General features: G+C 39.0%; 1 protein-coding gene across 1 annotated transcript; it reads left to right on the top strand.

The window, feature by feature from the left end:
- The first annotated feature begins 80,245 nt into the window (after window positions 1–80,245).
- Window positions 80,246–139,293, top strand: LOC120530958 (solute carrier family 25 member 36). Its single transcript, XM_039755811.1, has 7 exons — window positions 80,246–80,596; window positions 109,682–109,852; window positions 110,421–110,498; window positions 117,741–117,841; window positions 134,072–134,138; window positions 134,350–134,639; window positions 138,740–139,293. The coding sequence occupies exons 1-7, from the start codon at window positions 80,556–80,558 to the stop codon at window positions 138,931–138,933; spliced, it is 942 nt and encodes a 313-aa protein (XP_039611745.1). The 5' UTR covers window positions 80,246–80,555; the 3' UTR covers window positions 138,934–139,293.
- The last annotated feature ends 4,886 nt before the right edge of the window (window positions 139,294–144,179 follow it).

The following is a 144,179-nucleotide window of genomic DNA, read 5'->3' as shown; positions in this document are numbered from 1 at the left end:
CCCATCACACAACGAACCACTTGGATTGGGTCCGGAATGCAGCTTTGCAATGGGTGACACCTCAGCACCACACTGGAACAGAGTGAGGTTGTTTTTTTTTAGGTTGCTGGACTGGCAGTTGTGCCACCATCCCTAAGTGTTCCCTGAAAGTTGGAGGACTTGCTTGCAGGGTCTGGATGGACAACAAATCATAAGATACAATCAAATCAAGCCAACACTGAGAGCTAACTCAGCTACATTTAGCCAGATGAAAAAATAGTGACATATTACATAATTCTTCATAGGGTCCAATTGCGTATGTACGTTAAAGGCTGCCCCAATGGTAGCGCCACACGATCTCCAGATTTCCCTTAAAGTGACCCCTGTAAAATTGCATAGCAAATCCCTGTCTCTGGACAGCTGTCAACACAAATGAATCACTAAGTGCGAGAGAGAACACAAATTCCTGTCGTCATGACATGAGGTGCTTATGAGGCTTGTGAAGTGTAAATCCAGTGTTTTGAGTTTTTTAGTGCCCATGCCCTGACAGCCCCGCCAGGCACTTGCCCGATCTCCCATATGCTTAACCCAATTAAATTAATGTTATTTGCTTCTCAAGGCAAATTTTCTTTTCTTCTCCATGAAAATTACAGAGGTTAATCTAAAATGTTGTTTTACATAGGGTAAAACAGTAAAAAATTAAAAATGTTCAACACAGTTGTGGCATGTTTACTTTAGAATTACGTCAATGACTTCTTGGTAGGTTTTAAAAAAGATTTTAAACAAATTCCTGTCAAGAGAATTTCATTTTTTCCAATTTCAGATAAAACAGAACATCGCTTTTCCACAGGTTGATTTTCCTCATTATAGTCTTTGGTTAAAGATCTGATAACGTTAATAAAGACTATTGCACACAATCAGAAAGGGTGTGTTTAAATTGTGGACTGTAGGGGGCACTCCAGCTCCCCAAACACCCAACACAGACAGGCTCGGACACAAGTATAAAATAGACAAGAGGATTTATTGGTGTGAAAAATAGCACACAGCAAGCAACACCATGTCTTCTCTCTCTCTCTCTTTCTGTCTTTCTCTCTCCCCCTTCTCCCTGCTTCCTCCACTCCAATCCGCAAGCTTCCTCCTCCTTCCTCCCGACTGTGGCTCCTTTTAAAAGCTCCTTTTAAATAAAACCCTGGAGTACTTCTGATGTCCCAGTGGTTTGGCCCGATAGCATTCACAGGTAATGCTGAAGCTTGACAAAGAAGGGGTCCCAAGTGCCTCCAGCACCCCCTGACAGCGCCCACCGAATCCAACAGGGCTGAGTAGAAGAACCCCAATTCCTATGGTACATTGTGGGAATCTGTGTCACCACCACAACCCAGACGGGCTGCCATCTGGAAGTGCGGGGGAGATAATGTCCTGTGTATGCCATCTCCCCTGGTTCAACCTGGTTGAGGGAGTCCCTGCTGGGTAAGAATGCGGCCATCCCTCACAAAATTTTATCATAATAATTGCATCATACAATAATTGACAATATAATAACAAACAATATCATAATTCTTAATGGACCATATAATAATGGCAATAAACAATTTATTATCAAATTTAATAATCCATTCCAAGTTTGTGAGGACTGAAACTTATCTTGGCAGCAACAGGTGCAAGATAAGACCAAGCCCTGGCTGGAGCACCATTCCTTTGCATGGCACCCTCACACCAAGATCTGTTTAATATTCTCAAACATGCCTAATAAAAATCAGAGTGACGGGGTGGGCTGAAATCTGACGAACTCCACAGAGACATCGACTGGGCATAGAATTTGAACCCAGGACACTGGATCCCTCAGGCACCAGCATTAAAAACTGTGCCACCATGCATAGCCACTGTGTGCTTTTCATTAAATTTCTTCTTCAAAACTGGCCTAAATTAAATGAAAAATAGAATAAAGTCATTTGGAAAGGACTGCAGTTGTTGTACTCTGTGGAAATGACAAGTCTGCTAATCGGCCAAATGCCACGTCAGCTTTCCAAGTAGCACTGCAAAGGGACATTCTATATTTAGTTCAATGGCAAACCCCTGGTGATCTTTCACCCACTTTCAGATCAATATGCCCCTGGCAGCATAAATATTCATCTGCTTGTTTTTGTCCAGCATATGAAAACCACTTCGATGACACATTTTTGAAGCACATACTACAAGCTGGAGTATATTTTTTCTTTAGTTGTGGGTCTGTTATCCTACATAAAGATGTATTGCTTATTGTTGATATGAATTCTGCAGGAAGGAAAAGAGAGACAATTTTCTATTGTGCTAACTGCCAAACTAGTCATTTAGCTCTGCTTTAGATGAATGCAAACGCACATTTACAGCTACAGGATAAAGGTCAAGTACAAAACCAGTAATAAGAGGAAGTCAATTATTTCCAGATTACCTTGTATTAGGGTCATAAACAATTCTTGTTTTGCCTTTGAGGGGTCAAAGTGAAACCAAGTGATTACCCAGCTGTCCAAGAGTCATATTCTAAACTGACATATTAGCCTTATTCTGCACTGTATATACAAGATGCTCCTTTTATTATAAATGATCCTTCTTCTGTCAAGGATTTTTTGCATTCTCTTTCTCAGTTTGATTTTTCAGTAGAAAATTGAAAACAGTAAACCTTATGGATCTGAATTGAATTGCTGTCGGGGAGATAGCTGACAAGAGACAAGTACATCTATAAAATGTTAATAAACTGGGGCCAAGGGAGGTAAAGTTTCTGTTTCATTTTTCTTCTATGGCAGATCATAGGTTTTGTCTGAATTGGCGTAATATTAGTGTACATCAATGATTCATACACCTTCTGTACACTGCTATGTGTGCTTGTCTTCTAATTTCACATAGTTGTAATTCTGCACCAATTGTAGGGTCACAGGTAATAGAAGTCTATCCTGACAGCTTCAGACAGGAACCAATGCTGGATGGGACTCAAGGCACACAAACTCTCATGCTCATAACTTGGAATCATCATAGCTTAACTTTCACTTTTTTTGTAACAAGGACCATGGGAGAATTTGCAAACTCCACACAAAGAATGCTGTGTTAAATTTCTGTTTCTGCCATCTCCATGGAGATCTTGCCCAAAATTTAATTTAACTCTGACAAAATATCTCTGTGACTGCCAGTTTTGACCTTTAGCCCATTCTTTGACTTATGATTCTCTTGGTCATTTTCATTTCCCTTTCACTGTCTTTTGCAAGTCCATATGAGATAAGATAATCTCCCTTTGAAAGTGACAAAGTAGCACAGTGGTCAGCCCTGCTGCCTCTCAGCTCTGGGCACCTGCCTGCCAGGTCTGGCTTGGTTACTCTGTGTGTGCAGCTCGCACTTTCTCCATAAGGGTTTTCTCCTGGTGCTTCTGATTACTCTTTTATCCCAAAATCATGCAAAGTATGTTTCTAGGAAAGTTTATACTGGCACATTGTGATTTATCGTGTGTGCCATAAGATGCACTACCATCTATCAGGTTGAGTCATGGTTGTGTATAGTGTGGCTGAGATTGGCAGTAGAAACTCTTACTTTTGAAACTGAAAATAAACGTATGGGAAATGATAGGCTAGATGAATAACCTTTACTACCTGCTATACTGATATACTCAGTTCTTACTGTCTGGTCACTCTTTTGTTCTTTTAAAACATTCCTTTTGTTTTATTCCTATCTGATGTAAGGTCAATTTCAGACTTTTCCCAGTTCTAAGATGCATCTTCTTATGTGCTAACTTAGGAACATCATCAGTGATACCTCCTTGAATCATCAGTTGTTTTTGGACTTTTTGAACTGTCATGCAACCTCAATGAGATCTGCTAAGCCTCAGTCTGTGTCAGTGGCATGCTACAACCCACTGTTGTTCTCCCATCAACCAAAGCCACCTGGCTGCTATTTCTGCAGTCTACATGTTGTTCTTAATTACTTTGTAGGCCCTACATAGCTACAAACCCACTGCAAACCACCTCTTCTAGCAAGCACCTTGTCATCCCCCTCTGCTTTCAGAAACCCTTAACCAGCTACTGACCTTTTATGCCTGGACCTCCTCTTTCATCTCCTCTCAAGCAACAGTGAACTCAACAAGGATGAGCTGTTCTGAGGCCTCAGAAACGGGTATGATATCTGGTCTCAGCACAATCTGCATGAAGTGAGATGGTACTTTCAGTTGCCCTTCCAAGTTGACTGCCATCACCCAATCCCATACTGTAAGCAACAGACCAGTAGCACAATGTCTTATGGTCTGCCTTGACTTCTCTCCCTCCTTGACAGAAACAACCACCTTGCTGAATGTGTGAGCATTCCTACTCACACTAATCCCCATGCAGATTTTTTCTGCAACTGACTTGAACATTTCGTAATGCCAGAAGAGGTAACACCCTTCACTTAATGTCTTTGGGTAACAGCTTAATATGTATTCTAAAATCCCCTTACTGGGACATAAGGGATTGATTTATCCACTTTTCACCTTCCTTGCTGTTTCATGTCCACTAATCTATTACTCCTTTCTTCTTCAATGGGTGCTTATACTTCATCCAGTGTCACATCACTCCTTTACTTCCCCACAGGCACCATTGTAAAGTATTGACTTCCTGATCCCAAATCCAATTTTGTTTTAGGATACTCTCCACACAGAGTTCGTCCTAGAACTGGTCTCAGCTTGATTTACCACTTCAATTGCCTGGTGCTTCTTCCCAGTTCTCATTAAGATCTCTGCATTAACCATTTTAGGGTCACTTGACCCAATGTACTACAGGTTCCCACTTGCTTGTGAGATCATAAACTCCCCCTCCTTCACCATGCTACACAAGAGGTTTAGCTTCTTGTTGTTCTCATACAGCACAATTCTGCTCAACATGCACAGCAGTCATAACAAAATTCATAGCTGGCTTCTAACCATCTGCTCAAAATCTTCCATTATTAAAGTAGGAACCTCATAAATCAGAACTAGCCAAAGAGTCCTTGGTAGGATCTTATGCTGGTTGATCTTGAACTTATTAGAAAGCCCAGACCTATCCACTGTTCTCAGCCATCCCTTCAGTTCATTGCTAGTTGCTTTGAAGTAATCTGCCTATAGTTCTTCACCCTACAGTTGAAGACCCTCCCCTGAATTTTTCACCAGCTATTCTGTGATGGGATTTGTCCTCTTTCTACCATAAAGTGGAATCTGTTCATCAGCTTCACTTTCCTTAACAGAGTCTCAACACTTCTGTCTGATTTTTCTTATGTTTTAATTATTTTGCATTCTTCCTCATTTTTTCTTGTGCTGCTTCTAGTGTACTTTTGCTTTATTTGTAAAGTTATTTTGTAATGCTGAGCATAATAAGAGTTTAAAATAACAATGTATAATATCACTGGAACATTAAGTCAAAAAATGTTAGCCTTTCTTTCACTTGTTATACAGATAAAGTCAAACGTTTACATATACTTAGGGCAAATTCTTTAAAACTCTAGATAGATAGATAGATAGATAGATAGATAGATAGATAGATAGATAGATAGATAGATAGATAGATAGATAGATAGATAGATAGATAGATACTTTATTAATCCCAAGGGGAAATTCACATAATCCAGTAGCAGTATACTGATACAAAAAAACAATATTCAATTAAAGAGTAATAAAAATGCAAATAACTTTGAATAATGTTAGTGTTTACCCCCCGGGTGGAACTGAAGAGTCGCATAGTGTGGGGGAGGAACGATCTCCTCAGTCTGTCAGTGGAGCAGGACAGTGACAGCAGTCTGTCACTGAAGCTGCTCCTCTGCCTGGAGATGATCCTGTTCAGTGGATGCAGTGGATTCTCCATGATTGACATGAGCCTGCCCAGTGCCCATCGCTCTGCCACAGATGTCAAACTGTCCAGCTTCATTCCTACAATAGAGCCTGCCTTCCTCACAAGTTTGTCCAGGCGTGAGGCGTCGTTCTTCTTTATGCTGCCTCCCCAGCACACCACTGCGTAGAAGAGGGCACTCGCCACAACCGTCTGATAGAACATCTGCAGCATCTTATTGCAGATGTTGAAGGACGCCAGCCTTCTAAGGAAGTATAGTTGGCTCTGACCTTTCTTACACAGAGCATCAGTATTGGCAGTCCAGTCCAATTTATCATCCAACTGCACTACCAAGTATTTATGGGTCTAAACCCTATGCACACAGTCACCTCTGATGATCACGGGGTCCGGGAGGGGCCTGAGCCTCCTAAAATCCACTACCAGTTCCTTGGTCTTGCTGGTGTTCAGGTGTAAGTGGTTTGAGTTGCACCATTTAAAAAAGTCTTTGATTAGCTTTCTATACTCCTCCTCCTGCCCACTCCTGATGCAGCCCACAAAAGCAGTGTAATCAGCGAACTTTTGCATGTGGCAGGACACCGAGTTGTATTGGAAGTCTGATGTATATACTGTAGGCTGAACAGGACCGGAGAAAGTACAGTCCCCTGCGGCACTCCTGTGTTGCTGACCACAATGTCAGACCTGCAGTTCCCGAGATGCACATGCTGAGGTCTGTCTGTAAGATAGTCCACAATCCATGCCACCAGGCGTGAATCTACTCCCATGTCTGTCAGCTTGTCCCTAAGGAGCAGAGGTTGAATGGTGTTGAAGGCGCTAGAGAAATCCAAAAACATAATTCTAACAGCACCACTGCCTCTGTCCAAGTCGGAGAGGGATCGGTGTAGCATATAGATGATGGCATCCTCGGCTCCCACCTTCTCCTGGTATGCGAACTGCATAGGATCAAGGGCGTGGCGGACCTGTGGCCTCAGGTGGTGAAGCAGCAGTGGTCTACATCACATGTGACGTCAAAGCAACAGGCCGGAAGTCATTCAGCTCACTAGGACGTGATACCTTTGGGACTGGGGTGATACAAGATTTTTTCCAAAGCCTCGGGACTCTCCCCTGTTCCAGGCTCAGGTTGAAGATGTGCTGTAGAGGACTCCCTAGTTCCAGCGCACAGGCCTTCAGCAGTCGTGGCGATACTCCATCTGGACCCACTGCTTTGCTGGCATGAAGTCTCCTCAGCTCTCTGCTCACCTGCGCTGCTGTAATTGTGGGTGGGGATGTCTCTCCTATGCTGGTATCAGCTGAAGGATGGTTGGAGGATGCAGTTCTCCGAGGTGAGAGTGGGTTAGGGTGGTCAAACCTGTTAAAGAAGTTGTTCATTTGGTTTGCTCTCTCTACGTCTCTCTCGATGGTGGCACCCCGCTTCGAGCTGCAGCCAGTGATGATCTTCATCCCATCCCACACTTCCTTCATACTGTTATGCTGCAACTTCTGCTCCAGCGTTCTCCTGTACTGCTCCTTCGCCACCCTAAACTGGATTCGGAGTTCCTTCTGCACGCGCTTCAGCTCATGCTGATCACCGCCTTTAAGAGCCCTTTTCTTCTGGTTCAAAAGGCCTTTGATGTCACTTGTAATCCATGGCTTGTTGTTAGCATAGCAGCGTACTGTTCTTACTGGAACTACAATGTCCATACAGAAGTTGATGTAATCAGTTGTGCAGTCAACAGCCTCTTCAATATTCTCACTATGTGACCCCTGCAGGATATCCCAGTCAGTGGTTCAGAAGAAGTCTCTCAGAGCCTGCTCTGCCTCATGTTTTGTCCAGCGTCACTTGGTTAAAGTCTCCAGCGATTAGCACAAGTGCCTCGGGATGCTGCGTTTGTAACTTAGTAACTGCAGAATGGATGACGTCACTCGCTATCTCTGCGTTTGCTTGAGGGGGGATGTAAGCAATGACAACAATGATGTGTCCAAACTCCCTGGGCAAGTAATAGGGACGCAAACTTACGGCCAACAGTTCGATGTCACTGCAGCAAGTGGAGATTTTAACATTTACATGTCCTGAGTTGCACCACTTTGCTTTGACATAGAGAGCGACACCCCCTCCTTTCTTCTTTCCTCTGGTATTTGCGTCTCTGTCTGCTCTAACTGTGCTAAACCCGGGTAGCTCCACGTTAGCATCTGGGATGGTAGTTGTTAGCCAAGTTTCACTAAAACACAGCAAGCTGCATTCTCTGTAGGTTCTGACATTTTTCACCAGCGCGGCTAGTTCGTCGATCTTATTTGGTAGTGAGTTCACATTTCCCAGGATCACAGAAGGCACCGAAGGTTTATAGCGCCTCTTTCTCGCAAGCCGCTTGGCTTTTATCTTAGTGCTGGCTCGGCTGCCCCAATACCGTCTTCTTACCTCGTCAGGTAAATAGGGAACCATAACGGCGCGGGCATTTCTTCTCAGCATTTGAAGTTGACAACTTGAATAGGCGAGTCTCAGCGTGTAAAAATCCATGTCAAGCAGTAAAAGCACTAAAAAGTGTCCAGGGAGCAATTCCACATAAAAGAAAGTGGTAGAAGTGATCAGTGAAATAGAGAATAATAGAGAAAAAAGGTCAAAAGATAGTCATACACAGAGCTGCTGGAATGGCTGCCACTTGTGGCGGTGCCGGATATAGGAAGTGACCACTCCATTTACTAACAAACTGTAAATTTTGTTTTCACAGAGCATTTCACTTTTTATTGACTATGTCACAATTCCAGTGGGTCACAAGTTTACATACACTTTATTAATATTTGGTAGAATTGCCTTTAAATTGCTTAAATTGAACCAAATGTCTTGGGTAACCTTCCACAAGCTTCTTACAATAAGTTGCTGGAATTCTGGCCTATTTCTCCAGACAGAACTGTTGTAACTGGGACAGCTTCATAGGCCTCCTTGCTCACACACATGATTTTTCAATCAGATTGAGTTCAGGGCTTTGTGATGGCCACTCCAATACCCTGACCATGTTGTCCTTAAACCATTTTTACACAACTTTGGAAGCATACTTGGGGTCATTGTCCGTTTGGAAAACCTTTTTTTAACTTCCTTGCTGAGCTCTTGAGATGTTGCTGCAGTATCTCTTCATAATTTTCCTTCCTCATGATGCCATCTGTTTTGTGAAGTGCACCAGTCCATCCTGCAGCAAAGTACCCATACAACATGATTCTCCCACACCTGTGCTTGATGGTTGGGATGGTGTTATTCGGCTTGCAAGCCTCACACCTTTTCCTCCAAACATAACGATGGTTATTATGGTCAAACAGTTCAATCTTGGATTCATCAGACCAGAGGACATTTCTCTGGAAAGTAAGATCTTTGTCCCCATATGCCATTGTAAACTACAGTGTGGCTTTTTTATGGCGGCTCTGGAGCAGTGGATACTTCCTTGCTGAACAGCCTTTCAGGTTATATCCATATAGGACTCATTTTACTGTGGATAACAACACTTATCTATCTGTTTTAAGGTCCTTTGCTGTTTTTCTGCACTTTTTGTGCCCAAGTATGTTCTTCTCTAGGAGACGTAATGCATCTCTTTACTGAGTGGGATGACAGCTGTGTGGTCCCATGGTGTTTATACTTGCATTTGTACAGATGAATGTGGAAGCTTCAGGCATTTGGAAATTGTTCCCAAGTAAGAACCAGATTTGTGGAGGTCCACAGTTTTTTTTCCTGAGGTCTTGCCTGCTTTTTTTTTTTGATTTTCCCATTATGTCAAGAAAAGATGCAGTGAGTTTGATGGTAGGCCTTAAAATACATCCATATGTTGACTCCAGTTAGACTAACTTGCTACCTGAAGCTGATTATCTAATTGCCTAAAGGCTTGGCGTCATTTTCTGGAATTTTCTTAGCTGTTTCAAGGCACAGTTAACAAAGTGTATGTACACTTGTGATCCACTGCAATTGTAATATAGTCAATAAAAGTGAAATATTCTGTCTATGAACAGAAGGGAAAAAATTACTTTTGCCCTTAAACAAGTCAAGTCAAGTTGGGGAGCATGCACTGGTACAATGCGTTGCAGCACCTGCCACACGACGAATCAGCTTGGAATCCTGGTTGGCAACCCCCCCAGGACGACACGCGGTCCAGTCCCACCCTCCAGAAATTACCCTCTATCTGCCACAGCCAGGTGTCCAGCCACTCGGGTCCCCAACAATGAGGATCTTATGAACTGAATCACCCTCAAGGAATCACGCCTCATGGCCGTAGTGCCATAACTGCTCCCTCACAATGCAGGTAATGTGCCTCATTTGGGACTCCATGAGCAACCGCTCATTGGACACAAAGTCAAACCAACGGTACCCAAAGATTTTCCGGAGAGACACAGTACCATAGGAGTCCAGTCTTCGTCTAAGGTCACTGGATAGCGTCACTGTCTCACAACCATATAGTAAGACAGGAAGCACCAGGACTCTAAAGACTTGGACCTTTGTCCTTTTGCATAGATATTGGGAGCGCCACACACCCCTTTCCAATGACCTCATGACCCCCCATACTCTCCCAATCCGTCTACTGACTTCATAGGGAGAGTCTCTCTCTCTCTCTGCCTTTAAACGATATGCCAAATGTATAGCTTGTTAGTATAACGTCTGTGGAGGGGTTACAAAGTAAGTTTTAAAGAATTCATTCGAAGTGTATGTAAACGTCTGACTTCAACTGTAAGTATATAATGCTGTTTTACTGAAAATTGGGTTCTGAAAATTTAATTTGAGAGGTTATGAATTAACTGAACACAAGTAAGGTAATCACATTAAACTTTTCTGCTGCCTGCACTGCAGCTCTTGCTGTCAATCAAATGCTTTGTACATTCAGATCATTTCTTTATTCCATTCTGACTCGTTGCCAATACGTCTGCAGCCTCTTCCAAGATTTTCAGTGTTGCTCTTTGTTTTTTTTTTAGACTTTATTGTTCTCTCTTTTTTATAGTGTAATACTATGTCCTTTTTTCTGAATTTCTTTAAAATACTTATGATGATGCTGTCTGCCGACATTGCTTTATAAAGTAAAGAATGGTTGATTCATGCATGTGGTGGCACTTTGGTTAGTTAGTACCAAATTTTAGTATTAGTTTTTAGTATTTTTGACAGTCATATTTTGCTTGGAGGATTTGTTTGAATCTTGTTTAAGTTTTCACATTTATTTTGACTCCATTTTACTTATAATATGTGCTGTCATTTTGAGAGTTTTGCATCAAACATTACCGTAGTAACGCATCACATGATACGCCAGGGCTATGAAACGAGGACATCATCAGCGTAACTATACAAAGGTCACTTTGTGCACTTAAAGACTCATATGAGATTCGATATTTATAAAGAGATATGTGCGACTTACTTTTTTGCCTCCTGGTTTAGAACCTTTGCTTGAAAATAAGATTTGATTTTTGGTTAGCGTTTGTGAATTTAATGATCAATTTTCCTGACTCTTGGTTTGACCTAGATTTGTTTTCCGACCACATCTTTTCTTTAGGTCATTCTCATAAAATCCATATTAACTACTCCTCTGCACTTAGTACAAAATGACACAATCTCTGTTTGTCTGTCAGTTCTTCAAGCCACAGACTTGAAATCTGGCAGGCAGGTATTGCTCACTGTTCATCATATTTCTGACATCTCCTAACTACTTTCCTTAGGGCAACTTGGGGTCAGAGTTTGTGGTTGTAACCCTACAGCTACTTTGATTGTCATAATGAACTGGAATCGCTACTTGTATTTAGTCAAAACTTGACCAGTCCCACATGAAATTTACAGAAAAGTTTGAAAATAATACCTTGTCAAAAATGAAAAATTGTGGCATGAAATACTGTAGTGTGATCTCTCAACAGAAGTAGCACCAAACAGGTCGTGATAACGGAGTGATGGTTAGGACATTTGTTTGTCAGTCTAGAAATCCAGGGTTGATTCCTGACTATTACGATTAATAGCTAATAAAGCTTTTCCTTTATTCTTATTATTGTAATGGCCTGAGCCACCACAGGTGGTGAAGCCATAATGTCTCTTTTTGCAATTTGGAGGTCTTTTTATCAGAAGGAAAAGATTACAAAGGAGCTTTCCAGTTCTAATAATGATTATGTACTAAATAAAGTAAGTTTAAGGATAATAAAGTTTGGCAATATATAAATTAGAAGCACTTTTTACTTGTCCACCTTTCCACTTTCTCACCTGGGTAATAATACCAGGCCCCTGATCTAATATCTAATTAAAAGTGAGGTGACCTTTCATTAAAAGCTATGAAAAAAAATTGCTAAAGTGCTAGACATTTGGTGAAAAATGTATTAAGATATTTTTTTACAGCAATTATTTTCTAAATTACAGATTATGTTTTTCAGGATAATCCTTTTTAAAACATAAGAAAAATATTAAAACTCAATTTTTGTTAAGAGTTTTCTAAAGAACGTATTGACAATTTATAATAACTGACAATTTTTTAAACTCTTTTGTTCATTTTTGTAATAATTTCATAATGCAATAAGTATTTGTAAGTCCGGAAATTTACACTCTGTTTCAGACAGACGTCCTGTAGTAAAGAATGAGGAAGCCCACCACTCACAGACACCATGGGGGGCCTAAAATCTCATGGCATCCTTACTACATATAAATGACTCATTCATAATTTAATCTACAATGTATCTGTCCATTTCCTGAATCTATTTAATCCTATAATCCTGCATTGGATTATATTAGGATATATAATATACAGTACAGGCAGAACGATTTTCTGCCTTGTGTCCCATATGTGTATATGGAACATTCCATATTTATTTTTAAGCATTTTTATTTTCTGATTTTCATGTTCCTTGGTACCACGGTATATCTAAATTTTAAACACTGTTTTCACCAGTTTTAAATCATTTAGTTCTATAGAACAGCTGCAAAATGTACAAGAGGAAATATACATGATTTACAAAGTATGCTGTTGAAACATTGAATGAAGCAGGTATCCCTACCCTCCACTGGGCTGCAGTCCCGTCCTGTGTTTCCTACAAAATGTCTTTTTACTGCTCCCTTTGTTCCATTTAGGGTTGCAGAGCACAAGGCCGATGCATGGGGTGAGGCGACATGGCAACTGCCTCAGATGGCATTTTCATATAGCTTTTTAACATTATTAAATAACAACACAGCAAACATAACTGTGAACCTTGGGAATTTCCTTCACATGCACTACCTTTAAAAACTGTGAGAAGTGTTTTCATTTTCAAAGTTTTAAATTTCTCATAACGTAGTTTGCAACACCTCAGCATACCTCAGAGAATGTCCCGTGAATCAAAATGTTGTATTTGCATTTCAAAGCCACATGCCAGCACATGGTATTGTAATTCATTTTGCAGATTTTTACATATTACCTTTGGCATTGCCTATGGGAGTGTAATCCTGCTGGAGCGATACTAGAAAAAAGTTTTAAAAATGAGTTGAAAAACCCGTTCTGGCAGGGTCTCCCCGTACAGCCCCCTAAAGCTCCATTCAGGCTGCAGTTGAAAGTGTCTCAAATACATATCACAAGAGTTTCAAATCCAATATGATTATGTGTCTATACCTACCTGGAATCTGCAAAATTAATTCTACAGGCAGCTGTAAACTGAAAATTGAAATGTAAGCGTTTGAGGCCTGACTGTTATATTTTTTGGATCGTATTTCATTCTGGTGACTATCTTGTGTGCTTTTTGGAGAGCTACAGCTTTACTTCCATTGCCTGTCATTAGGGGGTGTGTCGCCCAAGGTCATGCCCCCCAGGTAATTGTAGCAATGGGTTTTCACACTGTGTTTTCACCTTGCTCACATTTATTTAAAAAACCTACCTGAAAAATTCTTTGCTTTTGTATTTATCTTTTCAGTTTCTGACTTTTACTTCATTCTTCTGACCCTGAATTTGTCCTACGTTTTGGCTACATTTTAGTTTTTGTTGATATCTCAGTTTCAACCTTTATCTGTTTTGCTTCTTCCAGGTTTGTTCTTTAAATCTTTTGTTGATCCACTGTCATTATAGTGACATTACAGAAAACATACTGCAATTGGGCTGTATTGGCAGGCTGTTGTGGTAAGATATTTTGTATATGAGCTGATAAATATTTTGTATGTCTTTATTTGTAACTTAGACAAGCCAATGTAATATTAGTATTATATCATTGATAAGAACGGCAATGGTTCGATCCCCCCCACTTTAGGACTGAGTCTTTGTAATTTTATGACAGGTTTGGGGGGAAAGTGCCTAACACCAGTCTGGCAAGTGATTCTCTGTAGGACTCTCTCAATCAACCCTCACAGGAAAGCCAAATTACCTAACTGGCAAGTATCAGCTTCAGAAATGGTATTGGGGACAGGTGTGAAACCATTGTGTCACACCAGAATTCTATTGGTCTAAACTTGTCTGTTTTCATTTTAAATCAGAAGCCATTAAGTTCCACAATTCCCTATTGGCTGTAGGGTTTGGACAGAGAATCTATAAATTTGCTTGCTTTACCCCTCCTTATCTCTTACATCATCACCACGAAGAAGCATCTCTCTCTCACATCATTGCCATGAGGAGCACAGCTTGGCCTGTTCTGAAGAAAGCTGACCAAAACAGATGCCTTAACTGGAGACATTTTAAGTAACAAACAAGTCTGTGTGCCACCTGAAACTGCATATCAGCATTTATCAGGTTGTATAGTTGACAATATTCACTTGCTTATCAATATTATTTATGTATATTATCAATAATACATTATTTAAAGTGTAGCTTAACTCCTGCTTGTCATTTGCTACATCTAATTGCCTGAGGTTATAAATGTAGAAGGAACAGTGGGGAGAAGTTATATGTTACAATACCTTATAAACAGGAGTAAGTCTAAGGGATTTGAGGCTACACAATAAAGAATACAAAGGGGGACAGTAGAGTAACATAGAACTCCATCTAGAAAAAAACACAGGCTTTCTGGTTTGTTTGTTTTTTCCAATTTCATATTTCTGTAAAAAAAAAAAAACTGAATCCATGTCGGATACCTAAAAAGGGTTATAATTTACTGGTAACAGAAACAAAAGTTGTAATAAATAGCTCCTTTTTCACCTATTAGCCTGCCAGGTAGTTTACAGTGATGGTGACAGCATCATGATAATTTTGCTTTCCCACTCTATAAACTTGTAACTATCCATCCATTGTCTAACCCGCTGAATCCAAATAAGGTCACGGGGGTCTGCTGGAGCCAATCCCAGCCAACACAGGGCACAAGGCAGGAACCAATCCTGGGCAGGGTGCCAACCCACCGCAGGACACACACAAACACATTCACACACCAAGGCCAATTTAGAATCGCCAATCCACCTAACCTGCATGTCTTTGGGCTGTGGGAGGAAACCGGAGCGCCCGGAGGAAACCCACACAGACACGGGGAGAACATGCAAACTCCACACAGGGAGGACCGGAAGTGAACCGGGTCTCCTAACTCTTGAGCAGCAGCGCTACCACTGCACCACCGTGCCGCCCTAACGTGTAACTACCATATTAATTATATTTACGCCCTTGAACTAAACTGACAAGCCTAATACAATCACAAAATACAATGACATTGAGGTATAAAGATTATCTTTAAATATTTACCCAAGATTCCTATTTACCATATCTTTGCTCATGTATGCAAACAATACAATGTCATCATCCAATCGATGGGAGGCATGTGTTTTTCCCAGTATGAGCAACCATTTAGTGTGCCAGGAGGAGAAGTGAATGTGAACTGTGTAATTATCAAGTCATTGATAGTGGCAAACAACAGAGGACGGGATTTTCAGAGTTCTAATGCAAGTATTAATATAAGCCCATTGAGAGATGCTTATTTGAATTAAATCAATCTTTAGCAATGCATTCAAGTTCTGTTGTAGTTGATGGTTTAATTTTACAGGCCACATCTGTGTCTCCTATGTTATGCCAGTTTGAGGATTATTATTATTATTATTAATATTGTTGTTGTGAAAAAATGGTGGGTTATATGAACGGCCATCACGATCTCGACTTTGTCTGTAACAACTGACCACGGATCCCCAGAGGTTTGTTTTCTCCAGAAATGCGGCTGACTGGAGTTCATCTTTTCCTCTCTGTTGATCTCAACTGTCCATATCTGAGTTATAATATTATTTGACCTATATATCCATGATTTTATGTTAACACAATTGAAAACTGCTCTGTTTTACTAGTTAGTTACTAGTTCATCACAGGACACATTTACACACTTACATGCCAGGCACATTTCAGGTGGCCATTATAGCCTAATTGCATGTGTATAGAATGTGGAAGAAAACTCAAAATACCTGTTTTATCTTGGTAGAGTAATATATATTGCTCTACTTTCCCCTATTGTATTATTAATATGTAGCCTTAGAATGCCTAATCTCACAGACTTACCACTGTTTATAAGGTATTATTGTATATAACTTATCCCCACCTTCCCTTCTATATCTATAACCTCAGGCAATTAAATGTAGTAAAAAGACAAGCAGGAGTTAAGTTTTTTTTTTTTTCTTGCTTTTCATTATTTATTATATTTTTATTAATTTTATTGCAATCCATACAAATCAATCAAGTGTTTACAAAAAGAAAAATTGTGTTAAGGACAAATCGATCCACACCCCTGAGAGAGAGAGCAAGGCAAACAGTGTGAAATTTAAGACCTATAAACATACCTAAATTAATAAATTATCTGTGCTTTTTGAGCTTATTTTAAAATATTACTGATTAGATCCTGCCATGTTTTGAAAAAAGTCTGTACGGATCCTCTAACTGAGTATTTGATTTTTTCCAATTTCAAATAATATAACACATCGGTTTCCCACTGACTTAAAAGAGGAGAGTTTGGGTTCTTCCAGTTTATCAGAATAAGTCTGCGTGCCAAGAGTGTAGTGAATGCAATCACAATTTGTTTGTCTTTCTCCACTTTAAGCCCATCTGGAAGAACACCAAACACAGCTGTTAATGGGTTAGGAGGGATTGTGAGTCCAAGGCTGTCTGAAAGGTAATTAAAAATTTTGGTCCAGAATAATGTTAATTTGGTGCAGGTCCAGAACATGTGACCCAGTGAGGATGGGACTTGGTTGCAACGTTCGCAGGTTGGATCATACCCTGGAAACATTTTGGAGAGTTTTAGTCGACACAGATGTGCTCGATATATAATTTTGAGTTGTATAATTGTATGCTTTGCACATATGGAGCTCGAATGGATTCTCTGCATTGCTACTTTCCACTCCTTTTCTGATATATTAATTGAGAGATCTTTTTCCCAGTGTCCTCTTGGATCTTTGAAAGGGAGGGATTGTAAAATGATTTTATATATTGTAGAGATGGTGTCTAAGTCCTTGAGATTGCAATATTTTTTCCAGCATGGATGAGGGTGCAAGATGAGGAAAATAGGAAAGATTCTGTTTAACAAACTTCCTGATTTGAAGATAGTGAAAAAATGTGTAGCTGGAATGTTAAATTTGGAATGTAATTGTTCATAGGATGCAAAGACGTTGTCTATATAAAGATCTCTAAGCAAGTTAATTCCAATTTTTTTCCAGATATTAAAAACTGCGTATGTTTGCGAAGGTTGAAAGAGGTTGTTCTCTTGCAGAGGTGCCACAGATAGAAGCTTCTCCATCTTAAAATGCTTTCTACATTGGTTCCATATTCTAAGTGAGTGAAGCACAATTGGGTTATTAGTATATTGCCGATAACGTGTGTTTATTGGAGCACAGAGCAGGGAATACAAAGAAGTACTACAGGATTTTACTTCTATTGCAGACCAAGCCTGTATATGTTCAACTATTTGTGTCCAGGTTCTTATCGCCTGTATATTTGCTGGCCAGTAATAAAACTGTAAGTCAGGTAGAGCCATGCCGCCTTCTGCCTTTTGTCTTTGTAGGGTCGCTTTTTGGATGCTTGGATGTTTTGAATTCCAAATAAATGAGGTTATTGTTGAATCTAGCTCCACTTCAGACGTCCATCTCTCGCATCGGACGAGACCAAAAAACTGGATTTATTAGGGGCCGGCACTTATCTTCAACACCTGTTTAATGTAATATACTCACCAACTAAATCAAACACCCCAGAAATATTATTATCATTGGATGCAGAAAAAGCATTCGACATGATTGAATGGAAATACCTTTTTACTATTTTGGAGAAGTTTGGGTTTGGCCCAAACATTTGTGCATGGATTAAATTACTGTATACTAACCCAGAAGCTTCAGTTTGCATCAATAACATTTGCTCAGACTACTTTAAACTAGAACGTGGCACAAGACAAGGATGCCCTTTGTCACCACTGCTGTTTGCAATTGCCATTGAACCACTGGCAATACATTGTCGAAATACTGATCAGATAAAGGGGATTAGCAGAGAAGGACTGGAACAGAAAATCTCATTATATGCAGATGACATGGTACTGTATATATCGGACCCAGAAAATTCTGTGCCTGCAGTCTTAGCAGCACTCACAGAATTTCAAAAGCTCTCTGGTCTCAGAATTAATCTGAATAAAAGTGTACTCTTTCCGGTGAATTCGCAAGCATATAATATTAGATTAGACACCCTTCCTTTTATCATTGCAGAACAGTTTAAATACCTCGGGGTAAACATCACAAGTAAACATAAAGCTCTTTATCAACAAAATTTCGTCGTCTGCATGGAAAAAATTAAACAAGACTTGCATAGATGGTCAACCCTTCATCTCACACTAGCTGGAAGAATTAACACTGTTAAGATGAATATTCTTCCTAAGCTCCTTTTTTTATTTCAAAACATACCAATATACATTAATAAATCATTCTTTAAGCAATTAGATTCAACAATAACCTCATTTATTTGGAATTCTAAACATCCACGCATCAAAAGAGCCCTACAAAGACAAAAGGCAGAAGGCGGCATGGCTCTACCTAACTTCCAGTTTTATTACGTGGCGGCAAATATACAGTCGATAAGAACCTGGACACAAATAGAAGAACATACACAGGCATGGACCGCAATAGAAGTAAAATCCTGCAGTACTTCTTTGTATTCCTTGCTTTGTGCTCCAATAAACACACGTTATCGGCAATACAAATCAATCTGGAACCAATGTAGAAAGCATTTTAAGACGGAGAAGCTTCTTTCTGTGGCACCCCTGCAAAAGAACCACCTCTTTCAACCCTCACAAACATATGCAGTTTTAATATCTGGAAAAATTTGGAATTAACTTGCTTAGAGATCTTTATATAGACAACGTCTTTGCATCCTATGAACAATTACATTCCAAATTTAACATTCCAGCTACAAATTTCTTTCACTATCTTCAAATCAGGAACTTTGTTAAACAGAACCTTCCAGATTTTCCTCATCTTGCACCCTCATCCACGCTGGAAAATTATTGCTCAATTTCAAGGAGTTAGACTCCATCTCTACAATATATAAAATCCTTTTACAATCCCTTCCTTTCAAAGATCCAAGAGGACACTGGGAAAATGATCTCTCAATTAATATATCAGAAAAGGAGTGGAAAGTAGCAATGCAGAGAATTCACTCGAGCTCCATATGCAAAGCATACAATTATACAACTCAAAATTATATATCAAGCACATCTGTCTCGACTAAAACTCTCCAAAATGTTTCCAGGGCATGATCCAACCTGCGAGCGTTGCAACCAAGCCCCAGCCTCACTAGGTCACATGTTCTGGGCCTGCTCCAAATTAACATTATTCTGGACAAAAATTTTTAATTACCTCTCAGACAGTCTTGGACTCACAATCCCTCCTAACCCATTAACAGCTGTGTTTGGGGTTCTTCCAGAGGGGCTTAAAGTGGAGAAGGACAAACAAATTATGATTGCATTTACTACACTGTTGGCACGCAGACTTATTCTGATAAACTGGAAGAACCCAAACTCTCCTCTTTTAAGTCAGTGGGAAACTGATGTGTTATATTATTTAAAATTGGAAAAAATCAAATACTCAGTTAGAGGATCTGTGCAGACTTTTTTCAAAACATGGCAGGATCTAATCAGTAATATTTTGAAATGATTTTATAAAGCACAGAGAATTTGTTGATTTAGGTATTTTTAAAAGCCTTAAATTTTACACGTTTGGCTTGCTCTCTCTCAAGGGTGGGGATCGATCTGTTCTTAGCATAATTCTTTTTTTTTTGTAAAAACTTGATTGCTATGTATTGATTGTAATAAAATTAATAAATAATAAAAATAAATAAATAAATAAATAAATCCAGTTTGATCTTGTGATATTACCGAGGGGAGCACTTTCTCCATCCTTTTAGCTATTTTAGAGAGTATTTTAACGTCATTATTCAGAAGTGAAATTGGTCTGTATGATGCACATTGTAATAAGTCCTAATTTTGTTTTGGTGATAAGTGCTAGGCGAAAAGTTTGAGGAAGAGTTTGGTTATCTCTGGCTTCTGTAAATGTTGCTAATTGGAGGAGAGCTAGCTGAGCGGAGAATTTCTTGTAAAATTCTGCAGGGTAGCCATCAGGGCCTGCTGCTTTCCCGCCTTGGAGTGACTTTAAAGCATCTAGTAATTCTGATAATGCCAAAGGTTTATCTATCTCCATTCGCGTTGGTGATTACTGGGATTGCGTTGCGCACTTCTTGCTTGTGAATTTGTTGAGCTAAAAGCTTATTAGCTTTCTCTCCATGTTCATAGTAATGATGTCTGGATTCATAAATTAGTTGTTCAGTTTCTTTAGTTATCAGGATGTTTAGCAGGAGTTAAGTTAAACATAAAATAATGTATTACTGATAATATTCATAAATAATAACAAAATGCAAAGTACATTTGAATATTGGCAACCAATACAACCTGATTAAATGGCGATGTGTAGCTCAGGTTGCACACAGACTTGTAGTTACTTAAAATGTCTCTAGTTAAGACATCATTGGTGCTCAGCTTTTAACCACATGTCTGTTCAATATGGCTGAGGATGTGTTGTGCTCTTCATTGTGTTGTCTCCTTCATCACAGGTTAGCAAGAGATGCTTCTTTCAGATGTTAGTAAGAGAGAGTGAGATAAAGCAAGCAAATTTATGGGTTTTCTGTCCAACCCCTACAGCCAATAGGACATCATGGTACTTAAAGGCCTCTGAGACAAGCCAATTCCAAACAGCCATACCTCAGACCAATGGGGGAAATAGAACATCTTAACACCTGCCCCCAGACCATATGTTAAACATCCTGGCTTCCTTACGGGGGGTTGAAAGACTTTAGCAGAGAAACACTTGCCAAACTGGTTTAAGACACATCTCCCAAATCCTGTCGTAAAATTACAAAGAGGGCAAACACGAATGCCTCTCACCAAAGTAACACTAAATTACATTGCTTTGCCTAAATTATAAATAAACACATACAAAACATTTATCAAGTTATATGCAAAATCTTATATCACAACAATACCCAAACTTGCAAACTAAATAAAGTAGACATTCAGATTCGATCTTGTCTCCTGGAGCCATGCCTGGTCCTGGTCATAAATGACTATCATCTTTCACTTATCCTTTTTTCATGTTAGTATCTAAAAGTTAATTAATTTTTTTTAATATTTAATTCTAGGTGCTGGTGACATCATCAGGACTGCCTGGAGAGTCATTGCCGCCACTAGGATTTGAACATACTGTATTTGTGATAAATGTGTATGTTTAACTTACCAGAACCATCTCATTTAAGCATGAGCCTCATTTAAATTTATCACATGAACTTTGGTTTTCAATAGAAGGGTTGATAAGCTAAAAATGTATCTCGACTAGAATCATCCAGTGACTTTGAAAATGATTTGACCTTCACAGTTTTCAGATTTCTCAGGTCTGGACTTTTTTCCCCCTGTTATTTTGCTACAATAAGATTTCCCAGAATGACAGATATCTGCTAACACCCATTTATTTTCTCATTTGCTTAATTCAGGTCAGGGGTACAGTAGAAGAAAACATTTGGGCAGAAGGAAGAAACTATCCCTTGCAGGGCACACTCTTCACATAAACACCCAGGCAGGGCCAATCATGGAGTCGCCAGTTAAGCTAACATACACATCTTTAGAATGCTAAAGGAAAGCCAAGGTACAGGAAGAATGTGAAAATGCTACACAGAAAGTGATTGGACTGGCATTTGAACAAAGGACTTTACAGCTCTGAGGCAGCAGAGACAACCAGCATGCCACCAATTCTTCTAACATACTTCTGATACGTAAGCAGTAGTTCAGACACCTCCGTGGTACTTGGACTCTGATCAGGTAACCACTTCTATTTGCTAAAAAGGTGTAATGATGATAGGCACATGAACACTCAGCAACTTATACCATAAGCAGGTGTGAACAAACTGTCACAACTCTTTTATCTCTAACAGATGAGAGCACTTATTATATACTTAATGGGCTTTATTTTATTTTACTAGTCTTTATTCCTCTTATCATTTACTTTTCCAATGCTTTTTGAGCTGTCCTATACAATGTGACAGACGGCCTGCCAGCCAGGCAATCAATCAATCAACAATCAATCAACATTTATTTATATAGCACATATTCATACAAAAAAATGTAGCTCAAAGTGCTTTACAAAATGAATAGAAAAATAGAAGACACAATAAAAAATAAACATAAGTCAACATTAATTAACATAGAATAAGTAAGGTCCGATGGCCAGGGTGGACAGAAAAAACAAAAAAAAAACTCCAAAAGGGCCCTCCGACATCTGTCACAACATATACATTACAATATTATTGTTGCTTTAAGTTGACAAACTAAGTGAACTTATTAAATATTTAAAAAGCTTTAGTAACCCAGCGCAGAACTGATTTTAGCAGTTGATTTTTGTTTGTTTTAGTTATTCACACAAAATACCATACTTAGGCCACTAAGCCCTTTGTCCATGAGCTTTACTACTCATATTGACACGTAATAGGTATGAGTTTTTATCATTGAAAAGGTCTTGCTGTGTCTTATCTCTAGTTTTAGCCTTGCCTATGATATATTGACATTTAAATGCCTTGTGGCTTTGTGTAAACCTTATTATGTACTTTAAATATCTTGTGATTGAGTTTAATGTGAAAGTTTCTATATAAAATAAAGATTCTATTCAATTAATATATTTTTTTTTCTTAGATAATACAGTCTGCGGTGGGCTGGCACCCTGCCCGGGGTTTGTTTCCTGCCTTGCGCCCTGTGTTGGCTGGGATTGGCTCCAGCAGACCCCCATGACCCTGTAGTTAGGATATAGTGGGTTGGCTAATGGATGGATGGATGGATTATACAGTGGGCATTATGGGCCACCTTTTAGGGAGAGCCACTGCTGTTTATTGGATGTGCACATCCTCCTACCAGTATTCTATGTCTTTTTCTAGAAACACTGGGTGCAAGGCAGATGCCAACTCTGCAGTGTCAGTTTAGCACAGTCACTAACAGTTTAGAGCTTCCAGTCAACTTTCACATCTTTGGAATAAAGGAAGAAAACTGGAGTGCCTGGAGGACATCCCTGACAGGCACAGAGAGAAGATGCAGGTGCACACAGAGGGATGCTGGGCTGGGACTCAAACCCAGTGTCCTGCAGCTGTGAAGCCACAACACTAACCACTGCACCACCATGCTGCCCTATGTTAGAAGTCTATAGAAATATTTCTTTCTTCACAACTGATCGCACAATCTCAGATGCCTTTTAAAACTTAATAATGTATTACAAACAACACATCTCAAAATAAAGATTCTATTACTTTATAAATAAGCAAAGAAATGCAGCTAATTCTATTTTGATGGCTCACCACAATCAGGAATCATATGTGGCTACAGTATTTACTTATAAATGATAACTGATATTTGTGTAGTACACTTTATAAGCTAATGTTTGATTGTAATTGTAAGTTGCACTGCCCCCACTCAGACTGGTGTGCAAGTTTTTTGTAATAATAATTATTATTACTATTATTTATTATTATTGCTCATATTGTAATTGAGCTTGGCTGGTGTAACTTACTAGAAGTCACATTAAAAGCATTTTTTACAGATATTGCTCAGTTAGGGTCATACAGAGTCACAGTTGGTAAATGAACAGGTAATGCGTTAAACATTATACTGGGGTGTATAAGTCTGCTTTGAAAAAGAAATGTGGTTATTGATTTGGATACTTTTTCTAAATTCCTTGCTTATTAGACAGTTTAGTAGTTTGTGACTTTTAAACCAAAACAGTTTAGTTATGTATAATCAAATCCAAATACAGTGCCTTTCATAACGTTTGGGATAGACACTTTTTCTTTGATTTACCCCTCCAATCCACAGTTTATAATTACAAATCAAATCATTCTGACATGATTAAAGTGCACATTGCTGACTTTAATGTAAGAGTATTTGCATACATTTCAGTCACGTCATGTAGAAATTACATCACTTTTTATACATTTCAGGGCACCATAATGTTTGAGACAATTTGAATCGTGGTGTGACTACTCGGGTGTGTTTCACTGCTTCATTAGTGCAGGCATAAGATACCTCAACTTGCGTCTAGCATTTGGAGTCTGTAGTCGCTATTTTTCAACATGAGCTCAAGAGCTGTGCCAACAAATGTCAAAGACGCCAGTATGAGGCTGATAAACAAGAATAAAACCATATGAGACATTTGTAAAACCTTAGGATTTCCTAAATCATCCATCCATCCATCCATCCATCCTCTTCCGCTTATCCGAGGTCGGGTCGCGGGGGCAGCAGCTTAAGCAGAGGCCCAGACTTCCCTCTCCCGGCCACTTCTTCCAGCTCTTCGGGAGAATCCCAAAGGCGTTCCCAGGCCAGCCGGAGACATAGTCCCTCCAGCGTGTCCTGGGTCTTCCCCGGGGCCTCCTCTCGGTTGGGCGTGCCCGGAACACCTCACCAGGGAGGCGTCCAGGAGGCATCCTGATCAGATGCCCGAGCCACCTCATCTGACTCCTCTCGATGCGGAGGAGCAGCGGTTCTACTCTGAGCCCCTCCCGGATGACTGAGCTTCTCACCCTATCTTTAAGGGAAAGCCCAGACACCCTGCGGAGGAAACTCATTTCAGCCGCTTGTATTCGCGATCTCGTTCTTTCGGTCACTACCCATAGCTCATGACCATAGGTGAGGGTAGGAGCGTAGATCGACTGGTAAATTGAGAGCTTTGCCTTACGGCTCAGCTCCTTTTTCACCACGACAGACCGATGCAGAGCCCGCATCACTGCGGACGCCGCACCGATCCGCCTGTCGATCTCACGCTCCATTCTTCCCTCACTCGTGAACAAGACCCCGAGATACCTGAACTCCTCCACTTGGGGCAGGATCTCTCCCCAACCCTGAGAGGGCACTCCACCCTTTTCCGGCTGAGGACCATGCTCTCGGATTTGGAGGTGCTGATTCTCATCCCAGCCGCTTCACACTCAGCTGCGAACCGATCCAGAGAGCTGAAGATCACGGCCTGATGAAGCAAACAGGACAACATCATCTGCAAAAGCAGTGACCCAATCCTGAGTCCACCAAACCGGACCCCTTCAACACCCTGGCTGCGCCTAGAAATTCTGTCCATAAAGTTATGAACAGAATGGTGACAAAGGGCAGCCCTGGCGAGTCCAACTCTCACTGGAAGCGGGCTCGACTTACTGCGGCAATGCGGACCAAGCTCTGACACGGTTGTACAGAGACCGAACAGCTCTTATCAGGGGGTCCGGTACCCCATACTCCCGGAGCACCCCCCACAGGATTTCCCGAGGGACACGGTCGAATGCCTTTTCCAAGTCCACAAAACACATGTAGACCGGTCGGGCAAACTCCCATGCACCCTCAGGACTCTGCTAAGGGTGAAGAGCTGGTCCACTGTTCAGCGACCAGGGCTAAAACCACACTGTTCCTCCTGAATCCGAGGTTCACTATCCGGCGGACCCTCCTCTCCAGAACCCCGAATAGACTTTTCCAGGGAGGCTGAGGAGTGTGATCCCTCTATAGTTGGAACACACCCTCCGGTCCCCTTTTAAAGAGGGGACCACCACCCGGTCTGCCAATCCAGAGGCACTGTCCCGATGTCCATGCGATGTTGCAGAGGCGTGTCAACCAAGACAGTCCTACAACATCCAGAGCCTTAAGGAACTCCGGGCGATCTCATCCACCCCGGGCCCTGCCACCAAGGAGTTTTTGACCACCTCGGTGACTTCAGTCCCAGAGATGGGAGAGCCCACCTCAGAGTCCCCAGGCTCTGCTTCCTCGTGGAAGGCATGTTAGTGGGATTGAGGAGGTCTTGAAGTACTCCTCCCACCGACCCATAGCGTCCGAGTGAGGTCAGCAGCGCACCATCCCCACCATATACGGTGTTGACACTGCACTGCTTCCCCTCCTGAGGCGCGGACGGTGGACCAGAATCTCCTCGAAGCCGTCCGAAGTGGTTCTCCATGGCCTCTCAAACTCCTCCCATGCCCGAGTTTTGCCTCAGCAACAACGAAGCAGCGTTCGCTTGGCCTGCGGTACCTATCAGCTGCCTCCAGAGACCCACAGGACAAAAAGTCCTATAGGACTCCTTCTTCAGCTTGACGGCATCCCTCACGCGGTGTCCACCAGCGGGTTGGGGTTTGCCGCCACGACAGGCACCGACCACCTTGCGGCCACAGCTCCGGTCAGCCGCCTCAACCATAGAGGCACGGAACATGGCCCATTCGGACTCAATGTCCCCACCTCCCTCGGGGCGTGGTTGAAGTTCTGCGGAGGTGGGAGTTGAAGCTACTTCTGACAGGGGACTCTGCCAGCCGTTCCCAGCAGACCCTCACAACACGTTTGGGCCTACCAGGTCTGACCGGCATCTTCCCCACCATGAAGCCAACTCACCACCAGGTGGTGATCAGTTGACAGCTCCGCCCCTCTCTTCACCCGAGTGTCCAAGACATATGGCGCAAGTCCGGCGACCGACCACAAAGTCGATCATCGACCTGAGGCCTAGGGTGTCCTGGTGCCAAGTGCACATATGAACACCCTTATGCTTGAACATGGTGTTCGTTATGGACAATCCATGGCGAGCACAGAAGTCAATAACAAAACACCGCTCGGGTTCAGATCGGGGCCATTCCTCCCAATCACGCCCTTCCAGGTCTCACTGTCATTGCCCACGTGAGCATTGAAGTCTCCCAGCAAAGCGAGGGAATCCCAGAAGGTATGCCCTCTAGCAACCCCTCAGAGACTCCAAAAGGGTGGATACTCCAAACTGCTGTTGCGCATACGCACAAACAACAGTCAGGACCCTTCCCCACCCGGCGGAGGGAGGCCACCCTCTCGTCCACGGGGTAAACCCCAATGCACAGGCTCCAGTGGGGGCAATAAGTATGCCCACACCTGCTCGGCGCCTCACACCGGGGGCAACTCCAGAGTGGTAGAGAGTCCAGCCCCTCTCAAGAAGATTGGTTCCAGAGTCCAAGCTGTGCGTCGAGGTGAGTCCGACTATATCTAGCCGGAACCTCTCGACCTCGCGCACTAGCTCAGGCTCCTTCCCTTCAGAGGTGACATTCCACGTCCCAAGAGCCAGTTTCTGTAGCCGAGGATCAGACCGCCAAGGTCCCGCCTTCGGCCACCACCCAACTCACACTGCACCCAACCTCCTTGGCCCCTCCCATAGGTGGTGAGCCCATGGGGAGGAGGACCCACGTTACCTCTTCGGGCTGTGCCCGGCCGAGCCCCATGAGTGCAGGCCCGGCCACCAGGCGCTCGCCATCGAGCCCCACCTCCAGGCCTGGCTCCAGAGGGGGGCCCCGGTGACCCGCGTCCGGGCAAGGGAAACGTTGTCCAAAGTTTTTGCTCTTCATTGGAGGTTTGTTGAACCGCTCTTTGTCTCATCCCTCACCTAGGACCAGTTTGCCTTGGGTGGCCCTACCAGGGGCATAAAGCCCCGGACAACATAGCTCCTAGGATCATTGGGACACGCAAACCCCTCCACCACGATAAGGTGACGGTTCAAGGAGGAGTTTCCTAAATCAACTATATGAAATATCATTAAGAAGAGAGAATGCTCAGATATCACATAGGGACTGGTAGGTCAAGGAAGATGCAAGATGCAAACCACTTGTCAGCCACAAAAACAGGATGGTCAGATTACAGTTTACATAAAAAGTACTTAAAAGAGCTGCAGATTTGTGAGAATAGGTCTTGTGGACAGAGAAGATAAAGATGAACCTGAATTAGAGTGATGGCAAGAGTAGAGTGTGGAGATGAAGAGGAACTGCTCAAGATTTGAAGCAGCCCATCTCATCTGTTAAACATGAATGTGCGGGTGTTATGGCTTGGGCATGTATGGCTGCCATAGGTAAACTTACCTTCTTTGATGATGTAACTGCTGATTGCAAGTGCTCAATGAATTCTCAGGTGTATAGAAACTTCTGATCTTCTCAAGTTTTAGTAAATGCCACCCAACTCTTTCGATGGTGCTTTATTGTACAACAATATAATGATCCAGGACATACTGCTAATGCAGCACAGGAGTTTTTCAAAGCTAAAAAATGGAAAATTCTTGAATGGCCAAGCCAGTCACCTGATTTAAATCCAATTAAGAATATCTTCCATATTCTGAAGAGAAAACTTAAAAGAACAAGCCCTTCTTACAATCAGGAGCTGAAGATGGCTACATTAGAGGCTTGGCTGAAGATCCTTGACTCTTCGTGATGTCTATGATTGGCAGACTTCAAACAGTCATTGCATGCAAGGGATATGCGACAAATGACTAAATTTGACTACTTTTATAAACCCAAACATTATGGTGCCCTGAAATGGAGGGGACCGTGTCTAAAAGTGGTGTGCCAAAAATGTAGGCAATGACCCTTAAAGTCTGCAATGTGCACTTGATAATCAAGTCTGAATTGTATGATTTGTAATTTTAAACTCTGGATCGGAGAGGTAAATAAAGGAAAAATTTGTCTTTGTCCCATATATTATGGAAGGCCCTGTACAAGTGGTATTGACATTTCTTTCTTTTGATCCTGAAGATAAAAACCTTCTTTTGTTTTTTAAACTTAGATTTTCAATGTCAATGAACCTGCGTGTGGACAATTTCAAAAGCCAGCCCGGAAAGAAAATATTAGATACAGTATCTTGTTATCATAGCATAACTCTTACTTAATAAGAAACAGCTCATTTACATTTACCATTTTTAAGTGCTTGTTTCAAGCATCTCTTTGAATTCACATAATGTCAACTATTTTTGTCAAGCATTTCATTAAATTATTGTAGAATATGAGGGACATGATGTGAGTAAGCACATGCAGTTCATTTATTTATTATTTAAGTTATAATTCTCTTTTGCAGGACAGCAATGCAGCTTTGGAGACACCACTTTCTGCCTCTTGGTTGACCTCACTGGTGAGAAGTAAACTTTTACTCCTTTCATTTCAGTCAAATGTACGCAATACACAGATAATATTTTCACCTGGCAACTTGTAGGTCTAGTCTTGTTGCCACCATCAATGAGATGTATTCAGTTCTTAATTTTATCTTTCCTTCTTTATCAAATGTTGTTCTTGGCTAATCCCATACACATGACTCTTTACAAGCTAAGAAAGTATACTCTCTAAACTTACACAAGTTAAAAAGGCAGATAACAACAAAATGGAATACAAGATAAATGAGAGAGAAAGAAAAGACTCCTGATAGAATCTTCAAATACTGTGGCATCCAATGAGTCCATAAAACAACAAAACAAGTCTAGAAAGTAGCGTTTACTGCAAGTGAGCTCTATTTGATCACTGCTACAGTTTTTTTCTTTTATCTTTCTACATAGTTAACCTCTGGAGTTGCACTGTAGTTGCACATCCATTTTGCTACATTTTTTGGCCTAAACTGGCTGGCTATTCATCTTAAAAAATAATTCAGAGCAACAGTTCCGAAACATGGCCTTCATTTTTATTTTATTCATATCCAAGCAGGAGAGACTGCAGATAATTCCGATACATCAAAGGATAACAAAAATCAAGTAGTTTGAAACAAGCAAAACTAGAATTTGAGAAGGGTTGGTCTTCCTGTTGGGAATCCATGCTTAATTATATACATTTATATATATATATAAGTTACTCATGAAAAAATAAAAAATGGAAGGGGAATCCTTGGTAGTTTTTAGATACAATGCTGAAGATACAGTTGTGCTTCTTAGGCCCCTTATTGGCAGTGTCTTATGGTCCAAGCACCAAAAGAGGTGGGATCAGGGTGGAGCAGCCGTGATGTCAGTGGTCATTGGGCAGGATTTCTTCATGACTGGAAACAGAAATGTTAAGTTGTTGCAGTGCATCCATCTTCCTCACTGATGACCTCTTAAATCAGTCACTTACCATCTTTGTGTGTCTCTGAGAGTAGAAGGAAAGAGAAAGGAGTCTTTCCTAAAGCATCTCCTAACTTTACATTTATTTATTTGGCTGACACCTTTATATCCAAAGTGACTTACGACATTTGAGATACAAGTGGTTACCTTTCTTTTGCTTTTTTTCCAGTTGGAGAAAATGTGGATGAAGTGACTTGCTCAGGGTCACAGAGTGTCAGTTGTAGGATTTGAACACATAACCTCATAGCTGAAAGACTAAAGCCTTAACCGCTGCGTCACACTGCCTGCCTTACACTGCACAGAAGCTTTTAATTGGTCAGGATTTCCTGAATGCTAACAATGTGAATCTAGTAGTGCTAACCGATGACCATCTGTTTGTCCCAAAACATTGTTTGGAATCCAGATTAACTATAAATTTAAATAAAATTCTAAATATTTCTTTTATTATTCAGTTATTAAATTGTAGCACTGAATAGCTAGCATGGTGGTGCAGTGGTTTATGTCATGAGTTCAAATCACAAATCATGTGGTTCAGTGTTTACATGTTCTTCCTGTTCCTACATGGCTTTTTTAATGTGTTTAGGTTTGGATCTTTAAGAATGGACTTGTTTAAATGTGTCCCGTACTAAAACCCATCCCCTTTATTCATCCATTAACAAGGCAAGAGAATACACAAATGAAATGAGACAAAAGGTTATTGAACTTTATAAACTGGGCAATGACTATAAACATTGCCACTTCATGCCTGAAAAAATATCATTTCCATCATAAGATACAAGAGCAATAATTACAAAGTTTCAAACAACTGGGGCCTCATGCATAATGGCGTGCGTAAAATTCACACTATAACATGGCCTGCGGAGAAAAGTGGAAATGTGCTTATGCACAAAAAAATCCAGATGCATAAATCTGTACGAATGCCAACTTCCATGTTCTTTTCGGTCAGCGTGAAAAGTAATGCACATGCACACGCCTGCTGCCAACTCCTCCCAGAATTACGCCTCTTTGAATATACAAATCAATATAAATAGCCCTTAAACTCATCCTTCTGTGAAAAGGCAATGGCAAAAGCACGAGGGAAAATAGAAGAATCTCAGCGAATGCCAAGTGGGAGCAAGGAAAAACGTACTATTTGTTGGTTTAAACAGTGGTATAAACAACAAAAGGAAGTTGATCGAGTGACATAGCATGTCAGAGAAACTCGAAAGCTCAAGTTCACAAAGTCGCACAGTGCCCTAAATAAAAAAGAAGTTGTCAGATATCAAAGTCGCCGTGTAAAGGCGAGTCGTAGCCCAGCGTCTGTGTGTCATATGAAAGCTTATTAGGGTACAGACAAAAAAAAGGCACACAGTTGGGGGGGTAGCACGAAATGTCAACTTTAATCTCGAAATTTCCACTTTAATCACGTAGTATATTTTGTCATTAAAGCAGAACATCATAAACTTCATCTTAAAACCGTGTAATTTACTAGTATTTTCAAATTCCATCGTAACTAAACTAGTACTAAAGTAGTGCTTTGTTTTGTATTTGATCTTCTATGTGCTCTATGTATGTGAATCACTCCGTGCTTCCGGACTTTCTCTTCCTCCAACAGGACACAGAATCCATTACATTCGTGATATTACAGCTCTCTGAATAATTAAAATACTGAGATGTATACGTGATATCATTTTCATGATGATAGGAGTTAAAGCATGTTATTAAAAATGGGAACACGGTGGCGCAGTGATTGTTCATGCCTCACGCAAAATGCTTGCTGCGCTGTGCGCGACCTTCGTTGAAGTACTTTATTATAGCAGTACTGTCTCTTTCAAACATGCTAACCCCCAATTCCTGTCCTTACTTTTCTTTCTCCAAATACCCAATCGCCACACAATCAGCTCTGTAATAGACGTTAAGCCATCTGTAAGCTTAGAACTTTTAAGGAACATTGAAATATTGTGTAGTACATGTTTAATTATTCTATCCATCTCTCCTTCCAGTGTTGCGTCAGTCCCAGCAAGAATACAGAGCAAGGCAGGAACAATCCATGAACGGAGTGCCAGCGCCTCGCTAGCGCTGCGGCACCATGTCCTCAAATGTTTAAGTTTAAGGCTCTGAAGCGTTTGCCGTGTGAGAGCAGTTCAATAGACAGCATGGCTGAGGCAGCGTGTGCTTGATGATGTATACCGATAATTCTCTTTCCAGTCAGCTGCTGAGCTATGATTCCCCACTCAGATACAGTGATATAAATACTCCGAGTGGTACAGTAAGAGTAGTATGGAAAAGATGATCCGCTGTGGCAACCCCTAACAGGAGCAGCTGAAAGGAGAAGAAGAAGGTGCAGTGAGAGTAACAACGCTAAAGCAGCTATTGTATTTAGAATAGTTTGACCATTCTGTGGACCATTATATTGTTATAAGTTAATTACAATCAAATGCATTAAACTAATAAAAAATATGAAGTGTGGAACTTGGCCCAGATACAGACAGGCGAACACGTTGCAATCACCCAACACACGTTTATTGTACATTATTTACAGATAATAAAGTGCACCACAACCCCAAAGTCCAGGCCTCACAGTCCAATGCCTTCCTTTCCTTCAGGCTGTCTCCTTGTCTCCTTCAAGACCTTGTCTTCTTCCACCCAACTCTAGCCCTCGAATGGAGGGAGGCGGCCCCTTTTATGCTTTCCCGGATGTGCTCCAGGTGTGTCCCGGCAATCTTCCACCGACACGCCCCAGTGTGGCGGAAGTGCCGGCTGCATCCCCGGAAGCAGTCCGGGTGTCCCTGCTCCTCTTCCCCAGCACTTCCGGTTGTGACGGAAGTGCTGAGGTCCAGGGCTCCAAAGGCATAGGGGTGCCCCCTGGCGGCTACCACGGGCCCCTACATGGTTGAGCTTCAAAGCTCTGTACCCGTGGCCCCCAAAGGTACCAGGGCAGTTGCCCCCACATGGTCTGGGGAAGCTGCAAGCCCTCCTCCGGTCCTCCTGGGCGTCCCAGCCGGGTCGTCACCCCAGCCATCTCCGACAGCGGTTAATTTCAGTGTATTTATAAAGCCGCGTCAGGACAATGTGGATCTAAAAAAGCAAGGGTAACCACACAGGAACAGTAGCACTGCTTTGACGCTGAGTGCCGCCAGTCTGCAAAACCGAGCGCAGAACTTGAATACACCAGGGTATGAGCTACCGTGGAAATGCGCATGGCTTTACGCCAAGTTTAGGTTTTATACATCACAATTTGAATGTGGAAACATTCTTACGTAACATTTTTGTGTGTACACACCATTTATACATGAGACCCCTGGAGTGGAGATTACCCTTTCAGGCAGAAGAAGCAAGTCTGTTTATCTCCATGCACAGTGAGGAGTTTAGTGTGAAAGGTAAAACTTTACAGAGTTTCCAAACCTACTATAAAATCAGACTGCACTTCCAGGCTAATCTGAAAGATCTGCCAGAAGAAGGCCTTCGCTGACATCAAGCCCAGAATGTAAGCACCCGGTATTTGTTAAACACTACTGCTGTTTTAATTTGAACTGTTTTCTATCGTCAGATGAAAGAAAAATAACACTAGAGGTGAGTTTGGTGTAAAATAACTCAAAGGTTACATAGAAAAAAATCTAATCCCCAATTTTAAAGAATGAGGGTGGATTTGTGAAGTTGTGGAGCTCTTATTTTACTGAAGGCTCTGGGAATCTTTTCAGAAAACATGGCATCTTGGACTCCATTAAAATATCATGAATTTAGAAATGACTAGGTCATGGTTGGAGCTTCCAGTAAAACAACAACCCAAAGCACACCTAAAACCTTCACACAGGTTTTTTGTTGAGGCTGTCCCAATCCCATGACATAAACTTTATTGACAGGTTATGGGGTGACTTGAAGATGAGAGCCTGCAAGCAAGTACCAAGGACTCTGGAGGAACTGGAGATATTGTAGATAGAGGAATGGCCTCAGATCTACTACTTTCTCCAGCAATATAACAAAATAATCAGTGACAAAGGGGGTGCTTGTAACTGTGACATTGTATTTTCAGAAAAATGTTGATTTTTTTGTGGGGATTTGTTTCTTCTTTAAATAATTTTACTTCAGTGAAATGTTAGGTTTCTCTCATAATTTGAGTATAAGGTCAAGCTTATGGGCAATATAGACATATTTTCATAACTTATATCTGTGGGTGCCAGTAGTGTTGGAGGGCACTCTATGGATAAGGCAGATTATATAATACTAACTGTAGTGCTGTGATTCGGACAGTAGTAGCATTCTCCTCGGCACCCCTGTCAGATTTTATCTAAATCTGCAATCCTACTATGCACCTTAACCAAATAAAATTACTATGCCTATCAGCAAAGTGCACCAAGGTCACCTGAAAGGGCCCTTTCCAGGGCCGGTGCTGACTATCATCTCTGCCAGTGTTGTGGGACTCACAGGAACCAAACAAGATATCCTGGTGAAAATCTGTGCAGACCACAACTGTCATGTAATTCCACTGAAAGTATTGTGTTGTCACCTCTTGTGTGAAATAAAGCGTAGACAAGTCAAGTTTTGGTCCTTTTTCAATTATAATGGCTATTCCTATCATTCCTATGAGCTCTGGCCCATGAAGTTCATCATTATGCAACAATTACAGACTTGCAGTAGAGACTTAGCTGACACAAATGTTGGACTCGAGGTACACTGATGTACCTTTCCCAGTGACCCAGTAAGCCAAATCCAGAATTTTGGATCTGTTGTGATCTAGATGTTATAGATAATGGACAGAAATAAATAGGAGTGTAACCTATGGATATGACAAAACTGAGCAAGATCTTGATATGATAGCCAAAACTGACACATAACCAATAAATGGACAAGAATTGATGTTGAAGAAAAGGCCAGAAATTAGTCAAATTCAAGTGTAAGCATCTTTCATTAATTTTTGAACTCAGTTATAAGGGTCATCTACCAACAGGATAACACATATTGGCATCAAAAAACAATTTTAAGACCAACCATTTTGAAATGAAAAGGTATACAGTAGGTGTGAATATGGAAGCTGCAGGACTCAATGTCATCTGTGTGTGTGTATCACATTTTCCATCATTCTGAAGGGTATGTTGAGTGAATAAGAGGTATTTCAGGAAAGCTCTGTGAAGTGAAATTTTTTAAAAAATTCAGTTTAAGAAAGCTTTTGTCTGCTGAGTGGAAAAAGAAATAATCAGAATGCATAGCAAACTGAGAGTCCAGGCAGAGATAGTCAGGTTTAAAGCACAGACATGACCTTAAGAACCGGTCATGAACTCCTCAGCCCTAAAAAGACTACTGCTTCCTTAGGTCTTCTCACAGTTTGTTTTAGGCTTGTAGATTCTATACTGTGTGAACGCCTCCCGGGCACAGACAGGCGGACATGTTGTTGTCAAACCACCACACGTTTATTTACAATATTTACAGTTCAATGTCACAAAGACTTCAGTTATAGTCACTCAGACCTCAGTCACGTGCACAAAACAAACCCCAAACAGTCCTGGCCACAATGCCTTGTCTTCGGGCCGCCTCCACTCTCCTCCTGAGCTTCGTCCTGCTTCCACCCGACTCCAGCCTCGAATGAAGGGAGACGGCCCCTTTTATACAGGACCCGGATGAGCCCCAGGTGTTCCCGGCATTCCTCCTCTAGCCACGCCCCAGCGTGGCGGAAGTGCCGGCTGTTCTCCCGGCAGCTCTCTGGGTATCCTCCAAAGTCTTCCCCCCAGCACTTCCTGGTGTGGCGGGAGTGCTGGGGAAACAAGTCCCCAAGGCATTGGGGCTCCCTGGCGGTGACCACGGGCCCCTACAGGGAAGGGCTTCCATGCCCTTGACCCGTGGCCCCCAAAGCAACCCGGAAGGCAAACCCCACGTGGTCCAGGCAGGGCTCTGACCCTCTTCCGTCCCTCCTGGCGCCCCGCCGGGTCATGGCCCCTGGCATCCCTGACAGTGCCCCACAGCCAGCGAAGACCACTCGTGGGTAAGAGCGACCCGTCCCGCGAGGGCAGCAGAGCCCAAACGGGTCCCACTCGAGGATAGCCGGGGTCCGGCCCCGCACTCCTAGCAGGGACAGGGGCGGAGACACAATCTGAGCACCAACCCATGGTGCATCCCTGTGCCTCGCACAGGTTGTGCTCCCCCCTTTTACCGGCACCCCGGGGCCTCCTCGATCGGCACCCCCTCCGAGACCTCCACGCCCCTTTGTTCCGAGCCACTCGGTCCCCCGTAGGCTCCTCCAGCTGTGAGCGCACCTGCGCACCAGCAGAGATCATTCCGCAGACGGCCCGACATCAGAGGGCTGTTCCACCACGAAGAGGTTCCTTCAGCTCGCCCGGGTCCGCCCCTACAAAGAGAATACAGGGCAGAACCGCTGCCAAAGCACCCAGCTCGTGCCATGCACGGGCAGCGTTCCCCTCAAACACCCCGCACTTGCCTGATCGGCGTCCTCTCCGCGCCTCCATGTCCCTCTCGATGATGGAGCCGCCGGCACCGCCTCGCTCTCTCTCCGCCGGCCTCAGGGATTCCCTCTGCTCCTCAGAGGGCGCCAGCCGTCGCGTGCACCCAGCAACGCTGCCTCACCATATTGGAGGAAGCGCACCCAGCCGCTTAATCCTCCCTTCACTTTGGACGCCTTTGACGATATGCGACTCCGTATTAACCAACACGAGCCCCTTTCCGTCTGCGCCCCAACATATCGGAGGAATCGCACCCAGCCTCTTATTCCTCCGCTCACTCTGGGACGCCATGACGGTTTGAGACTCCTTATGGAAATGAAGGCGCTCTTCCCGCCTGCGTCCCTATAGTGCGGCGCAAGACCGCAGCCACTCGGGCGGGCGCTAGGACCCGGGCACTTAGCAGCCCGTGTCCATTCAGCGTCCTCTCGACTCCCCTCGCCACAAGCATACAGCCAGGCGCCGCACTCTGTCGGAGGGCTGCTTACTCGAACTGATCGTTATCATCACAGCCTTTTCAACAGACCCTCCCATGCTGTACGGAGTCGGCTGTACTCACCGCCTCCGCCGTACCTCTCCGCTGGAGATTCCAGCGCCGCGCCCGTCCGCTGTCGATCGAACGCTTGCAGCGCCCGGCCTTCCTCTCCAGTTCCAGCACCTCAGCCCGGAGGGCACGTAGCATCTGTAATACACGCTGCTCCACGGGCTGAAGGGACGCCCAGCTCCGCCAGAGCAGCCGGCAAAGACAGGAAGTTAACCGACGCTGAGCCTACCTGTCTGTCAGCCTCCGGCGCCGCCACTTCCTGTGGGCCTTTCCTCCGCCCAATCGGGTCTCCCCTGCCCGTGATGGACATTCCTTGGTCCCGCCTCTGCAGTCATCGGCGGGCACACAAGACACACCGTCAATCGCGTGCCTGTCAGGGGAGGGACTTCTGGTCCGCGCCATCTTGGCTCCCCTTCTGCGGCGGCGACGTGCTTGCCGGCAGCCTTGTTGTTGCCGGCACCTTTTGAGCTGCAGCGCCTCCTCCTCCGCAGCCCTCGCGGCTGCGCTGTGCTGCCGGAGCCCCGCAGACCAGCATGCCTGCCACTGACGTGGATCCGGAAGTCCCTGTCTGCAATAAAGAAAACACGCCCGGCCCCATGGGCGGCTGCTAGGCAGGGAACTCACCTCCCCGGACTCGTCAAACCAAGGACACCTCCTCGGCGTGGCCTTTCTTGACGCCATGCCGTCCCAGGCGCCTCCAGCAACGGCGCGCTCGTTGGAGACCGCTGCACTCGCCCCGCACGCCGCCTGCCCGCATCAGGGAATAACGGCCTTCCTGCGGACCCCTGGCGGTCCGTGGGGTTCCTTTACCCCGCGGTGCTGTGTGCATGCAGCCCAGCGATGCGTGGTGGGGTCCCCTGCGCCGGGCGTCCACAACAAATTTGTTATATACAGGTCCCGCTTGAAACAGGCGGGGCATCCTGCCGACTACGCCAGATGTGAGCGCCCCGGGCACAGACAGGCGGACATGTTGTTGTCAAACCACCACACGTTTATTTACAATATTTACAGTTCAATGTCACAAAGACTTCAGTTATAGTCACTCAGACCTCAGTCACGTGCACAAAACAAACCCCAAACAGTCCTGGCCACAATGCCTTGTCTTCGGGCCGCCTCCACTCTCCTCCTGAGCTTCGTCCTGCTTCCACCCGACTCCAGCCTCGAATGAAGGGAGACGGCCCCTTTTATACAGGACCGGATGAGCCCCAGGTGTTCCCGGCATTCCTCCTCTAGCCACGCCAGCGTGGCGGAGTGCCGGCTGTTCTCCGGCAGCTCTCTGGGTATCCTCCAAGTCTTCCCCAGCACTTCCTGGTGTGGCGGGAGTGCTGGGAAACAAGTCCCCAAGGCATTGGGGCGCCTCCTGGCGGTGACCACGGGCCCCTACAGGGAAGGGCTTCCATGCCCTTGACCCGTGGCCCCCAAAGCAACCCGGAAGGCAAACCCCACGTGGTCCAGGCAGGGCTCTGACCCTCTTCCGGTCCCTCCTGGCGTCCCGGCCGGGTCATGGCCCCTGGCATCCCTGACAACTGTATTTCCTTCCTTTACTTCTGCAGTGAGCTAAAAAGCAAAGCTAAATGTATGTGTGTCTCAAATATATGAGCATGTTGTTGTTCTGGCTCAAAACCAAATTTTTGTACATGTTGCTACGTGGGCATAGATTCAATATCCAGGCAAAATCGCATGCTAGAATGATATATTAAGCTGATATAGAATGAGTAGCAAAGAATATTCAAATCAAAGCTTGTTAAATAAATGTGTTTTCTTTTTTAGGTGTGTTTGCATATAATGTGAGAAGCACCTACTGCAATAGCCATGTTTGTCTGCCTTTTTGAGACAGGCTGTACAAAGCTTTGAAATTTCAAAATCTCCCATTGAAAAGCATTGATGAATCTGCAAATTTGTCTGTCTTAAAACAGAGAAACTTTCTGTACATACTTTACATTTATATATATTTGCTTAGCAGATGCTTTTATCCAAAGAGACTTACAAAAGAGGTTAACATAATTGAGTAACATTAGGTTAGGGCCTGTGTGTTCAGCAAGAGTAATAGGGCGGGTAACAAACATTGATTGCCATAAGTGAAAAGATGTAATAACTCATACATTTACAATCAAAGATTACAATCACTAAAGCAATTAATCTTAAACAAATTAACCAAGCATATACGTGAAATGTCGCAGAACATAGTTTTATTTTCATTAATTTAACAGATATTCACAGAATAGATGCAGAGACTCTAGCTGATACCATAATGTCCTCTGAAGGGAACCCATGAAAGGATTAGAAAACCCAATTTCAAGTAAGAATCAATTTACTGTTTCAATTTTACCTTTACAGCAGTTACACAAACTTGTATATTTTGCATATTTCCCTCTTTTTCACCTCTGACAGCTGCTACTGACAGCAAACAGATCCCTGGTCGAAGTTAATGAAACACCAGCATGCTGCATGCACAGGTATGAATTTACCTGCTGTTATGAACTGCTTCCAGTTGCAGAGCAGTCAATCCTCTGCATCATAAAGTTTTATCTGCTTTATGGAGTCTTCCCAACTCCTACTGCACAAATGAAATAGAACCAGCACATCAGTATCTCACTCCTCTTGAAGCTTTAAGCCATAATAGGTAAGTTAAATATTCCTTCTAACCATAAATGTATAATACTGTATACAAGCAAGTTAAACAAAAGGTTATCTAGATATGAATGAAGTAACCTGTGATGCTTAAACCTTTACGGACTGAGTAAATAAACATTTACTCAATATTTACCTTCCACTAAACCGATCTGACAGCTGTATTATCTGCAGATTGTAGTAATTCACTATTTCACTGTCACTATAGTTTACCATCAGAGTGACACATTCATAAGCTATCCATAAAAATCAGTCACTGTAATTAAGTTTGCCTTTCAGTTCTGTTATTTACTAACATTTGTCGTAACTGAATAGCATGCCATGGATATAACGATGGCCAGACATGCTCAAGCAAGGGAAGAATTCATTGCAAAAGGCTTTTGATTATTTCTTTAGGTTATGCTAGTTGGCAATTTCAAATTGTCACTGTGTATTGTGACTACTCACGGTTCCAGGGTAAAATATATTTATTTTATTAGATAGCAATACCTCAGTAGGCTCAGTCCAACGCAATACACCAAAAGTGTTTTCCCGTCTTCCTTGACTCCTCCATAGTAAGCGTTATCCATCTCCTCCTGACTCTGGCTCCCTGGGTGAAGTGAGTCTCCTGCTTTTATATCAGACCCAGGAGTACTTCCAGTACTATGACAGTGCCTGTTGGAAGCACTTCTGGTTCATGCAGAAAGTATGGAGATCCTCCCCTGACAGCGCCCTCTGGCGATGCCCAAGGACCCTGACAGGGCTACACTTCTGAAATAAAACTCCCATACAGTACATCCATACAGGTGTCCAAACCAGGACCAGTTCAGAGGGACACTGCCACCTCTTATACAGAGGAAATAATTTTTCTTGATGTCCGGCCTCGCTCAGTCCATCCACTATTCTTTCACCCCAACTGGGATAAGGATCAAAAACCATCACGGCCGGGTTTTGCCTCCATCCATGCTGTACTTCTATAATGGCCTCTTGGCAGGGCAAGTCATTGCCCTCCGTTCTAGGTGGGATGCCCATCCATTCTCTATAGCACTCACAGTATGAATATAATGGATGTTTGTGTGTCTGAGGGTGTGTGTGAGTGAGAGTGGTCCCTGTGATGGACTAAAGTCCTTTCCGGGCCTGTTTTGCCCATTCTTGGTGGATAGCTTCTGGACCCTGCAATGCTGACATGAACTGAGGAGGTTCTTACACCTAGCTACTGAACTCAGTCCATGGAAGGTCACAGGGCCTGCACAGTCTTCAAAAGCATCTGAATGTTTCGCAATGTGTACATTTAATGCTTGTTTCTTATTGTAACCAGTGAGAACTGTAATTTCAACTTAGACAATTGTAAAGGTGAATGGCAGAGAATTACATTTTGGTTTTTTTTTCTTTTAAGGGCAAATCACAGGATTGTCAGGAAAGGGAGAGGTCAATATCATTCATATTATGGCCTCCTTGATGTCAGGGGTCACATGCATCTAATGCTTGCCAGACATGCAGCATAGCAACCAGACACAAAAAATGGGCATGCCCATGAAACCTGGAAATGCAAAATGGCAGCTCCAATACAAAGAAATACACAAAATGGTGGCCTCACATGCAAAAACAGTCATGCAAAATGGTGACAAAAAGACATGACCAAAATAAAGGAACAACATACAAAAATATAGAACAAAAACAGAACATTTATCTGAGCAATTCCAACTGCAACATTTACTTAAAAAAAACACACAGTATAAAGTAAATGAATAAGTACATTACAAACAAACCCTCAAAAAAGATCTGGGGCATAGCAGGAAAGTAGAACAAGGAAAAGTGTGGAGTAATGGAATGCATATTAATAACACAATATAATTAAATAGGAAAAAAAGCTGAATAACTGTCTTAAAAATTTAACTGTGATTCTCTATTCTTCATTGATCTCAAGAAGCCACTACCAGATGACATATGACATGAGCTGAAGGATCACAAATGATGGCTATATTAGTAAATGAGCTTTTTCTCACTAATATATGGTAATGTTTTGTCATGTTGCAGGAAGTTCTAGCTGGGTTAGGTTACAGAAAAAGACTATTCGATTGACAGATTGCCACTATTTCATTGAATGTCCATCTGGAAAACAATAGCAGCTTAGCCACAATGGTGCTCAAAAGAACAACTCTCTTTTGGTATGGTTAAGTAATTGGAGAAGGTGCAAAAAGCAGACTTTGAATACGGCGATACTGAAATATGAAGGGTGAGAAAACAAATTGGAAACGTTTGAAACAAACAAGAGAACTGTGGAGCTACACCAAAACATGGGCAAAAAAGTGCCAGTGGCTGTTTGGGAATAGAGCAGGGTTTGAATAATGGACCAGTCCTAATTTATGTTGTTTTACAGATGTAAAGATATAATCAATGATCAGGGTGAAACTGGGTAAACTGGTAATTACTTATCTTACAGGAGTCAGAAGCATTTTGATCTGTTGTGTTTCAGCATAGGCACATGTTGCTAAGGAAAAATTCATGCAGCTGCCCGTATCTTAGTAACTGGGAGCCCGATGACTTGTAAGGAGAGCGTTATTATTAAATAAAGGAAACCGCATGTTCCATTTTAGTTCAGTTCTCTGAATTATAACACAAGAGTGCAGCTTACATAGCCTCTATGTGAAGTTTTAGAAAAGGATCTAATTCAGTTTTATGGGAGTTTATTGCCATTTTTTCACTGAATGCCACAAAGGTTTACTCGACGTGCTAAACCATCTCTGCTGTGAGCACATACTGAAGGTTTTAATAATTTGATTTCAGATCAGAAGGTGAGAGGCTGGCATTATCAGTTTCTCAGGTATCTGAAATGAGTCTACATCCATCTGTGTCATGTACAGGGATACAGAATTTCTTAATTAAAAGGTCCACATTTTGAAAATGTTCAATAATAGCCCCACTAGTCTTTCCACAGCCTTGTATGACAAAATGGAATAGGCTTTGTGTTGTTATTAATCAAAAAACAGTAGAGAAATTTTAAATTTCATACGTCAAGTCATGCTGGCCAAGGTAATCCTACAATACCCCATACTGGCATGCAGTGCCCTTTCAGACAGTAAGCATGATTAAAAGGCAGCACTTGGCCAATTCCTGGGTGGAACTGGCATACACATTTCCTCAGGCCTATTGTTGTTATGTGCTCTGTGTTACTTTTGTCTTAATGTGCTCTCAACAATGACAGCTCCATAGTTTGCCATATTTTGCTAAAATTATTGATATTAGCCCACAGTGTTCTGTAATTTTCAAAAGGCCAGTGACAGGCCAAATGATCTATGGGCCATTGACAGATAGAATCTGTGCAGATGGGAATTTTGTTTTTCTCTACTCCATTACTGTCTGTTCTTATCTTAATACTGTATAATTATCTTCTTCTTCTGACTGCTTACGTACTACAGTTAAATACCCCAGAGGATTAATAAAGTTTATCTAATCTAAAATTATTTTATCTATTTATTAATATTTAGATATTTTAAGAGCCTAAGTGAAAATACCTGCACTTCGCAGCAGAGAAGTAGTGTGTGAAAGAAGTTATGAAAAAAAAAAGGAAACATTTTGAAAATAACATAACATGATTGTCAATGTAATTGTTTTGTCACTGTTATGAGTGTTGCTGTCATATATATATATATATATATATATATACAGTATATATATATACACACACACACACATATAAACATATATACTGCTCAAAAGAATTAAAGGAACACTTTTTAATCAGAGTATAGCATAAAGTCAATGAAACTTATGGGATATTAATCTGGTCAGTTAAGTAGCAGAAGGGGTTGTTAATCAGTTTCAGCTGCTGTGGTGTTAATAAAATTAACAACAGGTGCACTAGAGGGGCAAAAATAAGATGACCCCCAAAACAGGAATGGTTTAACAGGTGGAGGCCACTGACATTTTCCCTCCTCATCTTTTCTGACTGTTTCTTCACTAGTTTTGCATTTGGCTACAGTCAGTGTCACTACTGGTAGCATGAGGCGATACCTAGACCCTACAGAGGTTGCACAGGTAGTCCAACTTCTCCAGGATGGCACATCAATACGTGTCATTGCCAGAAGGTTTGCTGTGTCTCCTGCACAGTCTCAAGGGCATGGAGGAGATTCTAGGAGACAAGCAGTTACTCTAGGAGAGCTGGAGAGGGCCATAGAAGGTCCATAACCCATCAGCAGGACCAGTATCTGCTCCTTTGGGCAAGGAGGAACAGGATGAGCACTGCCAGAGCCCTACAAAATGACCTCCAGCAGGCCACTGGTGTGAATGTCTCTGACCAAACAATCAGAAACAGACTTCATGAGGGTTGCCTGAGGGCCCAAATGTCTACTGCGCCCTGTGCTCACTGCACAGCACCGGGGAGCTCAATTGGCATTTGCCATAGAATACCAGAATTGGCAGGTCCACCACTGGCGTCCTGTGCTTTTCACAGATGAGAGCAGGTTCACCCTGAGTATATGTGAAAGACGTGAAAGGGTCAGGAGAAGCCATGGAGAATATTATGCTGCCTGTAACATCGTTTAGCATGACTGGTTTGGTGGTGGGTCAGTGATGATCTTGGAGGCATATCCATGGAGCGACTCACAGACCTCTACAGGCTAGACAACGGCATCTTGACTGCCATTAGGTATCAGGATGAAATCCTTGGACCCATTGTCAGACCCTACGCTGGTGCAGTAGGTCCTGGTTTCCTCCTAATGCACGACAATGCCCGGCCTCATGTGGCAAGAGTATGCAGGCAGTACCTGGAGGATGAAGGAATTGAAACAATTGAATGGCCTTCACAATCCCCTGACTTAAACCCAATAGAACATCTGTGGGACATTATGTTTCGGTCCATTAGGCACTGCCAGGTTGCTCCTCAGACTGTACAACAGCTCAGGGATGCCCTCATACAGATCTGGGAGGAAATGCCACAAGACACCATCCATCGTCTCATTAGGAGCATGCCCGACGTTGTCAAGCATGCATACAAGCTCGTGGGGGCCACACAAGATACTGAAAAGCATTTTGAGTGGCAGAAATTAAGTTTTTAAAAAAAATGGACTAGCCTGCCACATCTTCATTTCACTCTGATTTTAGGGTGTCTACACAATTGAGCCCTCTGTAGGCAGAAAACTTTTATTTCCATTAAAAGACTTGGCATCCTTTTGTTCCTAAGACATTGCCCTGTCATTATTTGTATAGATATCCAACTTCATATTGAGATCTGATGTATCTAATGTGTTTCTTTAAAGTGTTCCTTTAATTTTTGTGAGCAGTGTATATACATATATATACATATCTACATATACACATATATACATATATATACATATACACATCTACATATATATACATATATATACACATATTAACATATATATACACATACATATACACACACATATACATATATACATATACACATACATACACACACACATATATATATATGTATATATACACACAGACACATATACAGTGGTGTGAAAAACTATTTGCCCCCTTCCTGATTTCTTATTCTTTTGCATGTTTGCCACACAAAATGTTTCTGATCATCAAACACATTTAACCATTAGTCAAATATAAACACAAAATGCAGTTTTTAAATGATGGTTTTTATTATTTAGGGAGAAAAAAAAATCCAAACCTACATGGCCCTGTGTGAAAAAGTAATTACCCCCTGAACCTAATAACTGGTTGGACCACCCTTAGCAGCAATAACTGCAATCAAGCATTTGCGATAACTTGCAATGAGTCTTTTACAGCGCTCTGGAGGAATTTTGGCCCACTCCTCTTTGCAGAATTGTTGTAATTCAGCTTTATTTGAGGGTTTTCTAGCATAAACCGCCTTTTTAAGGTCATGCCATAGCATCTCAATTGGATTCAGGTCAGGACTTTGACTGGGCCACTCCAAAGTCTTCATTTTGTTTTTCTTCAGCCATTCAGAGGTGGATTTGCTGGTGTGTTTTGGGTCATTGTCCTGTTGCAGCACCCAAGATCGCTTCAGCTTGAGTTGACGAACAGATGGCCGGACATTCTCCTTCAGGATTTTTTGGTAGACAGTAGAATTCATGGTTCCATCTATCACAGCAAGCCTTCCAGGTCCTGAAGCAGCAAAACCACCCCAGACCATCACACTACCACCACCATATTTTACTGTTGGTATGATGTTCTTTTTCTGAAATGCTGTGTTCCTTTTACACCAGATGTAACGGGACATTTGCCTTCCAAAAAGTTCAACTTTTGTCTCATCAGTCCACAAGGTATTTTCCCAAAACTCTTGGCAATCATTGAGATGTTTCTTAGCAAAATTGAGACGAGCCCTGATGTTCTTTATGCTTAACAGTGGTTTGCGTCTTGGAAATCTGCCATGCAGGCCTTTATTGCCCAGTCTCTTTCTTATGGTGGAGTCGTGAACACTGACCTTAATTGAGGCAAGTGAGGCCTGTAGTTCTTTAGACGTTGTCCTGGGGTCTTTTGTGACCTCTCGGATGAGTCGTCTCTGCGCTCTTGAGGTAATTTTGGTCGGCCGGCCACTCCTGGGAAGGTTCACCACTGTTCCATGTTTTTGCCATTTGTGGATAATGGCTCTCACTGTGGTTCGCTGTAGTCCCAAAACTTTAGAAATGGCTTTATAACCTTTACCAGACTGATAGATCTCAATTACTTCTGTTCTCATTTGTTCCTGAATTTCTTTGGATCTTGGCATGATGTCTAGCTTTTGAGGTGCTTTTGGTCTACTTCTCTGTGTCAGGCAGCTCCTATTTAAGTGATTTCTTGATTGAAACAGGTGTGGCAGTAATCAGGCCTGGGGGTGGCTACGGAAATTGAACTCAGGTGTGATACACCACAGTTAGGTTATTTTTAACAAGGGTGCAATTACTTTTTCACACAGGGCCATGTAGGTTTGGATTTTTTTTCTCCGTAAATAATAAAAACCATCATTTAAAAACTGCATTTTGTGTTTACTTGTGTTATATTAGACTAATGGTTAAATGTGTTTGATGATCAGAAACATTTTGTGTGACAAACATGCAAAAGAATAAGAAATCAGGAAGGGGGCAAATAGTTTTTCACACCACTGTATACATATCTACATATATATACATATCTACATATATACACATATATATACATATCTACATATATATATACACATACATACATACATACAGTACATACATATATACAGTATATACATATCTACATATATATATACTGTATATAGCAAAATCGCCGCGCTTTGCAACAACGAAGTACTGCTTTTAAATTTTTATTAAGAAGAAAAGAAAACCTTTTTAAACTGAGGGAAAATATACCAATAACTATTTGTTAAGGATCTCTTTGTATACCACGTTGTCAGTTCAGCACTCCGGTTGTAATATGACCAAGCTGTGCACTGAGATTACTTTTGAGAATGCAACGTATAGTTGTCCAGGAGAAAAGCAATCTTGCCTCAAATCAATGGCAACCTTTTGTAGGGTCTGTCCCTGAAACTTATTAATTGTGATCGCGGAGCAGAGCCTTACTATAAATTGGAGGCATTTGAATTGAAATGGGAGATCAGAGGGTATAATGGGGATGCGAGGAATACATTGAGTGTGGAGAAACTCTAGAGACAGCGTGTGTATTAACTTGTGTGTGTTTGGTGGCAGCGTGACGAAGTTGCTTCCGCAAGACCGTGTTAGCTGTGGAGCTCAGCTCGGAGCATATTCTTTTCCTACCTTGTCAATTGTGTAATGCGTTTTTTGAACAGGTTTGATTCATGGAAGTGATCACTCATACTGTGTTCAGTCAGTTCACATGAGCTGCTCTCTTGTGTGATGTTGCGATGTCCACGGCTTTATTTGATGTTAGCTAAGACTCGGCACTTAAAAGTTTCTCGCTACAGCAATTTTAACTCCGTTACAAAGTGATCCAAAGTCTCGTTTATACCTCGTGTCTTCTCATTAAACTTGTATCTCGCGAATAAAGTATTCGTCAAAGGCATGACAAACAGCAGCGGGAGCGTGTCTATAAACTTAATTTAAACTTTTTTTTTATTACGCAGTAGCTGCACTTATGAATATGCTTGTATGCGTTTTTTCTTCAGCGCTCTTTGGAGCTGTTCCTTGTTTTCTACGTACTCTGTTCACAATCAGTTGACGTGATTACGTGGGAGGCGTGATGATGCGACACGCAACTCCTCCTCCCACGGCCATTGACCTGCAGTCTATTACAGTATATGGATAAAAATAGGCTTCAGTTATGACCATTACGCCTAGAATTTCGAAATGAAACCTGCCTAACTTTTGTAAGTAAGCTGTAAGGAATGAGCCTGCCAAATTTCAGCCTTCTACCTATACGGGAAGTTGGAGAATTAGTGATGAGTGAGTGAGTGAGTGAGTGAGTGAGTGAGTGAGTGAGTGAGTGAGTGAGTGAGTGAGTGAGTGAGTCAGTCAGTGAGTGAGTGAGTCAGTCAGTGAGGGCTTTGCCTTTTATTAGTATAGATGTTATGGAGACAAGAAAAAGGGAAAAGAGGCACATTCCTGTAAAAATGTAGATTATATATATGTATATGGAAAAAAGTTTGTGGTTATTTTCTCACTGAAAAGCAGAGGAGTTTAAAGACACAATGTTTCAGCTCTATAGTCTCCATCAGGTGTACAACTGAAAAGAAAATTGCAAGTAACATATGTAGTAAAGAGATGACAGGAACAAAGACAGGGCAGATGAAAGGAGAAAAGGTGAGAGTAGATGACAAACAGCTGCCATTAGAGAAGATTAGGAGAGAGATTAAAAAGTCAGTTGGTCATTTAGAGCCATACAACTATGTGGTCCCAGGCTAAGAATTTGGAATTCCTCAGTTTTTCTTTGAAAAGTGTCTTTGAAGCCCATTGAAAGAACACAAATAGAGATTTTTAATGGCTTGCCTGTGTTCTGTAAAATTGTCTGCAAACTGTCTCACCTGTGTAGATGGCTGGAGAGTTCCTGCAAGAAATTCAATAAATTAGATTGGCTAGAGGTCCCATTGCTTAATGTTGAATTTATGAGCGGGATCATGTTTGTGTATGTATATATATATATATATATATATATATATATATATATATATATATATATATATATATATATATATATATATAAATAATAATAATAATAAAATTTTGGGAAATCTTGGGAAGGAGATGAGATGTGATCGTCAGTTTGATGTCCCGTGAGACAAGGCAGTGAGACCATAGGACAGCTGCTGCACAGGCTTTTAAATGATTAACACGCAGCGCGACAAGCAGAACATGCACCTCAGCATCAGCAGCACAATGCCAGCAGCTGATCCGGCCGCATCTCCTTAGCAAGCGTTAATCTCCCCCCCTTCACAACGCGAGTGGGAGAGACGCGAAGTGGCAGGAGCGTAATGCACCTCCTGGGGGTTGAGCGAAGCGATCAAGACTTTGACGACATGTGAGACTAGACATTACAACCTTAGGAGGCAATACCCGTGAGACAGTGACTTTTGCACGTCACACTCTACTTACAAACAATTTAAAACAAGTTCACAGACATCTAACCTAGCATTTGTTGGAATGGTTTTGACAAACACACTTCAAGTGCTCCCAGGTCTTAAAACAATGACAAGCGACAAGCAAAACACGCAGCTTGCCAGCAGCAGCAGCAGCAAGCCAGCCAATGATCCGACCACATCTCCCTTAGCGTGTGTTCGTCCCCTCCTTTACAACGTGAGCGGCAGAGACGCGAAGTGTCAAAAGGACAGCTGCTGTACAAGCTTTTAAATGATCGACGTGCAGTGTGACAAGCAGAGCACGCAGTTCACTAGCAGCAGCAGCAGCAAGACAGCAGCTGTTCCGAACACATCTCCTTAGCATGTGTTCAGCCCCCCTCTTCACAACGCGAGCAGCATTATACATCTCAAAAGAAACAGATTTTACCACGCCTGGGACCAGAAATAAAGGACAAATATTGTTTTTGCAAAAATTTTAAAGTAAAAGTGAAAATAATGCATATGTAACAATTCCCATGAAAATAACAATTTCATAAAATTGTATATCTGATAAAACAAACCCGGGTGTGGGCAAGCAAAGCAAGCAGGGGGCAGAGCCCCCTAGTGTATATATATATATTTTTATATTGTGACATGTGAGTCACTGTCTTGCACCCCAAACCTCGAGGCTGAGTCTCAGTATTTTAGCAAAACCAGGTTTATTCCATTTGAAACAGAAATACCAGGGTTATTTATTGGAGTGGGACCTACCACTCACAGCAAATGGGCATAGTCAGGGCCGGGTCAGTGTCTAAGTTATACTGTTCCCTTCATTTATATTGTCCCTTGCATTACTCATTAACGACAGGCGTTGTATAGCGTAATCTTGATCGACTCGTAGTTGTTCTTGCTGTGCTCCTTTCTTTTTTTCCTCAGCAGACCGTCTGCAGGAAATTTCTGCCTGGACTCGATGACATCACTTCAGGTTCCTGCCCAGGTGACATCATTTCCCCTGCCTGGATTTAAAACTGCCATGTTTTTTCTGTCTCACCAGTTCTGTATTGGATTACTGTCTGTTAAGACCGTTTTGAACCAACCATTGAATTTTGTCAGCCTATTTTTTCAAGTGTACAGGTGGCTGCCCCCAAACCTTTTTGCTGTGTTGGCTGATTTGTTTCACTATTTATATATATATATATATATTGATTTATAGGTCTGAATTGCAATCTACATATTTGGGTGGTCAGTTACCAGGTAACGCTTGTTGTTGGTCAGGCAGTTTGCAAACATCTGCCACGTCCTCTAACTTGCAAGAAACAGATCATATGTTATAGGGTACCTGTCAGGCTCATCAGGTGTATGCACCTTTGCTTCCCCCTGTGATCATCAAACTGTGATGTCCGAGGTTCAATCCCTTGAAGGGGAAGCAAAGGTGCATACACCTGATGATCCCCAATTTGGGCAAAACACGAGTCGTGTACTCTTTGTATTATTTGACAGGTACTCTATAACAAATATTCATGGTACAATGTTTTTGCTTTCACTATTGTGTTGTGGTTTGTTGTTGCAGTTTTTTGGGGTGTGACGGTCGGCCGGGACGTGGCCCATGCCCGGCCAGGACGCCCCTTCTGTGCATGTGCAAGGGGAGCAAGCATGGGCTGCATAGTACCTACCCTGGACCACTTTGTGGCAGCCCCCCTGGGCAACTGTGATGGATCAGATACCTGCAGGGCTCCATGGGAGATGGAGTTCTCCACAGCCCTTTTTGGGATCTGGGGTGGCTGCCAGGGGATGCTGCAGCAGGGACTCCTGAGCCCATTGTGGCAGTGTTTTCACCACACCCGGAAGTGAAGCCAGAACTCAGTAATCAAGCTCCTGGAGCACTTCCGGGTGAATAATAAAAGGGGCCAGCAGCCAACACTCCAAGAGCCAGAGTCGGGAGAAGGGAGACAAAGCTGCCATGAGGAGTGGAGGAAAGAAAGAGTGTTTGTGCTTTTGTGTTCACTTGTGTGTTTTTGGACTGTTTTGTGCCCCACAGGTGAAGAAAAATAAAAGTTTACTTGCTTTTATACGTACCTCCGGTGTCAGTCTGTGTCGGGTCGGCACCTATATAGCGCCTTTATTACAGGGGGTATTTTTGCTTTTTATTTTATCTAATTTATATATTTGTACATGTACATACCACTCCAGGCTTGTAAACAGAAGCATGCTACACAAACCTGAATTCAATTGAACTTCCTTCAAGAAATAATGCCGGATGTACCATAACTCCAGAACAGACATGATCTGGCGCCAGCCCTTAATTTTATACTACTGTCTGTTCTGAACCTATTGCTTCTGACTTTGCTGATGTTTTATAAAAGCCTTGCTATGTAGGAGACTTTGTGTTCCCCAGTCTTACCTAGCATGAAGTACTCAATTTTGTAGAGTTTCTTTTTTTAGTGTAGATCATTTTTGCCAGGCACTCCATTTAAATGTCCTTGACTTATAGGCTTCTCTTCTTTTTGACGGTGCTTGGTATGAATTATCCTATTGCTATGAATAAAAAGCCACAATGTTTCTCTCTTCATGCATTTTTAGCAATAACTGATACTTAATTAACATTTTGTAATGGATAACATTGCATCTGTTGGTTTGAAAAGAAACTGTACTTGTATTCAGTAGTTCAAGGTTGAAACTCAGAAAATTTCTGGCTATATTTAAATCCAGACTTATTTTGGTCCTACTTTTAAAGATCTCTCAGTCAGTGATCTCCTTGTCCCATTCCATGGCCCATGTCCCAAATTCAGAGAACATTTCTTTCCTCTCAGACTTGTTGCTATTAATACTTTAAAGGCGATCTTTGTAGAGTGTGTTAGTATCACAGAGCAATAAATAAAACTGCATTCAGCCCTGGGCAATGAAGCTGAAGTTATAACTGATCATAAACGTTTCCTCTGGTTCATCTCAGAGGCACTCCTCCGCCATTTCCACTGCTGTCCTTCAGTAAAGGGGTTTCAGTGGAGCTGATACAAATATATTAGGTCATTCTGAGCATTTTCAGTGCCTTTAAATAATTATAAGGACGCCACAAGTGTTTTGGTACATTTAATTTTCATAGAGTCGTTATTGTCACGTATAAAGAGCAAAGTGAAATTCTTATTTGCATGTGCTAATCAACATACAACATGCCATCCGTCTTTTAGAACATGTCTTGGTTCTTATCATCTCCTTTCATCTCATCTTCTCAACAGCTTTTCCTGGTAAGTGTCACAGTGACAGCAAGCCAAGTAAGTCAGCCCACAATTCCCTGTCCCCGGCTACAGATTTCATCTCTTCCTGGGGAATTCCCAGGCATTCCCAAGTCAGCTGAGCTGAGTGTCCTGGGTCTGCCGTAGGATCTCTTCTGAGTGCAGCATGCCAAGAGCACCTCTAGGGGGAGCCACCAGGTGGTCATCCTTATGACATGCCCAAACCACCTCAGATGACTCCTCTCAATCCAGAATATTGAGGCTCTCTGGAATCACTGAGCTTCAGAATCTATCACCGTGTGTCAGAAATCTCATTTCTGCCTTTTGTACTCATGATTGCATTCTTTTAGGCATTACCCACAAGTGAACCAAGAGTATTGTCTTTAAGACACATTTCCCACTTCACAAACACAGGCTGGTCCAACGTCCACAAAACAGCCACCACTGTTCCAATCTACTTGTCGATCTCACACTTTCCCGTTTTCCTTCACTCATGAACTGCTTCACAAAGGGCAGTTACCCTTAATTTCAGAAATCAAGTCAAACTTTTCCAAGAGAGAAAACAACCTCAGACTTAGAGGTGCTGTTCCTCATGCCACCTGCTTCACATGCGGCAGCAAATCACTCAAGTGCATGCCGAACATCACAATCAGATTAGGCAAAAATGACAACATCATCTGCATGAAGCAACAATGCCACCTCTAGCCTCCCCAAATGGACCCCCTCACATTTTTGACTGCTTCTTAAGTCCAAGAAAACCGCAAACAAATATGAATGTTGCTCTATTACTTTGTGTTGTATAAAAATCAAAATAACACACAAAAATTTATTTGACGCTTCACTAAATGATGTCTTGGAAAGTCCTTTCTTAAATTCATATTGCACAAGTGTACAGGACAGATAAGGCCATAAAACTGATCCAGCACATTGCTTGGAGGATGAGTGGAATTTCCTGTCACTTTAGGTTAAGGTTAGCGAATCTCACAGAATTAATAAAGGATAGTGGGATGGAGGGATGGGAACTATGTGAACAGGGAAGGGTTCTTCTTCTTCTTTCTGCTGCTCCTATTAGGGGTTGCCACAGCGGACCATCTTTTTCCATAGTGAACAGGGCAGTGTTATTGGAAAAAATAACCTCATCCAAAATGTGGCACACATTAATTTTGTTTTATAAATATCTTAATCTTAAAAAGTGGGACTATCCTGTGAAATATGGGCTGTCTGGTTATCTTAAACATAATCTGCAGTAAATCTTTAACTATATATGCTTATTTTAAATTATCCTGCGCCATCTTGAGCTTCTTTGAGGGAGCAGGTAACAGAGATGGTGGTACATATTTCTTTATATATTCTTCTAATGTCTATAATACATTACTTCACCTAAACTGATGGGGGTTAAGGACTGAAATTTGGCAGAAAAAGAAATTCTATAACTGAATCAATGATTGTTATATATTGCTCTTTTAATGCAAATGCTCATTGGATACTTTGCAGCTCCAATGCTTGCTGGTACATTTATTTGTTATCTGAATACATTTATTCCAAATGGGTTGTTAGGTTGCAGAGTCAATCCCAGCCTCAGCAGCAATTCACACAGTTGTATATGTCATTGGATTTTTTTCAAACACTCTCCTAATATGTGACATGTTTCCTTGATGAAAATACCATGAGATTAGTGGAAGACTGGTGCTAGCAGCTAAAATACTGTAATACTGTAAGCGTGTGGTAGAAGATTACCCACCATGTTTTGGGACAGTACACACTAAAAAATCATTCATATGAAATGCCACCTAATTGATTGATTTTTGGGTGGGAGTATATTTGCATGTACATGGTGTTCAAAAGAGATTTTTGCTGTCTATGAGTGAGTGGTTGGTGTATCTGTTTGATGGATGATATAGCCTGAGTGAGGCATGCATTAAGCCAGTATTGATTTATGGTGTCATTTCTGCCTGACATAGTAAAATATCTAATCATTCAGGTTAAAACAATTTACTTTTATAAAGCACACTCCCATTTATTAACCCAACAAAATATATGCTAATTGCAAATATAGCACAATCACAATACAACACAAAATGGTTGGGAAAAGAAACATAAAAATGCATTGTTGTGGAAAAGAGAAAAATACATGTAAAGTACATATTCTTAACATCTGGAAAACAAGCAAATGTTATCCCATTATATAAAAAGAGTAATCAGGCAAATCCAAATACCTATAGCCCAGTAAGGTGCGTCACAATTAAATTAATGGAAGGAATCATTAGGTTAGGCTTAGGGTTAGGGGACAATTGATGGCAAGAACAGGAGTTTTACTCAACAGTCAGCATGGGTTCAGATGTTTTACTAATATTCTGGAATTTTATGAGGAAGAAACAAAAGGATATGACCAGAGTGATGCATGTGATATTTTTTATCTTGACTTGCTGATGAGAGTTTGGGTATCAAAAAAAAGAAGCGGGAGTTCAGGGTGTAGTGTATAGATGGGTGTAAAATTGGCTAAAACACAGGAAAAAGAGAGTTATGGTGTGAGGAACCATATCAGAATTTGGTGATGTCAAGTGTGGTGTCCCACAGGGGTCAGTGCTAGGGTCACTGCTATTTCTTATTATTAATTGCAATGTTACTGTATACGTGTTGCAAGTGTCATTTCCAATGCCAAAAGCAAGAAATTGACCAAAGAAACAAGAAATGCAGTTTACAGCATTCATGCAGTGCACGACCAGCTGTATAAATGGAACAAACATCTAAAACATACGCAACACATTTACAGAAACATTGCAATGCTGTCAGAAGGAAGAACCCATGGTCTCTCATTTATGCCTGTACAAGTTCTACCGGACATTTAACCTGGACATGGCGCAAGAAAAATTCAAGGCTGATACTAAGAGTGCTAGAGAGCTGGCTGAATCATGGCTTTTAAATGAAAACACCATTAACAGACACTTGGATAATAACAACACTCAAATAATAAAAATGACTTTATGACCAACGCTGTCTGAATCAGGGGCATCTTAACAACATCATAGGCCCCTGGGCAAAGTAGTGCACTGGGGCCCCTGTTTTCATAGTTAAACAGAAACATACATAGGTATCAAAAACATCATGGGCCCATCATCATCTCAGACAAGATATAAACATAGATAGATAGTTTATTAATCCCCAAGGGGAAATTCACATACTCCAGCAGCAGCATACTGATTAAAACAATATTAATTAAAGAGTAATAAAAATGCAGTGCAAGTTAAAAAATGCAAGGTGGAGAGTGTGAGGCAGGTATAACAGACAATAACATTGTATAATGTTAACATTTACCCCCAAGGGTGGAATTGAAGAGTCACAAAGTGTGAGGGAGGAACGATCTCCTCAGTCTGGCAGTGGAACAGGACAGTGACAGCAATCTGTCGCTGAAGCTGCTCCTCTGTCTGGAGATGATACTGTTTAATGGATGCAGTGGATTCTCCATGATTAGCAGGAGCCTGCTCAGCACCTGTCGCTCTGCCACAGATGCCAAACTGTCCAGCTCTGTGCCTACAATAGAGCCTGCCTTCCTCACCAGTTTGTCAAGGTGTGAGGTGTCCCTCTTCTTTATGCTGCCTCCCCAGCACACCACCAGATAGAAGAGGGCGCTAGCCACAACAGTCTGGTAGAACATCTACAGCATATTATTGCAGATGTTGAAGGACACCAGCCTTCTAAGGAAGTATAGTCGGCTCTGTCCTCTCTTGCACAGAGCATTAGTATTAGCAGTCCAGTCCAATTTATCATCCAGCTGCACTCCCAGGTATTTATAGGTCTGCTCCCTCTGCACACAGTCACCTCTGATAATCATGGGGTCCGGGAGGGGCCGGGGCCTCCTAAAATCCACCACCAGCTCTTTGGTTTTGCTGGTGTTAAGTTGTAGGTTTGAGTCGCACCATTTAACAAATTTCTAGTTTAGGTTCCTATACTCCTCCTCCTGCCCACTCCTGATGCAGCCCACAATAGCAGTGTCATCTGTAAACTTTTGCATGTGGCAGGACTCCGAGTTGTATTGGATGTCCGATGTATATAGGCTGAACAGGACCAGAGAAAGCACAGTCCCCTGTGGCGCTCCTGTGCTGCTGACCATAATGTCAGACCTGCAGTTCCCGAGACGCACATACTGAGGTCTGTCTGTAAGATAGTCCACAATCCATTCCACCAGGTATGAATCTACTCCCATCTCTGTCAGCTTGTCCCTAAGGAGCAGAGGTTGGATGGTGCTGAAGGTGCTAGAGAAGTCCAGAAACATAATCCTTACAGCACCACTGCCTCTGTCCAAGTGAGAGAGGGATCGGTGTAGCATGTAGATGGTGGCATCCTTCACTCCCAACTTCTTCTGGAATGCAAACTGTATCAGAATATATATATATATAGTGTCCTGTCCTACAGAGTCAGTTTTGCTTTGATGTGATTGGTCAGTTTGGCTTGAAAGAGGATGTGTGAGTGAGTGAGATACACAAGGAGGAATAAAGATACAGAAGACACACAGAGAGTCTCCTTCAAAGGTGGAAAGTATTAACACAAACTAGTGGAGAGCAAGGCACCTCAAAAATAATGGCAAGTGTCCAAGGTTAGAGGAAGCACCAATCAAGAGAGGTTCAGACACTTGTAGATACCAAGGAAAGCTGCTGAAAGTACACGTACGGCAAGACAAATTAAATATTTTTACATTTATTACCATATATATATATATATATATATATATATATATATATATATATATATATATATATATATATATATATATATATATATGTATATATAAAGAACCAAAGTGATTGAAAAAATCAAATTGAAAAAGAAAACTGGACAAACTGGACAACCACACTGAAAATGTGAGGCTGTAAAAGATGGTGCAATTTAACTTGAAAATCTTACACCATGGCAAAAGTGAAAATTGTGGCAAGACACAAAAGTAATTATCCTCAAGTCAGGGTCTCTCCCAAATAGAAATTTAACATCAATGAAGTGTTTCTAGATGTGCTGCCCAAGCTCTGAAGAAGCACAAACAAACCAACAAGGTTGAGGACCAAGCATACAGTGGTTTGCCATGGGGCAACAAGTAAAGCATGGTGAAGGTTTCCTGTTGGTCTGAGTTAATGTTTTAATCCAAATTGATGGTCCTTTCATTGCTGAGAACTATAGGCACATTCTTATCTGTCATGCAATACTATCAGGGAGGCATCAGATTTGTCTAGGTCCATTCTGCAGGATGGTAATGACCCCAAACACAGCTAAAGTCATTAAAAAACTATCTGCAATGATAAGTTGGGACAAGGAATCCTTCAAGAGATGATAAAAGGCACCCCACAGAGCCCTGATCTCTACATCATCAAGGCCACTTGGTATGACTGAAAGAGAGAAAAGCAAGTTAAACCATCAAAATCAGCAGTGGAATTATGGTATATTCTCCAAGAAACTTGGAACAACCTGCTGGGCGAGTACCTTCAGAAACTGCATGCATGTGTATCTAACAGACTTCCTGTTGTTTTCAAGGCAAAGGGTGGTCATGCCAAATATTTATTTAATTCAGTTTAATGCACTTCCTAAGAGGTTCATTGCCATTTTTCACAAGTGCCTAAGATTTTTGATCAGTATTGTGTATGTATGTGTGTATGTAGATACATACTTTATATACTTACTACAGTAGTTGAAAGCTAAAAACAAATAATTTTAAATTCTCACATTGGTTTCAACTTTGAATGTAAATTGCTAATGCATGTTTTACAGCTTCTGAATGATACTAGTGGCCAGATGTCCTCATCTTGTGTAGGCAGTAAAGAGCAAATGTTACTTGGTGAATGACCTCTTACTAGCTGGACACATTTACGGTATCTGTATAGGATGTAAAAAAAGTTTGACTTTTCAATAGCAAATACATGCTCATCTACACTTGAGCTGGGACTGTATATACACTTTAGTATCAACTGTAATATGTATGGACTTCAGTTTATGTTATTACGCTTTCTAGTTTCTTAATACACCAGATGGTACAACTCAGTGATGACCCCAAGATCAAATGGTGTTTCACTTCTTATTTCATCAGGCACCCTTACCCGGACAACCTAGCCCCGCTGGGGAATTAGTCCCTGTCTTGTGCCCAAGTAGTGGGTTACACCATGGATCACCTCTCTTGATCCACAACCACCTTGATGCTTTTGCTGCAGCTCACATGAAAAACATCACGAAAGGTGCAACAAAAGCATCAAGGTGGTTGTGGATCAAGAGAGGTGGCCTTTCCTTCCTGTAATTCTCTAATGCCAAGGAAACTGAATGCCCAATGTACAGACTGCCGTGCAATGCATCCTACAGCCCACCTCAATGGGCTCACAACAGGCTTTCTACCTGTGCCTTCTACATTCCTCTACCAGTTTGAGATATTTGACCTTCTTCTACTCGTAGGGGCTGTCTATATGCTCCTCCCAGGGACAGTGAGTTTCATCATAATCACTTTCTTAGAACAAGCAGATGTAAAGATCAAATCCAACTTGAGTATTACTCTCGCTATCTGCTCTGGAAACTCTAACTGCTTTCCTAGGTTAGCTTTTAACTGCCTGTCAAACAGCTAGTTTGATCCATGGTGTAGTGTACTTGGGCACAAATTGGGGACTAATGTGGCAGGGTTGTCCGGTTGAGGGTGTCTGATGATCTAAGAAATGAAACACCATTTGATCCTGGGTTCTCACTGAGTTGTATCATCTGGTGTATTAAGAACTGAGGTTAGCAGCCCAGTTGAGGCCATGAGCTCCACCTGAGGTTTTTCTCCTGTCATAACAAATGCAATATACAAATGACTGTACCTCTGGTGATTTGGCTGTCAAATTTCTTAAATCTGTAGATTAACTAATAGGCCTTTTTCAAACAGTGATGAGTCCTCATACAAACATGAGGTGAAATATCTGACATTGTGGTGCAGCCATAGTAATTTGGATCTTAAAATTCAAAAAGTCAATCTGCTTGAATTCCAGTGCAGAAGGTGTCAACTACTTCCTTCAGTACCTGGTCATGGCTTCACCTATACCTCCCCTCTCCCAAGACTTTCGGGCAGCAGCTCAAGATATGTTCCAAGGACCTTCTTGCCAGACACATTGGGCATGCCAAGATATCAGCTAGACCCCAGCAGTCCAGGTCTATATTTATACTTTGATAGTAATAAAGCGTGGAACAGCCTATTGATAACTGGCAATGACTGATCCTTGTAACGTTTAGTAAAAAGTTAGAAGAGACTACAAATATCTGCGGTGGGTTGGCACCCTGCCCAGGATTGGTTCCTGCCTTGTGCCCTGTGTTGGCTGGGATTGGCTCCAGCAGACCCCCGTGACCCTGTATTCGGATTCAGCGGGTTAGAAAATGGATGGATGGAGACTACAAATATGATTCTGTTTATATAAACGTTTCTTTACCTAATTTATGATCCAGCACTTGTTTTAAATGATTTAATTATGACACTTAAAACTACATATAGAGTATTGTTTCTGAGGCCTATGAGTTTGGCCACATATCTCTACTTAAGGTTTGCTGATTCTACCTTCACTTCACAGAAGCGAATGTCTTTTCACTCTGGTGTTGTGCCTATGTGAGTGGATCTGTTGCAGAGGTACAGACTGACAAGCACTTACTTGTGTGTGGGTCTGAATAAACAGTCAAGACAGAAATGGTGTGTAAACAGAACAAGAGCAAAATGACCAATTTTTTAGTAGGCCTGGGAATCTGACACAGAGGTTGGTTTGGCTTGGCCACAGTTACCTGAAGCTGGGTTAATCATTGGCATCTTTAAAGTATGTTTGCTCCTGATACAATCACGTCCAAAATTCACTGAAGCATTCAGCTGGTGCACTTAATCAGGACCCATTCTCACAGGGCACTGCCTTAGTTTACAGCTCTGTCAGTCCTTAAACACTGCTTAATATGCAGCAGACTTGTTGATTTTTAAAGCTCTGTATTGTAGCTCAAGATTACTACAAATGGCCTGATACATGAGTAAGCTGTTAATTTATTGAAAACTTTCAGAGCTGCACACGTCTGATCCATTAACACTTAGTTCTGGTGCACTGCAGGGCTGTGTCCTTTTCCCACTACTCTTCTCACTATATACAAATTACCATACCGTTGTCGACTCATCTGTTAAACCTCTAAAATCTGCAGGTAACATCACACTACTAGGTGTCATTTCAAACAATGATGAGTCCACATATAGACAAAAGGATGGAGTTGTGGCTCTGAGGCTAAGGATCTTCGCTGGTATCCCAAAGGTTGCCGGTTCGAATCCCAAAATAGATCCTTAACCTTCAATTGCTCCAGGGGCGCTGCAACTTGGCTGGCACTGCGCTCTGACCCCAAGGGGTATGTGAAAACTAACAAATTCCTGATACAAGAAATTGCATAAGGTGAAATAAAGAACAAAAAAAAGGTGGAACATCTGTCAGCCATAATAATTTGGACCATAACATTCAAAAAGCTCAGGAGATGATTATAGATTTCAGGAAATGTTGGCATGACAGAGTCATTTAAGTTTCTCAGCATTGTGCTGTCACAAAAACCTAAGCGCGACAATAACTTCACACATATTATTAGGAAAGCCCATCAGAAAATGTTCTTTTTGTGTCAGCTGAGGATATTCAATCTCACTCAAGCAATTTTGGTCCAATTCTCCACTTCTATAACAGTCTGGCTTGGTGCTGCCTCTGTTTAGGCGAAAGCCAATCTGCAACACATCATCAAAGCCTGTAAAAGGGTCATAGGCTGTAACGCACACCCATTCATGTCCTATATGAGTCCAGGATTAGGAAGTGGGCAGCAAAGATCATTGCTGATCTGATTCACCCAGGGCATCACCTGTTCCTAAGACTTCAATCCAGCTAGCGTCTTCATGCAGTGAAAGCTTAAACAACACGTCATCTAAACTTGCCACATGCAGTTATTCTGACTAATCAGGTCTGAGCTTCTACTGAATATCTATGTATACATGCACACTAGACTGCCTGGACATTTTAATCCTATTTTATCTCTTTATTTTTTTATTGTCCTTGTATCCTGTGTCACGCACGCGCGCATGGGAGGCAGCTAAAGGGCTCGAGGGAAGGCAGTTCTGAGGCATGCCGGGATGTGGCAGAGTGCACTAACTCTCTTTCTCACTTCCCTGTAGACCAAACCCGGGAGGCTCCACCTGGCTCTCTTGACATCACTTCTGGGACCGAACCAATGGAAACAGACCTTACCAGCTCCGGCCCCCCTGATGTCACATCCGGGCCTGATCCAATGAATAATGAACACGTGCCCGATCCTTATGACCTCACTTCCTGTCTTCCCCTTTAAAAGCCTACCCTTTTTCCTTCTCCCGCAGTCTGGTTTTGGACACCATTGTATGCACTTCAGTGCTAGTTGCTTTGAAAACGACTTTTGCAGCCAGGATACCAAATTATATGGGTGGCTGCCCCAAACCTTTATCTGTCTTTGTCTCGTTTTGTGACACCTGCATAATTTTTATATTTTATCTTCTCATATTTTTCTTTTGTGTTCTGTGTTGTCCTTGTATGTTGCACCAATACTGTACTATCAAGACAAATTAGCCTCTGGCTGCCCACAACCCTGTGATTGGATTAAGTGAGTTAGGCAGTGGGTGGATGTACTGTATACTACTTAGCAAAACTCCAAAGAAATGGTTGAAAAGAGCATGAACTGCAAATGAATGGCCAGCTCCAAAAAATTAACTAAAATTGGAAATGTCCATAAAATATATGGAGCATTACCTTTTTCATTATACTTTTTAATTGCAGTCTGTGTAATGTGACATGGCTTGGGTCCCTAAATTGGATTTGAACTCTTAAAGCACTTCAAGACTTTTTGGTTTAGACGAAAGACAGGATAGATCCTCGACATGAACTCTTTCTCTGGTTTCTGACTTTTCTCCTCCTGGCTACTTTTCTTCTTTTGGCAAACATAACAGCACACATCAAACCTACCCATAAAAGCCACACAATACAGTACCTATCATAATTATTTTTTTCCTTGTTTAATTTTAACTTGTGCATATGCATGTTTATTAATAATTTTATTGCTATTTTGTTTGTTTTCTGTGACACCATTTTTATTCACTATCTTTGCTGCCATTTTTGTTTTGTTTTCTCATTGTTACGGCCATGCTGTTTACTGTTTCTGTGGTGATTTGCAGTCTTGTGATGATTCAACGTGTGGCATCATGACTTCCTACAACATATAAGATGGCAGCTCACAGCAGCTTGCATCTATGTTTTTGGGATAAAATAATATCAAATACCAAGTGAAGATATTGGTAAGATTCCTCAGTATCGCTTTGCCTTGAAACCTTTTGCTTTTGTTTTTAATACTATAACCTTGTTTTTGCAAACTTGGTAGGTTTTTTAGTCTTTTGATATCAACTGTAGATGATGTTTCTTTGGGTTAGCCTCCGAAGTTTTGCCTTTTTATTTCCTGACCCCCTTGTTCTTATTTTTAAATCATTTTGGAGTTTCCCTTGTTTCTTTTTTGGACAAGTAATGCCCATATGTTTGATGTCTCTTTCAAAATGTCAATGTATGTACAGTACCTTATAAAATTATTCAGACCCCAATTCAGATATTACCTGATTATAAATTATACTATACTAGGGGGCTTACCCCCTGCTCGCTTCACTCACCAACCTCCCTTGTCTGCGCTATGTGCCAACCACTTCATGTCTCTGCTGCTTGCATTGTGAAGAGGGGGGCTGAACGCACCCCAAGGAGATGCAGTCACTCCTCTGAAACCCCCTCTTAAATGGTGATACAATGGGAAACAAAAAGGTTTTTTTTTACCTCCTTTTTGCTCAATCAGCTGATGGCTTGCTGCTGCTGCTGCCGTGCCACGTGATCTGCATCTCGCACGGCGCTTCGAACATGTAAAAGCCTGTACAGCAGCTGTCCTACTCTTTGTCTTTTATTTCCGGCCCCAGCTGTGGTAAAATCTCTTGGCACAAAGACTCGTCTCATGGGATGTGAGTTCTTGAAATTTTTTAGTTTATAATTTAAACACGGAATAAGAATCTAAAAATCTAACAACATCACATTAAAGTTCAATAAATTCTGAAAAGAAATATACCAAACATGGTTTTAAAAGAAGCCGTTTTTAAAGCGTGACAAAAAACGTGAAATGTCACATAAAATCGTTGCACTTTTAGGCTTAGGATTTTATATATAGAGAGTAGATATCTTGTTTAAATGTATAATTAGGTGTTAGTCAATCGAAGCCTTATGCAAAATCAAAGCTCTGAGTAGCTGTATGCATGATTATTCACCCCCACAAGTTATTATTAAGTTGAGTTCCCTTTTGTCCACAGTAACAATTTTAAGTCTGTTCTAGTTGGCATCTACTGACTTTGCACGCTGCTTAGCTGTGATTTTTGTTCATTTCTGTTGCCAACTTGGGCCAAGCTCAGTCTAGGTGCCAGCTCTTGTTGTGCAACAAACACATGATGAGAATGATATTGGGACTTTAACAGAACGTTTGCTTGTTTAATCCTAAATCAGTTTAATGATGCTTTGGCCCTGTGCTTAGGGGCATTACACCATTGACAGGTGAGTTTTCTACCATTATTTGGTTTTGACATACTCAAACAAATACCCTTGTTGTACTTTTACTCATCTACTCTATCGAGTTACCTTCAACTTTAACAAATTGTTCAGTCTGTTTCTATGGGAAGCATTTTAGTGAAACTATTTTGGGCATTGTTAGGTTTTGGACACAAGTACAATTTTGAATTTGGCTAAAAAGCTCATTCTGACCATAAGACCTTTTTCCAAAGTTCAGCCTGCACACTCTTGTGTTTTCTGGCCACTAAAAGATAGATAAGTCTTATGATTGTTTTTTTTTTTTCTTATTAGAATGACTTCCATACAGGTGTGTGTTGTAGTAGATTGTTCTTCTAGAGAGATTGTCCAATGGCAGGTAGATTTGGGGTATGCTGGCAGGATGATATGAAACTGCCTCAGAATTTACCTGGAGGGTCTGAAGGACTGTTGCTGGAATAATGAAGTCAGGTCTGACTTGCTCAACCTGTTACTCCCATGACTCTCACCAAGAGAAGCAAATGGACACTGATCAAATGAAGGATTGATGAAATTTAGTAAAGGCAAAAAGCTGGATTTGAGCAGCTTGAGCTTATATAGTGCATGGGACAAAATTTCTAAAAAAGATCAATGTGCTTAATTAGGAAACTAAAAAAAAAATACATACAAATCTAATATGCCTTTTCTTAAACATAGAAATAATCTAATCTTTTATTGCATCAAAAAAAGAAATTGAAGAACCTAATATTAGAAGCTGGTAACCAAGTGGACAGTGCTGGGCTGTGAAACACTAAAAGTATATGTTATATATTATACTGTGTTTGAAATTATTATGCAAGTGACGTATCTGAAGGATCTCAGTTAAATAAATATTTGGTTTTTAGTTTTTCAATGACAGTTCTTGCTTGTTTTGTGATAGGTGAACTTAAATAATGGGAAATCTACTTAAGGAAATTGTTCAACATTATTAAGCAAGTCAGATGACAGATGTCATGCAATATGGGGAGAAAGAAAGATCTTTATGTAGATGAAAAACATGAAATAGTTTGACATCTTGCAAAAGGCATGACAACAATTGATATTTAAAGAAAACTGATCAGAGATCATTGAACTGTGAAAAGATTTGTGTGTGAGTCATAGTGTGGACAAGTTCAGTCAGATAAAGGCTTATTAATGAAATTTCTTCCACACAAATAAACAGTATTAAAAGAGCAGTTATTAAAAAGCCACTGATGAGTAAAAACACCATTTGCTTGTTGGTCACAGGTTTTCAGTAGAGTTGAGGTCAGGGGATGATGGTAAAAAGACAGGGGATGCAAAACAAGCAAGAACTTTCATTGGAAAGCTAAAAACCAAATATTTATTTAACTGAAATCCTACTGATACATCACTTGCATAATAATTTGGATCACAGCGTATTTGCTTGTTACACTGTGCCATCTACCAGTAATCACACTTTAAAAAACGGTATCTCTCGTCAGGTCCATTACTTCATTTTTGGGAGATGGTTTTAGATGGTTTTCACTAAGAAAAGTACTATTTAAAGTAACCACTGTTTGACTGACTAGCTCCTGTGATATGTCTTTCAGTCCAGATTTTACATTCCCAGGCACTTAAACTAGTTTGCTATAGTGAAAGGAACAATATAAAGCTAACCATGATTGTTTGATTACAGGGTGGCACCATGGTTAGTGCTACTACTTCACAACTCTAGAGTCCTGGGTTCAAATACCAGCCTGGGTACAATCTCTGAGGTATAGTGATATTTGTTCAACTATGCCAGTTTCTTTCCACATTCCAAAGCTGGACAGGTTAGGTTGATTAGTGATGCAAACTGGGCCTGAATGTATGAATGTGTGCCCTGAAAAAGACTGGCATCTCAGAGAGGGTTACATCCTACCTCATGCCTACTATTATGAAGATAGTTTCTGCTTCCTCATTAACCTTTTATTGAAGTTACCATTTTAGAAAAATAGATTAATGCATTATTAGTCCATTTAAGTCTCTAATACTGAGATGAGTGTATTTCCCTATACTACATTGCTGCTAAATCTTTTATAAAGTGTTTTTATAGTACTCACATAAGTTAAAAATTATTATTGACATGAAAATTGACATTGACATGAAGATATCTTTAATCATTTTGTCAACATTCACGGTGTGATATTTTGTTTTTGTAATCTCCCTTTTCTACATTGATTGAATTTAGATGTAACCATAAAAATGTCCTTGGGACATTTTAAATTCAATTCAGTTCACTTCATGTGTTCCACTTTATCTTATGTTGACTTGGAATGTTATATATTTTTACTTAGTATTATTAAGGTATCACTTACAGGGATTGGAAGCCTGTGAAATGCGTGTATGCCGGTGTTTTCTGAGTAAAATAGGCAGATATGCAGAACAAAACAGAAAACTTTTAAAATCCCACAAAACTAAAAGCAGTGTCTAAAAATTATGACAGAGAGTACCTAATTTATGTTCTTTCTTGCAGAATTTCATTCCCTGTTTAATTCTATCCAACAAAAATTACAAAAAAGGACCACTATGTGCACTAAGACAAGAAATCAAAATAAACAAAACAAGAAAGCCGTCAGGTTAAGCAATCGTAGGGCCTGCTCAGGGTGGAAGGAGTTCTGTCCTGAAGTGCCCTTTGATTAAGAATGAATACCTCCTTTTGGCACCTGCAGGCTGGTGGACCAGAAAAGGCGGAGTCAGTTGCCCTCAATGGGCTCCTTTCCTGTACTGCGAACTGAACAAAAAAAGAAAAAGTTAGCACAAACACCCCTTCTCAACATGGGTGGTCTACGTACCTCAGATGAGCCCAGAAAGTGATCCATGAATGTGCATGTGTGACAATATAAATATATAGTTGTTGCCACAGTGGATCATCTTCTTCCATATCTTTCTGTCTTCTGCATCTTGTTCTGTTACACCAACCACCTGCATGTTCTCTCCCACCACATCCATAAACCTTCTCTTAGGCCTTCCTCTTTTCCTCTTGCCTGGCAGCCCTATTGTTAACATCCTTTTCCCAATATACCCAGCATCTCTTCTCTGCACATGTCCAAACCAACGCAATCTCGCCTCTCTGACTTTGTCTCACAACTGTCCAACCTGAGCTGGCCTTCTAATGTACTCACTTCTAATCCTGTCCATCCTCGTCACACTCAGTGCAAATCTTAACATCTTTAACTCTGCCACCTCCAGCTCTGTCTCCTGCTTTCTGGTCAGTGCCACCGTCTCCAACCCATATAACATAGCTGGTCTCACTACCGTCCTGTAGACCTTCCCTTTCACTCTTACTGATACCTGTCTGTCACAAATCACTCCTGACACTCTTCTCCAGCTCTTCCACCCTGCTTACACTCTCTTTTTCACCTCTCTTCCACAATGCCCATTGCTCTGAATTGTTGATCCCAAGTATTTAAACTCATCCACCTTCACCAACTCTACTCCCTGCATCCTCACCATTCCTCTGCCCTCCCTATCATTCACACACATGTATTCTGTCTTGTTCTTACTGACTTTCATTGCTCTCCTCTATAGAGCAAACCTCCAACTAACCAGGGTCTTCTCAACATGCTCCCTACTCTCGCTACAGATCACACTGTCATCAGTAAACATCATAGTCCACGGGTACTCCTGTGTAATCTTGTCTGTCAACCTGTCCATCATCATTGCAAATAAGAAAGGGCTCAGAGCTGATCCCTGATGTAATCCCACCTCCATTTTGAATGTCACTCCTACTGCAGTCTTCTCACCACTGTCACACTTCCCTTGTACATATCCTGTACAACTCTCGAGGCACCCTGTCAAATACTTTCTCCAGATTCAAAAAGATGCAATGCAACTCCTTCTGAGCTTCTCTATACTTCTCTATCAATGCCCTCAGAGCAAACATTGCATCTGTGGTGCTCTTTCCTGCCATGAAACCATACTGCTGCTCACTAATCATCACCTCACTTCTTAACCGAGCTTCCACTACTCTTTCCCATAACTTCATGCTGTGGCTCATCAGTTTTATCACCCTGTATTTACTACAGCTCTGCACATCCCCCTTATTCTTAAAAATTTGCACCAGTACACTTCTTCCCCACTCCTCAGGCATCCTCTCACTTTCCAAGATTCCATTAAACAATCTGGTTTAAAACTCCACTGCCATCTCTCCTTAACACCTCCATGCTCCCACAGGTATATAATCTGGACCAACAGCTTTTCCATTCTTCATCCTTTTCATTGTTGTCCTTACTTGCTCCTTGCTAATCCGTTACACTTCCTGATTCAATATCCCCATCTCATCCAACCTTCTCTCTCTCTCATTCTCTTCATTCACCAGCCTCTCAGAGTATTCTTTCCATCTGCTCAACACACTCTCCTCACTTGTGAGTATGTTTCCATCTTTATCCTTTATCACCCTAACCTGCTGCACATCTTTCCCAGCTCGGTCCCTCTGTCTAGCCAATTCGTACAGGTCCTTTTCTCCCTCCTTAGTGTCCTGCCTCTCATACAACTCATCATATGCCTTTTCTTTTACCTTCACCACCTCTCTCTTGACATTGAGCCTTATCTCCTTGTACTGTTGTCTACTTTCTGCATTTCCGTGACTATTCAACTTTATGTTCTTCCACTGTCCAGATGTCATGCCAAGCATCCTTCTTGTTGTCACTCTTACTACTTCTGCTGTAGTTGCCCAGCTCTCTATATTACCTCCTCCCTAAACTCAAACTTGCAGTCTTCCTTTTTCAACTTCCACCATTTTATCCTTTGCTCTTCCCTCCCTCTCCTCTTCTTCTTCTTGATCTCCAACATCATCCTACAGACTACCATCCTATGCTGCGTAACTACACTTTCCCATGCCACCCACTTTAAAGTCTTTAATCTCCTTCAGATTGACTCTTCTGCATTGGATATAATCTACCTGTGTACATCTTCCTCCACTCTTGTACATCACCTTATGTTCCTCCCTCTTCTTAAAATACGTATTCACCACAGCCATGCCCATCCTTTTTGCAAAATCCACTATCCTCTGACCTTCTTCATTCCTCTCCTTGACACCATACCTACCCATTACCTCCTCAACTCCTCTGTTCCCTTCACCAACATGTCTGTTGAAATCCACTCCAATCATCACTTTCTGTCCCTTGGATACACTGTTCATAACTTCATCCAACTCACTCCAGAAATCTTCTTTCTCATCCATCGAACACGCAACTTGCAGTGCATATACACTAACAACAATCATCATCACAGCTTCAATTTCCAGCTTCATAATCATTACTGCCTGACACTCTTTTCACCTCCAAAACACTCTTTAGATACTCTTTCTTTAGAATAATCCCTACTCCATTTCTCCTCCCATCCACACCATGATAGAACAATTTGAATCCACCTCCGATCCACCAAGCCTTACTCGTCTTCCATTTAGTCTCTTGTACGCACAACATATCAACCTTCTTTCTCTCCATCATATCAGCTAACTCTCTTCCCTTACCAGTCATACTGCCAACATTCAAAGTTCCTACCCACAGTTCCACTCTATTTACCTTCCTCTTGCCCTTCTGCCTCCGGACATGTCTTCCCCCCTCTTCTTCTCTTTCAACAGTAACTCAATTTCCGCCAACACCCTGTTGGCTAACTGTATTGGTGGTGGCTGTTGTTAACCCGGGCCTTGATCGATCTGGTATAGAAATGTGTATCGTTGTCCACATATTGATCTGGCAAAATTTTACACCGGATGCCCTTCCTGACGTAACCCTCCCCATTTATCCATTCTTGGAACTGGCAACAAGAAACACACTGGTTTGTGCATCCCCTCTGGCTGGGTTACTTACTGTATTCACACAGTCATCAACAAAAACACTATTTTCCGTTTAGTTAAAAAGCTGAAATTTGGCTGGATGGTGCACCTAAAGCAGCAGGTATCCACTAAGAAAGGCCATTTTGATATATCAATGTTTAGGGGTGACACACACAATAGAAAAACTAAATACCCCCAAAATCTCAAAAATACTCTGACAGATTTGATTGAGATTTGGTGATGCTTTAGAAAAAGGAAAATAGCCAAAACATTTTTTTTTTGTTTGTAGATATTTATTAATTTTATGCTAACTTCCATGCACTGCACTGACAGAATTTGTTAGGCAAATGAAGCATGCACAAACTCAATTGACAGGCCACACGAATCGTACCTATAACTAATAGGAGGATGGATAACTGAAGATGGGACGTTCTTCTGGAGATTTAAAATGAGATGTGATCATGTTGTGAAATGGAAAAATGGAATGTGGAAGTTTGCCCAGGGAAGAATGAATGCTCAGTGGTTAACAAACGATGTTTTTTGTGGTTCACTACCAGCTATGATATCTTTTCTGCTCTGTCAACATCCAGGCCCTGGTCACAGAACTGAAACAGCACTGTGATTGATCACAGTTTGATCACAGTGCTGGAAACACCAGTGGTATGGCATATATCAGATCTTAAATTATGCAATACCCAAGTGTCAGCCTTAGGTAGTGGCATTTCAATTTCGAATGGGAAAGCCACATAAATTACTCTTGAAGTTACTAATCCACACTCCTCACTCTTCACATTAATACGTCAGTATAACACATAGAGCACAAGTACTTATTTTTACCCACTTCAAGCACTGTTTTGTACATTATATACTACATTTACATCTGTAGAGTTTAAAGGTAGATTACATAAAACACAAAATGAAAAACTGTACTTGAGTGAATGATGTTAACAAATGAAAACTGTAAACATTTAATAATTATAATACTATATACTCAAATTTCACCGTACTTAACTGTTTCATTTTAAATGAATACACTTTTATTGTGTTTTGTAATAACGATCAACAATAGCCAATTCACTAAGAAAAGGTAGAAAAAAACAGGTATTAATCTAATGCAAGAATGTGATACTCATGTACAATTATGTATAGAATGTTCAAAAGTAAGCAGCTCCTGTGACCTAATATTATCATTATCACTTATTATTGGACTGATGCCTTTATCAAAGGTGACTTAAACCATATGAGATACAATTCATTACATTTGTTTTTCCAATTGGAGCACAGGCAGGTGAAGAGACTTGCTCATCATCATACAAGTGTCAGTAGAAGGATCTGAACTCACAACTTCAAACTTGTCTTTGAAGTTCAAGGTTGATTGCCTTAGCCTTAGCCACTACAACACACTGCATGCTAATAATATTAACCATTTTATAAAAAAAAAAACTAGAAATATTTTATATTGTACAAAAAAGCATGTAGTTATATATGTAGTACTTCTAATATACCTGATTAACAGATGACATTATAACTGAGCCCCATTGTAACACAGTCAGTTATACACACACACACACACACAAATAAATACAGTACATCTGGAAAGTATTCACAGCGCATCACTTTTTCCACATTTTGTTATCACCAGGCCAATACCATCCCTACAGTGAAGCATGGTGGTGGCAGCATCATGCTGTGGGGATGTTTTTCAGCGGCAGGAACTGGGAGACTAGTCAGGATAAAGGGAAAGATGACTGCAGCAATGTACAGAGACATTCCTGGATGAAACCTGCACCAGAGCGCTCTTGACCTCAGACTGGGGCGACGGTTCATCTTTCAGCAGGACAATGACCCAAAGCACACAGCCAAGATATCAAAGGAGTGGCTTCAGGACAACTCTGTGAATGTCCTTGAGTGGCCCAGCCAGAGCCCAGACTTGAGTCCGATTGAACATCTCTGGAGAGATCTTAAAATGGCTGTGCACTGACGCTTCCCATCCAACCTGATGGAGCTTGAGAGGTGCTGCAAAGAGGAAACTGGCCAAGGATAGGTGTGCCAAGCTTGTGGCATCATATTCAAAAAGACTTGAGGCTGTAATTGCTGCCAAAGGTTCATTGACAAAGTATTGAGCAAAAGCTGTGAATACTTATGTACATGTGATTTCTCAGTGTTTTTATTTTAATAAATTTGCAAAAACCTCAAGTAAACTTTTTTTCACGTTGTCATTATCGGGTGTTGTGTGTAGAATTCTGAGGAAAAAAATGAATTTAATCCATTTTGGAATAAGGCTGTAACATAACAAAATGTGGAAAAAGTGATGCGCTGTGAATACTTTCCGGATGCACTGTATATACACAACTCGACACAAGGGGAAATATAGCCTTTAATAGAAGCTCAGTAAATAAATCAGTATTATAACAAACAACAACAACCCTCCTCAAATACACAGCAGAAATACTAATAGTAACTCCTGACATGACTAAATATAAAAGGGGCAGTCACAGTCAAAGTGAGGCATTATGCTGGCGTATTGTTGTTGGTATAAAGGAGCCCCAGAAGCTTTTCCTGACACATTTCTGCTGAATAATTATTTTGCTGAAAGTATTTAATGTCACTGTATCAGAGAGGATGTGCAGCTTTCTTCATATTGGCAATCAGTTTTGTGTTCATTGTCACCACTGCCCTTATGTACATACAGAATGTAGAGTGTGCATCCTATAACTGAGCCCGCCATCTTTATTAGCTTAATTTGGTGGGCCTCTTTTGAAGTGATGCTACCAACCTGGCACACCATACCAGAAAATCGTACTGGCCATCACAGAATTGTAGAAGATCTAAATGATGTCACTATTCTTGTTAAAGGAAAGCAGCACCTAAAAAAAGAGCTTGTTCTGCCCTTTCATATATAATTCATCCATGTTACAAAACCAGTACAGCCTGTCAAGTACTTGTAGCAGTGCACCACCTCCACATTCTATCCCTGAATAGTGACCAGTGGTAGAAGCAGTTTGGTGCAGAAAAAGTCAGCAACTGGTTCCTTGATTTTGTTGAAGATAAGTTGCACTCAGTTATTTTTACAGCAAGAAACAAGGTTCTCCAACAGTTCCCTATATTCCGTCTCATCCCCTTGTCAATATACTCCATAAGTGTAGAATCATCAGAACATTTCTGTAAGTGACATGACCTGGTGTTATATTTATAGTTGTGGTATATAGGCTGCAAAGAAAAGGATTATTATAAACTGCTTTCTAGACGGTAAGGTATTGAATATAGTAATGAGTGGTTTCATGTTGAAAATCCTGCATATTGTCCCATGTACAGGATACACTGAAATTTCAAGCGTAAAAAATTACCAATTTTGTATGCACTCCAATAACAAAGTGAATCTGCCACCACACATGCAAAACCGCAAAGCATTTTCAAATTATTTAATTTACACACTGCACCAAGGTGCTAACATATACCCACTAATATATTATATTAGATCTAGTGCCATCTCCAAGTACCTACTATATATGTGTTGGAATGACATTAATATTATTCCCATGTTAGCCAGCATGTGCTACTCCTATGTACCTGATTATGACACAGTAGCTGAACTGTAATACCTGATTGTAGATATGTGAAAACATGCTCTGGCTGTCACCTGTAAACCACTGTTTACAGTAAATATCGCTGTCTTTTACATTAAGTTAAAAAGTAAGCAAAACATAAAAACAGTTGTTATTAGAATCATTGCTTTGCAAGATCTTACCACAGACATACTGCAATTGTAAAAGGGAAAAAATGTTTTCTTCTGAAGTTCAAATTCAAATAATAAAAAAATAATATTATACTGTATATCACCTTTCTATTGTGAAAACCCAGGCATGCCTTAACCAACTTGTTTAATAGATCCCTAATTAGAAAGGCTCAACTGTTTTTGGTTACAACAGGAAGAAGTCAGCTCTAGTCTCATAATATGCACACATGTTATGCTCATAACTACACCGCTAAAAATATAAAGGTCATCACAGCTGCTTTTGTACCAATTCACCTTCTGTGCAGCTTCACTGAGGGCTAATGCCAAAAAAAAAATCTTTCACTGACCTACTTTCCTCAGCTACTCCACGTGGAGAGCACAGTGCAGCTAGGGTTTCAAAAAATTCAATACTCGCATGTTATGATCTGAAAGAGAACTGCAGTCAGAAATGAAAAGTTACATTTGATGCTTTGTATTTTTCTAAAGACTCTGAACTGAACATGTCTCTGATAGGCACTTAATCTAAGATTTAGCCACAAACACTATTTCTAATCACTTATTTAATAACATTTATAATCCAGCAGTTAAAGGGTTACATTTACAATGCTGAAAACACATTACTTTAACATGGCCTTTCTATAACTTCACTTTAACTTAATTTAACTTAATCCTGATACTCTATATGTTCAATTTCCTCATAATAACTATTCATGGTGGCTCTAAAATCCATACTGACCCCTACTCTCTTTTCTGTTTCTTTTTCCGGTTTCTTTGTGGCCTGCGCCACCACCACCTACTCATAGCAGCATGATGCTCCAACATTGATGGACTAAAAGCCAGAAGTCTATGTGACCATCATCATCAAGTCCTTCAATGAGAACCCTAAATACAAAGAGGTCTGTTTCATTTATTTTAGGTAGAATGCCCAGAGGGGACTGGGCGGTCTCGTGGTCTGGAATCCCTAAAGATTTTATTTTTTTTTTTTTTTAGTAATAGAAATTTGATATTTTTATGGACAAGCTATGGAATTCCACAGAGTACTAAATTTCTAATAAAGAATCAAAAATAACATCATTTTCATAATCACTTACTTTGAAATAGTTTAAAATGATACCCCACATGCTTATATTTGAAATTTCTCATTTTTAACCTTCTGGGAGTGGCTCTTAGAGGACTAGCACCACTGGGAAAAATCAAATATCAAAAATACTATCATAGTTGTAATCACCAACCACAAAACAGCATTAAACAACACACCACATGCCTATATTTGACTTCTCGTGTCCCATTAGAGCACGGATATCAAACTCCGGTCCTGGAGGGCCACACTGGCTGCTGTTTTCATTCTAACCATCTTCTTAATCAGTGGCCACTTTTTGCTGCTAATTGGCTTCTTTGGCTTTAGTATTAATTAACGTGACCCAGGCCCCTTAGTTTTTTTTCCTTAATTAGCAGCCAAACAATAATGAGAAACAAAACAAGCCACCACATGGCCAACTCATCTGTGCCCAACACAATAAATGAAAATAAAGAAAAGTGAGGGTAACAGTAAGACTGATCTCTCAGCTCACCAAAACATTTTAATGGTGTTCTTAGAAAAAACAGAAAATCAAATGTCTTTTATGGCAGAATGAGAGCAGCAACAGGCCACAGAATTAAATAACAGGCTTAATTAACAGCAAGAATTGGCTTCTCATTAAGAAACTGGTTGGAGTGAAATTGGTTGGAGTTTGAAAACCCTTTTTAGCTGGTCATCTGTTGCCTCGTTTCATGTCTCATTTCTGTTTGGCTGTCATTTAATGAAGAAAAGAATCAATTCAGAGAACTGAATCCTTAAGACAGGGCTATTAAAATGAAGGAAAAGAAGTTAATTAGCAGTGAAAACTGGTTACTGATTAGGAAAAGGGTTGGAATAAAAACCTAAAGCCACTGTGGCCCTCCAGACCTGGAGCCTCATGTATAACGCTGTGCGTAGAACTCGCACTATAACATGGCGTAAGCACAAAAGCGGGAATGTGCATATGCACAGAAAAATCCAAATGCAGGAATCTGTGCATACGCAAACTTTCATGTTCTAAGTAACTCTCGTGCACGCGCCTGCTGTCCCGCCCCAGCTCCTCCCAGAATTACGCCTCTTTGAATATGCAAATCAATATAAATCGCCCTTAAGCTCAGCCTTCTGTGAAAAGACAATGGGAAAAGCATGGGGAAAATATAAGAATTTCAGCAAATACCAAGTGGAGGCAAAGAAAAACGTACTATTTGTTGGTTTAAACAGTGGTATAAACAACAAAAGGAAGTTGATCGAGTGACAGAATGTCAGAGAAACTCGAAAGCTCAAGTTCACAAAGTCACACAGTGCCTGAAATAAAAAAGAAGTTATCACATATCAAAGTCGCCGTGCAAAGGCGAGTTGTAGCCCACCGTCTGAGTGTCATATGAAAGCTTATTAGGGTACAGAGAGAAAAAAATAGGCACACAGTGGGGAAAAAAGCACGAAATGTCAACTTTAATCTCAAAGTTTCCACTTTAATCACATACTTTATTTTGTCATTAAAGTAGAACATCATATACTTCATCTTAAAATCGTTTAATTTACTAATTTCTCAAATCCCACCCATAACTAAAGTAGCAAATTAAATGCTTTGTTTTGTATTTGATCTTCAGTATGCTCTGTGTGTGAATCACTACATGCTTCCGCGCTTTCACTTTCACCGACAGGACACAGAATTCATTACATTCATAATATTACAGCTCTCTGAATAATTAAAATACTGAGATGTATATGTGATATCTTTTTCATGATGATAGGAATGAAAGCATGTTATTAAACATGGGAACACGGTGGCAGAGTGATTGTGCGTGACCTTCGATGAAATTATTGCAGCAGTACTGTCTCTTTCAAACATACTATTCCTGTCCTTACTTTTCTTTCTCCAAATACCAAATCGCCACACAATCAGCTCTGAACTAGACTTTAAGCCATCTGTAAGCTTACAACGATGATTCTTCAAAACTTTTAAGGAACATTGAAATATCTTTGTAACACTTGTTTAATTATTCTATCCATCTATCCCCCCAGTGTTGCGCCAGCCCAGCAAGAATACAGCACGAGGTAGGATCAATCTGTGAACTAGCTAGTGCTGCTGCACCATATCCTCACATGTTTCTTTATTAACAATACAGATTATTTAAATGAAGTTAAAGTTTTATCTGTATAATATAATCAACATATTTTGCTGTATTTCATCTTAAAAATGATATCGTCATCATATGTAAATACGCGCTTTATAAAGTGGCGCAGGTTGTGCAATATTATAACCGTAGTGCAAGTTTACAGTGGGGTGATTGTACTTATAAGTACAAACAGTTCTACAAGGAGCACTTGATGGACTGATTGACTATATTTAATGTTCTTGGGATGAAACTGTTTCTGAACCGTGAGGTCCGTACAGGAAAGTCTCTGAAGTGTTTTGCCGTGGCTGAGGCAGTGTGTGCTTTATGCTATATCCTGATAATTCTCTTTCTGATCAGCTGCTGCTGTGATTCCCCACAAAGGTACAGTGATATAAATACTCCGAGTAGTGCAGTGAGAGTAATATGGAAAAAAATGATCCGCTGTGGCAAACCCAAACGTGAGCAGCTGAAAGAAGAAAAAGAAGGTGCAGTGACAGTAACAACGCTAAAGCAGTTATGGTATTTGGAATACTATGGCTATTCCCTGGACTATTATATTGTTACAGGTTAACTACAATCAGATGCATTACACTAATAAACAATATGCGGTTAGTTTCAGTATATTTATAATCAGGAATGTGGATCTAAGAAAAAAAGGGTAACCACATAGGAACAGAAGCACTGCTTTGACGCTGGGTGCCGCCAGTCTGCAAAACCGAGCGCAGAACTTGCGTACAGCAGGGTATGAGGTACCGTGGAAATGTGCATGGCTTTACGCCAAATTTAGGTTTAATACATCGCGATTTGAATGTGGAAAAGTTAATACACAACATTTCTGTGCATACGCACCGTTTATACATGAAGCCCCTGGAGTTTGACACCCCTGCATTAGGGGATGAATCCCTTGGGCAGGATGAGGTGGCATGCAAGTCTTTATGGTCATGCTGAGGACGCTTATTGCTTTACTCTTTATTATAAGGGTGTAATTTCCTGTACAAAATGCAGTATGTTGAAAATAAAATTGGCTAAACAGGAGGGTTTTTTGAGTCTAGAGGGCTAAAAATAGATGGGAACCCCAAAGAACTTAACACCTATATAAATCATACAGTGGTGCGAAAAACTATTTGCCCCCTTCCTGATTTCTTATTCTTTTGCATGTTTGTCACACAAAATGTTTCTGATCATCAAACACATTTAACCATTAGTCAAATATAACACAAGTAAACACAAAATGTAGTTTTTAAATGATGGTTTTTATTATTTAGGGAGAAAAAAAAATCCAAACCTACATGGCCCTGTGTGAAAAAGTAATTGCCCCCTGAACCCAATAACTGGTTGGGCCACCCTTAGCAGCGATAACTTGCAATGAGTCTTTTACAGCGCTCTGGATGAATTTTGGCCCGCTCCTCTTTGCAGAATTGTTGTAATTCAGCTTTATTTGAGGGTTTTCTAGCATGAACCGCCTTTTTAAGGTTATGCCATAGCATCTCAATTGGATTCAGGTCAGGACTTTGACTAGGCCACTCCAAAGTCTTCATTTTGTTTTTCTTCAGCCATTCAGAGGTGGATTTGCTGGTGTGTTTTGGGTCATTGTCCTGTTGCAGCACCCAAGATCGCTTCAGCTTGAGTTGACAAACAGATGGCGGACATTCTCCTTCAGGATTTTTGGTAGACAGTAGAATTCATGGTTCCATCTATCACAGCAAGCCTTCCAGGTCCTGAAGCAGCAAAACAACCCCAGACCATCACACTACCACCACCATATTTTACTGTTGGTATGATGTTCTTTTTCTGAAATGCTGTGTTCCTTTTACGCCAGATGTAACGGACATTTGCCTTCCAAAAGTTCAACTTTTGTCTCATCAGTCCACAAGGTATTTTCCCAAAAGTCTTGGCAATCATTGAGATGTTTCTTAGCAAAATTGAGACAAGCCCTAATGTTCTTTTTGCTTAACAGTGGTTTGCGTCTTGGAAATCTGCCATGCAAGCCGTTTTTGCCCAGTCTCTTTCTTATGGTGGAGTCGTGAACACTGACCTTAATTGAGGCAAGTGAGGCCTGCAGTTCTTTAGACGTTGTCCTGGGGTCTTTTGTGACCTCTCGGATGAGTTGTCTCTGCGCTCTTGGGGTAATTTTGGTCGGCCGGCCACTCCTGGGAAGGTTCACCACTGTTCCATGTTTTTGCCATTTGTGGATAATGGCTCTCACTGTGGTTCGCTGGAGTCCCAAAGCTTTAGAAATGGCTTTATAACCTTTACCAGACTGATAGATCTCAATTACTTCTGTTCTCATTTGTTCCTGAATTTCTTTGGATCTTGGCATGATGTCTAGCTTTTGAGGTGCCTTTGGTCTACTTCTCTGTGTCAGGCAGCTCCTATTTAAGTGATTTCTTGATTGAAACAGGTGTGGCAGTAATCAGGCCTGCGGGTGGCTACGGAAACTCAGGTGTGATACACCACAGTTAGGTTATTTTTTAACAAGGGGGCAATTACTTTTTCACACAGGGCCATGTAGGTTTGGATTTTTTTTCTCCCTAAATAATAAAAACCATCATTTAAAAATTACATTTTGTGTTTACTTGTGTTATATTTGACTAATGGTTAAATGTGTTTGATGATCAGAAACATTTTGTGTGACAAACATGCAAAAGAATAAGAAATCAGGAAGGGGGCAAATAGTTTTTCACACCACTGTATGTGGGATTTTCTCTAATTAGTGAATCAGGAGGTGCCAGACAGAGAAACTGGAAACAATTTCAAAGCGTTCATAGGTTATTCTTATGAACCCAATAAATATACAGTATAGCGTTTATTAGGTATGCATATCTGATGAAGGATATACTGCTGAAACATTGCAAATTTATCTCCTTTTTTTCAGCATGGAAATAACACACATTTTTTCCTTTCCAGATGCATGCTGATGCAGGTCTATGCTAACTTCATTAAATATATACAGGTTATTGGCAAATAAAAGGTATAGTCAAATGGGCACTAGTTGCTGAGAGTTTCCAGCACACTCCCTCCTATTAAGTCACTGTATTACCCATTTAACCTAGCAGTACTCCAGTTGTACATGTATTTCCTTAAACTTTGTGACACTGAATATATGAGTTGTGCAAGTAATAAACCATGGATTATGTTTCGTTGAATTGCCTCTTTTTTGATGCTGATCTTTTCTTCTAAATTAAACTCATATGCCGTCCAATATGCCTTGGATTAGCACATTAGATTACAAGCAATAATTTTATTAGTAAGTGGGATCCAGGAGTTCACTCACATGATAGCTATATATTGCCCGCATTCAGTCCACTATACGCCTCTATTCTTTTTTTATTTTCATGCCACCAAACACACTGCTGCTAGTTGGCCTTCTTGACCTTCTACAACACACACGGCTGCCCCCCTTCTCTACCCGTTTCGTTCAGCATGTGAAAAGAGAGTGATAGGGCGGTGTTGTTAGAATCTACATACTCTCCGCCTTTTCCACGCCTATTTTCTCTGCTTTTAACCAATCACAACGTGTATTGGACCCCATATGACTAGAGGTTTTTCGAGTAAACACGTACTGCGCATGAAATAGCCAATAGGCACTACTCCTCGGCAACCATGTGATTCAATACTAAACACATACTGACTCGGCAGCATTTGTGGCAGTCAGTGAGAGACAAACCGAAATAACGAGGGAATTTGCTTTTTTATTTCAATCGTGGTTCTGGGGAGGTGGGTAGGCAGAAGCCTCCATAAACAATTTACATTTATTTTTTTTTTTCTTCTTCAAATCGTCGCAAAGGAGACCTTCGGCCTCAGTACATTTTGAGTTACTCTACAATCTGTTTAGTCATTTAGCTCCCAAGCATCGCAACCTCTAACTTCTCAAGTCTGCAGGGGTGGATAAGAATGAGAGAGAATGAGCCAGCGCGATACTCTTGTGCATCTGTTTGCTGGAGGGTAGGTATGACATATCCGGATGTGGAGGATGAGCTGGGAAGAATACAAACATATTCCTAAATTGACTTTTTGTTACCTTATAATCTAACCGTGTCATTCAGAGATTTGCCATCTTCGTAGTTCCAGGGCCTGGATGTTCACATTTTCCATTGAATCGGCGTCCAATGAAATTTAATTTTTCTTCTTATTTAGGACTGTTGCATTGTTTTTAAGTGCTTGTAACTTGCATTTTTTAGATGCATTTCCATCCAGTTAAAGGTAGCAAAAAAAATCTCTAGATCTAGAAAAATGTGCGTGGAATGACAGGCTATAAGGTCGACTGTCGTCTCATCACGAGGTCACTCTTTAAAGAGCCCAGTTTCAGTTTTCCCTGTAAATGAAACGCGTCAATGCAACCGAGGTTTTGGATGGACATTGCTGGTTCACCCTAGATTAATGCACTCTGCAAACAGCATTTGAAAGTGTACGTTTTTGTTATTTACCTAACGTAGCCTTCCGTTTTCAGTGAGTATAATAGATGAATTTGTAGTTTCGAATTATATTATTTCGGTAACCGTTAGATATAAAACATGTTGGTTAATAGTCCGACATAGGCCTTCAGAAACCAGGATCTTTCCTGTAAACGGTGCCCGTAAACGATGCACGCTGTCTCCGCGCAAGTGTGTAAAGACGGGCGCCTGAGCTTAAAATATTTTAGCCGGATGATTTCTTTGCAGGAATGTTTACTTTGTGTTTAAGCTATGTTTTTTTTTAATCCAGACATTTTTTAACTGTCATATTGCCGTACTTCTTGTATCCAAGGATATGTGGAAATTTACAGCCACGTGAGCTAGGGTTCATTTTCTGTAGTCTCTTTAATACACCTCAGTAGTAGGAGTGAATACTTGTTGCCATCATAGTTCAGTTGTTTAGTACAAACGTTTGTTTTATACATTTTTATAAATGCTTTTATGTGCCCGTTGTTATGGGCGTGGGCCCAGACTTTCAGTATCAAATGTTCCAAATGCAGTTTGATTAAGCACTGGTCGTATACAGTATATTTGTTTGTGTGTGTGTGTGTGCGCGCGCGACACAAACTGTATATATAGTTCATAATAGTATTATTTTTTAGTTTATGTGAGTATATTGTAGCACCAAATTACACTATGTTTACTAGTCCAATTGCCGATTTTTATGTACGTGCGACCGTACAGAAATACTTGACACCACACATTTATATACACATATGCGGGAAGTCTTTCTATAGTGCCTTACAACATAATTGCAAAACACAATTAATCAGCTGACTTTGGAAAAACATCTGATTGTAGTAAATATCATGGGGAAACGGCATGGTTATGTTTACACGCTTATTTAAACAAACCCACATTATATGAAAAGAGCTGTGTGAAAGTTTGGTGAAGCTATTCCTCAGTGGTTTACTGTACTTTGCTGTTTTTCTTTTTCTCATCAGAAAACTAAGAGGAATATTTAACTTGCTGAATAATATTTCTTTTATATTGAATTTGTCTTGTCTGTTTGTTATACTAATTGAAATTAATCAACCAGACCTAAGGATATGTTTCAGTCATGTCTTAAAAGAAATTTGTGATAGGATGATTTTGCATTGGCATTTATTCTCTGCTACATTTCTACTCTGGGGCAAAAAAGGAATTTAATTGGTTGGTCTTAATAAATCAATTAGTTTTTTACACTGGTTTTGGCAACATAAGTAACTAGATGTTCAGCTTTTTCCTGGCTATTTTCTGTAGATAGTTGTGAGCAGTCAGATATATAGCTGAAGCTTGCTCTTTTATAGAAACGAAAAATAATTGATCAATACAAAAATTATACATATATCATTGCTTACACAGTGGATTCAGAAAGTATTCAGACCCCTTCAGTTCTTCACATCTTGCTTTGTTGTTGTCTAGTGCTAAAATCATTTAGACTTCTCCCTATGTCAGCTACCACCCAGTACTCTAGAATTACAAAGTAAAAAGCGGATTTTAGACAGTTTAGTTTTTATTTTTGAAAAATTTGCTAAAACATCTCGCTGATATGAGTATTTAGACCATTTGTTGTGACACTTGAAATATTGCTCTGGTGCATCCCATTCAATTGATCATTGATGAGATGTTTCTACACTTTGTTTGGAGTCCACCCTTGGTCATTTCAATTGATTGCTCATGATTAGGAAAGGCATGCACACGTCTTTATAAGTTCCCACTGTTATGTAATGTATGTCGGAGCATAAAACAACCCATGAGGTTAAACGATTCCCTGCAGAGCTGAGAGACAAGATTGTGCGAAGGCACAGATGTAAAGAGGGCTACAATAATTAATTCAGTATTAAAGATTCCCAAGAGCACAGTTACCTTCATAGTTCTTCAGTCGAAAAAGTTAGAAAAATTATGACTTACTTGAGCTGGCCAAACTGAGCAGCTGTGATAGGCGAGTCAAAGTAATAGAGGTGACCAAGAACCCAATGGTCACTCTGGCTGAGCTCAAGAGAACCTTTGTACAGAAGAAGGACAACACTCCAACAATTTAGATTTTATGACCAAGTTGCCATACAGAAGCCTCTCCTCTGTGAAAGACATACAGGCGCCCATTTGGCTTTGCAAAAAGGCCCCTTAGGGATTTTCAGACTGTGAGCTAGAAGATCTTCTCTGATGAAATTAAGATTGTTATCCAGTGGCAGGGAATAGGAACGGGAAAGGGTTGAGGGAAAACTGAATGTAAAGTACAGACATATCCTTAATGAAAACCTACTCCAGAATGCTCTAGACCTCAGACAGGGCTGAAGGTTCACCTTCCAACAGAACAATGACCCTACGTCCAGGAGTGCCTTACAGGAGAAATAACCTTAAGTAATCCAGACAGAGCCTGGACTTGAGCCCAAACAAACCTCTCTGGTAGATGTCTAATAATGGTCTCCATCCTGATAGATCTTGAGAGGATCTGCAGAGAAGAATGACAAGAAAATTTCTAAGAATCAGGTGTGCAGAGCTTATGTCTACTCAAGAAGACTCTGGGGCTGTAAAGTACTCAAAGTAATTGAGCATTGAGAAGAGTCTAAATATTTGTGCCAGAAGTGTTACTTAAATATAATTTTGATAAATTTGCAAAAATTCTTCAACTCCTGTTTTCACATTGTCATTCTAGAGTATTGAGTGATGTTTCATGTGGGGAAAAATTAAACAATTTTAGCACAAGGCTAACTAAAACATAAGTGAAGGGATCCCGAATACCTTTCCACTGTATACCAAAATAAAAGATATGACATAGACCAGACATACTTCTAACACAGAACAGACTGGCTGTCCTGTGTTTGTTTAAAAGTATTCTAAATTTTCATCTTTTTTTTTTTTGTTCTGCATTTCACTTTTTGAATTTTTGAATGATTCATAGTCAGCTGGCCCTTGCTTTGATCTTCAGCCATGGTGAGGAATCAACTATTTTGCCACTTTTTGTTTCCAAATTAGTTAAAAGTGTATTAAAGTTGGAAACTTACTTGACACAGTAATGAATTTCTTGTACTGTAACAGTCAAATATGAGAAAGAACTTCCTTGGATGACTGTTTACTCGGATTTTTTTTTTTTTTTTTTTTTGCCATTTATAAGCAGTTTTATCGTACCATGGCTTTAAGGATGATTGCATAGGGTAAATGAGGAACTTTACTTATGGTACAGAACACCTACCCAGTGCGTTTACATGTACTTCAATAACCTGGTAATTCACAGAAACCTTAGAGAAACCGGGTTAACACGACATGGATTTCTCTGCAAGTTACCTGGTTATTTGGCCTGGTAAAACCTTAACAGTGCATTATTTCTTCTCCTGGTTGAAATAATTGGTCTCTGTATCTTAGAAATCGCTAAATTTATTTTGAACTGAACGTACAGTGCTAAGCTTAGGAGCATAGTCTCAGGAGCAGTGTTGGTGTAACACGTTAAAAGCATTACGTCATCCAGTTACTTTTTAAAGTAACGAGTAACCTAGTGCAATACTTATTTTATTGAAGGAAAAATAGCCATGTCATTGTTATTCAAAGAGCATTGGGTTTAGGGCAAGAAGCAAACAAACCGGTATGCTGCTACAGCTTTGCAAAGTTCATTCGCACAGCCAAGCAGTGTGTGCTCTGTGGTAACAGAATCCAATTAATAAATTGTCTGTTTAGTTTTTATCCAGATATTTGCTACAGGTATATTGAAACAGTGTGAGTGATGCAATAGTCAGTGGTCTTATTTCAAATCTTTGGGGACTCGCGTCAAGGATGTAAAAAGAGGATGAATGTTATTTGCTTCAGGGCACTTAAAGGACTTAACATATTTTCAAAATGCAATCATCACAAACTTCATGCTTGTTTTTAGATTTTTTTTTGCACCTTAATAACATAAGAGTGTTAAGCTAAAGGAGAACTCCGTAAGATTACTTGCACATGTAAATATGGATTTTTAAGAAACCTGGGGTCTGATTTATAAAACTTTGAGTGGATTCCAGCATTAACATACAGTACACTCTTGCCAAAAAATAGGAACATGCATACAACAACTAAAAAAATAGGTTTAAAACCCTGTCGTAAGCACATTTCTATGCAATTTACTTTTATAAATCATTTAGTAAATGTGTGTACATGAACATGTCTCAAACCTTGCTAGGTTGCCATCCAGGATCATCCATATGTGTAAAATACTAATGAACTTCATACATATGTAATCATAATGCTGCAGATGTTCACTGGCTGGAAGAGCAGCCTCTCACCTGATGCATCTAGCTACCATTAATTGTAACTGAAGATTTCTTTGCTGCTTTCTGCACTGCATTGAAGCGCTGCTCCTCTGCATTCTGGTGGTAAGGGAGAGGCACCAGCATCTGAACACATAGCCACTATCACCTGGCACATGCAATGAGATGATTGTTGTTGCAATGATTAGTATAGGTCGTATGAAACACTGAGGGTTCATCCAGTTACTAACAAGCCAGTCGTGATATAAGCACCTTCAGCAAGTTGTCTAATCAACACCACTTGGCATCAAACTAAATTATTCATGGCTTTTGTCAACCTCATCTTGGCATCACAGGTGACTTGTGCATTAATGGAATGCCACTGCCCTGGTTAATAAAAGCGGTGTTGTTCTTGCTAGGTGCACTTACTGCAATATGAATGCTGTCTATTATCTCAATTACATTAGGAATACCAGACAGTGCTGCATATTTTCTTTTTATGCTGGCATTTACAACCAAACCGTGTAAAAACTGAGTGTAGCACCCAATCAGTCATTCATGACTTCCAGCATAGTGGGCAGGACGGATCTAAAGCTGGCCTGAGATATTCCTAATCTGTTGGCCGGTTTGCTCTGGTAGGTGCTTACTGCTAGAATGCCTACTTTTCTTAATGAATGCATAGGAGTAGGTGTAACCTGATTTTGGGCAGTTTGCTTTTCTAATGCGAGTGCCAGCATAGTACACAGCTCCATGAGGAGGTCTCTTGAAAGTCTAAATTGGATCATAAGCCAGTCCTCATCATGGGTTTAAAAAAAAAAAAGCTTGTTTCCTTCTGTGTGACCATTTGCATATGCTTCAAGCATTACCAAACAAGCCATTTTGTGTCGGAGCATTAGGCTATTATAACCTAGAGTGTGTCTTGACTAGAATGAGATTTAGAGCTTTCTCTATGGTGCAACAGAATCATATCCGTGCTTTTACTGCACTTTGTTTTTTAACCCTTAGAAGTGAAAACAGGTAGCTGATACAGACTGACAAAAAACAAAAAAAAGTTCTTCAGTTTAAATACGCAGCTTTGGCCCTTTTAAAAATGGGTACTACAATTGAGTTTGTATATCATATTCATAACTTTTGAGGCTTAAGTTTGTCACGCACATTGTTACAGCTTAGTGATATGAGTTATTATGTGAATTTCCCCATGGGATTAATAAAGTATCTATCTATCTAACCTAATCTAGTATATGCAAGTCCTCATTTAGCTGGTTTGGCTACATTTTCATACATGGTCAAGGGTGTTGTCATTTCATGGTTTCTTCAAAATGTTGCATATGGATGGACCATAGTTGCCATGCACAACATTTCAAGCATTTTTTTTTTGTATGCATGTTTTATTAATCTGACCACAGGGTTCTGCCTTAACTGAGTTGTGGGTGCATGTAAACACACTCATTGTATATGCCATGGTTTTTTTTTTCCATGTTATGATGGTTTTCTTAGAACAACTTTCAGCTCTTTAGAAAATTAATGCATGCTGCAGGATGTTTTTGAAGTATTATAGAAAGTGCTGTAGCAACCTCAAGCAGTGCACTTGGTACACAGAGAAGGTAACAGCTGATTAAAATGTCACCAATAAAGATATACTGTAATTGAATTTTAAGCCATTTTATACATTGGGGAAGAGGAGCAGGATATCTCTAGCATTCAAGTGATTTTAGACATTATTTGAAATCTTCAACTTTAGTTTAGAGTTTTGGTTACATCCTCCGTGAGCCTTTTATTTTATTTTAGTTTGCAAAGTTTAGGGAAACTGGCAGGGCTATCTTGCCTTACTGGGGTGAGGGGAGGATATTTGATGGGCAGCCTAAGGAACTGAACTATCTGGGACATACAAATGCTCAGAGGGAAGTAGAGGTGCCGGTCATAAAATTAGAATATCATGACAAAGTTGATTCATTTCAGTAATTCCATTCAAAAAGTGTAACTTGTATATTAGATTCATTCATTACACACAGACTGATGTATTTCAAATGTTTATTTCTTTTAATTTTGATGATTATAACTGACAACTAATGAAAGTCCCAAATTCAGTATCTTGGAAAATTAGAAAATCAATTAAGACCAATGCAAAAAAAGGATTTTTTAGAAATGTTGGTCAACTGAAAGGTATGAACATGAAAAGTATGAGCATGTACAGCACTCAATATTTAGTTAGGGCTCCTTTGGCCTGGATTACTGCAGTAATGCGGCGTGGCATGGAGTCGATCAGTATGTGGCACTGCTCAAGTGTTATAAGAGCCCATGTTGCTCTGATTGTGGCCTTCAGCTCTTCCATAAAGTTCGTCAGCAGCAGGAAGCATGAAGTGCTCTAAAACTTCCTGGTTCACGGCTGCGTTGACCTTGGACCTCAGAAAACACAATGGACCAACACCAGCAGATGACGTGGCACCCCAAACCATCACTGACTTTGGAAACTTTACACTGGACCTCAGGCAATGTGGATTCTGTGCCTCTCCTCTCTTCCTCCAGACTCTGGGACCTTGATTTCCAAAGGAAATGCAAAATTTACTTCCATCAGAGAACATAACTTTGGACCACTCGGCAACAGTTTTGTCTTTAGCCCAGGCGAGACGCTTCTGACACTGTCTCTCGTTCAAGAGTGGCTTGACACAAGGAATGCGACAGCTGAAACCCATGTCTTGCATATGTCTTGTGCGTGGTGGTTTCTTGAAGCACCGACTCCAGCTGCAGTCCACTCTTTGTGAATCTCCCCCATAGTTTTGAATGGGTTTTGTTACACAATCCTCGCCAGGGTGCGGTTATCCCTATTGCTTGTACACTTTTTTTTTTCTACCACATCTTGTCCTTCCCTTCGCCTCTCTATTAATGTGCTTCGACACAGAGCTCTGTGAACAGCCAGCCTCTTTAGCAATGACCTTTTGTGTCTTGTCCTCCTCGTGCAAGGTGTCAGTGGTCGTCTTTTGGACAACTGTCAAGTCAGCAGTCTTCCCCATGATTGTGTAGCCTACAGAACTAGACTGAGAGACCATTTAAAGGCTTTTGCAGGTGTTTTGAGTTAATTAGCTGATTAGAGTGTGGCACCAGGTGTCTTTAATATTGAACCTTTTCACAGTATTCTAATTTTCTGAGATACTGAATTTGGGACTTTCATTAGTTGTCACTTATAATCATCAAAATTAAAAGAAATAAACATTTGAAATACATCAGTCTGTGTGTAATGAATGAATCTAATATACAAGTTTCACTTTTTGAATGGAATTACTGAAATAAATCAACTTTGTCATGATATTCTAATTTTATGACCGGCAAGTGTATGTGCAACAGTTACAGTATTTAAATTTGCTCGCAGCTTTGTTTTGAAGGTATGTGTAGCAGCCTCTAATATCTCACTAGTGAATAATTCTTACTTGTTATTATCGATGTAAAAATTGCAGTGAGTAATCAACAGGCGACCCTCACCAGGAAACACCGAGGAGAATATGAGACAAGAATAAATCAACAGCAGAAATCCTTATTAAGAAAAAAACAATGGTCTAATATTTAAAATAAAAAAGTTAGTTAATTGTTGGGGTGGGCTTAGATCAGCTTCATTTAACTTTCCTGTAAAGAAAGAAAAGCTGGAATCAATTGCCATATTGCTCTTATAAAACAAACCAGTAATATTTTACTTTATGAAGATAAAGAGCAGATACCTTCTGCCTTAACTGAATACGTTTCCATAATCAAGCAAATCAAAAGCCACATTTAACTTAACTATATTCATTCCTTCATAAATGGCAATCACATTATGCGTAGGTAAGAGTTTAGTAGTTGTTGGAACCAGCAGTCAAGTTAAAATCTAATACATCTCTAAAAGGTTGTATTATACTTCTGCCTTTAGGTACAACAAAATGCCTTTATGTCTTGTTGCATATACTTCATGTCTTTGTTTTTCTTGTGAAATTCCCAATAAGTTTGTGTCACATGACCCTCTTCCTATTGAAAAAACAAAAGTTGGATCCAAAATGGCCGACTTCAAAATGGCCACCATGGTCACCACCCATCTTGAAAAGTTTTCCCCCTCACATATACTAATGTGCCACAAACAGGAAGTTAATATCACCAACCATTCCCATTTTATTAAGGTGTATCCATATAAATGGCCCACCCTGTAGTTTTTAACATCTGAAGTTATCCTGTGAGGTGTTAATCAAGTTTACAAAGTGCTGTTTATTGACTTTTGTGATAAAATTACATTAATACAGTATTTTGCTTTTCAGTCAATTTACCTAAAATATCACACGGTTTAAGCTTGTGCACAATAATAAATGCGGTTTTCTGGTCTGTTTACAGGATCTGTTCACAATCAAATTTGTAAGAAAACACCCTCGCATGTTTTAAATTGCATTTCTAACATAATGGAATAGTGACGTTCTACAATAAGCTTCTCAAAAAGTACCAACACTGAACTCTGATGTTGTTGCATGCAACATGCTTGATGTCATGTGAAACACTTGCTGATTTCTGCTTTCTGATAGTATCATCCACATTTTAAGCCTGGAGAGGATAAATGATTTCAATCATGCACTTTTGTTCTCTAATTTCTTCACAAACAAGCTTTTGAAATGTGATGATGAATACACAAGTACAAAAAAGACCAGGTTCACTAGTTACCTGGGGCCTTAAGCATAACTTCAAATCAAACTAAAATTTGACATACTGAAAAAAATGCACAAAAAATTTGGATGCCTATAACTGCTTAAGCAGAGGTCCATGCACTTCCCCTTTATAAATCCCAACCAATGTGCACGAGCACGAGGCAGGAATGATCCCTGGGCTGGGCACCATCTTATTAAAAGGTGAATACGAGCACACACATACACTAGTCGCATCAATTTAGCATCACCAGATCACCTAACCTGCAATGTTTTGGAAGAAAACCAAAGCACATTGAGGAAACCCACCAGGAAAACATGGGCACCTGGGACGTGACCCCTATACTGCGAGGCAGCAGCATTTCCATCACACCACCATGCCACCACGTTTATTAACAATATGCATTATTTAAATGAAGTTAACATTTTATCTGTAAAATATAATACACATACTTTAATGCATTTGATCATAGAAATGCTATCAAGTATAAATCCTAGTATTCTAACAACACACAGCTTCAAGAGGTAGCTCTTGGAAAAGTAAATCGACTTTGAAGCCAGGCATCATCATCTGTAAATACATGCTGTCTTCTAATTCTTCAATTTGCAATGCCTTCTAACAAGGCTGAAGTAGCTATGGTAATTGGAATAGTTTGGGCATTCCATGCATCCTTATATTGTTACAGAATGTTTACAGTCAAGTGAATTAAATTTGTAAACAATATGCAGTTAATTTTAGTGTATTTAATAAAGTCAGTGTAATGGGTGCGAATATATAAAAGAAAGGGAAATGACATAGAAACAGTAGCACTACTTTGATGCTAGGTGCCTCCTGTTTGTAAAAACGAGCAGAAACGTACATGTGTGGTGTGAGGCTGAAAATGTGCGTGGCTTTATGCCAAGTTTAGTTTTTATACATCTCGAAGTGGGGAAAATGGGCATATGCACAATATCCTTTTTTTTTTTTGTGTGTGTGTGTTTTCATTGTTAATTGTGTGGCAGTTAAGAAAAACTGAAGCAGTTTAAAACTGAATGTTAGTCAGTGGAAATTAAACCAAACAAGGCATGTTCCTTTAGCAGCAGTAAGGCCTTGTTCACACGGGCGTTAAAATCGAGCGTTTTTTGCGTCAGAAGGCGTCCGGTGAGCGCGGATCAAGCGCCGAGTGTTTTCTACACGTAGGAGTCAATGAGAGTGTTCACACGGGCTTTGGTGACATGTGTTTGTCCGGCTGCGCGCTTATACGGCATCAAAAAAACGTTGCATGCAGCTTTTTCTTGGCGTTCAAAACCCAACGAACGCAAGGTAACCGCTTTTAGTTCGTTTTTTGCGCGTTTATTTTACGCTTCGGAGGAGCTGGGGGGGGGGTCGGGCGGTTGGTTTTTATTTCAGTGCATAACACCGGTGTAAGCGCACACTCGACTACTGTTTCCTTACCTCAAAGTGACAAGTAGTCTCTCTTCGGGGCTAACACCAAGTTGCGTATTGGTTGATCGGCATGCAATGTGGCATTGCACCAGCTGCAGCAGACAATCAAAAGTGGAAACCGACATCTGACAGTAATTAAAAAAACTTGCGCGGAAATTTTCGCATTTCTTCATAAAGCACAAAAAAACTTCCTTTAACCCGACGTTGTGCATTCAGAGCATGAACCCAGTAGCGGCGGCGATTTTTTCTCTCCCTACGTTGCCGTATTACGAGTATTTTTAAAACAAGAAGATTAATATCTAACATAGCAAAATGGTCCATATTGAAAGGAGGCACCTCAAATAAAATGACAAGGGCTTTCATATCCAGTTCCCGACACTGCCTCCACAGGTTAACACACAAACTACAATTTGGGCTGCAGGCTGGCGTTAGACAGAGACAAACGAACGCCGGTGTAGAAGTCAATCGATCGCCACCACAAAATGCAACATAAACGTCTAGGACGTTCAGAGCAAGTTCGTTTATCCAAAAACTTAACGCCCGTGTGAACAAGGCCTAACTGGGATTGTTTTAAGGAATTGCTGACATGAACAACTGAGACTTAAGACTGGTGTGCTAAATAATGGTTTACCAGATATTCATTGGGTCCTGGAAATGTTTGCCAGTTGCACACTACATGAATTTGAACAGTTTCATGCAGTCCCCATATACATGTATATATGCACATAAATATGCTCTCTTTGTGTTTTTTTTTTCCTTATTTGCACAATGAGAAGCTAAAGTAGTGGATGCAATTTTCAGTTCACAAAACACATGCAGGTTGTTCTTGTCTTCCACATTGTTGTTCATATTTATCTTGGTGTTTTTGGACTGCATTGCTGCTAAAGCTGCCAGAATAGCAATAATCGCCATTTCCTGGCTATCTATAAGGTCAGTCTAATTAGTCTCAACTGCTGTATTTACTGCTCATTCAGATCATCATTCAGTTTTAACTTGATTTCGGCACAGCAATACCATCTCATGAATGTAGCCTGTGAGACATCTGCTCTGATCGTGTCCTACCTTCATGTTTTTCTTTTAAAACATTCTTTTTTAGGTCTAATTGGATAGATTTGTAATTGTGAGGACTGAAGTGGGATAGTGGTGTGCGCTAGATAGCAGATTGCTATCACTGTTAGTGAAAAACTGGACATTTTCTATTTTTAGTATTTTTTTTTTCTTTTTTTCTTGCATATACTACAACCCCTTTGCAAACAGGGCCCCAAGTCACATTGAGGCATAGGCCTGGGCGTGAGGGGCTTGCATTATTCACAGATGGTGATTATTTCAGACTTTGTCCTCTATGATGCTGAAAATGTTATACCATTAGGTTTAAAATATGTAGGTTTGTGTATTGTCAGAAATAAGTTAGTATACAGTTGTTGTTAAATCAGGTTTCACATTTAAAGTAAAGCTTTTTTTTTTAATTATCCAAGAAACCAACAATAACCACATTGAAAGTTTTGTTTTGCAATTTTCAGAATTGCATTACTTATGGTGGAATGTGAAAGTGTAAACATAGTTTGCAATCTAGGTCAAAGGTTGTGTTGTCCTCCAATGTAAGCACCCTTGAATATAGGGTTTAATAATAGCATTTATAACTGAATGGTTAGAGATTACATAAAAAAAATGACTTTGCTGAAAACAGTTTTGTTTTTAAATGTTTTTTTATTTCAGTTTGATGATGTTTTTAGAGGTTTTGGGTAATTCTTTTTGGTTATGTTGTTTTCAAAGTGTCTTTAAGATAATGGTATGTCCAGATAATGATGTTGCAGTGTTGCATTTCAGTTTATTTCTATTCAGGAATTTTTGTTGTGATAATTTGGATCTCTACAAGTAGCTGCACTGTTCAGAATTAATATTAAATTAAAATACTGATGGATTTGTGTATCATAGTTACTTTAAACCCTTCAGATTAATATTCCTATTAATCCATCTTTTGTGTGAGTAATATTTTAGCATTTTTGGGAGATGTTTACTAACTTTGTGTGCTAGTTAGCAGTGATTCTCCCCATTGGCAAAAGCAAAATATCTCTTCAAAATATCAACATGTTTTGCAACCCCAAAAGACTGACACAATATGGGTTACTATTTTTGTTCCATATACAGATAAAGAGGATATAGACTGTGAGGCTGGCATTGATGTCCATAGTATTGGAATGGCATTGGAAAATACAGTGAATATAGTCAGACAAAGTGAAACCCTTCAGATTATTATTCCCATTGTTTCACCTTTTGCAAAAGTAGTATTTTAGGATTTTTGGGAGTTGTTTACCAACTTTTCAGGGGCAGTCAAAGATAAACGGCATTACCAGTACAGTGTACATTGCAAATAGTCTGACTTCCAGTGCACACAATTGTTTGCTCTGAACTGTACCATCTAGTTTTTAAATTTTTGAGACATGTATTGCTTTTATATTTGACCAGTTTTGGTTAATTAAAACAAATTTCACAACAAGTAAGGTTTTCAGAAAAAAATTCAGCCTCAAAAGAAAGTTAAAAGGAAAGTATAATATTTTTAGCTTTTATTGCAGTTACAGTATCTATTTGCTTATAGTTGTTACATCTGTGAGTATTCGTTTAATCTTTTTATTTTTGCTTATCTTTCTTGCCCTTTTTCTTATTTCCTTTACAATCTTTTTACTTTAATATTTTTATGTCCAGTCATATTAGTACTGTTACTAGCATTTGCATCGGTTTTTATTACTTTGTGTGCCTTACTTTGCTTATACTACAATGATTCACTCGCTGTCATTCATCTGTGTTGCTTCTTATATTTCATAACAATACTTAATGGTGTACGTAATTGTCTCCTTTTCTTTTTTTTTGTTTCTTTCTCCTTTTCTCCTTTGATACACGAATATAGGGGGGGGGGGCATCACTAGACACTGATTCAATGTGTTTATAAATCAAGATGCCACAATGCAGTTATTTTTTTGCACCTGAATTTTGACTTGCATACATGATCATTTTTTTTCTTAGTATGCATAAATCATCATTATTCATTGTGAAAGAGATACTGAAGTCAGTACCAGTAAATTTTAACATGGTGTGGCAAATGGAAGCTAACACATGGTGCAGAGTCAACAAGAAAAGTAATGTGTATGTGTTGTAGAATTTGTTTCGTTTAATATTTCTGCATATCAGGGCTGCAACTAACAATCGTTTTGTCAATTAATCAGTTAGTTTGTTTTAAAAAAAAAAAAAAATTAGAAATTAAACACAAAAGCAAAAATCTGAATGTGTACTAGCCAGTGGCTAATGGCACTTTTTTTTTTTCATCAATTATTGGAAAATTTTGTTGAGTGTATTAGTGTTTTAACCTGCTAGTGTACAGTAATCCCTCGCTATATCGCGCTTCGACTTTCACGGCTTTACTGTATCGTGGATTTTATATGTAAACATATTTAAATATATATCGCAGATTTTTCGCTGGGTTTCTGTGGACAATGGGTCTTTTTACTTCTGGTACATGCTTCCTCAGTTGGTTTTGCACCATTTTGGTACAGACCTTTCGCATGTGCAAATGTTCAGTCAAAATTTGATGAACGGTAAATCTGTTCAAATTTAATTGTTCACTCAACATTCTTAATGTTAAACGACGGTCTGATCTCACAAGAGTGTTCACACGTTCGATGTTTTGATTGGTTTTCGAAGTTGAAGTCCTCCCTGAACGGTGTTCATCTGCAACATGTTTTCTGCCTTCCAAAAATGATTTGTGCCAGTGAAAAACTTGAGCTTGGGATAAAGAATGTTCCCCATAGGCCTGTTTTAACTTTTCAAATGTCACACTTGCCATTTAATGGCACAACGTTGCTCCAAATTCTGCTGTTCCATTTTGCGTGACGCACAACCAAAAACACAACTTCGCTAATAGCAGTCACAAAAATCACGTAGTTAACGGAAGGAGTTGAAACTCGCACTGAGCTATGGGAGGGTACTGATGCACGTGCTCTATCAAGGAGAACAGCGCAGCGTTTCCAGATCGCTTGCAGTGTTGCCAGTCTCATTACTTTTCTGCCACACCTCGTATGTGATTTTGGAGACGCACGATATCTTTAAAATAATATTTAGGTTTTACTGTATATAAACAGTGTGTTTACACACAATTTCAATGAATCTTACCTAATATCTAATAGAATATAAAGGGTTTATGCTGTATAACTGTGCTGGAAATGTTTATAAGAGTGTGGAAGAGTTTATAAGGGCTTAAACTATATAAAAATAACTGTTTAAACATATAGTTTTTACTAAGCAGAGTTTCACCTTTCACGGGGGATTCTGGAAAGCAGCCCCTGCGATCGAGGAGTGATCACTTTATTGTAGAGGGCTGGACTATGATTTGAATTATTCCACATTTCAAATGGAAAGTTATGTTGTCATGCCTAGCCTAGCAAACTTTGTGTTCATACACCTGTATCATATAACGTTGAAGTGACATTCAACTTACTGGGATGACAGCAGATCTTACTCCTCCACAGAGCCTGTAACAGTATGTTTCCTCTTCAAATGTTTGCGCATCTTCAATGTGCATTCGTGCCATACAAAGTCAGATCTACACATTTTGCAACTCATGACCTTTTTGTTTTTCCTGCATTCAGAGTAAGTTGTTTCCAAATCTTGAAAGTCTTGGGTTGCATTGTCTTTTCTGCCACTTGCTTACCATTTGCCTTTTTTTTCAAAGGCATTCACAGCTGTCAGAAGTAGTGATAATCAACTAATCGATGAAAGTGATCGTTGCCAATGTTTTTAATAATTGTCAATAATGTTGGTTAGTTGTTGCATCTCTACTACTTCTCCTAAATTACTTAATATAACCCACGTTCCCATAGTTGTAGTGCCTTTTACTGCAGCTTTTTCACAGATAATGAACACTTTGGGTGTTATGGTTTAGCAAAAAAAAATAAATAAAAATTGGCAATAGAACACAAGTGAATAATAGTCTGCTTCCGTGAACATTTAGAATGCTAAGATAAGTACTTGATATAATTTTCATGATGAAATGCATTAATATTAATCATGTGGGGGCACGGTGGCATGGAGGTTGCACTGCTGCCTCGCAGCAAAGGGGTCCTGGGTGTTGCCTGCTTTGAATTTGCATGTTTTTGTGGGGGGTTTACTCGGTGTGGATGTGGGGTTCTGTTATGTTATATCGACCCTGCTAGTTTATGTATTGCTCGTATTCACCCTGCGATGTGCTGGCGCCACGTTCAGGATTTGCTCCTGCCTCGCACACAATGCTTGCTGGGATGGTGCAATCCTGAATGAATGGCATATTAAACAAGTATAACGAAGATTTTTTTTAAAGTTCTGAACACTCCGTGTTTAAGTTTATAACTAGTTTTATTTTCACAAAGACGTTTATCGTGTGGTGATTGGTTATGTGGGGAAAGAAAAAGGATAGGAACTGGGGGTTTGGTACGTCAGATAGAGACAGCATGCATGCAATAAAGAAAGCCTGCTCAGAAGAACATCCATTGATTTCTGTGTTCTTGTCTCCGACCACCCGATCATGAACCCATCATTTACACAATATTTAAGTTAAACCTGTGCGATACCCATTCATTCATCCAGTTTTTTGAAGCCTTGTCACACCTGCCATAAAGTTTACACTGAACATACACCAGGGGACCCCTTACTGCCAGGGAGCAGCACTACTGCCTCACTACCGTGCATGTTTAATACCTGCTTTAATGCATTTCATCATGAAAATGATATCAAGTATTTATCTTGTCATTCTAAATTTTCAGAGAGCAGGAATGTCATGAAGTGAATGTACAGTACATACCCAAAATTCGCGGGGGTTACATTCCTGGAGCACCTGTGAATTGTGAAAACCCGCAACTTTTGGATGTGGTTAGAAAATGCCTTTTAAATGCCTATTTTTATAGTTTCAACTCTAAATACAGTATGCCCCCGAAGCACTTTAATTTCATTGCAAACTCATCTTAATACATAAATACATTACGTAAAAAATTTTCTTAATACTGTAGCGAGTTCCTCTTAAGTTGGATGAGGAGCCCGTCCATGGCCGACGCCCACACCATAAGAGCTAAGTAAAGCTGTGTGCTCCGGAGATCCTACTTGGTGAGCTGGCACTCCTTTTCAGTGCACCCAACCGTCCTTATCACGGAGTCTTATTTACTTTACCGCTAGCTTCTTGTTTTATATTCACCTTCCCAGCTCCTCCTTAAACGATCGTTCTTCTTACTCTCCTCTTTAAAATACGCGCCTCCTTGCCTTTTAAAGTCAGTTCCCCTTACGTCACACCAATGCATGTTTTGGCAAGAAATCCACAGGCGTGGTTAAAACTCCTCGGGTGGCACCTCTTCTTCAGGCGCTTCAGGAGGAGTTGTATCTTTGTACGGGTCTTCTGGTGGGGTTTCGTGCTGGCTTTTCTTTATAGGTTTCAAGAACATTATGATAGGAAGTTGCTATATTGTCTCCTGTAGCGAACTGCTGGTGCAATTTCCGTGCTTTCTCATGGATGATGTTACCATCCAATGGGATGTTCGTCCTGCAGTCAGTGATCCACAGTGCCAAGGCAGATTCCATCCTGACGATATTTTTATTCCTTACGGTCGTTACCTTTTTGGCACTATCACTGAAACTTACAGATATGGTAATCCAGATTGCTGCTTCATTCTTCTTTATGTAGCATACTGTGCTTTTCATTAATGCCATAGTGGCGTGCTACTGCAGCATAACTTTTTAGTTCCCGGAGCAAACCAAGTAGTTCAACCTTCTCCTGGAGTGTTTTAAACTTCTTCTGGCGCTTAGGCTCAGTTTCTTAGAAGGTGCATGGTGATTCGACAACATCGTGTGCATTTAAGAATAACAAAATGGAAAACATGAGGACACTCAACTGGAGACGCGCCACAAAGCAGCAGTCAAGCATCAGCAAGGAGAAATGAATAACACTCTCGGATTGGCTACTTTCACCATCCCAAACTGCGTTTCCCTCAGCAGTGGTAAACCCACCCACCAGGAGACGAGTCACATGGCAGCAGTCAATCAGCAGCAAGGAGAAATGAATAACCCTCTCGGATTGGCTACTTTCACCATCCCAATCCGTGTTTCCCTCAGCGGTTGCTTCCTGTTATCTCTACAGCACAGTATTGCCACGAAAAAGGCATAAAAAATTTGCGGAGGATATTTGCGCTTTACGCTAACAATTAATAGTTAGGTTCTAAGAAAAATCTGCGAATGACTGAGTCCGCAAACCCTGAACTGCGACTTTGTGGGGGTCTATTGTATTCTGTGTGGCGATCCCTGCCTGTGCCTCCTCTTAGTGCGGAGGAAGTCAGTTTAAGAAGCGCATAGTGATTAAAAACTGTCGGGAATATTTAACACAAAGCATTTAATGTGCTACATTAACTTGTGATAGGGTTTGAGAAAATCTAGTAAATTAAACATTGATATTAGGGTGAAGTTTAGTTTACAACATTCTATAGGGTGGGCCATTTATATGGATACACCTTAATAAAATGGGAATGGTTGGTGATATTAACTTCCTGTTTGTGGCACATTAGTATATGTGAGGGGGGAAACTTTTCAAGATGGGTGGTGACCATGGTGGCCATTTGGAAGTCGGCCATTTTGGATCCAACTTTTGTTTTTTCAATAGGAAGAGGGTCATGTGACACATCAAACTTATTGGGAATTTCACAAGAAAAACAATGGTGTGCTTGGTTTTAACGTAACTTTATTCTTTCATGAGTTATTTACAAGTTTCTGACCACTTATAAAATGTGTTCAATGTGCTGCCCATTGTGTTGGATTATCAATGCAACCCTCTTCTCCCACACTTCACACACTGATAGCAACACCGCGGGAGAAATGCTAGCACAGGCTTCCAGTATCCATAGTTTCAGGTGCTGCACATCTCGTATCTTCACAGCATAGACAATTGCCTTCAGATCACCCCAAAGATAAAAGTCTAAGGGGTCAGATCGGGAGACTTTGGGGCCATTCAACTGGCCCACGACGCCCAATCCACTTTCCAGGAAACTGTTCATCTAGGAATGCTCGGACCTGACACCCATAATGTGGTGGTGCACCATCTTGCTGGAAAAACTCAGGGAACGTGCCAGCTTCAGTGCATAAAGAGGGAAACACATCATCATGTAGCAATTTCGCATATCCAGTGGCCTTGAGGTTTCCATTGATGAAGAATGGCCCCACTATCTTTGTACCCCATATACCACACCATACCATCAATTTTTTGTTCCAACAGTCTTGGAGGGATCTATCCAATGTGGGTTAGTGTCAGACCAATAGCGGTGGTTTTGTTTGTTAACTTCACCATTCACATAAAAGTTTGCCTCATCACTGAACAAAATCTTCTGCGTAAACTGAGGGTCCTGTTCCAATTTTGTTTTGCCCATTCTGCAAATTCAGTGCGCCGATCTGGGTCATCCTCGTTGAGATGCTGCAGTAGCTGGAGTTTGTAAGGGTGCCATTTGTGAGTAGCTAATATCCACCGAAGGGATGTTCGACTAATGCCACTCTCCAGTGACATGCGGCGAGTGCTACGCTGTGGGCTCTTGCTGAATGAAGCTAGGACAGCCACTGATGTTTCTTCATTAGTGACAGTTTTCATGCGTCCACATTTTGGCAAATCCAACACTGAACCAGTTTCACGAAACTTAGCAAGCAGTTTGCTAACTGTAGCATGGGAGATGGGTGGTCTCGTAGGGTGTCTTGCATTGAAATCTGCTGCAATGACCTGGTTACTGCGTTCACCAGACATCAACACAATTTCTATCCGCTCCACACGTGTTAACCTCTGCGACATGTCAATGGCTGTAAACAAAGAGAAACTTGTAAATAACTCATGAAAGAATAAAGTTACGTTAAAACCAAGCACACCATTGTTTTTCTTGTGAAATTCCCAATAAGTTTGATGTGTCACATGACCCTCTTCCTATTGAAAAAACAAAAGTTGGATCCAAAATGGCCGACTTCCAAATGGCCACCATGGTCACCACCCATCTTGAAAAGTTTCCCCCCCCCTCACATATACTAATGTGCCACAAACAGGAAGTTAATATCACCAACCATTCCCATTTTATTAAGGTGTATCCATATAAATGGCCCACCCTGTACTTTAATGAGAAAATAAACTATGAGAATAAAGTGGAAATGTCAGCTTTAATCTCGACATAAGCGTCAAGATTAAGGTGGAAATGTTGAGAATAAAGTGGACATGTCGACTTTATTCTCGCCATATAGTTTTTTTTGTTTTTTTTTCTTTTTCTTTACTGTGGCCCTAATACGCTTCCGTAGGGCTATACCACAAATAGCATTATAAATGCAAGTTGCAGTTTTATTCTTTATGTATATAGCTTAGCTTGAAGCAAGGTCCACATTAATGCAGTTTGCCTAAATAATAGTTCAGTTGGTAAAGATGTCATCACCAAGTTGCACTTGTTGTTTTAATTTGGTGAATACTGTGTAATGCACCTGGGCCTGAAGTCTTAAAGTAATAGTGCAACTATCAGTAATAATACTATTATTTATTTATTATTATTTAAATATTATGCTGTTTAATGATGGTAAAGTTGTTTAAAAAGTCACTTTAATGTGTCAGTGAACAGAGATTGTTAACATTAACAGAAAGTGTAGTTGGTTTACAAAAAATATTTACTATTTTTTTTCTAAGACATGTTCAGTGCAATACATCCTTTGACAAGCGCCTCTGAATATTTTACTAAGTCTAAATGCCTCATTGGATGGTTGAAAATATAGTCAAGATTTTAACTGCTATATTATTTTTTACTTTTGTTTTTATTTATTTTTCTGTGGTTTGTGTTAACAGAAGATGGCAACAAAAATGAAGGATAGTGTTGATGGAACAAACATTGAACCTGCTTTTTTGCATTAAGGGGTGGGGAATGAAATGCTTCCTCTTGAATTAGGGGAGGCAAAACAATCTGTTCCTGATTGGGGAGAAAAGAAAGGGAAGGAATTGATTGCATGAAATAAAAACTCATACGTTAGCCTAGACTTTCACTAAGTCAGACTGAGTAAGGTCCCATCAAATCTGGATTAATGGGATTTTTCTGTGTATTATACTGTTTTATCCTGTCTCAAATGCATCTGTTTCGTACAAGTAACACACATTCTGATTATTTTACTCTGAAACATCAAACCTTTGAGGGCCTCCTATTATTCCCCATGCCATTTGCTGCTGTTAATTGAATGCCTGCCTATTTATTTTTGCAAACAGCCAGGCGTTCAGCAGATTCGAAGAGAGAGGGTGAGAATCTCTCTATTCTGATGTGCTGACGCACATTACTAATACTCATAATTGCCTTGTCTATTGAATCCATTTAAGCAATTCTGTAGTATTTATAGATTTGGAATAAAAAATAGAAATTATTTGTTGTCGGCAGTCTTTCATGTCAATTTAAGTCCTAGAACATTTTTTTTAATATATATGTGTAAACAGTCCATGTGGCCAGATAGTAAGCACTTAATTTTATTCTATGATAAACATGGCTGGATGGGTCTGAGGATTTCTAATTTTTGAGAATTAATTAGTGCAATGATTTTAAAAAGGGTATATGAATTATTTGCTTATTTTCATATATCATGTAACAACGTTTTTATGTATTCTGTAATTTGAAAAGGACCAGTTACAACCAAGGAGTAGCCAGTGTTGAGCTTCTTTGCCTGGTGGATTGTTGCCTTTTAGTGTGACTTGTATGTAGTAGAGAACTGTATGGAGAAGAGCAGCAAGCATAGTGCACTCTTGGAGGTATATTTTGAAATCTGTGGGTAGATTGTAAACAAGCAGGGCAAGTAAGAATGCCCAAGAATGTCACCACTTAAAAAAAACACTTGCAAGCTGCGATTTTGTTAAGAAGGGTATATGTTACCAAGTATGTAATGGCCAGAATTTGCAAGTGCCTCATTTACTGCTTAAGTTTTTTTTATCATGAAATCATAACTGTACATTAGTTTTTCTGAAAGTGATTTTGCTTTAATTTGTTTGCTATTGAAGTTGTATTTACATTTTTTTTCTTCTTCAAAGGGTGATAAAATGTTATTTAGCCTGGAGTGTCCAAACTTAGGATGTTACTGTAAATATAGATATCTATAGATGTCTACATATAACTATGCAGTAATACACACAAAAAATTGAGAAAACATTCATGCATAATGCAAGTGTAAAAGACTAGTGACTTCATTTAGACTTTCAATTTTGAGTCTTTGTGTTGTAATATACAGTACATAGGAATATTTAAGAAATTTAATATGATTTTGAGGCTTGATAATATAGAAGATCTAGACCAAAGTTGTATCATCGGGGTGTTTTTATTACTATTGTACAAGTGGACAAGCCTGTTGTCAACAGGTAAAACATTGTATTCATGATAATAAATACCAGGTTAGATTGAACAGGTGCAAATGTTATACATAAGTGCTTCGGTTTGTGCTTTTTACATTTTTTTCTTTCTTTCGAAACCTAAATGGTATATATACACACAATGTATATATTTTTGTAGTTTGCCCAGCTTTTATTTTTCATGAGTGTGTACGCTCATTCTGAAAAACGATTTGTGATTTTTCTAGCTACCAACTGCGTAAACAGCTTTGATGGAGTAAGCACAAAGCAAAAATTGTCCAAGGTTCTGGTTCTTAGTCTGGAGCAAAGAAGGACTACAGTAATCCCTTGCGGTTTCGCTCTATCGCGGATTTTATATGAAAGCATAACTAAATATATAACGCGGATTTTTCGCTGCTTCGCGGGTTCTGTGGACAATGTGTCTTTTTACTTCCTGTACATGCTTCCTCAGTTGGTTTGCCCAGTTGATTTCATACAAGGGACGCTATTTAACCCACCCTGGATCCGGAAGTTCTGTCTAACTATAGACCCATCTCTAATCTTCCATTTCTTTCTAAAGTTCTGGAAAAAATAGTTGCAGTACAACTTCGTGATCATCTCAAACTGAATAATCTGTTTGAAAAGTTTCAGTCTGGTTTTCGCCCTGGCCATAGCACCGAAACAGCCCTGGTCAGGGTTACAAATGACCTTCTGATGTCAGCAGATACTGGTTCTCCTTCTTTACTCATTCTCCTTGACCTGACAGCTGCTTTTGATACAATTGATCATAATATTCTTCTTCACCGTCTGCAATACAGCCTTGGACTTTCAGGAACTGTTCAAAATTGGTTTACATCTTATTTGACCGGTAGAACTGAGTATGTCGCACTTGGCAGCAAAATCTCACACCCATAATGTTACCTGTGGTGTTCCACAGGGCTCTGTGTTGGGCCCCATCCTTTTCATCATTTATATGCTCCCCCTTGGAAGTGTCATTAGCAGACATGGTTTTTCTTTTCATTGTTATGCCGATGACACTCAGCTTTATCTTAGGACTACTCCCACCTCCTCTACTGCTCCTCTGCCAACATCTACACTGACTATTTGTTTGGAGGAAATAGAGGCATGGATGAGGCTCAACTTTCTTTAGCTAAACAGATCTAAAACAGAAGCCATTTTAGTTGGCACACCACACCAGCTTCGTTCCACTACCATCACCAGTATCACCTTTTCTGGAAAAAAGATACCTCTTTCTACATTTGTTACAAACTTGGGTGTTAAAATGGATTCTCAACTAACTTTTGACACCCACATTAAACATCTCTGTAAGTCATCTTTTCACCATCTCAGGAACATTGCTAAACTCCGTCCAACAATTACCCTGGCAGATGCAGAGAGGCTTGTCCATGCCTTTGTCTCATCCAGGCTGGATTACTGTAATGCGCTCCTCATTGGGATTCCTGGCAAGAGTATCCAGAGACTCCAGTACATTCAGAACAGCTGCCAGGATCCTGATGAGGGTGCAAAGCATGACCACATCACTCCTATCTTGAAAACCCTTCACTGGCTCCCTGTACCACTTAGAATTGAGTACAAGGTTTCCCTCCTTACCCATCAGTGCATTTATGGATCCGCTCCCCTGTATTTACAGGAACTCCTTATCCCTCATACTTCCTCGCGCACCCTCCGCTCTGTGCATACCAACACTCTTCAAGTTCCCAGAACTAAACTTAGCAGTATGGGTGATAGAGCCTTTTCTTCGGTGGCGCGCGAGGCTGTGGAATTCCCTCCCCGACTACTTGAGAGCCCCACAGTCGATTGATGCCTTCAAACGAAACCTAAAAACTTATCTTTTTAGAAAGGCTTTTTGTTAAATTATTTCTATAGATTTTTTTGTTTGTTAATTTTATTCTTATTTTGTATCACTTTGAGATTGTTAAATACAAAGCGCGATATAAATAAAATCTATTATTATTTTATTATTATTATTTGGCGGATGACTGAGAAGCTAACCAATCAGAGCACGCAGTTAAGTTCCTGCTTGGTGAATGCAGTGTTAACCAGGAAGTCTCGTCTTGCTCATTCAGCATCAACGTGTTTCGCTGTGTAAAGAGTTGTGCTCTTTTGTGTTTATCTTTGTGCATAGTCAAGCCCTTCATTATGGCTCCAAAACGATCTGCTACTGCTTCAGGGGCCGTGCCCAAGCGCAAACGGAAGATGTTAACGATTGCCGAAAAGGTAAACGTTTTGGATTTGTTGAAGGCTACGATTCTTATTTTATTTAAAAAGTAGGAAAGGAATATAAGATCTACGGCCGCAGTGTCCTTTTAACCAGGGTGCAAAACAAGTTGTAAGTGGATGTAATAAGGCAGTATTGAAGACTGCCAGAAGAACAACAACGGCAGTGCTACACAATCGCCTGAAGTGGCTCCTTTAAGGGCTGTAACGCTCTCCTTTGTTGTGCAGTAAAATTAAACTCATTGTTATCGGACAAGTCATCGTGTCATTGTTGGTGAGTAACCATAATTAATTTTCTACTTACAGTACTTAGTGCATGTACGTACGTTTAGTGTCACTGTACACACACATTTACTGTATACTATTTTTGTTGCATTGTACGTATTTATTGCTGGTGGAATGTCTATCGTAATGGCTGTAACGTGATATCGGAGACACTCAATATCTTTAAAATAATATTTAGGTTTTACTGTATATAAACAGTTTGTTTATATACATAATTTCAATGAATCTTACCTAATATCTAAGAGAATACAAAGGGATTATGCTGTATAACTCTGCGGGGAATATTTATAAACAGTGTGGGAGAGTTTATAAGGGCTTAAAATATATAAAAATAACCATACAAACATATGGTTTCTACTTCGCGGATTTTCACCTATCGCGGGGGGGTTTGGAATGCAACCCCCGCGATCGAGGAGGGATTACTGTACTTGCTTTTAGAAACTGATGTGATATTCTCCACATAGAATAAAATAAATAGTGAATGAAAGGATGGTTTTTACTGTGATATCTACACTTAGGGGCTATATCTCAGTTAATGTTGTCAGTAACATATTTGGAGCAGAACTTGTGGGTGTCATTTGGTCAGAAGACTTTTTGTAAGCAGCTGTCGAAATAAAAGACAATGATGCATTTCAGTAGCACTTTGTACAGGTTTTTTTTCCATTCTTTTGAACTTTTGATTTGGTATTAATTCTAACCTATCCCTTTTTACTTATTGCCACATTTTCTTAGAGTTGTTAATACAGTGGAGATTTAGATTTGGCATCTTAATGGATAGTTTCAATTTTTATCCTCATCTGTAATTGATATCCTTTTATGTTGGTATCAGTTGATCAGGTTTTTTGAAGGCTAATACCAATCACCGATTTCATGTTACTGGATAGGCTGAATATGTTTTTGCTTATTTAGGCACATAAGATTTATGTCCTATATTAAAGTGCCAACTTTGGTATTTTTATAATTTAAATTATAGACTACAGGGGGGTATTCCAGAAAGCTTGGTTAACTTACCATTTGGTAAATCATAACCTCTGGGTTGATTTACCCCAAACCCGCATACCATGAGTATGTCGGTTCCAAAACACCTGAGAAGAGTAAGTTCAATCAACCTCCTACTGGTTACCCAGAGTTAATGCGCGTGCACCGTGCATACATAAAGACGTTTTCAATGGATCGCCGAGTTCACGAGTCCAAATGGAAGATCAAGGAGAAAAAAAGCTAGCGGCATATTTCACAGAGGTGGAGTTGGAGGTGTTAATGCAGGCGTTTGAAGAATTCAAGCCTATCATAATGAAAAAAAGTAATACGGCTGCATCGGCTAAAGAAAGAGAGTTGGCTTGGCAAAAAATAACGGACAGAGTAAATGCGTGAGTGTATTAAATTGCAAAATTGACATCGCCTCCCTTTTATTATACTGTAAAATAATGAAACACCCCTTCCGCACCCTTTTCACTGTTCAATCACTTTGAATGCATTCACTTTTCCTGCCATTCATTTCTTTAGGTTAAAATAACAATGTGTATTGACTAGGAATATATGGTTTCTTATTTAATAAGGTGTAATCCGTCTGGATGCAGAAGAACTTTGAGCCAAGTCAAAATGAAACATAAAAACATACTGCAAAAAGGTAATAGTTGATTACACGATCACTGAACTATTGATTAAACACGATTTAGTATATTCTGTCTGTCATGTAGCTAATAGAAAGCAAGCTGAAGCCCGTCTAACTGGCGGGGCCCACCACCACCTCCCCTCACCCCATCTGAGGAGCTGGCTCTGTCCCTTAATAAAGAGCGACCAGTGGTTGCTGGCATTCCAGGGGGCACTTCGTCACACACACCATGCACCACAAGTAGCATGGTGAAATGTAAGTTACCACTATGATTTGTTTTCATTATATGACTTAAAAAATTACTATCTCTGTCACTTAAAGGCTTCTTCAACATGCTTAATGTTTTTATGCAGGCTGACTTTATTGAACTTTATTGAACACAAAATCCAGTTCTTACCTGCACATTGATACTATGAATAGATTTCCTATTAACATAGTCTCCCTCATTCATTGAAGGAGCTTTAATAGGAATGTGGGTGCCGTCAATGCACCCAATTACATTTGGAAACCCTGAAATAGAAAGTCATATAGGGAAGTATCAAGTGTGTCTGCAGGATGAATACATCTATAGATATAAATAGTATGACTACATATTAAATATGCGTCATGAATTTTACTACAAAGGACAAACCTGCCACTCTGTGGAATTCCTCTTTAATTACACGCAGAGGTTTATGGCCAGGGAACTGTACAAACGTGTGTAAGAAGTGTTTCAGTGCCAGACATACTGTGCGAACGGCTCTACACACAGTTGCCTTTCCAACATGCTCTGCATCGCCCACACAAAAAATGCCCTGAGGCAAAAACCGAAGTGCTATGCACAGAATGTTTTCTGTGCTAAGCGCAGACCCGCGGTTTGTGACATGTGCAATATGCGGTGCCAAGAGATGGGTCAAGTAAATTAACGATTCTTTTGAAAACCGATAACGCTCTTTTAAAAAATCATTTGGAAATGAAAAGACATCAATACGCGGTCTTATTACTCTCTCCCGGCAGAAAAAACCTCGGATAATTTGTGCTTCCACGTCCACAGGATCGTCATCAAAAGGGCACGCCATGCTCAGTAACCTTCTGAAACAAACTTACCCTGGAACATAACCTGCTCGGTGGCAGGTTATCTTCAGAGAGTAAGCTGCTATGGTTACATACATACCCAGAAAGTTACCTCCGTTTTTGGAACCGAAAGTTGAGGTTATCCACTAACTTACCCTTAAACTTACCCGGGTATGTCACATAACCTGCTTTCTGGAATACCCCCCAGGTGTTAACTGCATTTTTTAAAAACAAAATTAATTTTGTAGGCTTATTGTACAGAGACCATAAGTTCTAAAATTAATAAAATTTACTTAAAATACTTTTAATGTACAAAAGCATTTATCCATAATACATACAATTTTAAAAATGCTTTTCATAATTACAAGCTGTCATTTTGTTTAATTTCTTCTGTTGTGTATGTATCTGAAACAAAGGCTTAAATTAAAAAATAGTTTTCACTATTTTTCTTACAACAATAAATATCTGTATAAAGTGTTTCACAATTAATTAGCTGATATTAGGAATTAAACATTGCTTAAATGTAAATAATAGTGGTGGTAATAATTAGTGGTGGTCAAAGTGGCCCCTACTCACTGAAGCACTGAGTGCCGAGAAAAACGCTATATAAACGTAAAGATATTTTATTATTAAATATACATGCATTTGTATAATTCTTTTTAATTACTAATTGCACTACAGCTTTTGTTTGCTGTTTGAAAAAACTGTATAAATATAGTAAATATATATTTCATTTTTTCTTCAGTGTACCAGCTAGACATGCCTAATTCTTGATGTTCAATTATAAATATGGATTACCTTTTAAATAATGCAGTACTTGTTTCTTACTGAAATGTATACTGTATGACATGCACAAGCAAATAATAAACATGGTACAAATCTTTTAAAAAGTCACACATGTAAAAGCTAAAGGACAAAGTAAAATGGTCTGAAATGCATGAAAGTAGCTTTTCCTGCCATTTTGTATTATTGCACAGGATGACTTCTCCAATTCCTTTTTCTCAGTTTTTTTTTCCACTTTCTGTAACATAAATGCTAATATTCCAGTTTTCTCTTACTCTTTTCTCAAACTTGCTTTGACTTACTGCTGTTTGCTTACATTACAGGAAATTTGCTATCAAAAAAATATGCTGGCTCAACTGCTGTATTACCTTGTGCAAAGGAACACTAACTAATATACTGTACAGCTTAGAAAATAAGAGGCTAAAAAATCTTTTTTTTTTTGTGATCTGCCAGTTTAATAGTCACCAATCGAGTCTTTTGTAGTGAAAATCAGCTGATTTTAAATTTATTTATTTATTTGTATTATCTATTTTTGTCTCAATATATATCTATTAAAAAATTGCTGTGTTAGTGCAACATAAAAGGTTTACAATAATTCATTAAGTATTCACAAAAATAAGGTAGTTAGATGCACTGAGGGATTTCCTTTTGGAGCCCACTTCGAGGTAGGTGTTGTGTATGTGTTTGTTTTCACCTAGTTCTCTATTGAAAATGTTTGTTTATCTACAAGAACCACTTGTTATAGTGCTGGAATACATATTAAGAAAATCTAAAAATTGTGTGCTTTTTTTTTTTTTTTTTGTGCAAAAAGGAAATGGTCTGCTGAAGACTTAGTGATGACACATACTGTAATATGCCGAAACAATGAGCTTCTGGCAAGGATCTCTCTCTAATAAATAAGGATGTATGACTGTTTTTCATTTCAATATTTTATTTTGCTTTGTCTTAATGTAGATGTGGGGGCACTGTTGGTGCAATCATCACATGTCCATTGGAAGTTGTAAAAACAAGACTGCAGTCTTCGTCTGTCACTCTTTACATCTCTGAGGTTCAGCTTAGCACAGTAAATGGACCAAGTGTTAACAGAGTGGCTAGGGTGTCTCCTGGACCACTCCACTGCCTAAAGTAAGCATTATTTAATTATAAAATAGTATAGAAGAAATAATCAATTTTGCTTTCTGTTTTCTTGATATGTGGTCTTGGGTAGAGGGAATTAGTAAAGTCAGTTATATTTTATGTCCCTTATACAGTATTTGCGAAGTTGTATATTATTGTTGATTTATATAATTAATATTTTTTAAGTTACATTTTTAGAAATGTGTTATTAATGGCATGCTGGCAGTGGAAGTAACATTGTTGCTTTGTGCTGCTTTAATATTGATTCAGGGTTAGTTGAGGGGTCCACTTCAGTGTTAGCATATTCTCTGTGTTTATGTGGGGCTTTTGCAATTGACAGGTTCATCTAATTGATTGAATACAGTAAATCACAGCCTATTAATTGATATTACTTTAAATAGATGGATATATGCACTGATAATAAATATGAGCCCTCTGTATTTAACTGTTATCAATCACACTTGATGTCCTGTAGTGGTGACTAGAGTTGAGAGCTAATATATTAGGTACCTTATTAATGTGATGAAAGTCCTCTTAATAAAATGTATTGAGTATTTAATATCTTCTGACGTTTAAGGCGAATACTGGAAAAAGAAGGTCCTCGCTCACTTTTTAGAGGATTGGGACCTAATCTCATTGGTGTGGCTCCTTCAAGGTAAGAAACGCTTCTTAATGATTTTGTGTGTATCTAACTGCACAAGAATATTTTTACATTTTGCCTGTAAACATTAACAGATATTCAAGATATAATTTAAAGCTCAGTCTGCCATTTAGAGATGTTTGCTAAGTATAAGCCCAAAGCCAATTGGCATGGAGTGTTTAGAACATAATCGATTATAGGATAAAATTGAGACTCCATAATGTAAATTTTAGTTTCAAATCTAATGTAATTTCAGTTTTAAATTTCAAATTTTGTCTGTAATATACAATAAATAATGTGTCCTGTGATGAATTGCCACTTTATCTAGGGATGTTTTCTGCCTTACACATGATGATAGAGGGATACTTTCTAGCAATCCTACACTGTTTAAGTAAATGATGGGACACAATTCAACTATTTAAGTCATTTGGAACCACCCAGCCTTTTTTTTTAAATACATATGAGCAAGCTTCTAAAGCAGTTCTTATAAAATTAGCATTGAATTAAAATAAGGAAATGTCTGTCTGCATTTTCATCTGAAAAAATTACATTGTGCATTTTAGCATGCTTTTATCCACATAACATTGTGCTTATTTTAAGATGCCTGTGAGGGACAGCACACTTTCAGCAGGGGTTCATTTTTTTGTGTTGTGTGAATGATGATATTAATTATAGTTTTAGTGCATTTTTTTAGTTTAGGCATTTTAGTCATTTTCCAATTTGTGTTTGACTCCTTTTATTAAGTAGGAGTGATGAAAGGTAGTCTGAAAAATACATACATTTGTGGCTGCTTGAAGAAACTTGCTATCATTATATAGAAGAACTGTTTCCTGTTGACTGGCGTATGGATGTCTTAAGCCTTCTCCTAAAAATCTATTAACCATATCTTAGTTATATAAATATCTGTGAAAAAAGCGCAACTAGGAAGAAGGATCCATCCATAGCTACTGTGGTTGTTAAGAAATACAGTTGTGCTTGAAAGTTTGTGAACCCTTTAGAATTTTCTATATTTCTGCATAAATATGACTTAAAACAACATCCGATTTTCACTCAAGTCCTAAAAGTAGATAAAGAGAAGCCAGTTAAACAAATGAGACAAAAATATTATACTTGGTCATTTATTTATTAAGGAAAATGATTGAATATTATGTATTTGTGAGTGTCAAAAGTATGTGAACCCTTGCTTTCAGTATCTTGTGTGACTATTGCAGCAATAACTGCAACTAAACTTTTGCGGTAACTTTTGAAAAATCTGATGTTTTAGGTCATATTTATACAAAAATATAGAAACTTCTAAAGCACAACTGTAGAGTGACCCTTGGAGGAGATCATTTTTTCTTCAGCCTTGCTTTGAATAATTATTTCTAACGGGGAAGTACACACCATTCATTTATTATAAGGCTAAATTACTTAATTTCCCTTTATTTTACGAATTTAATGACTTCATCCTCCTTAGTTATTCTCCATAGTATCATGCCATTGGTAGATGGAAGAAGTTCTTTGAAATTCTTAAAATGCACGAGTAATACCATAACTCTTCAACCTTTGAAAAATATTTAGAGGTTTATGTTGACACAAAATATTTGTCACTTAAGCAATGCAAAGAAGCTATCAAAAAACATAAAATGCTAGTTTATATGGTAGAAACTGTTGAATATAAATCAAGGAATGTTATGCTTAGACTTTACTCTACTGGTTAAAAGTTTTGGAACACCTCCCATTTTCCTTTTTTTTTTTTTTTTTTTCTTTCAAATTTAATCAGTTGAAATGCAACGAGTGACCTAAAATGGAGAAATGGTAAGCAGTAAAATGCCGGAGGTTTTAACTTAAAGTTTAGGTTAGCGAAACTGAAAAAGGCAGTTTTAGAAGATTACAAATGGGCCTTCTTCAGGGAACAACTATCTTACAACATAGATGACCAGTAGCAATTAAAGTAAATTAAGCCTTGCAAGTTTAGGCAAGCAGTTTGCACAGGTGTCCCAACCTCTGTTTGTCACTTAAAAACCCTCTGTCCTTCTTAAAGCTGAGTTGGAACAGACTGTGTTACTACTTGGCCAGTATTAGAATGATAATAGCAAGTTTTGAAGGGTCAGCAGCTTGCATGATTGGCACCTTGCAGTGCAACAGCTTCAAGAACAGCTTAACAGTTCAAGAGCAACTTAACAGTAACAAAAAAGAAGTCATGCTTTCTACTTTGAAGTGAAAAGTTTGTGCTGCAGGTTTGACAGAACAAGTGGTAGTAAGAAAGCCATTCTTTAAAAGACAAAATAGGGCCTTGAAATACTGGCTATGGACTACTGCAGACTGGACAGATCTCAAACAATTTTGCTTCCCCAGCATCTGATTTTTTTTGAAGTGTTGTGCTCCTCTGTGCCAAGTATAATACTTGATGAGGCACCAAGTGAAAGAAGAAAAGCTGATTTAATAAGGTGTGAACTTTACATTTTGTAGCTGAATGAAAATGAATTAAAAAGGGTGTTCCTTGTACAAGTGTGAATAGAAGACTAACAGATTGTTCAAATTTATTCTGGAGTGAGTTTGTAAAGGCTCCTATACAACAGATTGCAACCACAGCTATTAAAAAAAAAAAAAATGTTCAAAATGTATGTAATTTAAAAAAATTTTTAAGAGCATTCTGTGTATTGTCTTGTATAAACAGTCATACTGTATTTATAACATTGTATTGTCTATCTTATGGGTATATAGACCCAAATTTGACTTGTGTAAATACATTTTATAATATTAGCTAAGCTAATATCTAAATATTTAGACTTAAATTAGAGATTTATAAATGGATCAGTCCCTCCATCTATTTTCTAAATCTCCTTTCTTTAATTCTTTCTGGGTTGCATTGAACCTAAACATGGCAGTTTAAAATTTAAATTATTTTTTTAAACGTGAGTATTCCAGTTCAGGGAGTCACAATCTGTTTAGCAAAGTTGTACTGTGCTGTCATAATTATAAAGAGAAGTAGTATGTTATATATGGTACTTTTTAGATCTATCCATTTAATTATGATTTCAGAGAGTGGCAACTTGTTGCATGTTGATTAGTCCTTGCAAGTAGGAATTTCACTTTACCCTGTATATAGGTCAAACCTAGACAAAAATATCAGATGCTCATATTGATAAAAAATCTGCCCTTCTTACTTAGTAAAATTGGTTTGGTAGCTTAAAATACAAATTAAGTTAAGGGTGTTAGCCTTGTACCTTCTTGATAAACATTTTATTAAAATTGCTACTTGTAATTGCAGTATCTTACAAATGTGAGTACACACCTCACATTTTTGTAAATATATCTTTTCATGGGACAACACTGAAGATATGACACTTTGATACAATGTAGTCATTGTACAGCTTGTATTACAGTGTAAATTTGTTGTCCCCTCAAAATAACACATAGCCATTAATGTCTAAACCGCTGGCAAAAAAAGTGAGTACACCCCTAAGTGAAAAATGTCCAAATTTTGCCCAAAGTGTCAATATTTTACGTGGCCATCATTATTTTCCATCACTGACTTAACTCTCTTGGGCATGGAGTTCACTAGAGCTTCACAGGTTGCCACTGGAATTCTCTTCCACTCTTCCATGACAACATCACGGAGCTGGTGGATGTTCGAGACCTTGCACTCCTCCATCTTCCGTTTGAGGATGCCCCACAGATGCTCAATAGGGTTTAGGTCTGGAGACATGCTTGGCCAGTCCAGCACCTTTACCCTCAGTTTCTTTAGCAAGGCAGTGGTCACCTTGGAGTTGTGTTTGGGGTTGTTATGTTTGAATACTGCCCTGCGGCCCAGTTTCCAAAGGGAGAGGATCATGTTCTGCTTCAGTATGTCACAGTACATGTTGGCATTCATGGTTCCCTCAATGAACTGAAGCTCCCCAGTGCCAGCAGCACTCATACAGCCCCAAACCATGATACTCCCACCACCATGCTTGACTGTAGGAAAGACACACTTGTTTATGTACTCCTCGCCTGGTGGCTGCCACACACGCTTAACACCATCTAAACCAAATACGTTTATCTTGGTTCACATTAGACCACAGGACATGGTTCCAGTAATTCATGTCCTTAGTCTGCTTGTCTTCAGCAAACTGTTTCCAGGCTTTCTAGTGCATCATCTTTAGAAGATGCTTTCTTCTGGGACAACAGCCATGCAGACCAATTTGATGCAGTGTGCGGCAAATGGTCTGACCCCCCCCACCTCTTCAACCTCTGCAGCAATGCTGGCAGCACTCATACGTCTATTTTCAAAAGACAACCTCTGGATATGACACTGAGCATGTGCACTCAACTTCTTTGGTCGACCATGGCAAGGCCTGTTCTGAGTGGAACCTGTCTTGGCCACCGTTCTGCAGCTTAGTTTCAGGGTGTTGGCAATCTTCTTATAGCCTAGGCAACCTTTATGTAGAGCAACAATTGTTTTTTTCAGATCCTCAGAGAGTTCTTTGACGTGAGGTGCCATGTTGAACTTCCAGTGACCAGTATAAGAGAGTGTGAGAGCGATAACACCAAATTTAACAAACCAGCTCCCAATTCACACCTGAGACCTTGTAACACTAACAAGTCACATGACACCAGGGAGGGAAAATGGCTAATTGGGCACAATTTAGACATTTTTCACTCAGGGGTGTACTCACTTTTGTTGCCAGCAGTTTAGACATTAATGGCTGTGTGTATATTTTCAGGGGACAGAAAATGTACACTGCTATACAAGCTTTACACTGGCTACTATATATTGTATCTAAGCGTTATATTCAGTGTTGTCCCATGAAAAGATATAATAAAATATTTACAAAAATGTGAGGGGTGTACTCACTTTTATGAGATTACTGTATGATAAGCATTTTATTTAAATTTTATTCTATATGCATTATGGATAAACATTTATTAAAGTAATGCTTTAAAAGGATTTTGTTTATTGTTAGTATTTTTTTTAATGGTCCGTGAACAGTAAGCTTATAAAGTGTAATTTTATTGATAAAAATGAACTGGTAATGCTGTGGCCTTAAGTGTATTATTGTAAAAATATAGAGGATAACACTTTAATATAGAACATGAAGCATATCTTTTGCAGGCGTTTTAGTAAAAAATATTTTATAAAGAAAAAAAAAGTCAGGATTAGAATCTCTGGATTGAATGAGATAGGGCATCAGTAACTGAGTGGAGAATGCATTATTGGAACATCAATAATCAGTTTATTAGAATATATGTAACTTGGATGATGCAGAAGACCATACTGGAATAAGGCTCATGTTTGAAAATAAGATGTGTGAAAGAAGCAAGTGCATTTAGTTCAGAAGCCGGTTTCAGTACAATTATTTATCACCTTCAAATCAACCAAGCTTTTTTGCTAGAAGAGTGCTTTCCTCATCTGTCTGTATGAGCAAAATGCTGCAGTAACAAGCCTGGGGTACTTGCATTGGATTGTTACAACAGATCTTCTTTTCATAAGTTACAGTGAAAGACATAAAATTAACAATGGCAAAATTGAAAATATTCTTCAGTGTTATCAGTGGAGTAGGTTGAGTGAGATGTACAATGGTAAAGATGTACAACTTGATTTTTAATGAAAATAACAATAGCAATATTGAAAGACAGTGGTCTATGGCCTAAGCCAACAAAGGGTGGACAAAACCAAAGTTGTGTTTATGACATGCATAACAAAAGTGTTTTAATACATGTTGGGTGATAAATAGTTCCCTTCTAAGTATTTGCTAACTTCTGAAAAATGTCTTAATTCCCATATTTTATATTTTGGTGATTGAGTATGTCATTTAGATTTGTATAAGGCAAGGTAATGCTGAAAAACCAAATCTTTCTGCCACAAACAAACAGGAGATTAAAAGTATCTAGCACTCTCCGCAATTGGCATTTTATTTTTAAAGCCATAATGTGCCTAAAAATTATTAGCATCAAGGTTTGCCAATCTGATATTCCAGAATTTTTGTGAAACAACCTAAAGATGAAGTGTTTGAGAAAAAAATATACATATATATATTTACTGTTGTGTAAGATATTTGTGACTAAAAAATTTAATCCAGAATTTGTGATTTAGAAAGTATAGCTTTTGTTTGTTAGGAAAGGACAGTGTTTGAAATGGCAAATGAAATGACTTGACTCGAGAGGTGGCTTTTTTTTTTTTTTTTCCTTTTTAAATGAAAATTACTTAAGCGTGATATTGGTGCGTTTTTGATGTATGTGTGTTTTTGACAAATCATTCAGAATATTTAGTGTTTTCAGTGTCCTGTGATTATAATTTGTACTGGGGTTTTTGCATCTGTCCAGTAAAATACATCTTTCTGAATATTGTTTATACAATATCTGTGTGGTTATTGTTATGAGGGTTATTCAAAAAGTAAGAATATAATGCCTAAAAATTTCCTGCAGCGTTAAACTAACAAAAATGAATGTTTGTTTTTTTTTTTAACCATTAACAAAAAAAAATTTAATTTTATCAAGTACAGGCGTTTTATTCTTAAACACTTTTTTAACAACCCTTGTAGTGTGCTGCAGTCTAATGCACATGCATCTTTTTTTTTTTACTACATTTTATACAGAAAGATTAATTTGTTATTTTGTACCAACAATAGACATTGCTAGTTGTTTATGGTCTAACCACCCCACCGCAACAATGTTTCCGACTCCGCTTTGCAGGACAGTCTGTATGATTTATCTTTGATATATCCATGTTACAGAACTGTGCCTGAGATGGCTCGGGAAGGTCCCCAGCATGCCTGTGTTGTAAGTTTCTGCTTCTTCTATGGGCTCAGCTTCTTCAACTGGAATTCATTTCGGAAGTCTTGGCTCTAAATTCAGTTGATTTTATTAAAACAGATTGTGTTCATTACTTTGTAAAACATTTAATTAATTGAACAAAAATTTTATGAAAATCTCAGTACAACAGTTTGTAAATTTACATTTGATTTGTTCCACCAGTTGTGCCTGATTAAAAGGGTGGGTGGAGGGTTGGGCATAATGTGACCTGAAATGGGAAAGCAGAAGATGGGTCCAGTAATACCCATATTTAGTATAGTTTAGTGTAGATTCTGACCTTCATAAATAGTACTTCTAGCCTAACATTATGTGATATACTATGTGTCGAGCCTTAATCGGTGTGACTAAATAAACTAGCAACACAGTTTGTACTAACATATTATGACAAGCTTTGAAATAGATTTTAAAGCTGGATATCTTTTAAGACAGCTATTTTAATCTTAATCACTGTTTGTTTCCTACTGTATTATTCTTCTATAGAGCTATATATTTTGCTGCTTACTCCAGTTCAAAAGAAAAATTGAATGCTATTTTTGAGCCAGATTCTACCCAGGTGCATATGGTATCTGCTGGACTTGCAGGTAAGGATTATGTACAGTTTTATTTTGTACTGCATTGAATATTGTGTACTTGAGTGTGATATTAAATTGTATTTATGCTGAACTTTCATGTCCACAGTCCCTAAATAAGGCACCTAAATTAACTGTAAAAGTACTATATCAAAAAAATTATTTTGTAAAGCAGGTAGTTTGTCTTTTCCTGTAATTTTATGTGCCATTTTTACCCTCCCCTTTTTTTAATACCCCTTCTAAATATGTATATTAAAACAAATAATCTGAAAGTTTGTATTCTAAATTTCAGTATATAGTGCAAGTAATATGTTAAAAGAATCAAATTTTGGTAAATTATTTGTTTATTGTGAAAAATAAAATTGTGGTGGCATGGAATTTTGTTAAACGTGTGTGTATATACATATACAATAATAGGTATATTAGGGTTGGGCCGATAATGGAATTTTTAAATAATGACAATTGAAAGTGAAAATATATATAATATTTATACAATGAAATTACAATGACAATGACCTTGCTTTTACACACGGAAAACATTAAGAATTAATTTTCTACTATTTTTAATTCTAATTTACATTGAGTATTTTTATATTCATTATTACAAAAAAGGAGTGTGATATTTCGTGCTTTCCACATGGAGAGCTTGCTGAAAAAACACATTTTTCATCCTGTGCAAGGGATGCCCACAGCATCAAGTAAAAGCTCTTCACATTTAAATGTTTGTGCATCATGTCACATAAGTTAAAATTATTTAAAGCACAACATTTACTTTTCACCTTTTGTTTTTTTAACTGAATTATCACATATATGAAAAGAATAGAAACGATCAGCACATTATAAAATAACTTGTCATTATTAAGATGCAAATAAAAACAGATGAGCATATAAAGTGTCCTAGTACTCTCAGTGATTTAATAAGATCGCTCAACAAAAAGAAATGCATTTTAGAGACACTCTAACTGCTTAACTACTAAAAAATGTTTTGCTTTAAACACGTAAACTAAATTTACACATCTGAATCAAGTGAACCAACATCGCAGCGTAACTGAAACAGATTTGTGTAGTATGTGCATAGAACTGCACTTGGTAGTGAAAGCTGCTATCTCTGGAAAAGGTCTTATGGACAGACAAGACAAAGATGAACCTGTATCAAAGTGATGGCAAGAGTAGAGTGTGGAGATGAAAAGGAACTGCTCAAGATTCAAAGCAGCCCACCTCATCTGTTAAACATGATTGTGGGGGTGTTATGGCTTGGGCATGTGTGGCTGCTACAGGTACTAGCATACTTATCTTCATTTATGATGTAACTGCTGACTTCAGGTGCTCAATGAATTCTGAACTGTATAGAAATATCTGCTTTTTTTAATATATATAATATGTTTGGGCAGATTTATGGCAGATGAAATTTAATGTCAGTAAATGTAAAGTATTACACATAGGAAGTAAAATCTTAGATTTGAATATACAATGGGAGGTCTGAAAATCAAATGTACACCTTATTAGAAGGATTTAGGAGTCATGGTGGACTCTACGCTGTCAAATTCTCAAATGAAGCCATTAAGAAGGCTAACGGAATGTTAGGTTATATAGCACAATGTGTGGAGTACAAGTCCAAGGAGGTTATGCTCAAGATTTATAATGCACTGGTGAGGCCTCATCTTGAGTACTGTGTGCAGTATTGGTCTCCAGGCTACATAAAGGACATAGCAGTGCTAGAAAAGGTCCAGAAAAGAGTGACCGAACTGATTCCCGGGCTACAGGGGATGAATTATGAAGAAAGATTTAAAAGAGCCTTTTCAGTTAAAGCAAAAGAAGAGTGAAGTGTTTAAAATTATGAAGGAAATTAGTACAGTGGATTTATTTTAAAAGGGATTCATCAAGAACATGGGGGACACCGTTGGAAACTTAAGGGTAAATTTCGGACAAACATTATGAATTTTTTCTTTACACAGGGAACCTTAGACACTTGGAATAAGCTACCAAGAAGTGCGGTAGAGAGTAAGAGTTTAGAGACTTTGAAAACTCGACTTGATGTTTGTTTGTTTGTTTTTTTTGAAGAAATATGGATATGACTGTGTTGGGCTGAATGGCCTGTTCTCTGGTAGCTTGTTCTATTGTTCTTAGAAGGTAACAAAATCATGTGTGTGAGAGAGTGCTTCCCAGCCATCCTTTCAGAATCTGAATTGCATCTTATGTTTCCTCTTTATAATCTGCCTAATATCATCTTGAATGTCACTTTCTTGCTGTTTAAGAAAATATAAAGCCTTAAGTGTAATTATCTCTATATACAACAAAACTATTCACAACTGAAAACAAAATATGAAATTGTTTGATAATATTGAATATCGGCCTGACCCTAATTGTACTTTTTGTATTTTATTGTAATCTGTTTGCTTAAGAATGATAAACTAAGTTCCTCATGTATTGAAAAACACAGGAAATTTGAATTTTGTTTTGCCCCTTGCGGCATTAAATGTATATAAAATACTAATATTAAGTGTTCAGTTAATATTCTAGTCAAAATATTGTTACCTAAATTGTGTTTTTTGCTTTGCATTTCTATTATTGTCAAACTAAAATTGCCTTTGTGGGTAATATGTAAATATTAGAAAAGTTTGTTCAAAATAATATTGCCATATTACATTACACATCCATGGAGCATTTCTTTAGTTTCTCATTGACATTAAATAGTGAGCAGTTATTTAGAATAGTGATTTTGTTTCCTTATTTTACCCCTGGTTAAACCTTTTATTCAGTCTGTTATTTTGTTTCACAGCTAAACGAGCTAAACTGGTAGCTAAACTACCCAGTTTGGTCAGAGCTTGTTCATCTGTTTCAACACATGCTGACATAGTTGGTTTTACAACCAGCAAAATTGTGTTTCTTCTGTTCGTCCATTTCTTGCGTAGGTCTTTAATTCATCCTCTTGTGTAATCCTGAGTGACATTCAAAAGGTGCTGCTAGACCATTCAGTTTAGTTGTATAGACTAATTTTTATCTCAACTACTGTCTAAAATTGATTTTTGTCTGGCATCTTATTTAAAAATTCCACTGCCTTAAAATATGCAAAGTTGTGTGAGAGCATTATTTTGTCATTTTTATTTTCATTTTGCTAGTCATTCATTCCCAACCTAATGACAGAACTATTTTGACATTCATGCTGTTGAAAGAGAATAGTTTAAAACCATCTGCTTGGGGTAAAGCCTTCTGGGATATTATCACCTGACATTACTAAGAGCTCTGAATATTAGTATGAATCAGTCTGAAGGAAAGCTGGAAACTTGAAAGCAAGTTTAAGTAAGAGCCATATTTAATAGTACTTTGAACCATTACCATATTTAATAAAGGACAGGAATCAATTTTCTAGCAAACACTGTTTTATAGTGAGCCATTTAATCACAAACATACAGTAGTTGTATTCTGGTAAGAGTGTATGCTTAGAAAATTTAATATCTTCACTGTGGCAGCTGTACTACTTAATCATTTGTGCAGTGTAAAGGCCATGATGCAATTTTCAAAACACACACATTATCAAGAAGCAGTTTAATTTTAAACTCATAGTCCGGTGGTTAGTACTGCTGTCTTACAGATCCAGTTTCATGGTTACTAATCCCACACCCAAAAATAGGGTTTGAATACTCACAATAAGTAAATATCCGAATATATTCAAACATAGGTTAAAAGCTCTAATTGCAAGTAATGTATATGTATGTTTAATTTGCCCTTGTATAAGTTAGGAAAGCATGCAGCACTTATGTACTGAAGATCCATCACAAAAACAGGATTGTGCATAAAAAGTGGAACTGGGACGCTTGCCTGTTATGCATATATGAAACAAATCCAGAATCTCTTATGATTACTTAAACATGTCAAATGCACTTGTTAGTTTAGCTTCCCCACACTCTGTCTTCCTCTTCTAGCCCTCCACTCTACTGTGTGCCTTTCTGGTTTTTAGGTGCAAAAGATGTAAAGTCAATGCCCATCTATATTTTATACAGTGGCCTCCCATCATAATTGGGACAAAGATTTTTTTTTTTCATTTACCCCTCTGCTCTACAGTTTAAAATTACAAATTACAGTTCAGATGTGAATAAAGGGTACACTGTATAGTTTAAGGGTGTTTTCTACCAGGTGTGACTGAAATGTATGCAGTTGAAGGACTTTTTATACATGGTTACCCCCCCACCCCTCGATTTCAGGGCATCTTAATATGTAGAACAGTTGTTGTTACATGTGTTTGTGCTTACTCGGGTGTGTTTCACTGGTTCATTAGTGCAGGCGTAAGATACATCGGCTTGCATCTGCCATTTGGAGTCTGTAGTTGCTATTGTTCAGCATGAGGACAAGAGCTGTGCTAATGAAAGTCAAAGAAGCCATTATGAGGATGAATAACAAGAAGAAAAACTATCAGAGACTTCAGTAAAACCTCAGAATTACCTAAATCGCCTCTGGAATATCAGTAAGAAGAAAGAATGTGCTGGTGAGCTCAGTAATCACAGAGACTGGTAGGCCAAGGAAGACCTCAACTACTGGTGACAGAAGAATCCCCACTAGGGTATAGAAAAAGCCCCAAACGCCTGTCCAACAAATCAGAAACTGCCTTCATGAAGCAGATGTGTATGTGTCAGATCTGCCTCAGTAGTATCCAGAGAAGACTTCCATGAACAGAAATATAGACTCCACACTGCAGGATGGAAGCCATTAGTTCTAGTTTGTTAAAAAGAATTGTAGAATTCTGGAAAAAGGTCTTATGGACAGACAAGACAAAGATGAAGCTGTATCAGAGTGATGGCAAGAGTAGACTGTGGAGATTAAAAGGAACTGCTCAAGATCCAAAGCAGCCCACCTCCTATGTTATACATGATTGTGGGGGTGTTATGGCTTGGGCATGTGTGGCTGCCACAGGTACTAGCATACTTATCTTTATTGATAATGTAACTGCTGACTTTAGGTGCTCAGTTCTGAGGTGTATAGAAACAATTTTTGCAACGCATACAAGAAAATAGTTTGATGTGCTTTACAGAAAGAACTTGCATACGTTTACTAAGACAAAACTTTTTTTTCATATTACTTGTCTGTAAGGACTACCGTAACTTAAGTTAAAGTCTAGCATTGTGCTTGAAATTGTTGTTACTGAGATCAGATTCATCATTGGGTTCTCAAAGTTCAACTTCAGGGAAAACGCACAAGGGAGCAAACTTGCTAAGCTGTTGAAACTCTTCTGTAATATAGGCCGGTGTCCTCAATGTTGTCTCTGATAACCAGGATTAGGCAGTGTTATAAGAGAATGTCATTTTGTATATTAATGAAATACAGTGCAAATATAGGAAATCCTGAGACACAAGGTTAGGTGGAGTGGATTGAAGTAGGTTTAATGTGCAGTGGAAGAACAGGAGAAGCTTGAGTAAACATATATGGGTCAGTTGTAGTGTGCTTTCAGCACAAGGGCATCTTGATCTGGTCTTAGTCTTATTACCATAAATGCACACTCTCTGTTTGGTTAAGTGTTCTTGCAGTGTGCTCTTGAGCCGCATGCTAGCAGTGTATCAAGACTAGCTGTAGCTGTGAACTGTCATTACAATGTCCATCTTGGAGACAGTAAAGCAGAACATAGTTGTGTAATAGCATAAACCAAATCAAAAGCAGGTCTAACCAAAGGTTGTGCATGCTATTATAATTAGTACCTGCATGTATCATACAGACTGTTACAGGCACAAAAAAACACATGTAAGTGCATAAGTAGAAACTATTACAAAATGTTTAAATCATGAAGTACATGTGTGTATATATGCTTTTTCTATCTACTGTGTAGTAAAACACTAAGGTCTGTATGTCCAGTCTCTCAAAGCAATCTGATTGGCATATGCTGAAGACAGTTGCCTTTAAACACGATCAGTGGACATAAGTCAATTGTGTAATATTGATCAGTTCAAACTGTTGTCTTGAATAATGAAAAAGGGGGATGCCTTATGGTTAACTGTAGCTTATTCTTCTGTATTTGGCAGTGCCATTAAGTAGAGCAAGCATTGAAAGATAATGTGAGATTCTTCTCAGTACTGTGGAATTTTTGCAGGTGTCCTCCAAGTGCATTTTTCACATACGTCCTGCCCTAGTGTGGGTGTGTGTCACCCTGCATTTAGGCTATCCCCCAACAATATTGTCCAACATCTGATGAGATATTATATATGAATTTTAACAAAACTGGGTGTATAAACATTATTAGAATTACCTGTGAATAATCATCATATATAATACGCTACCGTGGCTGTTCGTTTTTCTGTCCAGGATTTTAAATCACCTGTAGCTCACAACTTGGCCTATTGACCTGAAATTTAGTACACACACTACGTGACGTCTGTTATCCACCTTGGGGTGATAATTCACCTCCAAGGTTACTCCTCTTTTTATTTATTTTTTTATTTTATTGTAGAATCAACTCTCGGCAGCAGCCTGCAGGGCGGCCATGCGGTGCATGCATACAGGTGCTGTTCTCACATAATAATAACAACGGAGTTTTTAATAAACATTCAAGTGAATAATATTCACAGTAATCCCACTATATATCTGGAAATGACTGTCATTTTGATTGCATTTTAAAGTAGTGTTTCTTAGAATGTGTGACGATGAATGTTTTAATGAAGTGGTTATTACCTGCTAGTATCGCACTACATAGTCTGGTCTTGATACAGCGCTAGTCGGCGCTAGTACAGTATTATCTCCGGTGCAGCTGACCCATACTGTATGTGGTTATAGTTTAAAAATGATTTTTTTTTTTTTTTTTTTTGTTAAAACCTGTAATTTTATTTTATTTATGCATCAGCACTAACATTTATTAATGCTCTAGTTTATAAGTTTATATAATTTTGTTTTAAATATGACCACAAGAAAACCGTTAGGATGTTTCAGAATGAAAGGTGACGGTTTCATGGAATTAATCTGCTGATTATTGCACACAACCAGATACCTGTATAAAACAAATATTTTATTGAATGTGGGTACAAATTATGGATATAGCCATCAAGACACTTTTGGATACATGTACCTTAAGACATTCTTAAGTTGTCAAAAGTTGTGTAAAATGAATCTGTTGAAACATGTTCACACAAAAAAAAAGCTATAAACATTGCATTACAATTTAAGAACAGCAAGACCATTCTTTCATTGTGGAACTTGCATAAATACCCAGTAAACCATGTGCATCACTTTGGCCTACATACATTTGAAATGGGTTAATCTAAACTTCCATAAGAAAAATCGACAGTAATTTACTGTAAGTCAGTAAACCTCGTCTTGGATAGAGAACTGAGCAATGAGAAAAGTGATTTTAAAGGGACCGTTCAATGATTCCTTTTTTTTTTTGCAAATTGGTATGTAGTAGGCTAAAGCATTTTGGCATATATTTAAAGGAAGGAAAAAATGAACAATTTGCAACCATACCTGTAGGCCAGATGTGCAATATTCAAATGAGGCTGCAATTCTGCTGTACAACAGATCAACAATTTCAGACAACATCCACCACAACACATAAAACCAGTTCATAGTGCAGTTAAATGTATATGTTTTAATATCTGGAGTCCGTGTAGAAAGATGGCCACTCATGAACAACTCAGTTGTGTTTTGTGCTGGGTAACTTTGACTTTGACATTTTAGCATTCTGCTGTTACTAGAATTTCATAAATTTGGTCAGTAAACAAAACATAAGCAAAACATAAGACCAACAAGTAGATGTTCACTTCATTTATACAGTATGTGCTTATCTTATTTTGAAGTACCTCCTATGAAACTGGCTACCTAGTAGGAGATTTTTGTTTTAACATCCAAATGATTTCCTCTTGCTGTCGGTCAATTTGAGTCAAGTATGGATAAGGATAGGAACAAAAGAAAGATAACAGAGAACTTGGTTTCAAAGCTTATTCCAGTTTTCTTTATCAGACTGGATATTTTTGGAATGTAGAAGGTAAAGCCCAACAGCATATTGAATAAATGAGTGATCTTACTCATCATGATGCAATCTGAATAATTAGGTTTCCGTTAGTTTCAGAGATTCTGTTGCAGTTAACACAAACATTCAGTTAGTGCAAAATTTTACTTTTCAACTTCTATTTAATTCTTCCAGTTACATTTTAATTCACATGAAACAGATTACTTGTTATGTTGCATAACTGTGAAGCAAAAAACAGTTTCATAGTCTTCATGTTCATTTTCTAAATGTACAGAAAATAGCTTTCATAATCTTAAATGGTGTGCTCATTAAAACTTTTCTGATTTTGATCTAATGTGAATGATATGTATGTTATTACTTATAGTATGAACTTGTTTTTTTTTTCCCCCAAATGAACTTTTTTTTTTTTTTTGCTTGTTTTTGGGTTTAGCTTCTTTGTATCAGTACAAACAGTATTCTCTTACTAACTGCATTTAAACCGTAGGTTTCACACTATGCATGTAGTACAGGTTAAATGCTAACATTTAGTCGCGCGGCTGGGAGCTGAATTGATGATGCTGGATGGTCGATGCTGACTTCAGAGGTAGCTGATTGATTTCTTCTAAAAATTATAATGTGCAGCTTGATTAAGAGCAATGCAGCCCATGGCTCTATTAACCTTTTGTAAATGCTCAGTTTGTGTCTCCAGTGCAGTATCGGCATCTTTGGGTTAAGGTAATAATCTCTACCCATTTTAAATTCAAAAATAGAATGGAAAATGTTAACCTTGTCACTAAAGTTGAAGTTTTATTTATGTAATACAAAAGTTAAACTTGTTTTAATTAGTTGATCAAAAGAATTTAAAGAAACCACAGAAAAGGCAATGTTCAAAGAGCTTAACTTACAGAAAGGTTGCACATTATTTTAGTAATTTTTAGAGGTGCACCAATTGTGATGTTTATGGCTAATTTTAACCTACAGCGTCACTGATACACAGCCTGGCTGATCCTGAGCCCACTTGCTGGTTTCAGCCACTTTACCGTCAACAAATATTACATGAACACATTTTTAATGCAGGCAGTGTGGTGTACTGGTTAAAGCTTTGGACTTCAAACCCTGTGGTTGTTGGTTCAAATCCCACTATTGACACTGTGTGACTATGAGCAAGTCGCTTGACCTGCCTGTACTCCAATTGGAAAACCAAAAAGAAACGTAACCAATTGTAACATAAATGTTGTAAGTTGCCTTGGGTAAAGGTGCCAGCCAAATAAGTAAATGTGAATTAGATAGTTGCAAATCTGTCCTTTGATGCTGTGATTAACACATTTAAACCTTTGTGAAATTTTTGAGTAAGAAACTATATTTTGCAAAATTCTGTCCATTTATTTTCTAACTTTGTCCTATTTACACCGTCTAGCAAACACTTTTCATTACAGCCTAAAATGCTGGATGCTTAATAAAATGTCACTATGTTGTGCTTAGCATTATATTAAAAATAAATTAAGTGTAAATGCCCACACGGTTTTTAATTAACCTACACTAAAAGCCCCACATTTACCACTTTGTGACTCTCCAAGAGACATCTGCTTCACTTAAGCTCCTACATGTACTACTGATGATCTGTCTGCTTCACGGATGTATCTAAATTATTAAGACACATTGAAGTTTTATAGCTTTCATTTACTCCTACTCCACCACTGGTAAACCTTGCTTCTACTTAAGATAAGAAATAAGAGGAAAATGGATTTCTTGTCCTAGTGTTTCTCAAGTAATCAAGCTGAATTATGGCTGCATTACCAAAACTGAAACTCGAGCCCTTCTGAAAATGCTTTGTTTCCTTAAAGGTACAGATCAATAAACTGTAACAGTGCTCACTTTAATATCCTAAAAGCCTGCATTTTGTTTTAGTCATTAATTTGGAATAATACTGCCAAACTTGCAGTGATCATGTTTGAAGCGCAAAACTCTTGGTCAGTCTATTGGTGCATCACTAATAATTTTATAATGTACGACCCAATAAGTTTGGTTTACAACTGAGTAGTAACTTGGCTGCTGTTGTGCATGTGTCCCCAAACCCATCAAACTAAAGATATTAAAAAATTAATATTCATATATTTGCTCGGGGTGCACCGATAATGAGTACTTCATTACTGGAATAGACAAACATGAAATAGGGTGAAATTTTGGCCATAATTGTTTTATTTATTGATCTATTCTTTTAGTTCCTGAAAAGTGTGTGCAGCTCTTGATGGTACTGATAAACCATAATATTCTGTAAACATAACTTTAATTGCACATTTATCTCTAAGTGTTCGTATTGTTCTAAATGAATGTATCCTGAACATTTCCTTTTCAGCAGCAGTTTAAAGCTGTTTTGGTAACAAATTAAAGTTTGTTAGCAAGTCACTTTGTCAGGTATGTGACATTTTGCTGTTGTGGCAGAAATGTTTACATTTGTGCATTCAGGAAACATTACCATTTTAATCAAAAATTGCCCTGGCTTCTCATTCAGAATACAGTAATCCCTCCTCGATCTCGGCGGGGTTGAGTTCCAGAATCCCCCCGCGATAGGTGAAAATCCACGAAGTAGAAACCATATGTTTGTATGGTTATTTTTATATATTTTAAGCCCTTATAAACTCTCCCACACTGTTTATAAATATTCCCTGCACAGTTATACAGCATAAACCCTTTGTATTCTCTTAGATATTAGGTAAGATTCAATGAAATTATGTATGCAAACACACTGTTTATATACAGTAAAACCTAAATATTATTTTAAAGATATCGAGTGTCTCTGATATCACAGATGTTACATGTTATGTTACAGCCATTACGATAGACAGGCCACCAGCAATAAATACGTACAATGCAAGAAAAATTGTATAAAGTAAATGTGTGTACAGTGACACTAAACGTACGTACGTGTACTATGTACTGTAACTAGAAAATTAATTATGGTTGCTCGCCAACAATGACATGATGACTTGTCCGATAACGATGAGTTTAGTTTTACTGCACAACAAAGACGAGTGTTACAGCTCTTCTAAAGGAGCCTCTTCTGTTCTTCTGGCAGTCTCCAATCCAAATTCCTAAATCAGATTCCATCCAGACTACTGCCTTATTACATCCACTTACAACTCGTTTTGCACCCTGGTTAAAAGGACACTGCGGCTGTAGATCTTGCATTCCTTTCCTACTTTTTAAATAAAAAGAATCATAGCCTCATTGATGCCGTGATGGCATCCTACAGCGGTGTAGCTTTTCCCTTCCTTCAACATGTCCAAAACAGTTACCTTTTCGGCAGTCGTTAAAATCTTCCGTTGGCGCTTGGGCACGGCCCCTGAAGCATTAGCAGGAGCAGATCGTTTTGGAGCCATAATGAAAGGCTTGACTATGCACAAAGATAAACACAAAAGTTAACTCTTTACACAGCGAAGCAAGTTGATGCTGAATGAGCGTGACGAGACTTCCTGGTTAACGCTGCGGAATCGAATTTGGCGCTTCGTCGCTGAGCCATTCAGCACACATGAACTTAACTGCGTGATCTGATTGGTTAGCTTCTCAGCCATCCACCAGTAGCGTCCGTTGAATGAAATAAACTGGGCAAACCAACTGAGGAAGCATGTACAGGAAGTAAAAAGACCCATTGTCCGCAGAACCCGCGAAGCAGCGAAAAATCCGCGTTATATATTTAGATATGCTTACATATAAAATCTGCGATAGAGTGAAGCCGTGAAAGTCGAAGCGCGATAAAGCGAGGGATCACTGTACCTGTAAAAACAGTTTTTGATATTGTTTTGAGCGTTTAATTTAGATAGAGATGCTGCATTATGCACTTACCCAGAATTAGTCCTATAACAGGCTGACTTTAACTGTATTAGTTGAACCATCCATCATTATAACTAAATTTACAGACTTTAACTCTTTTGGCACTTGTGCTGTTTAATTAGGTCCTCAGTCCTTTCCTCACATTCTAAGATTTGCACTGATGGAGACTTTGTTGTCTTCAGAAACCAAAAAGGGCCACAAATCTTAAAGTAGACTGACTGTTCCAGTGAAACCAAGCTGAGCCTATTGTATTAGATGTCATATCATAAGATGTCTCACTCAGCCTTAGGTCTGAAAGTGGCATTATGAGCTAAGCCACTTGAATGACTGGCTAGTGTGGAAATTTTTATAAGGATTACGCAGTGTGTGTTGTGGTTTTTTTTTACCTGCTCACTTGACAGAACATGCATTTACATTACTAATAGTTGCACAAAACATGTATTTTTTTCAAAACCTAACAGTAATAATAATACATTTTATTTATATAGCACCTTTCCCATGCTCAAGGAGCTTCACAGAGTCTTAGAAAAAAACAGCAGGGTATATGTAACATTGGACACAAATGTTTTCCTGAATAGAACAATGAAACAGATAAAGCATTAAATAGAATAATGAACAATAAACCAGAGTAAAATACTAAATTCAATACTAAAAGAAAAACCTAATTTGTGATGCAACAGACACACAAATTATCCTGAGCTCCTGGACAGAGGGGTAAACTGAAAGAATGGGCAGAATGTTTAAAAACCTTCCTAAATAGATGAGTTTTAAGTTGTTTTGTAAAAGAATGAATGGAGTCAGCTGATCTAATTAATTTCGGGATGCCATTCCAAAGTCTTGGTGCTATGGAGCTGAAGGCCCTGTCACCCATAGAGTGCAGGTTAGTGTGAGGCACAACAAGATTACCAGAATCAGAGGACCTTAGTAGGTGAGCAGGAGCATAGCGATTTAGAAGGTCACTGATGTAGTCTGGTGCAAGGCCATTTAAAGCTTTGTAAGTTATTAACAGAATTTTATATTCAATCCTGTAAGACACAGGGAGCCTGTGAAGGTGAAGCAGGATGGGTGTGATATGCTCACTGTTGCTGGTTTGAGTAAGGACTCTTGGGGAGCAGAGTTTTGAATCAACTGTAGTGGTGATATAAGATTAGAAGGGGCACCTGCCAGCAGTGAATTACAACCCAATACATTCTACTGAATATTCAATGACACACTTTCATTTCAGATTTGCCTTCAAAGAGCAAAATTACTATTAATGTGGATTGTTTATGAGATATACGTACATCTTGCAGTACCACACTGATATTCAAGGCCTGGAAGGGCAGAGTGGTGGCTCTGAGGCTAAGGATCTGCGCTGGTATCCCGAAGGTTGCCGGTTTGAATCCCCGTCACTGCCAAAAGAGATCCTACTCTGCTGGGCCCTTCAGCAAGGCCCTTAACCTGCAATTGCTGCAGGGCGCTGTACAATGGCTGACCCTGCACTCTGACCCCACGGGGTATGCGAAAACTAACACATTCCTAATACAAGAAATTGTATAAGGCGAAATAAAGAACAAAAAAAAATGTAAGCTGACCTAGATAGTTTAAAAATGGATTTTAAAAAGTAAAATGGAGTCTGTTAATAGCTATGAAAATAAATGCACAGCTTAATAAATGCATATATCTTTGGTATATTCAATGCCAGTCAAATATTTTAGAGCACCTGAGTTTTTACCTTTTATTTTCTTCAAATTTAATTGGTTGAAATGCTTTGAATGACCTCAAATGGTGAAAAGGTAAAACAATAAATTGCTAGAGTTTTAAATTTTAAAAGTTTAGGAAGGCAAAAACTGAAAAGAGGTAATATCAGAAGATTACAAATAGGCCTTCTTCAGGGAACATCTAATAGGTTACAACCTACAGATCATCTACAGCAGTTAAAGTAAATTTAAGCCTTGCAGGTTGTAGCAAACAATTTGCCCAGGTGTCCTAAAATGTGTTGATTATTGTCTTTAAAACAGAGTTGGAACAGACAGAGGGTTTTTAAGTAATCAATAGAAATTGAGTAACAGTAAACTTAGTAAAGAGATTCAGAACTTCCATTTCAGTTTTCCATATCTAAGTTGTAAAAAAACATTAAAATATTTTCAAATGTTAGATAAACATAGTGGTAGGAAATTGTATTTTCATATACAATCCCATACAGGAGAGAGAGTCCAGCACTGGGGAGATACTAAATTACAGTAGAATGGAGTTTCTATATGTATAATAGTAACGTAGATGGTCACTCTTGCTCCATGCCAATACACCAGCTTTTTTTCCTCCCCTTTGTGCATTCAGTAAAAATCAGCAATCTTTGCAGTTAGCAACAGGGTCTGCCCATCAACCAGTGCTCCTCTGTTGTGTCCCATGCCCCCCAACCCCCCTCTAGTGGTAATTTTCTTTCCGTTTGAAATTATTTGTTGTCACATACCACTTAAAACTGTCACTTCCATTTCAGGACAGGGTACTCATCTTATACTTTGGGAAACTACTACATAGAATCAGAGTTTAAATCTGAATACTTAGGTAAGCATATCAGCCCAATAGGAATGCCAACAAGTAGTATCGGTGCACCCCTAGTTCTGCCTAATTTCTTGCTATGGTATATCGCAGAAGAAAGAAGTGTTTGAAGTTGCATGCTATCAACTAACAAAATAGCATATTTTGAATACTGCAAAAAATAACTTAATTTGGCTCAACATATTCATTTTATTTTTACTGCCTTTAATCAATGCCTGTTTTACACTGTTTTTTATACTTATTGAAAAGTATAGTTACAAGTTATATCAGAATTTATATAGATGTTATTTTAAACATTAAAAATGATATATTAACTAAGAGGCCTACCTGGGAACAAGAATTGTAGTCAAGCTCGATTGCCATTTAATTGACAAAGTGAATATTTATGTGGTACAAAAAAAATATACATTTTTTTTATTTGGAAAAGTGGACAAGGTTACCATTTACTGTTTTACTCTGCACTGTCTTGAGATTTATTTTTCCTTTCCATTTACTTGAGTTAAATGTAAGTTGTTGATAGCTTTCCGTGTGTTTTAATTTTCAGGTTTTTTTTCTGTCTCATATTTGACATTTGTTGTAATGTGGAGCCATAACAAAAATTTAAATGCATAATTTAAAATATTTTGCCAGAGAGAATATAGTGTTGCACGTTCATCTATAAAGGTCACTGCTTGTCATTGTGATACAGAAAAGCCTGTGTCTATTTTAGGCATTTACTGTAGGTTTCTCCCACGAAAAGAGTGAGATCCTGTCATCTCATGCTCCCCATCCGCAGGTCTCTTCCTGCAGCAGTAAGGACTAGCTTTATCCCAGTGAGTACTGAATGGAGCGATTATTGCAGCCTATAGTATAAGAAACACACTTTGAAGCTTACTGATGCAATTTATGCTGTTTTCATTTTAGTTTTGTATTTTAGTTAATTGAGCACAGTTATAACATTTATAATCTTCAATTTTAAAGCAGCATTGTGTGACACAAAATAACTCTGGCCTTATACTGCAGCCTTGTTTGTATAAAGTGCATCTACAGGCTGCTCAGTGGGGAATTGTAACTTGTTTCCTCCTAAAGGCTGCTTATATTTACACACTAGGGCTTTTGCTAACTGAGAAGGGAAAGGTAAACATATAAAAAGAAGAACTCTGCTGGAAATGTTTCAGTATAGTGTTGTTATTGTGTATTAAATGATTGCTGTGAATTAAACTGTGCTTACATATAAATGTGATGTTTACTGTGAAACTTTTTGCTTAGGAAAAACAAGTCTGACACCTTTAAATGGTGGGTGAACATAGATAATTTCACCATACCTAATTTAAACATGCGTGTCTCAGACCAGACCCATTCTAAAAACAGTAAAAGAGAATACTGTGCTCTCTTGCTAGGCATCAGTCTGTTGTTTTGAATACTTAACCACCCTTTAAAGATTTACTTTGATCTCTATTAGATGTTTGGTTGTGCACGATGTGTTTAGCTTATTAAAGGCTGCATTACATTTTCTAACTGTAATATGCTGAAAATGTTTCTGTCCATCTGCAAAGTTTGAAATAAGTACACTTTTTTATAATATTCAGAAACTCTTGTTTTTAGTTTTGTTTTCCTCCAAATAAACTAAGCATAGAACATGCTAATTTGTTTTGTATAGTCTTTTGAGCTGTATATCTGACTTTCCATAAACAGTTATAATTATTAAGTAAGTTTGTTCATAATGTCTCAGATTAAATGCTGTAAATCACATATACATAGTACGCTTACTGATGCAGATGTCTATTTCATCTGCATTTGCAGAGGGCAAGGTGTGTATATAAGTTTATGGTTTATAAGTTTAATATTTTTCTGCCATTCTATGAGGAACTGTAAAGTATGAGTAGTTTTGAATTGTTCTTATTTGATTTGCTGTGCATCAAAAAGTGTTTGTCTCAGAATCTGAATCCGTTGCATTTTTTCTATAGGCTTTACTGCCATTACAGCAACCAATCCAATCTGGTTAATTAAGACTCGGTTACAGCTGGATGCAAGGTAATATATCTTTGAATTTTGAAATCATAAATGTAACAGTTAAAAGTCTTCATTGGCAATCAATAGTATTTCATGTTGTAAGTGCAAAACAAGCTGGAGTAATTGCATTTACACCTTTTAAGGCTATTTTATTTTGTCTTGTGCTTTTTATGGCTTAGTGCGTTTTGTTTTTTGTTTTTTTGTTTTTAAATGTGTGTGTTTTGTCTTTTAGAAGCCGAGGAGAGACTAGAATGAGTGCCTTTGAATGTATCAGAAGAGTTTATCAGTCAGATGGAATCAGAGGTTTCTACAGGGGCATGTCTGCATCCTATGCTGGCATTTCAGAGACTGTTGTCCATTTTGTAATATATGAAAGTATTAAACGAAAACTACTAGAGTCTAAAACTGCGACTAACATGGACAGTGAAGATGAATCTGTAAAAGATGCTTCAGATTTTGTTGGACTGATGCTAGCTGCAGCCACTTCAAAGACTTGTGCCACATCTATAGCCTACCCACATGGTACCTTTTTCATTCTGTTGCTTATGTTCATTCTAGCACAAAAATGTATTCCACAAAGAGCAAATTCACGGAAGCTTGGAAATTGAGTTATGAAACTAATTTGTTGCAGTGATTTAGTTTTTCACCTCTCTGTTTTAAAATTGATTGCTACATTGATCATAAATATAGAAATGGGCTGGATTCTGAAGAAGGCCAAGACTTTCACCACTACAAATTCAGTTTTAATATCTGAGCCAGAACTCCGCAGAAGTATAAATTATGTGCCTCAGTAAAAAAATGACACTAACACTAAATAATCTGAATGTCGTGGCTTTTTTATTTTTATAGACCTTTTCAAGCAAATACTACTACTTATCTAAATTTCTTAATGACATGTAATTTACACCTTTGTTTTCTCACAAACATCTGTTCTTTCATACATTTTATAAATCCAGCTTCCTTTTATAAAAAGACTGGCAAGCTGCTGCCAAATACACCAACAATATTCTTTGACACAGCATCCTTGTCTCATAGAGAATTGGGCTGAAAAAGGCAAATTATATATATAATTTTCAATTTGTAAAAGAAATATAAAAAAAAAAAAATTGTACTTGCTGATTTGTAAGCTAGCACCCGTATATAGAGTTGGATAAGTGATCTTAGCTAAAGAAGTGCAACTTACTGACTAGCTGTCATAAAAAAAGAAAATTGTTAATACAGTGTGTGTGTGTTAATTTGCATACTGTAAATGAGAATCGCCAGGTTCCCAAATGAGACAGGAAAAGGCAGGTTTTGCATTCAGAGCTCAACCTCTTGTCAACGAAAGAAACAGAACAACTCATTTTTAAATTGCGACATAATTACTGTGAACAGTAACTGAGAAGGCTAAAAAGATCTTAGCTCAACAAAGTAATCCTCTGACACTCGCAGAATTACTAAATGCTATAAACTCACTTCAGAGTGGGAAAGCAGTAGGCCCTGATGGCTACCATGCCAAATTTTATAAAAAGTTTCCAATTAAGTTAGCTCCCCTTTTATTAGCAACATTTTATAGAAGCCAGAGACAATAACATTCTGCATTAAACTTTTTGCAATGCATTAATTACCATTTTCCCTAAGGAAAATAAGGACTTATTACAATGGGCATCATACAGACCAATCTCACTTCTGAATAATGATGTTAAGATACTAAAGTTCTAGCTGGAAGGATTGAGGAAGTATTTCCTTCGGTAATATCACAAGACCAAACTGGATTTATTAAAGACTAAGCTTCCAATCTTCGATGTCTGTTTAATGAAATATATTTACCTACAAAGTCTAACACCACAGAGATGATGTTCTCGTTGGATGCAGAAACGGCATTTGATATGGTTGAATGGGATTACCTATTCACTACATAGCGGAAATTTGGGTTTGGCCCGAATATATGTGTATGGATCAAACTACCAGTCCAGAAATTTCAGTTTTAACAACCGTATTTCAGACTACTTCAAACTAGAACGTGGTACTAGACAAGGATGCCCCCTGTCACCACTTTTATTTGAAAATAAAAATACATATCAGATCCCCAAAATAACTGTGCCTGCAGTCCTAATGGCACTAGGACAGGGGTCCTCAATCCCAGTCCTGGAGAGCCGCAGTGGCTGCAGGTATTTGTTCTGACCTGGTTGCTTAATTAGAAAGCAATTCTTGCCAATAAAGCACTAACAAGCTATGAAATTAACTCTGCTATGTCAGGTCATTCTCATATCCTAGATTTTCTTTCCCTTTCTATCATGCAAATGATTTGAAGGCTAAAATGGACGAGTAATTCTCAGTACTTCACTTTTTTCTCTTCATTTTTCTTCCAAGTATTTAATTAAACCCAATAGTGCAGATAAATACACACAGGTGTAAATGTAAATAAGCTAAATGGAGAAATGCTGCTCTCTCTTGTCATTTGCATGTTATTGATAATAAGGAGCAATTAAAATAGCTGTTTAAGACAAAATTAAGCAATAAGGGCTCAAAATCACTAAAGTGAAGCAGAAGTGTTACTTTAACAATAAGTGCTTTTTATTAAGCAACTGGGTTGGAGCAAAAACCTGCAGCCACTGCGGCTCTCCAGGACTGTGATTGAGGACCCCTGCACTAGGAGAAATTTAAAATTAATTTGAATAAAAGTGTTCTGTTTCCAGTGAACTCTCTAGCACACAATATTAGATTGGACACCATTCCATTTATCATTGCAGATCAATTTAAATACCTAGGAGTAAACATCACAAGTAAACATAAAGCTCTTTTTTGAAAAATAATTGCCATCTGCTTGGAAAAAACTTTAGCAAGGTTTGCATAAATGGTCTACCCTTCATTTCACTTTAACAGGGACAATTAACACTGTCAAGATGAATATCCTTCCTAAGCTGCTTTTTCTATTTCATAGCATCCCCATATACACTAACAAATCCATCCATCCATCCATCCATTTTCTAACCCGCTGAATCCGAATACAGGGTCACGGGGGGTCTGCTGGAGCCAATCCCAGCCAACACAGGGCACAAGGCAGGGTGCCAACCCACCGCAGGACACACACAAACACATCCAAACACCAAGCACACACTAGGGCCAATTTAGAATCGCCAATCCACCTAACCTGCATGTTTTTGGATTGTGGGAGGAAACCCACGCAGACACGGGGAGAACATGCAAACTCCACGCAGGGAGGACCCGGGATGCGAACCCGGGTCTCCTAACTGCGAGGCAGCAGCGCTACCACTGCGCCACCGTGCCGCCCGCACTAACATTTTTATAAAATTAGATTGAAACATAACCTCATTTATTTGGAATTTAAAGCATCTACACATCCAAATGGCGACCCTACAAAGACACAAGGCAGAAGGTGGCATGACTGTACCTAACTTTCAGTATTACTAGGTGGCAAATATATAAGCTATAAAAACCTGGACATTGACACAAATAGATGAAATCACACTGGCTTGTTTAAATAGAAATAAAATTCTGCAGTACTTCTTTATATTTCTTGCTTTGTGCCCCAGTGAATACAAGTTATCATCAATATACTAACAACTCAATACTCAATATAGAAGATTGAAAAGCTTTTATCTGTGGCACCTCTAAAGAATAACCACCTTTTTCCACCCTCTCAAACCTACACAATTTCTAATGTTTGGAAAAGGTAGGGGGTTAAGTCTTTTAGAGATTTTTGTACATAGATAACAACTTGCATCCTGTGTACAATTGCACTCAATTTAGCTTCCCATCAATTTTTCCACTATTTTTCTGCTATTTCCAAATTACAAACATTTCTAAAGAAAATCTGACCAAATTTTCCTCACCTTCCACCAACTTCTGTTCCGGAAGAAATATCGAACAGTCTTGAAGACTCTAAAATATTTTTATATATTATAAAAATGCTGCCTAAGTCCCTTTCTGTGTGTACCAAATTAACATCATTCTGGACCAAAATCTTTAAATGCATATTAGATAGCCTTGGTGTCACATTCACTCCTAATCTATTAACAGCTGTGTTTGGTGTGCTGCCAGTGGGCTTAAAGTGGAGAAGGACAAACAAACTAATTGCTTTTACCACACTATTGGCACATAGACTTATCTAGCTAAACTGGATGAATCCTAGCCCACCTTTTTTAAGTCAGTGGGTAACTGATGTTATATACTATTTGAAATTCTCACTTAGGATCTGTTCAAAACTTTTTTAAAACCTGGCAATTTAGAATAACAATTTAGAATAAGTATTTATATTGGGTGGGGGGAAAGGTTTCTTTTCCTCTCTTCTACTCTTGGAATTTTTACTTTGGCTGTTGACCTTCCTCTCTTTCTAATGGGTGGGGGTTGAATTGAATTAGTTTTGTTAAATTTGACATGCTTGTATGGAATGTTACTTGCTTTTAATAAGCTCAGTTAACAAAAAATAAAGAAATAAAAATGAACACTATAACCACTATTGATGCATTGACTTTAAAACTGGTTTGTGGTGTTAAAGTAGGTTTCCATTTAAATTGATATTTTTTTAGTAAAGAAATGTATGTAGCAGCCATGACTTGCTTCTTTAAAATTTTGTAATATAATTTATTTTTTTTTTGTTTGGTTTCTTTTTTTAACAGAAGTTATACGGACCAGGTTAAGGGAAGAGGGTACGAAGTACCGATCATTCTTCCAGACACTATCAATGGTAATAAAAGAGGAAGGTTATCGAGCCCTTTACCGTGGTCTAACCACACATTTGGTGAGACAGATTCCAAATACAGCTATTATGATGTCTACATATGAGCTTGTAGTCTATCTTCTGGATGGATAACTGCCAGTGTAGTGATCGTGCAAAAAGAGACCAAAGGATGGAGTGGACCAGGAGATTCCAAATCTCATTTGGCACCGGAAAGTAAACTGCAAGAAATATTAGTCAGCTGACGAAGAATGAAGTTGGCTGTCAAAGTGAATGTCCAGCTTTCTGGTAGAGAAAAGCTTTTTCAAAGAAAATGTCTATAATGGAGAATGCTTTGAAACAAGGTTACCCCTTGATAGCAATCATGTTTTCTATTGATAAATTAAAGAAAGGTGCACTTCCTCTGTTCTAATTCTTCAGTTTATGTAATTTATTTGGGATAAAAAAAAAATCTGAAACATGTCTCCTGGCTTAGAAAAGGTTTTATTTTTCTGAAATAAAACTTTTTTTTTAAACCCTTGACAAAGTAAAATATATCTGATCTGGAGCTTATGCTTTTATATCAAATTTTACCACAATGTTAAAGATGTTGAACAGATTGCGCAATGTGTTTTTACAATCAGCACTGTTTTATTCATTCATAGCACTGTGAAGCTTTATTTACGTAACAAATGCATGCAAATATAATAATTGAAGTGTCTTTTCTGCAAATGAATGCAAGAAGTTGTTCCTGGAAGATGTCACTTTAGCTTGTACTATTGTTACTGAATTAAAAAAAATTCAGGAGTTTTTTTTAGTTATAAATTAGTATTAGTATATAAATTAAGACAAAGAATTACTGAATTTCATATATAACAGAAACATGCTTTAAAAGTGGTTTCAAGCATTCACTTTTATGGTTTAAGGCGAAGTTTCAATTTTATTTCCTGTCTTTGGTCCCCAGTCACCAAACACCACCACCCCTGCCACCAATCCCAAAGGGGAAAATTAAAAAAAAAAAAAACTTTCCTAGCCAAAATAACTTTGAGGCATCCTTCCATCTAGTTTATATGTTACTCCTAACATCTCTGTGTTTTTTTTTTTTTATTTTTATTTAATTATGGGGGATGTCTTAATTTCAGTTGCTCAGTGAGTAACTTCTAATATTTATGAAGCACATGAGTTAGTCTGTGGGATTTAAGAATCTAAGGCACTGTTTACTTACGTATTTGACAAAGTTTATTACGTGTTATTACACTTGAATTTAAATGCCATTGCACAGTTCTTTAAGTTCAAGGCTCACAGTATGCAGTGTGCTTTCTGCTTATCAGTGCTGTTGGACATAGTTTTCATATATATAGACAATTGCAAATGTCATGTGTGAATTTGTTTTCTTTAACAACATAATCCAGCATAAAGATATGTGTAATGCTGGCTGCAATAAGACTTTATGAATTATATTACAGTATATATAACACATTGGGGGAGGTTTGCATAACTTGTGTGTGGAAAGCAAATATTTTATTTATAGTTTTCTGTAGATTGTGTGTAAAGTTGAACTTGTTCATGTCATGTAATAGTCGAGCATCAACCTGAAACCTGGGTGATGGGTCCTAGACACTGTATTAAGATATCCAGTAATACTTAATCCCTGCAAATCCAGTATTTTGATTTTTTTTTTATTTTGTTTGTTTATTTAATACTACTTTTTTCACCCATTTCAATTTGTCCTCATTGTAAAGCTGATTAATCAGAAAATGTTACCAAAATGATAGTGGACATAAATATTCAACTGATTAGCTAGAATGGTTTACTGTATTTCCCAGTTTTAAGTTTTGGTTGTTATGTATGTAAGTTTTATGCGTATAAAATGATGGATATAGAAAATACAGTACTGGAATTTTTCATTTTAAAGGAATGTTAAGTGTTGACAATAGAAACAATCTGTCTTCCATGTGCCCCTTATCCTAAAATGCAGTACATACAGCTTACTAAATAGTGTCTGTCTATATAGGCTATTAAAGAGTCCTATTACTTGAATGTAAATTGTGCAAAAACACTTGTGAAATACATGAAGGTAAAGTTCAACCGCCATGTTGCATGACTAGTACATTGTACAATTTTGAATTTTCTGAATTCAAATTAGGTCACCCAGTACCCAGGCTATAGAAGCAGAATATGTTTTCCAGTGAAAGGAGAGTTGTTTTCTGACTTTATATAAAGTTGTTTTTTTTTTTTTTTTTTTTTTTTGGTAGTGGCTCTTTTAGTAAGACTCCTTAATGCACTTTGTGGCCTTTTATATACTGTGTATATTTGTGTGTTTTCTGAGTTTTATGTCAAGTAAATAATGTTTAGAATATTGTCCAATTTATGGTGTGCAACTTCTGCATAATGTTACAGATGTGTCCCTTGTATTATGCAGTGGTATATTAAAATAACTTGTATGATAGCACTTCATATCTTTTAATACTGCTTCAGTGTAATGTAAACCCCTGGATCCTGTTGGTACAGAAATGAAATTCCATGCTGTCTTCAGCAGACTTTTGTGCTATCACTTTTGATTCCCCAATCCCCTTCTATTGTTTTTTGTTTTGTTTTCATCTTGGATCCCAAATTAGACCCAGTTCTAGTCTATTTTTGTTGTCCGTGTTAATCATAGAACAATTTTGCAAGTTATTTTAGTTGTATGTGTATGTAAAGCCTATAATTGTTTGGAATTTTGGATTATTCTTAAAATGCATTAAAATCCAGATATGGCTTGCAAAAATATTTGTGAACCTTTTAACATTTTTCAAATTTATTATTCAGTCTTGGTTCTTTAAAGCCACAAGTGTCTCGGGTGATATCCATTCATGTATGATGAATGATCAATGTTTTAACTTGCCAGTCTGTAAATAACTACTTGATTGATGATGATAGAAGATACAGTGCTAACACTTGGTCCAGCAAAATCCCTTTAAGATTAAATCCAGGACCACTGTACCAACCTCTTTGAATTCACTTATGTCCCTTTTTTTTTTTTTTTAATATAATTTGTGAGTGTATGTATAGGACACAAGCTTGTTTGCATTTATATATAAATATATAAATATATATATCTTTGTGTGTTGTCAAGTCGAATTGTGAAAAATTGTTTAATAAAACTGCTTTAAACAGTATTGAAAAGGCAATCATTATAATAATTTGAATTTTCTTAGAAATTTGTACTTTTGCAGCATTATTACTTGAAAGTTGTATATGATTTTTATTCAACCAAAACAACCCAACATCCCATAACCTCCCTTCACCAGTCACCCCCCCAAACCCCTCCCCGACAAACACCCCATTAACACTAGGTAGCTGTTATGGGTACTTGTCACCTTGTTTACTGGCCAGCAGGTGGTGCCACAATACTACTTATTTAACAGTTGAATTTTTGGAAGACTACTAGAAGACAAGTGACTACAATTGTGTGGTTTTGTTAAATCTTCAAAGGATGTGTATGGCCTCTTTAGTGTCCCACTATGCATTAGCATTGTTTCTTATAAATAAATATGTGTTTGGGTACATTTTTGTTTCAGATTGGTCATTTTATGTTTTCCAATTTATACTGATTGGTTATGTGTCAGGGTCCCCACAACTCCAGGTTGGAAGCATGGACAAGGATAAGATTCCTCAGTGAGCTGTTTTTAATTCCTGCACTTCAAAGATAAAATGTGTTTTTGTCTCTAGATCTCCCACCCAAGACTGTGGTTTGAGGTGAACTGACTTTGCACCAAGTTTCTGCTCATATGAAGGTTTTTTTTTTCTCCCTTTATTACTAAATTAGATGATGTGAAAATGAGATTATTTGTGCACAATGTACAATTTTCTGGAGTGGTTAATGATGTGTGTGGTGGGCTTTCCCAGACAGAAGATAAAACAGAAGGTTGCCAGTTCATTCTTCAACAACTCACTCATTCATCCAGTCTGAACATGAACTTCCAGTGATTTGATGGATAAGACAACATTGTCATTTGAAATTTCTTTGGTTAAATATGTCAGTCAGATAAACCTTTAAATTGAAAATACTTCTTTTGTCTGGTGATTGTCTTTTTAGAACTACTTTACAAGCATTGTCTTTTGGGTTATATATTTAGCTCTTTACCAGTGGTTGATGGGGGATTACCGAGCCTGTTTTACATGTACATTTTTTAATTCATCCAAAGCCTGCTAGGTTATTATTGTTGTATTTATATTTTGGTAAAATGAAGTAAACCCTCAGTACCACTGACATGTCTTAATCTCCTTTTAAATTATGTCATTAGCACAACAGTGTGTCTTTGGATATAATGAGATGCCTCTTCGCTAGAGCTGATATGATTAAATGTTATTTATTTAAAGAAAAGGGAGAGAGTGCTACAAAATGCTCATGCTAAATCTTTTAACACCAAAAATGCATCCTTCTTCACAGTTCCTGTTAATGCAGTAACACTTCAAAATGTCTCAATTTTAAAAAGGCAAATATAACAGTTCACTTCATTAAGTTTTAACTGGCTTCCTTAATGTAACTTTGACAGACTGTGCTTATGTGTCATCCTCTGTGCAGCTTTGCATGAATCATGTAAATTTTATTTTTAAAGCCTTTTTCTTTTTTCAAAAGCACCAAATTGTAAAATCCACTCATTAATGCATAACTTTTTGAGTCATCTAGTATAAATTAGAAATGTCATATGAGACAGGCTAATATGTATGTATTATATCTTTGGAGCCAGTTCTCCAGCTTCTTAAATTATGTTGCCTGTTGGGCAGAACTATTAGTAGTGTGTGACAGGTAAAATTACAAATTTTATTAAATACACCACTTGTGAGAAACTTTACATTTTCTGTCAGATAAGTGTATTGGCTTGTATTTAGGTCATCAGTTCTACTCGGTGACAACTGCCTAAGTGTACAGTTAAAATTCTGTCAATGGAGAAATTTTGGTCTTAGATTTTTAAACTGAAATTTTACAATGAGTGGTTTCCAAAATGTTTCTTTTGTGTTGCATGGTTGCGTACCCATTTTTATAATGATTATTTCTGCATTATATTATTTATCACAAGCTGTTCTCCTGGCAGTTGCCTCCTTATTAGTAGTAAACTGTACATCTTTTGTGGATGGTCTCATGAATGTCAAATATGATTGAGTGGCTTTTGTTTTTTAAATATATCACTTGTTAGGTTGCATGAAGGCAGGGTTAGTTGAAATCCAACAGCATACCAGACAAAATACCTTGAAGTGTAAATCTGAGGGGAAACTGCCAATTAGAGACGAGCACAGGAACCATGTGGAAACTGTACGTAGAACTGAACAGGCACCAGGTACTGTCAAGACTTCCATGCTACTGAATGTTTAGTCTCTACTTTGAATATATTTATATAGACACCAATGAAAATAATATG

Source organism: Polypterus senegalus, chromosome 1 (assembly GCF_016835505.1).
Source record: "Polypterus senegalus isolate Bchr_013 chromosome 1, ASM1683550v1, whole genome shotgun sequence".
NCBI lineage: Eukaryota > Metazoa > Chordata > Cladistia > Polypteriformes > Polypteridae > Polypterus > Polypterus senegalus.
This window is presented reverse-complemented; position numbering and strand designations above follow the sequence as displayed.

What these genes read in the sequence shown, in the direction of transcription:
- LOC120530958 (XM_039755811.1), top strand. Translation starts at nt 80,556, where the DNA reads ATGAGCCAGCGCGATACTCTTGTGCATCTGTTTGCTGGAGG. An exon ending in GGACCACTCCACTGCCTAAA is followed by an intron (nt 109,853 to 110,420) that starts GTAAGCATTATT and finishes CTGACGTTTAAG; the next exon opens with GCGAATACTGGAAAAAGAAG. An exon ending in GGTATCTGCTGGACTTGCAG is followed by an intron (nt 117,842 to 134,071) that starts GTAAGGATTATG and finishes TTTTTTCTATAG; the next exon opens with GCTTTACTGCCATTACAGCA.